The following is a 113,145-nucleotide window of genomic DNA, read 5'->3' as shown; positions in this document are numbered from 1 at the left end:
ACCCCCAAGTCAAGCACCAAACAAAACTTGCCATGGGTAACATAGAGGGACACCCCAACATCACAACACACAGCAGTGCACACATACCTTCTCACAAAGCACCAGGAAGGCAACACCTTCCCCACATCCACTTCAGGAGCCTTGCAAAGTCAGAGCACAGCTGTGTCCTTTACACACACACCCACCCCGCCAGGGTACAGAAGCATAGAGGGCCTCTTTTCTGCATTGCTGTTCTCCCTACCAGGGGGTCTTAAGAGCAATGGCTCCCCCTCCTTGTCCCGCTCATCCTCAACTTCCCCCCAAAACAGCCCTTCCAAGATGGTCCACATGTGACTGCGCACAGCCTGTCACTGCTGGCTCAGGCCTGCACTGAGTGGTCGGGACCCTGCTGGGTTCCCCTTTAGAATTGCTCCTTCCTGGCTGACTTCCCCATCCCTGGCTCATCCCTGAGTACATGCACACAGAGACATACAGAAACACAAACGAACATGCCTCTCACTATCTGTCTTCTGCCAGGCCCAGGCACATGCCCTCTATGCAAATCCCAACCCAACTATTTGCTCAAGTAGCTGCCCTGGAGTGCTCAGAGCCAGTGTCCCCGGCAGCTGAGCTTCCTTCCCAGGCTCTGTGCTCCCCTCCTGCAACACAATGACAGCCCTGCTCTGTCCCCTGCTGCTCCTGGCCCTGGTCCCAGGTGAGTGCTGGAGGAGCTGCACAAAGTAGCAGAAATTGGGGAGTTTTGTCTGGGTGGATGCTGACTGATCCCTGCTTTTTACAGGCACCCAGTCCCAGATCCAGCTCCAGGAGTCTGGCCCAGGAACAGTGAAGCCTGGGGAGACCCTCAGCCTGACCTGCACTGTCACTGGTGGCTCTGTCACTAGCAGTTACTGGTGGGGCTGGATCCAGCAGGCTCCTGGTAAAGGGCTAGAGTGGATGAGGTGGAGGACTGGTAGTACAAGCTATAACCCAGCTTTCTATCTATACAAAACAGATTTTACTGTATTTACTTCAATCTAAGACTAATTTTTCTACCCGCAATCAATATGGGGGAGAGGAGCCCCTTGTCTTTGATTTGCATACAAAGTGAAGGCAGGGAACAGGCAGGTGCTATGGCTCTGACCCTGGCCCTCAGCTTGGGTTCAGGCAGTCAGATTCACACAGCCCCCTGCCCCCTGCCTTACACGCTTGCCTTCTGCAGCTTCTGCCCACCCCACACAAACACATGCTTTGCCCACTCCTCCCCACTTACTGTCAGGCACAGCTCAGCTTGGGCTCAGGGTGGATTCCCTCCCAGGCCTACAGCACAAATAAACTGTCTGCTGCCCAGCCGACCAGCAGCTCTGCCTCTGCTGCATGGTTCAGCAGGGGCTGCACTTCCACCTGCTGTGCTCTAGGTGGGAACAGAGCCTAAGCAGTGTCTCACAGTAAGGGATGAGCAGGGGTACAGGCAGAGGCCATGTGAAGTGGGAAGGAGTGCTTGTGGCCAGGGGGGCAGCAAGACTGCAGGGAGAAGATTTTGGCGGGGGTGGGGAGGAGGAGGGGAAGAGGGCAAGGGGACCAGATGGACAATATCTATGTCAGCAGGACCGGATGCATTCCATCTGAGAATACTGAATGAACTAGCCGAAGTCATTGCATGACCGCTGGTGAACCTCTTGGAGAATCTGTGGCGAGGTCCCAGAAGACTGGAAGAGGGCTAGTGTTGTGCCCACCTTCAAGAAGGGGAAGAGAGAGGACCCAGGGAACTACAGGCTGATCAGCCTGACCTCAATCCCAGGAAAAATCCTCGAAAAATCTCTCAAGGAGTCCATGTGATAAACTAGTACAAGACAAACTATTGGCTTTGTCATGAGTAGGTCATGTCTGATCAATCTCATCGCCTTCTACGACCAGGTTACTCACCACCTAGATAATGGAGATGAGGTCAACATCATTTACTTGAACTTTAGGAAGGCCTTTGATTTGGTGTCCCATGAGGTTCAACACTAGGAGACTATGGACTCAACAATTCAGTCAGATGGCTGGAAAAGCAGCTGCAGGGTCAGACCCAGAGTGTACTAATAGACCGATATGTGTTGATTTGGTGGAAGGTAGCCAGTGGGGACCCCCGGGGTTCGGTACTGGGACTGGTGCTTTTCAACATCTGCATCAATGATCTGGATGTGGTGGTGAAAAGCACACTGGCAAAGTTTGCCAATGACACCAAGCTCTGGGAAATTGCAGCCATGCCTCAGGGTAGGCTGACGATGCAGGTGGACCTAGCCAGATTAGTTATATGGGCAGACCAAAACCAGATGCTGTTCAAAACTGAGAAGTGTAAAGTGCTCCATCTGGGGAGGAAGAATTTGGAACAAACTTACAGGCTTGGTGGTACTACGCTAGCTAGCACAACATCCAAAAGGGACCCAGGGGCCATAACTGACCATAAAATGAATATGAGCCACTAGTGTGATGCTTTAGTCAGGAGAGCAAACAACATGCTGGCGTGCATCAACCAGTGCATCTCAAGCAAAAGTAAGGAAGTTATTCTCCCACTCTCCTCAGCATTGGTGAGGCCACAGCTGGAGTACTGCATCCAGTTCTGGGTGCCGCACTTCAAGAAGGATGTGGGGAAGCTTGAGAGAGTTGAGAGAAGAGCCACTCATATGATTAGAGGCCTAAAGAGTAAGCCGTACGAGGAAAGGCTGACAGATATGGAACTGTTCAGCCTAGAAAAGAGAAGACTTTGGGGGAATTTAGTGGCAGCTTGCAAATATATCGGGGTGAGCATCAGGGGCTAAGCCAGGGGTCAACAACCTATGGCATGCATGCTGAAGGCAGCACACAGCATGGTTTTGATAGGCATGCAGACTGCTTCCCACACCGAAGGGTGGAAAGAGCCATGCCCAAATCCAGCAGTATGTAGCTGCTCGGGAACAACTTTGCACTGCTACTGACCCTGGTGGGAAGAGACTTGACACTCCTGACCCCAGCCCAAGAACAACCTTGCTGCACCACTGACCCCAGCCTGGTAAGGGCCTCCAGCCCAAACCCTGCTCAGGCCACAGCCCCATCTAATGCCACCAGCTCCAGCCCAGCCCTGGCTATAGCCCAGTGCCACCCCTGGGTTGGGGCCCATTGGTGCCCTGACAGCTCTAGCCCCACAATGCTGGCTGTATGCTGCTGGTGGGCCCAATCCCAGCTGGTGCCAGCCCAGTGTCACTGCCAGGCCGGGGCCATTGGCAGCACCAGGATGGGGGCAAGGCTGAGGCTAGGGTCAGGGCTGGGGACCTGCACAGGCCCTGGCCCCATCCTGGCACTGCCAATGGTCCTGGCCCCAGCCCTGCTGCCACCTACCCCAGCCTAGTGCTGCCTCTGGGATGGGGCTGTTGGCAGCACCAGTATGGGGCCCTGGCCTCATCCTGGTGCTGCTAATGGCTCCAGCCCCACACTGCCAGCCCCAACCACATGCTGCTGGTGGGCCCTGGCCCCAGCCAGTGCCACCACTGCCGCCAGCACCATCTCTGCTTGGGCTCCAGCCTCAGCCCAAGCCCAGTGTCCGCACCGGCCCCATCTTAGTTCTGGCAATGGTCCAGCTGCAGCTCCAGCCCCATGCTGCTGGTGGGCTCTGGCCCTAACCCTGCACTGCTCATAGCCCCAGCCTGGCGCTGATGGTGGGCCCTGGCCCCTGCCCTGTGCTGCCAAGTAGCCCTGGCCCCAAGCCCTGCACTGCTAGCGGGTCTTGGCCTGAGCTCCAGGCCCGCACTGCCCACAGCCCCAGCCCCAGCCCTAGCTCCAGCCCTGCTTGGGCCTCAGCCCCATCCCAGCATCTCCGATGGCCCCTGCTACTGCTGGGCACCGCAGGTGGTCTCATAGTTTCATAGTTGCTAGAGTCGGAAGGGACCTAGGTAGATCATCTAGTCCGACCCCCTGCCTTGGCAGGAAAGAGCACCGGGGTCAGATGACCCCAGCAAGGTGCTCATCTAACTTCCTTTTAAAAATCCCCAGGCTAGGAGCCTGCACCACTTCCCCTGGAAGCCGGTTCCAGGCCCTAGCCACCCTGACTGTGAAGTAGCGCCTCCTAATATCTAATCTAAACCTAGCCTCCGCCAGCTTGTGACCGTTATTCCTGGTCACTCCTGGCAGCGCACGGGGGAACAGGGACTCCCCCAATACCTGCTGATCCCCCCTGACCAGTTTGTAGCAGGCCACAAGGTCCCCCCTTAACCTTCTCTTGTGGAGGCTAAACAGGTTCAGGTCCCGTAGCCTCTCCTCATAAGGCCTGCCCTGCTGACCCCTGATCATACGAGTGGCCCTCCTCTGGACTCTTTCCATATCGTCCACGTCCCTCTTGAAGTGTGGCGCCCAGAACTGGACTCAGTACTCCAGCTGCGGCCTGACCAGTGCCGCACAGAGGGGGAGGATCACCTCCCTGGACCTGCTCGAGATGCATCTGTGGATGCATGACAGGGTACGGTTGGCCTTCTTGACTGCCTCCCCACACTGCCGGCCCATGTTCATCGTGGAGTCAATGACGACTCCAAGATCCTTTTCCGTCTCCGTGCTGGCAAGAGCGGAGTTCCCCAACCTGTAAGTGTGGTGCCGGTTCTTCCTCCCCATGTGCAACACCTTGCACTTATCAGTGTTAAACCCCATCCTATTCACATCTGCTCACCGTTGCAACCTGTCAAGGTCAGCTTGTAGCCTATTGCACCCTTCTAGTGCACCCACATCCCCCCACATCTTAGTGTCATCAGCAAACTTGAACAGGGTGCTTTCTACCCCGTCATCCAAGTCACTGATGAAGATGTTGAACAGTGCGGGCCCGAGGACCGAGCCCTGCGGAACCCCACTGCCCACGTCCTTCCAGGTCGAGAAGAACCCATCCACTACCACCCTCTGGGTGCGACCCTCCAACCAGTTGGCGACCCATTTGACTGTGTGGGCATCGACACCACAGTCTCCCAGCTTTTTGATGAGGACAGGGTGAGAGACAGTGTCGAAAGCCTTCCGGAAGTCCAGAAAGACTACATCCACAGCAACCCCTGCGTCTAATGATTTGGTGACCTGATCTCAGCCCTGCGCAGGTCTTGCCTCAGCTCTGCAGGGGTGCCCCCACCCCCAGGCCCTGCCAGGTGCTGCCAACCACCCCAGCCTGTCTTGGGCACCAGCCCCAGCCCAGGGCTGGGGGGTCCTACTATCCTTCCACTACAAGGATTATTAAAACACAGAGACATTCAAGGAACAGGACCAAGTCCCTTGCTACAAAAGAAGGCAAATACCCCAGCAGTCCAGACCATTCTGACCATGAGATAAAATTCCTTCCTGATCCCAGCCCGGCACCACTGACAGCCCTAGCCGAGGAAGAGCCCAGCGCCACTGTCGTTCATGATTTTTTTCCCCTGAAGTTGAAGGGTACATTTGACAAAATGTCAGCTCCTAAGAAAGCAAAGTTAGATGCTTGGTCATTTCAGCCTTCTTGGACAGACCAATGTGGATGTATTCAAAAGAAGGACTGTGCTGTTTGTGCTCTATGTTGTGAAAGTGTTGTTTGTCACACATCAAGTGTTCGATGACATTTTAAAATGAAGCATGAGCAAACCTTTCATGACAAAGCAGACACACTAACCAAATCAGTATTTTTAAATGCTTAAGTGTAAGTAAAAATCAAGCCACAGAAGGAAGTTACAAAATTGCACAGTGGATTGCAAAAAAACAGAAAGCCATTTACAGATGGGGAATATATAAAAGAAGCTTTCCTCAACAGTTTGGAGGTTTTGTTCAATTATTTGTCAAATAAAGACACGATCCTATCTAGAATAAAAGAACTGCCTGTCTCTGCCAGAACAGTTGAGAGACACATAAGTGAAATTACAGAAAACATAAGCGAAAAGCAGACAACTACATTAAAAGACACAGTGGTGTTTAGCGTTGCACTTGATGAGAGCATGGATATAAACGACATTCCACGTTTAGCAGTTACTGCAAGATATTGTGCTTCTGATGAAATCTGAGAACAACTCTGTTGCCTAAAACCCCTGCTTGGCACAACGAGGGAAGATATTGCAAAAATGTTTGTAAACTATTTTGAAGAACGAGGAGTCAACATCAGAAAAATCTTGTGTGCGACAACAAATGGTGGTCCTACCATGGTTGGAAAACAGAAGGGATTTGTAAAGTTACTTGAAGATCAAATCGGCCACCTGACAGTCAAATTTCACTGCATCATCCATCAAGAAAACCTGTGCGCTAAAGTTTCTAATTCAAAGCTTAGTAATGTGATGAATACAGTGGTGCAAACTGTGAATGTCCTTGTTGCTCAATCTGCTTTGACTCGGAGTTTTAACCACCATTAGAAGAGCTGGACAGTGCTTATAATGACATTCCACTTCACAGCAACGTCCAGTGGTTAAGTTGTGGCAAGGTTTTGATGCGCTTTGTAAACTATTTTGATCCAATCAAGGCCTTTTTGTTGGAAAAAGGACAAAGCTACCCAGAACTGGATGATGATGACAAATGGCTGTGTAAGCTCATGTTCCTAGGTGACATCACCGCTCACCTAAACGAACTCAACCTCCATCTCCAGGGTGCAGGGCAAGCAGTTCTAAATCTTTATGAAATCTGGAAGGCATTTCTTGCAAAACTAGCATTTTTTTCTCAGAATGTTTGAACTGTGGCTTCCTGCTACTTCCTAAATATAAAAGAGCTATCAACACGTTGAACTGTCAGTGTTGATGAGATTGGAATGTACATGCAAAAATTAATCAGAATTTTCTGACATATTTAAAGATTTCCAGCCATTTGTCCCAATGTTTTCTTTTCTAATTAAACCAGAAAACTTCAATGAAAATGATTGATTTGTCTGTATTTCACTGGATGGGTGTTGAAGATTTTGAAATGCAGCTCATTGAGTTAAAAAGCTCAGAATTGTGGGCAAAGTTTAGAGATCTGCAAAGTGTACTTGAAGCTACCAAGAGAGATCATGGGGCCTCTATTCTGACCTGCTGGAGATCCCTGCCAGTGAAACTTAACAGTTTGAAGAAAATTACGTTTGCAATGCTTTCAGCATTTAGATCCACATACCTGCGTGAACAGGTATTTTCACACATGAAGGCAGTCCTCTGTCCCTCTTGGAACCAGTTAACAACTGATCACTCAGAAACTTGTGTGCAGCTTAAAGTACGAGCCAGACATTGAAAAACTTAGCAAGAAAAAGCAGGGTCAAGGATCACAGTAAACCGGTAGGATCTGCATTTTAGTTTAATTTTAAATGAAGCTTCTTAAGCATTTTAAAAGCCTTATGTACTTTACATACAACAATAGTTTAATGAGAGAGAGAGAGAGAGACCATATACCACTAATATGCAGCGTGTCCTGCTATGTACTCCCCCACCCTCATTTTGTTTTTCTGACATGCTGGCACTCCAGCACCTTCCAAGGTAGGCATTGTGTTTTTTTCAGCACTCCAGCCATAAAACATTGCCTACCCCTGGGCTAAGTGGACAACTACTGACCAAAGCACCCCAGGGGAAAACCAGGAGTAATGGTCATAAATTCCTAGAAGGGGGTTTCAGACTGGATGTAATGAAAAACTTTTTCACAGTTTGTGTGACCAGACTCTGGAATAGACTCCCACTGGGATTGATTGGTGCAGGCACCTACCCTGGAGATCTTCAAAATGAGACTGAATGCACACCTCGCTGGGGTTATTTGACCCTAGCAGTCTTTCCTGCCTAGAGCAGGGGGGTTGGATCCAAGTATCTCATGATGTCCCTTCCAGCACTAAACTTCTGTGAATCTGTGAACTTAATACAGCCTCTAGGCTTCATAACTCAGGCTGCAGAGATAATGTAATTTTAGTAACAATATACCCCTCTAAAATCTTGATTAAGATGGCAGAATAACAGAGAAATTTTAGTGAAATACTTATTCTTACTAGGTAAAAACAATGATCCAAACTTTGATTATTGTAAACAATCAGTTCAAACTTGCCTCAAAATCACCAGTTGCATGTTTAAATGTCCCCCCCGTCCCCGTCCCCCTCCCCCCCATTTAGAGTCCTTCTCAGGTCACACGTGGTGGGAGAGGAAGAAAGGGGCAGGGAAATGTTATGGTGTCTGTCCTCAACTGAAGCTAAACCATTCCATTGCATCCAAGATAAAATTATTATTATGAACTATTAGTCATAACCGAGAAATCCCTCCCACTTAAGCTGTAATTTTCTGTCCCAAACAAACATGTCATTACTTTGATTTGGAAATAAGCTTTGATTAAAGGATAGAGTAGTCACATTTCTTGAATAATGGCACTAGGTATGATTAAAAGAAAGTAAGACAATTGGGTCACTTGGATCAGGGCTTTTGGATATGCAGCTGTGTTGCCCTGCATTTCCTTCAATATGAGCTGCTCATAAAATGTTCCTTTTTTGTGCTAAATAAGGGAATACAAGAAAGATGGGTGGTCAGAACAGAGACACGAATGAGAAAGAATGCAAAACCCTAGAACTCTTGGTTCAGAGATGATATTTTTTATTAGACCAACTAAGAAATAGTGAGAAAAAAAAACCTTTTTCTGCAAGCTGTCAGGCATGCACACCCTTCCTCAGGCTCAAGGAAAATTAAGAATGGTAAAAAGTCCCCCATAGGTAGAAAATAAACTTAATTTTTGCACAGAGGAAGCTGAAGGTGGAAGTCTGCTCCATTTTTTTGCAATTTCTTTCTTAGTTTAATAAAAGGCATCATCTCTGAACCAAGAGTTCTAGGGTTTTGCATTTCTTTTTGTTTCAGACCAACACGGATACCAAATACATCCATGAATGAGAAGGAGCACTTACAAATTACATGAAGACTGTTGAAATAAGAAGGGGATTTACAAAAGGATTTGTTTAGAAGAGGAGGGAATCTGTCAACACTACATTCTCCCTTCTTGCTTAAAGTCACTACTCAAATTTTACCCACATTCTCCTTTGTAACAGTTGGACTAGGCAGAAAGGGTAGATGCTTCCCATCAGAGCCCCATCTCTAAGGGTAATCAAGGTGAGGGCTGCTCTCAGAATGGGAGGAAATGGGACAGGAACAGATAAAAAGATTGAGGATGAAGGAATAGCTGATGCGTGTGTTGTATGAAGGGAAGGAAGGCAGCTGAAATTAGTAGGGGTGTTTATTATACAAGTTTTGGAGCAACAGGTACATGTGTGGGGAATATACCCTATATTACGGAGGAAATGTTGAGGAAGCCAGATCAACATGCAGAAGTTTTAATTGGATGAAAAAAAAAAAAAATCACACAACAGGGAGGAGAAATATGGATATTTTGGAAAAGTGAATAAAAGAACAGGGTAGAAGGGAGGGTCTCAGAGTGGAGTGGAGGTTAATGTGGGAGAAAAGGGTGGAAAATGTTGGTTAAATGTAATTTGTCCTCCCAAAATCTCCCATCCTTTTCCCATATCCTATTTTCTGCTTCAGGAATATCCCCACTGACTCCATATGAATCCTTTCCTTACTGCAGTCTGTGGATTCCTGTGTTCACCTGCCTGCTTTTCTTTGTGGAGAACTAAGCCATGCACAATAGGCAGATCAAGGGGAAACACAGATATAATATACTGAGACAATAAAGGGATTAAGGTGTAGTTGAAGTAATCATTGTTAAGGAACCAGAAGCTATGAATGAGGGTTGTGATATGTAAGGATACTATTTACAAAATAATTTTTCAGCAAGGAAATTGAATACACTAGAACATCATTAATGGAGCTAAGATTAGAGTAACCTTTTTTAGAATATGGCTACTTGACCCCTGAAAAGTAAAAAATACAAAGTTAAATTACACGCTGACTCCTGCAATGCAATCTTAACTGTCAATTTTGAGCAGTACCCTAACATAACACTAACAAAAATGATTCTTCACGTTATTTTGGACTACCTTTAGAAACTTAGTATCTCGCATGGTGTTAAATTTTTTGTTTTACCTATAGGGCAAAACACTTAACAAGGAGCTACCTACACTAATACTGGACCTATCCCATACAAAGTGGATAAAAATCAATGATTTTTAAAAGGTAATTTAAATTTTTTTTTTAATTTAAATCAGGTTTTTTAAATTTTATTTTATTTATTAAAATTATTTAAAAATAAACCTATATATAGTTTTAATTTATGAGATGTTAAAGCTTAAAGATATCATCATGAATAGTATATAATTAGAAGTTATAATCCCTATTTGAGACAATATATTAATGCGACTTTTTTTAAAAAAGTGTTATAAATAGGTTACAACAGGCTATGGACTATGTTAGGGGCCCAATCTTATGGGGCTCCCAGAGGCTCCTCTATAGATTAGCAAAGATTAAAGAAAACCACTCTACCCAATGGGACTCAGTGCTCAGCCTAGAAGATCCCGTTAAGCATCTTTGTGATGCTTAGTTTCAGTTCTCAGATTGTGGACTTGTGTCTCCAGAGATAACATCCTTGTTAACAGCAGTTCGAGGAAATGAGAGAGAACAGACTTGATTACCTACCCATCAGCCCTTTTGTCTGTTTGCAAGTTTATGTACTGAGTCAAGCCCTTACCTCTGTCTAAAAGCACAAAGTTTCATGAAGTTAAATGAATAGAAGATTGTTGGGGGTGGAATAGATCTGGGCAAAGAGGAAGAGTCTGGAGATAAATGCAAGGAGATAGGGGCAGTAGAAACAAGAGAAACATTTTGAGCAGAATTTTGTTGAAATTGCAAAATACTTCTGCAACAACAACTTTGCAGCAGTTGCTTTGAAGAAAGCAGGAGGAACAGAACTAACTCTCCCACAAGACTGCAATGGAACTCAGTAGTAGCCTGTTTTAAGGAATATGTTGAGAACTGGCCTAATCTGATGACAATTTGTGAACACAATCATGACAAAAGAGATGGAATCGTCATAGCCAAAGTTTTCCACATTGGGCTAAAGAGAAATATAGAATGTATGCTGACTATCCTGAAGCCTATTTCCATAGCCTTGAACAAAGGTTATATCAAACAACAATAATGCATTTTTTATAGAAGACAATGATTAAATATAGGCTTCCTGACCAGTGATTGAAATCATTATTTAAATCAAATCCACCCCGACTCCACATACATCATCTCCAGGTTGTAACCTCTTTTTGCCCTGGTCAAGAGAACTCCTTCCAAGACAATAATTTCACTAAGTAGTTGCCTACATAGTAAAGTTGGTCATAAAACACTGTTCTGAAAAAAGAAGCATGTGAATTTAACATTAAATAACTATCGAATTTAGTTAAGAATATCTAGATATTCTCTACAATATCTAGAAAAGTATCTGTATGGACACTCTTAATCTAGAATAAGACCACTGACACATCAAATAAAAGTATTTGAGAAGTTATTCAGGGAAGGTACTTTTCCTGAATAATTCCATATGCAGACAAACCTTAGCCCTGGACACTACTGTCATGTATGCTGCCAGACTGTTAACAATCACCATTTTATGTTGCTTTATACATGTTATAAAACCTACAAAATTGTACATTGAAATAAGGCATACTTACTTGGTCATTGTTCTAATCTACTGCTTAGTAAAAATATGCTCCATTGAAAACACACCTGGTGTTCATACAGATATATTCTGAATTTCAAATACAGGCAGTCCTCAACTTGCAACGTTTTGAGTTATGTTTCGCACTTACGTTTATAAATTGACACCTTTTTCAACTTTATGATGTCAGTTTCGACTTTACAGTGCTTGATCTGATGCGACACCACACCAGTGAACAAGTTCGCTGTGTCACTCATTTCCCTGGAGAACAGCTGTCCAAATTCCCTTGGACGCTTTCTTTAAGGAAGCAGACAAGACTCCAGAAAAACCTGCAGCCAAGACTCGAGTATACTCCAGCCAAGAACCCTTCAAAAATCCAACCAAAAGCCTTTTAAAAAGTCCAGCAAAGTCACCTCAAATAAATCCTTCCAAATCAATGTGATTGCTATTTACAATGTAAATACATTAATGTAGCTATATTACTCATCTATAATTGATCAAGTATAAATTCTGGGGTATTTTTAGGGAAAATAGGGTATTGGGTCTTGGTTCAGGAACAAATCCCCATTTATAACATTGTTTCTTATGAGTAAATTGGTTCCAAGTTCCAACATTTCAACTTAAGATGTAGTTTTCAGGAACCAGTTGTGTTGCGAGGACTGCCTGTACGTGAAACAAACAAAAAATTCAATGGCACATTCTTAGTCATTGCTTATATTTACTTATTGTAGGTTTTTCAGGCTATGAATGGAACACTAGATCTTTTAGGCTGATGTGTAACACATGCTAGAAGGCTTCATCCAGCTACTCCTATACTCAGCCTAATAACTCATGATTAATGAAAGCGCTTCCATCCAGGTGTCCAGTCTTGATTTGAGAACATCAGGAGACTGGGAATCCATCTGATGGTAGTTAACTTAGCTGTCTCTCATATCAACTGTTCTCTGTGATTTCTGAAAGGTGGCATGCACCTTAACTTTAGTATTTCTTTATTTACAAAGGTTTTAGTTTAGTCACTCTCCATATTCCAAGAGGGTCAGGAGGCACCACTAGACAACCTTAACTCAACATTAACAAAATGCTGAAGCAATTTACTAAACATGAAGACCATCACATTGCCATCTTACAAATGTCTTATGTTGACACCTCATCTCTTCCTACCTCTCAAAAGATTCCAGACATTCGTGAGCTTTTTTTACATCATAAAAATATTGTCTGCCCCACTAGTGGTGATTTTTGTAAACCTTTTCCATGTTAGCAGACTTCAAAGAACTTGAACTGTTCAAAGAACTTCTTCAACTCCTATAAATGATAATCCAAACTTCAAAAACACATTTCACATTTGCTCAAATTAAAATTTATTTTTCATGGGCAAATGTGGTAATAGGGCAGGAAATAAGATCACTAGATCAATTACTGTGTGACTCTGTTCACCCTTACAATAGAGGTCAGCATGAGAAAAAAGACTGTTTATAGAAGCTAGCAGAAATAGATACTGAACGAATACAGACTTCAGTTCCATGATACAATTAAAATTGTTACAGCTTGAATGAAGTTCCTACTAGTTCCAAGGGAGACTCCATTAGCAGGGCAATATCAGGGAAAGATCCAGGGAAGGTTTGGGAAAAAGTAAGGGTCTCCAGCATTAAAAGTGAACCCTAGGTGTACATCTGTAATCTAATATCCTTGATTTGGATAACATGTAAGAACTGATGACTAAACCCAGGGGCACAGATTTTATATCCTTTAAAACCTGCAAGGAGGAAGAGATTAAATTGCTGAGGAACAGGAATTTCTTTCAATACCCAATTTGGGGTAACATCATCAAAATACATCAGGTACAGCTGCAACTCCCTAGGCTTTAGTAGAAATCCCTTGATTAAAAAAAAAAAGAAAAAAAAAAGTAACTTTGCTGTTCTATCAGCATGATTTGGAATGAACTAAAGAGGATTCAGCCAGAAGGTCCTGATGGTAGTAGTATCTTAGGAAATTCTCCTACACATCGTAAGCCAGGCACATTTGGTGGCCACAGGCTCAGTAATGAGACTTCTCTTATTCCACTTTCCACTAGCTATTCTGAGTAGGGGAAACAGTAGCCTATTTGCTATAAATGCAAAGGTCATGGCTACAGGTTGAGAGAGATAAACATAATACTCTCTAGTGAAAGAAGGGTCTGTGAAAGTTAGGACTTCAACACACTAGCAGTCAGTCTGACAGCTGAGTTACTTCAAAAGGAAACTGCTCTTTTTGGAGGTATACTGCTCAGAATTACAAGAGTAATTCCCCAGGTTTCTGAGTAGAGAGGAACCAGCTCTCAGTGGTTGTACACAGTAAGACCAACTATAATGGATTTGAATATACTTGTGAAACACAAGAGAGCTTCCAGATTTAAGAGGAACTAGAATCATCTCCCAAATTTTAGACAAGCTGATGCTCAAAGTTATTACTGATTACAGGTAAATCACTCTCCAGGATGAGAGATGGGCAGAAATAAGCATCCCAGTTCAAGCGCCTTACCTTTCTAACAAGGGCAACTGACCAAGCTGAGCACAGAAAGAAGGGACTCAAGATGCATGCTATGCAACACAACCAGGCAAAGAACAGATGCACCAATAAGAAAAAAAGGGAAGGATTTTCTCAGATAGAAGAACAGAATTCCACCAAGCCTGCACCAAGCCAGTGGAGGCAGAACTATGAAAGTGAATCATAACAAATACTTTAGCTAAAGTAATCCAGTGTGAATTACCTTAGCTAAAGGTACTTAACTGGAATAAGGGTAGGTGACAGAACCTGGAAGAATGTATAGACAGGTGTTTAAGAACCTCAAAAAGACAGACTTTGAACTTTTCTCAGTTGATCAAGAAACTGCCAGAAGATAGGTATCCCATGACTTTATGATATAATAAATCCAGAAATAGCACTGAAGGTGCTAAAATGAGTAGGTCTGAGACAAATATTAAACTGTACTTTCTCCTAACAGACTGGGCTCTACAATATTGGTGGAAAAAAAAAAAAATCACAGGTGGAAACCAGAAAACAAAAGAAACAAGGACCAGATCTGCAGTCCTCAACAGGATGCAGAAGAAAATCCAATGACTTGAATGACTATGAATGCATAGAAATGGTACCTATTTTTGATGAATTTCTGGATGCTTTGAGCTGTAAAAGAAAAGCAGATATCTGCATAAACAGTTTCACGACCACAGAATTTAATGGCTACAAATTTTAAATAAACTGGTTTTTATTTAAATACAAAAATATATACATTTTGTTTATAAATACATTCATTACAGTTTTATACAATTATTTCTGCCTTAATTCTCTTTTAAATACACACATTACAATATTCACTATCATCATCATACTAGCATTTTATCCAAAGTGAAACATTACATTTGAATGATTGCTAATAACGTGCCCTTCACAGATGCACATAGATGTTGTTTCAACACCGTAAAAAGTGTGACAATTATTTTTTTTTTTAAAGTACAGAACGGTATTTACAAGCAAACATGATCCAAACAGCACATGCAGATTCAGGATACGCAAACACTCGCACACGAACTGCAAGTCGGACTTGGTCTCCCCTACAACAGATTATTTCTTCACAGAAAGGGGACCTGTTTGATAACAATAAAATGTGAATAACCATGAGGTTTGAATGTTAGCTTTAAGCTAGCAAATTGTTATTAAAATCTTTAGTAAAAAAATAGGTAAATATTAATCATGATTGATGCAACACACATTTTTCAATAAAGTTAATGCATTAGGAGGTCTGACTTTTCGGACACTACTACAGAGCAACAGGACTATTTTTTAACTTAAAAGTCACTATCTGAAGTGAAATGAAGACTACTGCTGGACGGTACATCATGCCACTAAACAGCCTCCCACACCCCCAACAAGATGCAGTGTTATGTATTGCTGCCTTTAAACCAATTTTCAACCGGACAAGTGCTCATCCCCCAACACCAATTCAAATGTAAATGTTTTAGTAACACATCAATAACTACATTACTTCTTCTCCAAGACTGCCAACCACTACTTACTGTAGCAATAGCAACATTAGCAATTGGTACTAAGCAAAATACTGCTACTTACATTTATAAAGCAATCCCCCTTCCAAAAGTGCAGAAGGGGCAACAATCACAAAACAAGGACTCAAGGTGAAAAAAAAAGTAGGCAAACAAAATGCTCAATTGCTGTAGTTAGGAAACCCCTCTGAAAACCCAGGATTTCACATGTTTTTAAGAGAGAGAGATTAAATAAGATGATTCTGGGAGAAGCCAGTTCTAACACCACCTACTACAGATTTCACCCAGACTAACTAATCACTACTAACCTAGATTAGCGATTTAGAAGTGAAAAGCTCTATAACCCCATTACAAATTACCTATGCCAGTCAGTACTACTGCTAATTCCCACCACGATCCGCTGGCAGGGAAATTGGCTTCGTGGTCGGACCCAGAGGGTTGTGATTGATGGCAGTCACTCATCATGGTGCCCTGTGACCAGTGGGGTCCCTCAAGGCTCTGTCCTGGGACCCATACTGTTCAACATCTTCATTAACGATGTGGACATTGGAGTCAGGAGTGGACTGGCCAAGTTCGCCGAAGACACCAAACTTTGGGGCAAAGCATCCACGCCAGAAGATAGGCGGGTGATCCAGGCTGACCCGGACAAGCTCAGCAAATGGGCAGACGAGAACCTCATGGTGTTTAACACCAAAAAATGCAAGGTTCTCCACCTTGGGAGGAAAAACCTGTAGCACCCTTATAGGCTCGGCAGTGCTACGTTGGTTAGCACTACAGAAGAAAGAGACTTGGGGGTCATCATTGACCACAAGATGAACATGAGCCTGCAATGCGATGCTGCGGCCAGTAAAGCGACCAAAACGCTGGCTTGCATCCATAGATGCTTCTCGAGCAAATCCCGGGACGTCATTCTCCCCTTGTACTCGGCCTTGGTGAGGCCGCAGCTGGAGTACTGCATCCAGTTTGGGGCTCCACAATTCAAAAAGGATGTGGAGAAGCTTGAGAGAGTCCAGAGGAGAGCCACGCACATGATCAGAGGTCAGGAAAACAGATCTTACGATGACAGGCTGAGAGCCATGGGACTCTTTAGCCTGGAAAAGCGCAGGCTCAGGGGTGATCTGATGGCCACCTATAAGTTTATCAGGGGTGACCACCAGGATCTGGGGGAACGTCTGTTCACCAGAGCGCCCCAAGGGATGACGAGGTCGAACGGTCACAAACTCCTGCAAGACCGTTTCAGGCTGGACATAAGGAAGAATTTCTTTACTGTCCGAGCCCCCAAGATCTGGAACAGTCTGCCAGCGGAGGTGGTTCAAGCACCTACATTGAACACCTTCAAGAGTAAATTGGATGCTTATCTTGCTGGGATCCTATGAACCCAGCTGACTTCCTGCCCTTTGGGCAGGGGACTGGACTCGATGGTCTCCCGAGGTCCCTTCCAGCCCTAATGTCTATGAAATCTAATCATTCACTCGCATGATCAGGGGGCAGCAGGGCAGGCCTTATGAGGAAAGGCTACGGGACCTGAACCTGTTCAGCCTCCAAAAGAGAAAGCTGAGGGGGGATCTAGTGGCCTGTTACAAACTAGTCAGGGGGGACCAGCAGGCATTAGGGAAGTCCCTGTTCCCCCGAGCACCACCAGGAGTGACCAGGAATAATGGTCACAAGCTGGCAGAGGGTAAATTTAGGCTAGATATCAAGAGGCGCTACTTCATGGTCAGGGCGGCTAGGATCTGGAACCAACTTCCAAGAGAAGTGGTGCTGGCTCCTACCCTGGGGGTCTTTAGGAGGAGGCTAGATGTACACCTTGCTGGGGTCGTTTGACCCCAGTACTCTTTCGTGCCATGGCAGGGGGGGGTCGAACTAGATGATCTACTCAGGTCCCTTCCGACCCTAGAAACTATAGTTCATGTGCAATCCAATCCAATCCACATGGACAAGAAACAAATACAAAAAGTGTAAGGTTATTTTGTAATTTGTTAAATTTATACCTTAACCTTACCGAAGGCATGTAGCAAATGCTCTCCTGGCATTTCTGTACACAAAATGGATGGGAAACCCTTTAAATGTGTGACCATCAGGGACTGCTCTTCTTATAGCATCTTGAAACTCTTCATTTCCTGTAGAGATGCTTGTTGTACGTTCTAGTTCATAGGCTGCCAAAGCTGGTGACAAGAGATAGGACAGCTGGTCATCCCAAACTGTAGTAAGGCCAAGGTCCTATAAAATGGGATGTAAGATGAAGGTAATGATTAATTCATATGAAAGATGCTTTGTGTTCTTCAGTGGGGTTGTTCCTAGTAACCAAAAAATTAAATTGTGATCGAAGTCATTACATTAATGAATACAAACTAACTAGTGTAGTTTAAATCTGAAGGATTTACTGTCCTGAGCTTGTGTTGCATTGCTGTTTTCCACATGTATAAACAGCTATAGAGCAGTCTAAGATGAAGTATGAAAGCACATACTTGTAGCTAACTCTTTTTGATGAAAGACACCATATTCACATCATGTCAGCATACAATTGAATAGTTCATCAAAATTGAGATAGTCAATAGGAGAGATGAAAGGAATTAAAAGCAGGAGTTGCTTTTACAGGACCAGCCCTCAGAAATGAAGAAGCACGTAGCATGTAGTAAAACCTTTTTGAAAAATCTCACTCTCAGTAACCAGATCAGAGAGACATAGAATCCTTTTAGAACTTGGAAATTAAGCATTTTAGGAATTTCTGAAACAAAAGATCAGAGCAACATCCATCTTTATTCCTAACCACGTATCTCTGATTCCAAGTCAGAAGATTCAGTATGAACTGAAAACTCTTGGTACAGTTCATCAACACCCTGATTAGTTTGCTTATAGGCACTTTATAGTCCTGACCATATTTCTGCACTGACAAAATTTAAGGAAAAGTCTTCCTCAAGTTAATAGAAAGATGAGCCTAAGAGGGCTTAAATCAAGTATGCAATGTTTAGGAGGACTTCAAATGGAGAAATATGCACACTTTTAATAGGTATTAGTTAAAACATACAAAAAAGTAAAATGAAGACTTCTATACATCTCATAAAGGTTCAGATGAAAACACATGGCTTGTAGTATCTGTTGAAAGATGCATCTAATTTAAACTAATATTTCTGTAATAAACTGGCATTTGATTTTAAAAATGGTGTTTTCACATTTATAAGAGGAAAAAAAAATCAACTCTAGTACGCTGCAATATATAAAAATCAATTAAGGAGAATGCTAGCTTTTTTGAAGGACTGAGATCCTATAAACTGACATGCAAATAAAAGCAAGTACAAAATCTGAAATTATGTGATTACATTTTCCCAGGCATTTTTCCTTCAGTTTCATATACTACATGACAGCAAGCATGCACCTACTGAAGGGGACATGTGAAAAAGAAAGACCCCTTAAACCAAAATGCATGCCTCCAAACTTTCCAAAAAGATGATATAACAATCTGAAACTGGTTTACCTGGCAGACTAATTAAAACCACTAAAGAGTATTACCTTTCTGTATTCTGACACAAGTATCCTCAATTGTAATTCAATCTCATTGCTTGCTGCTGCAGCATCTATTGTGGAAGCACAGAGAGGAGGCAAAGGAGGAAGTGAAGTTGTGGCCCCTGGAGCACAAACAGATTTGATTGCTTCTTCACTCATTGGTTTCCATTTAGATTCATCATGCAAATCAAATGCACAGACTTCCACTGCATCAGAAGGCTGGCAGTTGGCTAGGAATGCTTGATTGTTGAAGATACAGCCTATTGTTCGATAAGGATACGTTGGCTTCGGCTGTTCAATAAGTGGAGGGTCATCTGGATGGATAGGACTGTGAATGTACCTATCAATTAAGAGAGACGTTTATTATAACAACAACAACAACAACAACTTTCATATTTTACTTTTTAAAAGATGCAAATATTTAGGTGGCAAAGACATACTAAGATTCTGCCCCTATGAAAAACTGTTGTACCATACATGAATTTCCTTTTCATAACTGAAATTTCTTATAAAAAAATTGCCATGTTTTGTGTAATACAAGCAAAAATGTTTTTTCGCCCCTTTCAGTCTAGATATTTATTTTCCAGCTTAAAATGTCAAGCATGGTCACTCAAGCAACTACTCAACTGACAGCAATTAAAATAACCTTTTCAACTGCATCAACAAATAACCAACACAGTTTCTTCCCTTCATTTATCAGATTTTCAGAAGAATAGTGCTTCACATGACAAAAAAATATAATATGCACAATAGAAAATGATCATTTAAATAAATAGAATAGCAATCAACCCCTTTCACAAAATGAAACATATTTTAATTCTTCAATTCATATCCATTTACCATCATTCACACTACCCTTCATTACAAAGCCACTGTTAACTTTACATAACACTTCTTAAAAAAATAAACAGGTAATAAATACACTTCTGTTTTTTAGCCATCACATTTTACAAATACATCAGTATGGGGCACATTGTTCAGGCAAAGGTGCACTGGTACAGGAAACCCTTGCTATTTGCGGGTTCAGCATTCGCAGTTTCAAATATGCGAATGCCGAACCCACATTTTAAATACACTTTATACACTTACAGGGGCTCCTTGGAAGCTCTGTGCTTGTCGCTGCCGGAGCCATGCCCCCCACCCCTCCCTGTGGTACTGCGTTCATGAATGCAGTGCCTTATTCGCAAATGGTGAGGGTCGCCTGTATATCATTATACAGTAAGCATAAACCAAAGTTAGCCTTTTGCAGTTTTCTTCTGAGGCAAGTTACATAGTCTGAGATTAATAAGTAAATCAAAATCATTAGGGAGTCCATGATTCAAGAGATGTGTGTCTTATTGTGCTAACAGAGGTACATTGGAATAGCTTAGAAGCTACTATTGATATCAAGAGGAGACTGGACAGATATTTGGCTGGGGTGATATGATCCTGGCACCCATTCCTGGGGCAGGGGGTCGTACCTGATGATCTGTTTAGGTCACTTCCAACCCTAAGTACTATGATACTATGATATCTAGTTAGGAAAATCCTCAATATTGTAAATCCTATTTAAAAAAAAACATATCCATGACACTTTATGGACTAAATATATATATTACAGCTTAGTTCATCTGTCTGTTTGTGCTTAATGTTCTTGGGGGTGTGGCTCCTGGCAGAGTGTTGCTTCAGCTAGTGCTGCATCAAGAATGATGGGCGGGGCAGGATGGAGTGCCACCACCCACCACCCCATGTCACCACCGCCTCCCAGGAGCAGGGGGAAGCTTCCATGCGGCGGCTACCCCCCACCACTCTGCGCTGCTTCTACTCCACATCTGGGTGCGTGCAAGCTTCCCCCACTCCTCTGCTCCTGGGAAGCAGTGGTGGTGAAGAGCAGGGGTGGGGCGGGCGGTGGCGTGGGGCTGGATGCAGGGAGGAGGCTGGATGCGGTGGGGCAGGTGTGTGCGGCTGGATGCAGGCAGCAGCAACGTGGGGTGGTGGGTGGCAGCCACCGCATGCAAGCTTCCCCCCTGCTCCTGGGAGGCGGTGGTGCCATGGGGTGGTGGGTGCCTGCCCCCCAGGTCATTTTTGACAGGCAATTTGCTAGTATATATATAATAATTTAAATTTACCCAATTCCCAGTGAAAAAACAGCAACATGCAACACCAAGGAAATGGTGTATGAACACTCCTTTTCTTGCCTCTGTATTAAAGACTCCTGCCACCATTCACATTATCTTAACTGGGTATCACTATAAATGATCCAGTGTATTTAATGGAAAATTACAAAAATTGCCCAGTAAATACATTTTAAATAAAAAAAAATGTTATTAATACTGTAAAAAAAATGTTTAGTTGATTTTTAAAATCAAGGACAGTCAGCAGTGGGGTGCAAGACCGACTAATTGTCAACAGCATTTTAATTTTTGAATTTTGTATTTTTTATTTTACTGAAAAAGTCTAGGAAGAGGAAACCTATACATCTTCTTAATATTTGAAAAATGGACTAATCACAGAAGAGTTGCAAAGGCAAGAGAAAGAAAATGCAAATTCTGCAAGCTCTTAACAGACTGCAGAGAAACCTCCGTTCCTCAAAAACTAATGGAGTAGGCACTTGGCTCAGCAAAACTAATTAACTGAGAATATTTACTAAAGTTATAGATAAAGGGCTGGCAACCATTTGCCACTGTGGCCCACTACTTGCGACCCAGCTCAAAACATGGGCTACAACCCCATATCCGATGACCATCAGATGCTGTGAAGGGAAGAAATAAAGTAGGGCAAGCACTGGGAGCCCGGGAGTACCCAGAGAGAATACAATGAACAGGGCAGGCTATAGGATCTGGGGAATGCCTCCTCTGTTCCTGTGGCTGGAAAATACTGTCAATTCACTAAGCTGCTGCAGGCCCGATCTTGTCTATTCACTAGCCAGATCGGGCTCATGGCCCACAGGTTGCTGACCTCTGCTCTAGATGAGCAAGTAGTTCAAATAATAATACGGCAAGTAATAGTAGGGCAAGCTGACTGACCTAAAACAATGCAGGACAGAAGAAATGACTTATTTAGAGCAAGCCAGTAAAAAGGATTGCTGTACCAGAGTCCAGACTGGAATTTTACTTAAGAATATTTGGCAAAGATGAACAGTGATGGATTTTCACATGTTCTTGTGCCAAATTTAAAACGTTCTACATTCTTCATACCTGGCAGCAAGTGACATGTTTGAGCATCCACTTGCATCATAACACAAAACCAGCAGTGACTGTTATACCACAATCTACTCTGGACATTCCCAAAATAAATTTAAATTCTGGAAGCCACAGCACTTCAGCAGACCATGAACTTTCTTAGCTCAATTTAAGAACTCAAAGTTTGAGCCACTTAGATAAGAGTTCAATTTTAGTATTTTAGGCCACTGCTTGGGTCACCATCCTATATGCTCTATTTATGTTGGAGGACAAAAATAATAAATTAAAGTTAAAAGTAAATAAAAAAATAATTAAAAAAAAAATAATAATGAGACCTTAACTCCTTTACATTGCTTACCCACCTGTGTCCTGTTAAACTCTCCCAAAAAGTGATGATTCCATCAGTTCCACAAGTCATTACCCATGCGTGAGGGACTGCTTTTGCTTTTGTTCCTACACAAACAAAGGCTTTTAATCCATAACCAAGGAGAAGGCTACATAAAAGGTTAGCATGATCTTCACAGTCACCCTAGAAAGTGAACATATTAATTAAATAAGTAGTTTAACATGTATGAAGACAAGGCTTTCAATCACGATTTAACAGGTAATTGTTTAATTATTTTTCAAGAGCTATATTTATAGGACAGTAAGGCAAGGTCACAAGTTAACTTGACAGCATCTCAACTCCATTCCAGGAACACTATTACTGATGTGGGACCAGGAGATGTACTGACCTGTATCTTCTCATGGAAGAATATAAAGGTGGCATCAGGTTCATTTGTAATATGGATACCTGGCCACCAAGTGTAGGCTGAGGACCATACCCACAGCTCATTTTATAGACATGCTTTTATAAATAGAGACTGAAGACAGAAAAAAAATCCATCCACCTGACTGTTTTTATTTTTCTATAATGAGTATTGTTTCCTTTCCTTCTAGCCAAGGTATGCTGTAAATTTAAGTTTTATTTCAATTTTACATGATTTTAAAGCAGAATGCAGTTTATGAGAAAATTCTCATTTATTTCTTGATTCACATTCTGGTTATGAATATTGATGAGGATTTCTGTTAATATTATTTTGGAAACGCTTTAAAAAACAAAATACAATCTGCAACATCAGGTGCCTTCAGGAGTACTTCAAAATATATACATTAAATACAGGCAAATATCTGATGAAAATATAACAAATTATGTTACTGTTTCACAGAGCATAGCTAATAATTAAGGGTATCTACAGTTTAAAAATCAGAAATCAAAAAGAGTTTCAAGTTTAAATTTCCAAGCATTTTTTGACAATAACATTCTTAAGCAACTAACTTATGTTACTTATATACATGCAAGAAGTAGACATCAGTGGGTAGTCTGGCTTCTTTTTCTTCCTTACATATTATGCACTCTCCATTGAAAACAGAAAATTTTGTTATATATTGTAGTGGAGTAGGAGTTCTGTACTCATGACAGTCCAGGGAATACGCAAGAAAAAAGTCTGCAACCCTCTGGCTAACATAAAACTAAGTGCACAAGCCATTGAATGCTGTATCTGGTATTTAGGCTTAAGATGATCCTGCTTCTTTGTCACACCAGAGGAAAGGTACTTTGTGCCCACAAGTTTGTCTAACATCCATCTCTTCCAACTATACCGGGGCAGGCAAAGTTCGGCCAACAGGCCAGATCTGGCCAGCAGTGAACTCCTTTTCCCAGCAGCCCTTGCTCATGTGGCTGGGCTGGTTTCCACGGAGACCCCAGCAGCATCCGTACAGGGCCAGCCCCATAAAGACTGGCAGTTAGCAGCAGTGCCAGCCTCTTCCAGGTGAGGTTGCTGTGCTGTGGGCAGGAGTGGGGTGGGCTCAGCTGCTGCCGCCTGTTCGTGGTGGACAGCGGCACTACTGCCCCCTCCAACCTCCCACTAGCACCGTCCCTGCTGGCAGGGTGGGGAGCTGCTCTGGAGCCGGCCTGGGATCTTGTGGCAGTGACAGCGTGGTCCAGAGCTAGGACAAAGCTGTGCTCTGCAGCCTGCATGCCCAGGCAGGGGCGTGCAGACAGTGGATCACAGCTCTGCCCCAGCTCCAGACAGTGCCATCACTGCCACAAGATCTCAACCGGGCTGGCAGCAGCTCTGCACCCTGCTGTGCACACTGCCAGCGCTGCTGGGGCTTGTCCCCATGGAAACCCCAGCCTCACACTATCACAGTGTGGCTGCTGTTGGGGGGTCTCCATGGAAACTGGCCCCAGGCAGGTAGGGGCTGCTGGAAAATGGGAGTCTGGCCTCCAGCCAGATCTGCCATTTTGCCCATCCCTGACCCATATAGTTGGTCCAATAAAAAAGTTATTACCAAAGAAACCTTACTTCTTGCATATTCCCTGGAACACCAGAGGTACAATAACATTCCTATTATAGAGATTACATATATTTATATTTAATGATAGACAAAATACAGCATATATAATCCCTATTAGTCCAATTTCTGTATATCACAAATTAAATTTAAAAAGATTTTTCAACATATACCACTTCCATACTTTTGTCTGTATTGTCTTACATAAAACTAGGCCATTATACCTTGTTTCTACATAGAAAAGCGAGAAGGGTGCACCACTGTTCTTGTTTACCACTTCCTCCTCCAATGACAGGAGCTCTTTCATAACCGAGGACACTGACAAATCTTGCAGCTTGTCTAGGTGTGTCCAGCAATCGGCCTGCTCGAAGTGGCCTGATATAAGAACATACTGGACGGTTTATCCTGTTTTCATCCTAAACATTAAAATATTATGACAAATGATAAGTAATCGAAGTTCCCAATAAAAGAAAAACAGCTTTGTTCTTTTTTGGGGGAATCAATGACTCCACAGCAAAGAAGTAAACTGTGCAACTGACCTAGAACTTTTACTTAAAAAACTATGCAAAGCACACTCTTAAGGAAAAAAAATACCATTCCTTTTATCTCATTTTAAAACCTTTTTAGAAAAAAAGTAAAATAGAAGATAAAAGGAAATTAAATGAATTTATTACTGATAAAAATTAATAAGCTGATAGTCTTTAAATCTGTGGAACAGATATCAAGTACTTGCTATCCTAGCTTCAACTTTCTCTGTCCTACTGACTAAAACAAGTTCAGTCTCCATGCTCAGTCAATCCCTGACCAATCCATGACTGGTAACAAGGGTGCCAATTGCAACACTAGTTTTAGACAGCAATTTTTATTTACCTATTTTTTAACAAAACGTGCATTCATGAAAGTTTCTGGGAGAAACAAATGAAAAATAAATTGTTCAAACTTCTAATTATAGCAATACAAGTGAACAAAAATGGAAGAAAATTAAGAGACCAAGAACACTGTTATTATTATTATAAATTTTAGCTTTTATGTAAACCATGACCAGCTCATTTTAAAGACCTACAAAACAGCTATGACAGCAGTAAACTTTTAGAATACTACAGAACAGAGCTAGATTTAAGCTACTCCAAGTCTGTATTCTACTTCCACAGCATTTCAATGTATAAACTTAACAGTGATCTATATTAATTGACAACTGATTTAAATCAAATTAAGTAGATGTTATTAATCCTTAGAATTTCCTCAAATTTTCCAATAAACAGAATTAGAAGAAATTTCTGATTCTATCATTTTGTTTTTCTGCAAAAGAATGCCAGTCTCTTCAAAGTTTTTAAAATTCTTCCAGGTAACAATATTTCAGCCATAACACAGCCAAATAAAGCTACCAATAACTTATTAAAAAACAACAATCACCACCACCACCAAACAAACACTATAAAACCTCCTACAATAACTCCACAAGTCCTCAATTTGGTACCTAAATTACAAAATATCTATTTTAAGACTATTTTTAACAGGTTAGACATTTGTGTTTGTTTTTTTAAAGGGGTGCAGCTGCAAGGTTTTTATGTTCTGAAAAAGCTGTTAGTTACTAAGCACCCAAAACTGCCCATTTTAGGCCCCTGTCAATTGCAATTTTGCAGAAGCTGAAGAATGGAGAAAGGAGAGAATATTACATTGGGGTGGGAAAGGAGAAAATGTGTTTCTAACATGTTAAGTCAGCTTAAGAAAAGCAGTGGCTGTTTGAAATGGACTGGACTCATGAAGGAAATGAATTACTAGAGATCACAATTATTATTCACACATATACTTTTATGTCATGTAGAGCTGGACTGTTATGGACATGTATAGACATTAATTTCTAAGGAATTCTTACCAGCAGAAAGATCAGGCCAGGGGCTGGAATGTACACAGGGGAGCTCTCCAGGCAGGACGCACAGGAGGGCTGCTCCTTGGGCCACCCCTGCCCTGAGGGGAACCCATTATTTGAAATCCTGTCCTCTCCCCTACCTGGGAAGGGAGGAGGTTGTCAATAGGCAGGCCCCTCCCTTTTACATTGCCTTGCGTACCACATAGATAGCTTCCCTGCACCTGCATTCTGGCACCCTGGCTCTTAAATTACTGAGTGTGCTACCCAGCTAAGCAATACATGCAGCATTTAAAGCTTGAAGGGCCGTGGACCAGGGTGGGGGATAGCTTCCTAATACCCATTTCCTGTTCCCCAGGGCTTGGCAAACCCCACTCCTACTGCCCAGCTGGAACACATGAACACTTACATAAAAACAGTAAACTCTATTTGTAGTCTATATACATAACTAAAAACACCTTGAAGTAGTTGTAAACAGGTGGTCCACATTTTTTAGCTGAATTTACAAACCTGTGCAAAAATCTTTACCAGCCTTGTGTTATGTGAAGACCTGATCTGCAGGTATTCTCTCCACCACTGTTTAGCATACACAAGAAACAAACGTTCTTTTTCTGCTGTTTTCTGGTGTTCTAAAGCAAGCTGCAATTAAAATATATTTATTTTCTTTTAATATTCTTGGTAGAGATGCCAGAAGACTCTACCCTGTCAATATTGCCCCCCCATTTTTCTTTAAGAGGTGGCATCATCTCCCAAAGTTCTTTAAAAACAATCTTAATATTTATAACAGTCCTGCAAGTGCTACAAGGTAATCTTATTTAGGATTAGGAAATAAAATGGGAAATATTTTCTAGTAGTTAATGAAAAACATATTGTTTGGTTTCTTTTTTGAAGACTAATACACCAAAAGTTTCACTAGATTTGTCTTCATAACCAAAGTTGACTGCATATACTTTTTTTTTTTTTAAAAGAACAAACATACAATCAAACCTGCGTGCGCCTTTATGCCAGTACTTATCAGCTTTTGGGATTGACAGGCTAGTTGCTGTTGTGATTACATAGATTTTCAGTAGGAAGCAACAGATGTAGTAAGATACATAATATATCTAACATGTAATATTATCCTAAGAAAAAGAAATGCCCTGAAACAACTTTACTTTACATTTTTGCTTGGCAGTGTTATGACTCACAAGAAAATTACTTCAATAACACTATTTTCCCACATACATGCTTTAATTCTTGCATGACAGTGCAGCAGCTGTTGCTAAGTATTAAGGCAGCCGAGGGAATCTGTTGACTAGTTCTACCCTCCACAGTTGTTATTGATAATTTCTCTTTTTAATGGTCTTGATATTCCACTAATAAAGTTAACATTTGAGGTCTAATCTGCTGTCTGCTAGCTGGTCCTGGTCTCTCTCCTCCTGTTTCACAGTCCTGGAGACTTTTTAGCTTAGAGGAGGGCAAAATGGTGGATCTGGCCTGTGGCCAGACTCCATTTCCCAGCAGCCCCTGCCTACACCACTTTGTTGGTTTCCATAGAGACCCCAGCAGCAGCTGTGACAGTGCAGGGGCCAGGGTTTCCATGGAGACCTGCCCCAGCAGTACTGGCAGGGCACACAGCTGGGCAGAGAGCTGCTCTGGGGCCAGGATCTTGTGGCAGTGACAGCATGGTCTAGAGCTGGGGCAGAGCCATGATCCACTGCATGCACACCCCTACCCAGCATCGTTTTTCAACATGAATACTCTAGGACAATTTATATTCTTCTCTGGCATTGCATTTTTAAACAACTACTTGTAAACAGGAAAGTGAATTTAAAAAACACCATAAATACCCGCTCTGCTCCAGAATACAACGGGTATAAATTAGAAATTACTTACCTGAGTATTAATTATTTCCTGGGACAGTATCTTATTCAGCTGTGGATACATTTCAAGTCTGATGTTTAAGACTCCAACAGAAACTTTTGATTCTGTACCTTTGAAGCACAATATTAATCAGTCCACTGAGAAATCTAGGGTCATTTAACACCACCCCCGCCTCCAGTCCTACCCCCACCATCCAGCTATCTGAGAGCAAACGCACAGAAATATTCCCTGCATTCCCCCTCCAACTGTGTCACATTCAAGGTTAAAAACAAGAAGAAATGTGTGCTTCCTACATGCCGAATAATGAGACAAAAGGTTAAAGTTTTGTGTGCCTCTTATTTGGATTGCACAAACACTGTAAAACCCCAACTGAAGTTCAGAGACCCATTACACTAGATGTACAAACAGAATGAAAAAGAACTACTACCCAAGAGAGCTCACTATTTAGAAGTATAATCTGATAAAATATCTGGAACAAACACATGGAAAAATGCAGAGAAGAGTGTAAGAGATGACAGTGGAAAGTAAAATATAAACAACAGTCTCAGATAATCTAGCTGTATCAAATGGTAGTATCTACAAAATAAATCAAGTGCATCCAAGCAGCATAAAAATTAGCAGGTTCACTGATTTTGACATTTAATTAAAACAACAAAAACATCTACTAAACTAACTACAAGATTGAAACACACTTTTGATATAACATGCAGTCCCATATAATACAAAGGAAATGAAAGTGTAGTTTTTTATGTAGCAATCCTACGCAAATCCAGTTTTATTTTAAAAACACTTAGGGAAAATATTAGCATCATGCTTTTTTTAAATTTAATTAAAACCACAGAACTTTACTGGAAATGATAAATCAACAGGAGGACGGACTACTTTCCCTTCAACTAGATTCTAGGTTTTACTCACTGGAGTCTTTACTACACCAGCAGTGCTCAACCCCTGGCTCGCAGCCCCATGTCATCTGGTCCATGGAGCTCTACACAGATCTGGAAACTTAGTGGTAGGAGAGTGGTGGCACTGCTCCCTTACCACCAAATTTCAGAACATGTGAGAAGCCCAGGGCCCTGCACACTGGATTGGGTGCTCAATCCCACTGAGCAGGGTCAGGTGGGAGCAGCACCAGGCTCCAGGACCCAATCGTGGCACCCAGGTGGCTGGGAGGGAGTGGTGCCAAGCACGTGGGACCGAATCCCAAATGTTCAGGGATACACTCCTAGGGACCAGTCCTTTAGAATATATAGTGAATTCTCTGGTAGAGCTAGGACTGGAAATCATGGTCTTCTCCCTCCTGGGTCTGTGCATGGTTAGACTAAAGAGCCTCAAGAATTCACCTATTACCTCTGTAGCATCCAAAAAGGTACAGGGCAAAGAGAAAGGAGAAAAAGGTCTGTGATGTGAGTTAGAACCTCAGTGCATCACACACCAACTAGCAGGAGGCTAATACAGAACAGAAAGCCCCTTATTTAGGGTTCAAGGACAGCAACCTGCTAGAAATCCAGCACATTTCTCTTCAAAAGAAAGCAAAAAAATGGGCTTTTCAGTAAAGCACTGGCCAGAGACCCTTTTTGTTGATAGATTACTTCATCTTTTGGAGATCTATATTTCTGGCAACTTACACGACAGAACAGATATGAATGGGAAATTCCACTTCCCATTCACCACAGAAAAGAATTTAGAATTCAATTTTTGTTTTTTGCCTAAAGAAGATCTGATCACAGATTTCATGGAATTTACTATAATATTTCCTTGTCATATGTTTATTAGTAAAATCATGATGGACAGTGTAAATCTTGGTATTGTCATTATAACTTTAATGTTAAATCTTACCTACACCCAGGAGTTCTACCGCAATATTTGTTATTCTGTTCTCTGCAACAAGGGCAGATCGCCACTCCAGGAAGTAGGATGCTATGAGTGATGTCTCACCAAACATGTCTGTTTTGATCAGGACCATATGCACTGGATCGCATATAGATAACATAGTGGTTGCATCCATCATCTTACTTCCATCACCTGCCATTTTGTAACAATAAAAAACAAGAGCAAGAATGCTGTAATTAGGATAATACAGTGATTGAATTATTTTTACAAGCTTGCATTTAAATTGCCTTAGAGAGAACATGCCATTAAACCCCTCAATGTTTTTTAAATTTTGCATGGGTCATATTTACTCAATTCCAAGACAAGGTTTTCCCCTATACAACCTGGGGAAAATGAAGCCTTGTCTTAGAATTGAGTATTAAGTAAAAATGCAATACTTGCAGGCAATGCTGAGCCCTGTATTACTCCCTGGTTCCATGTTAATTCCCTACCCATGGCTCTAGTTCCATCTTGGATTCTACTGCTTCCTGGCTCAGTGCACAGCCAGAGAGCAGCACGGGACCCACTGCTGATTCCCTCACCACTGTCTGGCTGTATGCTGGGATCTGTGCTGCTTCCTGGCTCCACGTCAATTCCCCTACTGCTTCCCTGCTCATTAGGGAGCCAGGGAGCAGCACACAACCCAGGAAGGAACTAAAGAGTGACTAGGGAATCAGTACAGACCCAGGAAGCAGCAGGACCCCATGTGAAGCCAGAGAGCAGAAAGGGTATGAGCACTGAGACCTGTGCTGCTTTCTGGCTCCATGCTGAGCCAGGGATCAGTGCAGAACCCAGCATGCAGCCAGAGGGGCAAGGGACCCAGTACAGAGCCAGGGGACACTTGCCTCCTCACCACTCGCCTTCCTCCTGCTGCTTTCCAATAATTAGATTCCATCTATGGAACTGGCAAAATGTATACTGTTCCATGTGCAGAATCTAATGAGGGGCGGGGATCATCTTAAATTTGAAGTCATTGGGGATTCAGGTCAATACAGTATTTAGAAGTAGTCAGGTCTGGCCGCTCTTAAGAGACATAGAGCCCATGTACAAAGGGCTCAGAGACAGATAATGATTAAATCATGGAAAGACATGCACATGGGTAAAGAATGAAGAGACTAAGAGTTCTGTATACAAAGACCACAAATGGGAACAGACAAGATACAAAGACAGAGAAAATGAATACTGTATTTGACAGAAAATAAAGTTCAGACGCAGCATATTTGGCCATTCAAATAATATAAAAACAAGGATAATCAAATGTTTCTGTTTTCATTCTTTTATCTCACCACAGCAGGAACCCACTGCTCCAAGTCATATTTGAAGAAAGAACTTAGTAGTATTGAAATATTAGACACTTACAATGAACTTTAACTACTTTTAGCTATTTTTTTTAAGTAGCAAGCTATTATGCATCTACTCACAAACCAGCTACTAAAAGCTAAAGATTAGGAGGCATCATTCTCTATTAAGTTATTCCACTCTCTCAGGAAGTTTCTAACATCACCTACTGAAACATTTGGTAATGAAATAGATGAACCAGTTCTCTGATTTAGTATAAAAAAATCTGCATTATTACATTACTATACGTCTCTGTATGTTTACAGAACCTTCATGTATTGCTTCACCATGACAAAACATATCATTCACTGTATTTGCACCTAACAATATGACTATTTAATATTTTCCATTAGAAAATGGAGTTTGTTCTCCCTGAACAATATGATAGTCTTTTTGGGCTTAAAACAGGCAGGCAAGGCACAGACCTATCCCTGCATGCCTTTAGTCTCTACATATCTTATTTTACTGGGGTGCTAAATTAATCTGATCCAAGAGTGTCTGGGCCAGTCTATGGTGCAGGCCAGGCAGTGAGTCAGCCAGCTTACAAGTTCAGTCCAGAAGGGCACCATGTATAGTGAGCTCCCTGTGCCTGCCCCCTATGTTACAGGCAGTACACACTGGCCTTGGTGCTGCTTTCAGTGGCTGTGGCCCAAGGAGATGGCATGAGGTACATGTTACATGAGACTCCCTGCTGAACTGCACCGGCAAGTTGGTTCCAGGGCCAGTTCAGGCTGTGCCACAGTCAGCATGCAGGACTGGTCTGGCAGGCTGCTGCATGCAGCACACAACCTTTGCTGGCCCCTAGTGCTTCAGGCAGCTCCCTCAGCACCAGGTCCAGTCCACGTGCCACAGGCAGCATAAGCCCAGTGCACACTACACACAGAGCACAGGGTGGACCCAGCACCATAGGCACTGCACATGGCATGCAGCACCCTGCCAGACCATTTCTTAGCAATGGCTCCAGGGCCAGCCCACATGGAGCCACAGGCCATCTGTGCACACCAGAGCCAGTGCACAGGGCTGGTCCAGCAGGGTGCTGCATACAGTCTGTGCCATGTGCCAGCCCCCGTGCCACATGCAGCGCACACAGTGCCCTGTAGTGTGCTGGCTGGTTTCAGCCTGCACACTCCAGCCAGTACAAGCCCCAGAGTAGGGCCAGCCTATGCTGCATGTGGCACAGGGAGCCCGCATAGGGTGCACACTGCATGTAGCACTCCACTGGACTGATCTTGTGCACAGGTTCTGGCACAACCCAATCCGGAGCAGCCCCAGGATCAGCATGCAGGGTTATTCCAAGCACAGGTGCTTGCAAGCAAAGCACACCCCAGACCAGCACCCTGTGCCATAAGCAGTATCCGTGGTACCTGGATCAGCCCATGGGCCAAACCAGTTCTATATGCTGCACAGGGTATGTAGAGTCAGTCTGAGACACACAGGCCATATCATATGGCTCTAAAGGCCAGATCCAGCCTGCATGTTTGACATTCCCTCTTATTAAAGATTAGAGGAAAAATATTATTTCTGAGATTTTTCAAAAGTGTAAAATCTTGCCCATTAAATTCCTTTTACAGCCTACATGTATTTGTGCCGCCTAAATTACCACATTCCTTCTGTACTCATAAGTGCAAGGAATCAGCGTACGAGACTGCTGTACCAAAAGCTACTACCAAGGACACACAAAAAGGTGGCTACCACTTGTATAGACAAGCTAATATAAATTATGCACACTGACAACCTCAAAAATAATCTAATCTGTCTACATTTTCTAATCCTGAAAGGACAAACATATGTGGAAAATTACTGTAAAAGTCTAACTTTTCCAACTAAAAATCACAATAACACCAATGTAGTTTTGAAAAATGATTGCATCAGAGAGCAGCAACTTTCACTTGCATAAGCCAGTTATCTATCATAATATCAGCATCTCAAAACAGCTCTGCAAGGTAAGCACAACATATGGCACTTATTTTTAAGCTTGGAGTTTTTCTTACCTAGGCTATCCTTGTGGACTTCAAGTAAAAAACCATCATGAAAGTCTGGTTCACAGGCACACGGGACAGGCTTAGAACGGAATCGTTGGTTTCGAAAAAGTAAATACAGAGTGAAGGTAGAACACGTTTGGCCAGGCAAGGGTTCAGGTTCTTGTAGATGTTCCAGAAAAGCTTTTCCACCCAAAACCTGAAGGTAAAGATACCTCCGTGTTGGGTCAATATTAGCTGCAAAGTGTAGCAACAAATGTGAAGAAACTGCTAACCGGTCTTAAGAAATGTTTTCAAATCATCACTCAACTAATAAAAGATCAAAACAAGAAAATCTCCCCCAAAGATGCCTGAAAAAATCCATAAAAATGTATATTAAAGAAATATGGCAAATGTTTAAATGTATGATAAATATTGAGGGTTTCTGCTGTTTGCCTACTGACACTATTCTGTTATTTACGCTCTTCTATTTAATCTAAATAAACAGAAAAACATCTCATCTTCTGAAACTTATATACACTCCAAATACACATTAGAAATTTAGTAATTAAATAATATCCTATAACCAAATTTTCATCTCTCACAGAACTATGATCCAAATACTAAAATTTACAAAAACATACTTTTCTTCAGTACTGGTGGTTGTCTGTCAACAAAATGGGTAGATGGCTTGGGATCTAAGGTCACTTCTTGGTCATTAATATCCTGGAATGATAGTTAAACATTTTTAAGGAGCCACGTTAAGAAACGTTATTTCTTAAAGATTCTTGGCAGTTTCTGAAACCTGAAAATCCCACACCTCTCTGCCACCCTACCACACAATGTTTGAACTACCACCCTTCTAGTAATTGGACTTATTAGTTCAGCATTGACTTTAGAATAAAAGTTAAAATAATTTGTAGAAGTGCACCGATACATCGGTTCAATATCGGATCTGCATTGATATAAAGAAAATTGGAAATCATCCTGAAGTGGCCAATAATTGATCGTGCATGTGCCAACATGCAGGCAGTGAGCAGCATAAGCCCAGGAGCTTGGACAGCTGCATCCAGCTGTTAAGTCTGGTGTGGTGGAAGGGGAAGGGGGAGAGAAGTGGCATGGGTGGGCAGACCTCTGGCCCCTGAGGTGAGGGAGTGTAGACCTATGCCCCCTCAGGTGAGAATAGGTGCTGCCCAGCTGGGGTGAGCATGGGATAGAGCCATGGCTCATCCAGGTGCGGGGGGGAGGGGCCAGCTCCCACTGCTGTGCACCACTTGTCCGGCAGCTCGTCCCATCACTGCTTCAACTGCTCAGCCCCAGCTCGTAGCTGCAGCCCACCCTGCCGCACACAGATCCGGGGGCACATTCACATGCTGCCCACCCCCAGACAAGCAGCAGGAGCCACTGGATGAACCGCTGGACGAGCAGCATGCAGCAGCAGAAGCCTTGCCCCATCCATTCCCGGATGAGCTGCAGCTCAGTCCCGTGCCTGCCCCAGCCACAGCCCCACTCCTTCCCTCACCATGGGGGGGGGGGGGGGTGTCTTGATTTGCGCCCCCCAACAGACTTACCAGCTGGACTCAACTATACTGGAAATCAGATCAGTATTGGCCAATATGCCTCTTTAAAAATCAGCTATTGGTATCGGCCCTTAAAATGTCTAATTGGTGCATCTCTACTAATTTGTCAACAATACACCAGAAATTAATAAAGCCAACATAAGCGACACTGGGCTAAAATGAGTTTTCACTGCCTATTGAAAGAATTTTAACAATGCCAAGATGAACAAAGTGCAAACATTTCCCTTTTCAAAATGTACTCACAGTTACCACTTTAAGTTCCTTCATAACATCATCAATGATTCCTCTTCGTCTCAGAGCTTTCATCAGATCATCTGTGGATAACTGCTGATGCTCGGGCACTATCTCATCACGTATGGTCTCAGCAAGAACTTCTCGGATCCTTCCATGGACATCCATCTAGAAGACAAAAACTTCTATGACCTGCTGTCCAATGCTCATTAGGATAGCATTCCTACGTTAATCAAATAAGTTATAACCCTCAATGAGCATCTAATACCATAGAGCAGTGGTGCTCAACCTTTTTGTCCAGTTGGCTAGCTGGGTAGAGCCTAGTTTATCTGTGGGCCAGATGCAGCTGGCGGACTCAATCCAGCATCCAGGATGAGTGCAGTCAGGCTCCATCTAGTCACACAGGAGAGGAGCCCAGCCCTTGAAGGGGAGAAAGGGGGCTTGCCTAGACCCAGCTCCATGGGGGGGAAGGGGGTGCAGCTGAGCCCTAGTGCACATCTGCAAGGTTTGGGAATTTAGCAGTAATGGAGGGTGGCCACGCTCTCCTGCCACCCAAATTCCACACCAGTGGGGAGCCCTGCAGGCTGAATATCATGGCTGCCTGGACTGCAGGTTGAGCACCCCTGTTCTCAAACTACATGCTTCAAAGAGGCATGCCGGGATATTAAAAACATTACAATCCCCTAAGAATAAACCACAATCAAACAGGAAGGCAGCAACAGGGCAGGATCCACTGTCACAAATGTGGAAGGAATTGGTCCTTGCTGCTTTCCTGGGGCAGAGGAAACCAGAGTAGCCCCATCTATTACACAGACCATGGCCTCGCTGTTACCTTTAACATCCTTATCAAGTGGTAGGTAGAAGGGTGCTCATTTGGCAGCAGGTGCACAGCCAAAACCACTCATGCCACCAAAAATAAACAAAACACTCAATGGAGCGCATACTAAGAACACCCCAGAGAAGCGCTGGCTGCCTTGCCTGAGGCAGGCAAGGGTACTAGGCCTGCTGTGCTGTGCCAGAGCTGAGAGTAGTCTCCTGCGGGGTTTAGATGATGGTTTGTACAGGCTAGTTTGGATAGGGAGTCGCCTTCCTCAGGTCGACCTCTGGAGGCCCTTGCCAGCCCTACAAGCACCTTGAAGGAGGCCAGATGGTGCAGGTGGCCAGAGGGATCCTTGCCCTGGCTCTTCAGAGGCTTCTCCACGTGGCCCCTCTGCTTCCAACAGCTCAGGCACACCTGCCCGCCACCTCGTAGGGCCTGAGACAGGAGTGCAGCATGGCCAAGCGTACAATAATTATTGTATTCGTACAATAGTTTCAACCTTTCTGCAACATAAGTCAGTAATAGTAAGTGTTCAAAATGTACAACCATTTTTTGGGCAGCTTGTTGATGCAGCACACGCAAAACCCAAGTCACTCCCAGACAATCTTAACAGACTTTTGGGTTTGCAGTCAGCACTTTCTTGTAACTGCTTGCCTTGAAATAAACAAATGCTTCCACTTGGATAACCCAGGTCTTGGTCACTCACTCACCCACTGGCACCTTATCCAGAGTAACAGAAAATAAATAATAAGAAAAAATATTTGCATCCATTTCCGTGTACGATAGCTTTTCAGCAAATACAATCATTTCGCGCTTGCAATACAATTATTTCACATTTAGGAGCTGGGAGCGCGTCCAGCGCCAGCCGGGACCGACAGCCCCGCGCCCGCACCCCCCGGACACCTTGGCGAGCTGCTGTCGGATGATCTGCTTCAGCTCCGAGGCCTTGTCCGGCGACAGAGCCATGACACAACCCCACACCTGCCTCGCGGAGCCGCCGGCAGCCGCTGCGACTGGGCCCCGACCTGCCCCCACGCGGCCACGCCCCCTGCAAGCCCCCAACAGCCGTTTCCAACGGCCCGGCCAGGGCGGGAGGCTGCTCGCTCAGCTGCCTGACGGAGAGCCCCCGCCGCCACCCGGGACTGGCACCCCCGGCTCAGCCCGCTCGGGGGCTCCGGCAGCCGCGCGGTCCCTGTAGGAAGCAGGGTGGGGACAGGCGCCATCCCGGACACCTAACGCGCCGGGGAGTGGAAGGCCCCCGCAGTACAGGCAGGTCCCGCTCGGCCCCGGACCCTGTGCCGGCTGTCATGTTTGTGCCGTGTGGCGCCGCGGCGCGCCGCGACTTCAAAGGCTTTACGCTGCTTATGGTAACGACCCCCCGTCCCCGCGCTGGGGCTGCTCGCGGCCCCTCCCCCAGGGGGCACGGGGTGGGGGCAGTTGGCACGGGAGGGACCAACGTTCTGATCGTGACGTCAGCGGGGCGCCTTGCTGCCTACCCTGCGGGGCAGGGCACTGCCGAGAAGGTCCTGGATGCTGGAAGCGGGGCATGGGCATCCTCACAGCCCACACAAGTTCGTTTTGGTGCACTTCAAGAGAAACTAGAACAGGGGTTGGCAACGGTTTTGGCTGGAGCACCTAAAACACAACAGTCTCCACCCATGCCTGTGCTTGGCGGGCCAGAGGTGGGGCAGCTGTGAAGGGCCCGATCCTCATTGATGGCAGACACTCCACAAGTGCCTCCAGGTGGACCGTGGGGCAGTAGTGAGGGTTGTGCTGCCCCAGCCCCTTCCTGACCATGGGCATTGAGGCATACGTGCACCTGCTGCTGCGATGGAGCTGGGGCCAGAGCTCTTCGCAGCCTGCCCACTGCCTGCTGCAGCCTGTGGAAGGCAGCCAAGAGGATGCAAACATCTGCACCAAGCTCCCCAGTCCTGGTATTGACACCATGGTGACGGCTGTGCACCAGGCTTTGGGTGCGCAGCTGGGAAGGGGTTTGGGGCAGCACAACCCAGGTCCTTCACCTGCTGTCCATCCCAAGGTGTACATGTAGCTGCCACCACCACAGAGCTGGGTTGGGGAACACAGTGATGTAGTTTGCAGCTTCCCAGCTGCCTGCCACAGCCAGCTTGGGCTCATGGCAGCTGCAGCAGGTGGCAGGCACACTGCAGCAGCCTGCACTGGCTCTGTGGTAGAAGCAGCTGCACATGTGCTTCTGGGTGGACAGCAGGGGGTGGGGGCAGGGTTGCACTGCCCTCAGGTCCCTTCTCAGCTGTGTGCTGGAGCTGCGCATGCAGCTGCAGAGCTGGTGCTGGAGCTATGGAGTGCAGCCGAGCTGTTTGTAGCCTCTAGGCTGCAGCTGGCCTGGCCTCTGGCCATCTGCTGCCTGCCAGAGCCCGGGCTGCTTGCAGCCTCCTGGTCACCTGCCACGAGCAACCTGGGCTCTGGTTGGTGGTAGCTGCCTAGAGCCCAGGCTGACTGTGGCATGGTGAGGAAGATGGCCTCATGTGCCATGCTCTGGCACACGTGCTGGGGGTTGCTGATCTTTGAGCTAGAAACTTTGTTCCCAGGTGGGACCCAACACGCACACACCTTAACTGCCTTCCTTACGGGTAACTGCACAATTTTGAGGAGGGTGCAGATGGTGGGAGGCATTCTCCTGTCTAGCCCAACACTTTTTTTTCTCTAGTTAAAAACGAACAAAAAATTTACCAAGCTGCTAGGGATCTGCGGGTGGATGATCTCTGTATAAGATGGAAGGAAAAACAAAAAGAAGTGCTTTGCAATAAGGGAAAAGCAGGCCACAGGGCTGTGGAAGAGAAGCTTTGTTAGCAGGAGCAGCAGAATGGCAGCACAAAGGAGAGCTGGAGCAGGGGAAGAGCAAGACAGTTAAGGAGAGGATTGTTAACACTTTGTGGAATGAAGAGTTGAGAAGGGATCAGGTAGATGACAGTGAGCCACAAAGTCAAATGAATTCCCTGGGCATGCCCTGATAGAAATGCTGCCACTACCAAGCAGCTGGTTGGGTGGAGCAGACATCAGAGGGGGTGCAAGTGCATCATCATTCTCCCTCTAGATCCATCCCTGGCTTTTCCCATTTTGAGATCAAAGTGAAAGCAAAATGCAACTTGCCTGGAATTGCAGGTATCTGCTAGATTAGATATTAAGTGTAAAAAAGATAGTGTGGCATTAGTCCCACAGTTGTAGTTTACAGGTATGTCTCACTGGGATACTTAAAACAGAATCTTGCCTTCTTGAGAATCTTGACCATGCCGCCAATACTTCTGTCCGTCATTTCTGTATCTGAGTTAAGGTTTTTTAGGCTGCAACTACAAACAGTCTGGAGGGCCATGGAATTGAAGAGAGGCATTACCGGGAATGGCTAACAGACCGCTAAATTACGGAAGAAAGGATAACTTGATTAGTAGAAGGTAGAGACAGTTAAAAAAAGAGATGGTCATTCTCACCTGTGGAGTGAAGCAGGGTGAGCTGGGGTGGTCAGGTAGATTATAATAAACCATTACTCCATCAGCACCACCTGAATAGAAATGCCACTTCTCCTCCCTCTGACACTGGTTTTAAATTTTGGGTGGAGGGGGTGCAAATGTGCTGCTGCCCAAATGCACGTTCCCGATCCACCCCTACTTCACCATAATCTAAAGCGGTCAGGACCTGGCTTGGTATTAAATGAAAGTGCCTTCTCCCTTTACATAGCCGTAGGGCAGTGGTTCTCAACTTTTTATACTTGAGGCACCCTTTGATAGGCTTGGACCACACCTTGGAAAATGCTACTTCTTATATTTCACTTATTTGTTGACCATGGCCAAATAATAGAGCAATTCTTCTGTTGCAAAGAACTTGGAAAGACCACAACAGGCCAGAATCTTTTTAACACCATGAATTCCTATTTCAAATCTCTGGGTTTATCTTTTGAATTAGTTGTGCATACCTAACAAAACTAACATTGCCTGGTACCCTACAGCACCTTTGAAAGTATGTCAAAGCACCCTTACTGAGAAATCACTGCCATAGGGATTCCTCCCAGAAAGAGCTCAAACAATGTCAGTGTAAACTGACTATATCCGTGGCACCATCAGCTGCATCAGCCATGTGGACACAGAGAGGGGTGAATTTTTTCCCCTAAATTCTTTGATTTTATTATAAATTGGATGTTAGGCAGCAGGACACTGGTAGCTTTTCACTTCAGGGTATCTTGATGGTTCCAGCAAGATACACTTGAACTTAGTTCTGTGACTGTTGGATGAGAGTCAAGCTGAGCAGAGTAGAGCACTGTATAGCTATATAGGGCTGGGGCACATAATACATATGATACTTTAATGAAAAATGTGACTTCTCTTCCTCCCCCCCCCCCAAGTTACTAGTAAGTCCCTGTGAGTATAATGCATTCCTTTTTTTTAAAGAAGAAGAAAACTTGTTAGGCATACTTTCCAAAGCTGTTGACACCACAGCTCAGGTGGAGTTTCCCCTGATGCTTCATCTTCATTAGCAAAAAGGTGATTTTTTAATTAATTATTATAGTAATTTTTTACTTGCCTGATATACTGACCAGCATCCCATTTATCTTGGAGATAAAGGGTATACAGTTCCGAATTTACAAATCCTATGCTACATATTGGTTAGTATAGAAACAAAATGTGAACAAATATGTGTTTTGAGATATGTAGAATAACGCCTCAGGTTTTCATATCCAATTTTAAAATACTGGATGGGAGGAGAGTTAATTAGGTCAAAGTTGAGGGGATTTTACTTGTTAATTTGAATAGTACTTACCGTTATTTCAATTAAAATACCATAGTTGTATTTACATATTAAGTGTGTAATATCAGAATAACCATTAGGTGTCACTTTAAGTACTGACAGCTTCTGCTTTGAGTTTTAGTAACTTTGTCACCTGTGGAGAAAAAAAAAAAACCCTGAACCCTCAGTCCCATACTTAATTTTCTATGAAAGTAGGGCTACTTGAAGAAATAAATTTTAATATATATTTGCAGGGTCCAGGCCAAAGTTTGTATTAGTAGGCAAGCCAGGCTGCTCAACAAATTACACTTCAAAACATGAAATGCTTCTCTTAGAAGTGTGGTAAGTCTAACTAGTCTGAGGATTCATGTCACTTAATTTTGGTCTGTTTCTCAGACCATCACATTTTATGGATGAACTTTACTGTAACTTACTAGGTAAACTACAAATGTGTTAGTTTGACGCTAAGTATCTTCTGTTGTTTCAGCCATCTGTATCAGTGGGAAATGTTGGCCAACTAGCGATAGACTTGGTTATTTCTACACTTGACATGCCTAAAGTGGGTTACTTCTACACTGATTGCCTTGTGCCAATGGTTGGGAATAATCCGTATGCAACAGCAGAAGAAAACTCAACAGAATTGAGTATAAATGCAGAAGGTATGTAAAGTTATAGCAGTAGTCTTTCCAACTAATTTTCAGATGTTGACTTAGGCTGCAGTCCTGCAGTAGTCTATATAGAAAAACCTTTTAGTGAAAAGGGGTTCTGCACAGGTGCAAGGACTCATCCATGGGATGCTCTCTGCAGGATTGGGGTCTTTATTTCTAAAACCAGCTGGCAACCAGAAAACAATGAACTAAATTGTGTTAATATACTCTGTGCCTTTTTATTTAATTAAGTTATTGTCCCGTATTCTGGTAGTGTCAATGTGATTGTTATAGCCGTGATAGTCCAGGAATTATATGCATGGCAAGGATTTCTTAGGGTGATATCTTTTTTTGGACTAATTGCATAGTTATCCCACATTATCCTACCTATGCAGTTGGTCCAATAAACAGTAACACCATAAAAAAACCCCGCTTGTCCCATTCTTATGCATTCCAAACCGAGATTTCTACAGAAGTCAAGTGAAAAAAATTCTTACATTAGGAGCTGTAGGAATTTTTGTCATGTAATCCCCAAATTGTGGATATAATATTAAAGTCAGTTTTTAGACTGATGCTAGGAAGAGAGCTTCCACATTAGATTTCAGATTTGAAAGTTTTAACTTTAATATTAAAGAATGTTTTTGGTGTCCAGGTTCAGTTTCACTATATTTCTGCCATATCTACCCCTGCTCTACTTGGAAAAAAAAAAAGTAATCTATATACTCCTCTTACTTGTTCCTTCTTCCTGTCCAACTTTTTCCCTTCTCATTTTCTAATATCTTCAGTTCCTTTTTCTGTTCTGGTCATCAGGTTTCTGTGGACTTTCAGCAGTAAAAACTGGAAGTCCCAAGGTAAATATTTTGATCAGCGAAAGCAGCTGTAAAACTAGCTTCTCTGGTTCAGCTGAGTCATTATGGCTTTTTGGCTGTTTTGTTCTTTTATGGTCATGCTTAGGGAAACTAAGACTAATGAAGACAATTGTAATATAAATCTGGTTGTATACTTTTATTTCTTTAATAACTGGAAGTTGTACTGTAGATCCCCAAGCTTTAATTATCTTGTGTACTGGATTAGTCCAAACCCTTCTAACCCTAGAATATTCACTTTTTTTGTTGTTCTATAACTTTTTTGTAGTATATTCATTATCTTCTAAGAAGCTTGTGGTTCTTCAGATTAGATCACCATTTATAAAGGTGTGTGTTTGCTTGTTTGTTGTTTTCATTACATATGTTGGAAATAAATTCTGAATCAGAAAGCATCTACATTCAAGTTCTTTAGCAGTCCAGATTGATTTTAACCATCTCATGTCCAGTACACTAAAATCAATTTTCTATAAAATTAATCTAGAAAAGTATTGCTAACTGTGTTCTTGTTTAATACATATCAAATAACAAGAAAGAAGTTGGAATTAACCTAACATCTTCTCTAATTATTTGTAAAATGTTTAACAAACCAAAAACAAAGAGACTTTTTAACCTCTGTCACTGATTGTATGACGTTGAAATTCTGGACTCCTAATAGAAGATCAAAATTATGTTGGGGTACATTTTACTCAATCATTGATGTCTCCAGGAAAGTGTCAGTGTTTTTCAGACATTATGTTTGTGGGAAAGAGCTCCTTGTAATTGCTGCCTGTTTGTGCTATTTCTCTTTCCTAAAAGAAGTTATTTTCTGCTGTCATGATAACAGCAGAAATAATTTCTCTGTCCCTCTAAAACCTGAATAATGTGAAACATGGAGGATTTTGCCTTGTATACATGTGCTGTGTAGAGGCATAGTGATTGTCATTAAAGTCAGCATTTACCACACAAGAATAACTGAGTTGGCACATGGTTTTTTTTGCTAATTCCTGCTGGAGGAAAATGCTCTGGATTTCTTAGGACCCAATCTAACTCTATAATCCTATGCATAGCAGTGGGAATTGGCTCACTTAGGTACCACTGCATGAAAATTAATATTTTCACACACACAATTTAATTCCAACACAAAACATTTTGGTTAAGTTGTTTCAGTCTGTAGCCCTCCATTAAAAAAAATGTCCTAAAGTAAAGACCTAACAGGCAGGAGGAAAAAATAGTTGAACATTACCTTGCATTGTTGCAAAAAGTTAGTCTCTTATATTGTAGTTTGGCATTTCTTAAAGATCTAATTTGTCATTCTTTTTCTCCATTTTCTCCAAAGAATAAATATACATCCTTTTGTCAAACTGTTCTTTCTTGGGTGAAAAGCAGTAAATGTGCCAGAGTTATTCTTCTGTCTAGCAGTCATGCATACCAGCGTGATGATCAGCAGCTTCATGGGTATGTTTGTATGATTACTTTTAGTCATCTTATTAATATTTCTTTTCCATAAAGTTAAATGTTATATTTTCATCTAGCCTGGGTCTGATTGATTTTACTATGTTTGATATGCTCTTTTTGCCTTGTGTGGATATGCATTATATAATATGTATGCAGTACTGTGTCCTAAGAGGATTCGTACGAAGTCAAGACTGTTAAAGTCAAATTTAAAAAATCTAGTTTCTCTCTGCTTTCCTGTCTTTCAGTGTAGATAATAAACCAAATTAACTTTTGCTGAGCTGTGGTTAGTTTAATATTCTGTTCTTTACATTAGTAGGACACTGCAATGTTTAAGCTACAGGTAACGTGGGAGATGAAAGTTTTTCCTTTAAAAAAATTGTTTTTTACCCTGAATGCGTTGTAATCCATGATAAAGATGATGAAATTGCTGGATTTTTTTCCAAACTACACATCTTAATGAAACACAGTGTCCTTTAAATGAGTTATAGGCTTAAATGATGTGCCTGTATAATCACCAGTTACACTTCGCATGCTTGTTTTTAGAACTGGCATTTACATTCACTCATCAAGAAATCCTTTTTCATGTTCTAGATTGTTGCATACCACAGGATTAAGTCCTTTGTTTTCTGATAGCAGACATACAGGCCAAGTCTGTGGCACTGATTTGACAGCAAAACAATTTCTGAAATGATTGAAAAGCTATTTAAAGTAGTCATAGCAAAGTATATCTTCCTAATGTTAAGTTCAAGCCCACTGTAACCCAGTACAGATCAATTTAACAAGTCTAAATGAATTACTCAGACTTCAGCATCCCTGATTTTCTGTATGTAACAGTTATTTGGACCTCAAGAGAAAAGGACTCTGCTATTCAGAAATAAAAATACAGTAGTTTAACAGTCAGCTCATCTTTTTCTTATATAACAGTAACTGAAGGAGAAAAATGATACTTGATTGCTTTAGGCTTAAATAGGTACTTCCACCATGTACCATTTAGTTATCTTATGTGGTGGATAGCTGACTAGCTTACAGCATTTCGTAACCACAAATTAGCCTCTGGCCTGTCTTGTGAAAGAAAACAATCTTTGTGCAATACTTATTGTGGGGTAAAGGCCTTTTATTGATTCCAGTTGGATTCTTATACATGCAGTAACCCATGCACCATATACAGCATTCTTGCATTTAATGTATTTTTGTTTTTTTCCTCAGTACACCACTGCGGTATCTGCTCTCACCTACAATTCAGAAAACAGTTGGAGATCAGATGCAGGAGCTAAACTGGAAAGAGATGGAAAAAGTAGCAGCTTACCCTGAAATAAACAATGCAGAGAAGGTTCTACATATCCCTGGAGGTGGCATCACAAAGTTATTGTTCACTGAGAGGTAAGCAAGCTGGCTAATGTTAGAAAGAAACACAAAGATATAAAACCCAGTTTTAGTCTGTAGGCACAATTTACATTTGACTGTGAATCTACTTCCTGAAAAATTAACATAATTTTCTTTTTGAGAGATGTTGTATGTGGTGCTTTAGAGAAAAAGCATTCTTTAGATACTCCTCTTCTGGAGAGGAGACTCATTTTCAGTACAGGCCTTTGATCAAGACAGGAGGTAGAGGATACAATAGAAAAAACTGGAAAAAAAAGTTGCATCACCCTGCTTAAAAATGGCTCAGATATGTATTTTGTGAATGGGCCTGTGGGTACCAGGAACAGATTGCAATCAAGATCATTCATTTTGGTATCTGACTTAAAAAAAAAATACTGTGTATGCTCGATTCCATGATGAAGTTCTCCCCCACTTAAGGTGGGGAGAGAAGGCCTGTGTTTTGGAATCAGGTGCAGGGCAGTGTGGGGGTAGACCACAGCTGCAGCCTGCCCCCCCACCATTTGTACCCCCCCCCCCTACCCCCACCCCCTTTGCTGCCTTGTGCACTCACACTCACCCCTTCTGGCCCCTCTTTACCCTCTCCCCACAGCCTCAGGTCCCCAACCCCACCCATTTTGCCATGTCCTTGGAGTCTCTATCCTTGCACTTTCCCCCTACCTCCCCTTCCCTTACCCTTGCTCTGACACTGTCAGGCTCTGTCTCCACTCTAGTCTGGGGCACAGAGCCTGGCCCCAGCCCAGCCCTCTAACAGCAGCTCAGAACCAGCACTGCTGATACAGGGCTGGGTTGGGGCCAGGCTCCATGCCCCAGGCTAGAGTAGGCACAGAGCCTGCTGACACTAGCGCAATGGTAGGGAGGAGGGGCAGGGGGCTGGCAAAAAGCAAAGGCTGAGGGGCGGCCCGAAGGCAAGATGGGGGCAGGCAGAAGGTGGGGTAAGTAGGGAGGTGACAGACAGCTGGGGGTAAGCTGCCTCCCTCCACACCACCTTCCCCCTACTGTCTGTCCCCTGTTCCCCCCAAAACCACTTGCCCTACCATGTGGCTCCCCGCACTGCAACAGAAGAATTGCTCTTGGTTTTCTATAATAAAAAAAGAGTGAAAATTAACAGCAGGCATTTTCCAAGGATACCTTGAGTCTAAGGTGGGTGCCTTGAGTCTAAAAAGGTTGAGAACCACTGTTCTAGATCATACTGTCTCCCAAAAAGATAACTCTATGCTTTATAAACCATGTAGGCTATTATCGCTAGACTGGGTGTTATCTGGGTACTACACCACAGGAATGTTATTTTTTTTAAATTGGCTACTGCTAAGATTGACAAAAAATGGAACATTCATATTTTTTTTCTGAGCTCCTCATTAAACATCTCTAGTTCTGTGGAAAGCACACCTCCAAAAGGAGGAAAGGAAAACCAAGCACATACTTCACAACATCTGAATCAAAGGTTCAGAGCTTCTCCTTTTGTTAGCTTACAGTCAATTTGAGAAAATGTTGAATGACTTCCCCAACCATTTCAGTAGTGAATTGATTATTTTTAATTCCGTTTCATTTGTGGGTGGCAGAGTGCTGTAACATTTCCTCTCGGTGTCAGTCTCATGACAAAAAATTTCATATCCTTAAATTTTCCCATTCAAATGGAAAACTTGTTTCAACAGTGCTGTAAATGTTGCTGTAACTTTCTACTCTTCAAACAAACAGGATCTTGCTGAATATGTCTTTCTCTTTTGTATTTAAAATTTAAAAAAAATTTGGGTTGAACATCAGTGTACTCTCACTTAAAAAAAACAGCCAAGTACGTGTTTTGAGTCACTGACTTGAAGTGATTATGCTTGAATCACTAATGCTTTAATAGTTCACAGATTTTTCACCCTTGAGTTATAAAGCATGACCTTGCTTTGGCACTGCACTAAAATTCCAAGATTAAATATTTTATCAAAAACATCCAAGTTGGAGCCCAATTAGATTTGTTTTCTGCCTTTCAGACTAATGTTAAATGATACCCTAGCACAGGGGTTGGGAATTATTTGGACTGGAGGGCCACTTAGGGAGTTTTGGTGAGCTGTTGCAAACCAGGTCATCCCGCCATTCCCCCAACAGCTCACCAAAACTCCCAGAACTGGGATCAGGATCTTGGGGCCATGACAGCATAGGGCAGGGGTGGGCAAAATATGGCCTGCGGGCCAATCTGGCTTGTGAGGCCATTCTGTCCAGCCTGCAGGGCCTATAAAGAAATGTAGAAAATGAATATTTCTCTGCCCTTGGTTCCTGTCAAAAATGACAGGAACCAAGGGCAGTAGGACCCAGGGGAAGCCTGGCGGGCTCCCACAACAGCGGGCCCACCCAGCCCCGTGTCCCCCACCCCTTGACAGGTACCCCACCCTCTGGTTACCATCTTGGGACCAAAATCCCAGGGCCAGCACCAGTGGGGCCCAAAGTGGGGTGCAGGATGGCAGGGGTCTGTGAAGTCAGGCTGGGCTGCACCAGCAGGGAGAAAGGAGCTGGCCTGGCTCTGTAGAGCGCCTGCCAGCTGGGACCCCGCACTCCTGCCACCCTGCTCTGGGCCCCACCGGCACTGGCCCCGGGACACTGATGTGGGCCCCATGCTCCTGCTGGCTCCTCACCCACTCACACGCAGTGCCCCCCAGCCTCACAGTACAGGCCGGGGGCAGCGCACAGCCCCAACCCCCTGCTTGCCAGCAGGGAAGAAGCTGGTGCTGAGCGCAGGGAAAAGTGGCCCCTTGCCTGCCTCATGGCTGGCGCGCCCCACTTTTCCCTGCACTCAGCACCAGCTTGTAACCCACCCCACTGCCAGGCTGGCAGTGGGGCCGGGTTACAAGGTGGTGCTGAGTGTGTGTGTGGGGGGGAAGCAGCCCCTCCCCACCCCATGCTTTGTGCCCCACGCTGCAGCCAGCCTGGGGCTGCCCGTGCCTGCTGCGGAGAGCCCTGCATGGGCTGCGAGCACCTGCAGCAGGGAGTGCTGGGCATGGGGCGGGCGAGGGGCCACTTTTCTGTGCGCAGGGAAGGAGCCCAGGGAAAAGCTGAGTGAGGGGGGGAGTGCCTGGTCTGGGTGAGGCCAAGGGATCTGCCACAGGCTGGACAGAATCCCTTGGTGGGCTGTATCCAGGCCATGGGCTGTATTTTGCCCACCCCGTCTTTGCATGGTTTTTTATTCTAAGATGCATCCAACATCAGATGTCTGTAGGGTGGAGAAGTCAACCCAGGTAATTTAAATTCCCCATCAGGATTCATCTGATTGCTTAGTTAGATTCTAATCTTTCTTTGTCCCTCTTGAGATTTCCTTTCTCCATAATCCTTATTTAGAAGTGAATTTACTAAACTTTACACTGTTCATGTAATTATCAGCTACCTCTTAATGCAGATGTCTACACCTTTTTATTTTAAAGTTCCATGCATTCTTTCATATAGTGCAGCTTGCATAACTTCTTTTTCCATGTTTAACATAAATGGAAAAGGGGAGGTAGCAGACAAGCTATCTAGGAGTTTGTGGCATAGAATCTGTGCCCCCCGGTCTCCAGCTTGGAGACAGTTTTTGTGGCTTTTTTAAAAGAAAAAGGTACAGGCAAAAATAAAACAAAACCCCAAACCTGTTATATTAAGTGAGCTACTCCCCAGTTATTATTGTTCCAATAAAAATTACAATTTCTGTTCTAGTTGTTCTAAAGGAATCCCAATGGCTGTTCTACTGAAATTTTGCTCAGAAGGGGATAATATCCCTGATGCACTTGCTCTGGTTAACTACCTTAATGAATGGTTCCAGCTAATTAAAAGTGAAGTAAGTATGTATCTAAAATTCTTGGTTTTATATTTCTGACTATTAATTGTTTCAGTAGAAAATTACAAAGACTGTTTCAAACTTTAATTGAATTTTCACTAACGTGCAATTCTCTGTCCTTGGAAGGTTGTATTTCAGGGTAGATTTTGTCATTGTGTTGTCCAGGTTACTGGAACCAGAGAAGTTTTTTCACCATGTTCTTCAGGAACAAAAACCAGATACTGTATGTTTTGAGAATAATAGCATGTTAGGTTGAAAGTATAATCCTGGTTGGTCTTATGGTAGCCTTCTCCTGATAAATCTACAATGATTAGCTGTGTGACTAAAGATAAAGGGAAAGAAAGTGTGGGAAATAATTTTTTTCTAGCTGTGGTTACTGCCATTCTAAAATTTGAAAATAACGTTGCTGTTTTTAAATCAGCAGAGCAGCAGTACCACAACTACCGCTTCACACTGGAAAATACCAAGTTCTTGGAGACTGTTATTTGGCAGTGGTCTTCCACCCGCACTCTTCTGATCTGTGCTGAATTTTTCTAAGTCACCTGTATAAAATATTTGTAACTTCCCCTATGATGGTAACATAACAAGCGTAAGCAGCAGCAGCCTAGTTTGCTATAGACATTAATATCTCTTTATATAAGCAAGCAGATCTTTTCACGTTGTGGTTATTTAAAGAAATTGGTTTAACTTCCATTAATTGGCTAAAGTGTGATGTTTTGCACAATGGTTCCTTTGGAAACTTCTGTTAGAATATTTTCTAATAAATTATTTCAAAAGGGCATTTTTGTTTTAATATCCTGTCCTATCTACCATTGTCATGAAGAGTGCCATATGGCCACCTCTAAGCATAGCATATTCAGTAAGATTAGTGCGAGTCTCCAGATTATTCATTCAAATGTCAAAGTTACAATTTTAAAAAAAATCAATGGAAGAATGTCTTAGTTTCCATATCTATTTGTATTGCAGCAATAGCAGAGATGAGCCCTCTGGGATTAGGAGCATACCTCAAGAGAAATAGCAACTGACCTGAAGAGCTTCCAGTTTCATTTAGAATAGATGAGAAGTGTAGAAGTTAAAATTATTTGGCAGCCATCTAACAACCTGTATTTTGTGAAGAATTGGCTTCAGCTATTCAGAATAAGTGACTAATCACTTAGCACATATGGTATTACTCTCTTCCTTAATTGATTGAGTAAAGCCTTATGAATGAGAAGAACATTTTTATATAATTAAGAACGTATACTATTCACTTCCAGCTAAGGATGTGTCTGAAGATTCCCCAAACATTGCAATAAGTAAAAACCAAATAGGAATGGAAACTAAAATGTCAGCAATTAATAATCTTTACTGTTCCTGAGAGGTTTTTCATTCATATTTTGCACCCTTGGGCATCTCTGGCTAGTAATGCTGAATCAATCACACACCATAAAAAGATCTAGTTGGAGCAAATATGTGTAGTCTGAAATACTTTCAAATACAGTGTTTCAAAAGTCAGACATGAGTCCTAAATTAGAAGTACTGCTAAAATCTGCCACGCCTAAAATAGTTTCAACATATGTAGAATGATGTGGGTATGAAAGAAAACTGTTACTGGTAATGGTTGAGCTAGAAGTATTTTGGTTTCATGTTTTTACTTCCCATAACAAAGCTGCAGTGTTTCACACTGATGAATCTTCAAGCAATATTGTCTCAGATTGACAGCTCTAAAGTCTGAATCTGGAACTAGCTTTAATCTTCAATTGACAAAGTAGTAACTAAGGATCCTGGTTTTCTCTGATTAAAAATTGAAAATTCTCCGATTTAAAAACCCAAAATCCATGATAAAAATTAAAGGCCCCCCAGTGCTGCTGGTGCCCTGCATTCCCCCCAAAGTCTCAGCCCTCCTGATGCCCCTTGCAGCAGCCCCCCAGACCAACAGACATGCTGACACAGACACTGACACCTACCTCAGCAGGTAAGTGTGTGAGGGGGAAGGGGCAGGGCAGGGCAGGGCCAGGGGAAAGGGAAGGTGTGGCTGGCCACTGGGTGGCAGCAGCAGCATAGTGGTGGCTGGGCAGCATGCAGCCATCCCCACCACTACCCTGCGTTGTGCCGCTGCCACTGGCTGCACAGCTCCAAGCTTGGCTCTGCGGCAGCAGCGGGAGGTTTTGGAGGCAGCAGCCATCACCGCCATAACAGGCCTCCAGGTAAGTGGCAGTGCTGTGTGCAAGCCCAAGTCCTCACTCCCCACCCCAAGTCCCCATCCCTCACAGTGGCTGCAGAGCTGGCCACGGAGCTGTGCTCCAGCCGCATGCTAGCCTCCCTCTCCCCCTGCCCTGGGCAGCCGGCCGGGCGGCATGTATGTGGCCTGCACACGGCGGGCACCACCACACTGTGCCCCGTATTGCTTGCCCACAAAGCCCCTCGCAGAGGGGCACCCCTGCCCTCACCCCCTGGCCCTGCTCCCTGCTGCAATGTGCCACCTGGGGCTGGGAGCACCTCCCACTCCCTCAGACCCCAAACCATCTTCCCCAGCCCTGCCGTACTTACCTCCATGCTCCAGGGGCAAAGGGTGAGTGTGAGCCTGAGCTTGGCCTTGCCTGCCTCGTAGGCTCAGGGTCTGCCTTCCCCCTCCTCCCTCCCCCTCTGGCCAGGGCTGGGGGTTTCCCACCCTTTTTGCAATTTGCTCCTGCATGCTGGAGCTGTGCCAGCTGTGAGAGCTCTTTGCAAAAGTGGAGACTCCGTGGATTTCTCTGCTAAGAAGAGAAATCCGTGTTTTCGCCAATAAAAACAGGGAATCTGTGGTTTTCTCCATTTTTTTTCCGTGGGAAATGGAAAACCCAGGTCCCAACTTAAGCACATGTGATGTACTTTGGCTTACAAGTAGGAGAAGTTCTACACACTCAAAATACATATGTAGACTGCTTTTCAAGTCTTCATGAATGAGTGACGTGGCATCTTAGTTGCAATGAGAATAAAATATTGTCAGAACCACCAAGCATGTCACAAGTATTTGAGATGACAATGCAGACAAGAAAATGCATGAGAAATTGAGCTGTGCTAGAACAGCAGATTCTGGAATTTGCATGCAACTACCCTAGCAGGTTTCAAACAACAGCTTTAAAGTTAAGATTTCATTTGAGGCTCATGGTCTTGTGATTACTTTCCAAGGAACAGAAACATACTTATTGAAAAGTGGTCAGATATTGGTTAACCATTTGTGCACTTTCCTGTAATTTTCATCCCTGCAAATTTTCATCCCTGCAAATGCTATTTATTGTAGATCATGACCAGATATGCTGTTTGAGATTGTACTCAAAACAAAAGGGGGAACAGGGGAAACAGACATGCATAGCAGAAGAAATGCTTCAAAAATGATCCTCAAAAACTGAGGAATATCTTTGAAGCAAGGACTTTCTGAAATGGCTGTATTACCCCTGTGATTTTTCAGTCTCAGTACCCTGATTCCTCTGCCCCATCACCAGGGATCACGTGAGGTGTGTAGGGATTCCTGCTCTCCAGCCCCCTGCAGCCTTTGCTGCCCTTGTGAAGGGATGAAGTGGTCTAGGCTAGGATATAGTTTGTACATCAATGGCCATAGTTTGCATTTAGACAGGAAAAAAGTTATCTTCAGACATCTTAAGTGCAGTACTTTTCATCTTGAAGGATCTCCAAATTCTCCAGGAATGTAACACTCTTCATGGGGAACATGTCATCCCTAAGAAGCAACCAGAAGGTAGAATCTGAGAGCTGTTTCCAAAGCAGCGCTGCTTTATAGTTTGAGGAGTTGAGCCTACCAGGCAGGTAAGCATTCCAGCTCCAGTCCAGCAAAGCACTTGGCTGGCTGCTTAAATTGAAGCCTATGTGCAATAGTTCACCCATGCCACTCTAATTGAAGGCTCAGGGCCTCATTTTAAATCCCAAAGCATACCCAAATGTTTAAGTGCTTGCTGGATGTGGAACAGACTGCTCAGCAGGGGTTGCTCCTAAATCCAGGAAGTCAAAAACGCAGCTACATCAATTTTCCATTCCTTCAGCATAGACTGCCAGTAACTAAAGAAGTCAGAAGGTTACTCCAGATATACCCCACTGTAAAATGTGAAAGTTATCAATCTTTAATGGCCCCAAAGAGGAAGTTCATAAGCCCCAAAGACAAAAGGTTGGGGCTTATGAATATGTATAAGCCATAAGTGGGCTAGAGTTTAGAATAATTTGGGGAGAGCTGAGTGGAATTAACTAGCTTTAGGTACTGCATGGAAAGTGTGGGTGTGGTTGGGACTGAGTATCTAATTCTGGAATGTTTCATAAATTGCTGATAGGTAGAATTTTTTTGTGGGGGAGGAATCTTGTTAATAGCAGCACAATCACGCTACTTCAGCATGCAGACTGCTACCCTGAAGTCTCTTCGTCTCAATATTTTTAAAACAATCTTCAACCTGGCTCAATCCTAGAACCTCTTACTCTAGTCCCACTTAGAGCAGTGGACTGCAGTGTTTCAAAGTGTGAACATAACTAGTGAATGTAGCCACATATTCCAGTCACTCACTGTTCCCTCCTTTGATTTATTACAGCCACTTGTGTATTGTCTTAAATGAGGCCCTGAGCCTTCAATTAGAGTAGCATGGGTGGACTATTGCACTATGTCTTCAGCAGCAAAAAATCAACTGAATTACAGATGTTATTGTAGAATAAAAGACCTTAATGGATAGTAAGCATGACTTCTTGATGTGGGCATGAACACCTCATACAATAAATACTGCATGTGGCTGCAACTTTAGCTTGCTTAAAAAAATAATAAACTCACTGAATTTAGTGGAAAGCATGTATGCATTGAAGAGGCATAATTAGGGTGTCCTTTTAACAACTGTAGGTTAATTTTGTTTAAAAATATTTTCTATGAAAGTTAGGTATTAAAAGTACCTTGCTTTTTCACAGGCTTTACTCAGTAGTTTTTTCTTCTCATTTTTTCCCTTTAAGTAATTTGTTCCCATAAGCTTGCTATATTTAGCTGGGTGTGTTTGGCACTTGTAGCTCTGGGGGATCAAAGCAATTACTTTAGTGAAACGGTACAACAACGCTGTTCCCAGCAGAACTGAGTAAACTTTAAAAGGGTGACTCAGTTCTCTATAAGGGACAGTATTATGGTACATCTCCCCTTCAGCCTAATTTTCTACATAATATTCAACTGAATCAATATTTAACAAGTAAATATATATTTCTTTTAATAAAGATGTTATTGTTCAAATAATTTACTGTGTACCAGCAGCAGATCAGAAAGGACAGGATTAAAGCTTAGTACTAGAGGTTTTAGAGTGCTGATTATCAGCATGCATCTATGTAGGTAAAATAACGAGTGAGTTAGTGGCCTGTGGCAATGTAATTTTAATGAAAAATACTACATGAATGCTAGTGCACACATCTAAGACACCAATTTAAACCAGTTTAAAAATGGACACTTCTAATCTTGTGTTCAGTTCATTCTATTAACATATCATGGGTGTACTTTAATAGGTGCTATCTGACAGTCGTTTACCACAGCAAGTTCAAGCTACAGACTCTCTCTGTTAATTTTAGTACCCAAGAATTAACTTGTTTTCTATATGCTGAGCAGTATGGGAAACTGCAGTTAATGACAAAGGAGGTGCATTCAGTTTTTGTAGTTACTAAAAATCAAAGCAAGTTAAGTAAGAGATTAAATTCTGGTCAATGTAGTAATCTAAACAATGGAGAAACAAAGCAATGGGAAGGGTGAGAGAGAAGCAAGAGGTGTGTAGCAACAGCAAGGGACTGTCTAATTGGAGCTCAGAGACAGAATGTGATAAACAAGTGCTACAGTTTTGAGGAGTAAGCAAATTAACTTTTTCTTCCCTTGAATGGGCACAGTCAAAAGGTATAATTTCAAACTAATTATTGAAGTAAGTACTTATGTCGTTTTAGTCACCATGGTATTGAGGCAGCTGCACTTTTTAAGAAACAGGACAGACAGACTTACAAGATGACCAGTTTAAGAAAATAGAAAGCAGACATTTGAGACATAATCGCATTAAAATAATTTTACCATGTTCCAGCAATGAGACGCACAAATCTGCTGCTTAGTTTTTGCATTTTGTTGAATGTGGACAAAAAGATAGTAGGCTGGTCACTTCCATTTCTATCAGCCCGGGCTGATACTAGGCAAAGGCTGTACTGTGGGCTGCAGATACTTCAGGGGAGTGTTTGTGATAATTAAGGATCTGCTGAATAGCAACCAAATGTTATATCCCAAAAATGTTGTGTTCTCTTTAAAAATAAGCATAATTATATCACAGCATCTTCAAGATTATTGTTATAGTTCACAAGTCAGACAAACCTGAATGCAAATCATTTATAGAACACAGACCCTTAAGATTGCAGGGATTTTCTTTGACCTCTATAAATGACAAAGGTTTCCTTGCGGTCCCTCGAGTTGCATAGAATCTCTGCAGAAGTGTTCTCTCGGTACATGTAACAGTAACAATCTGCTGTGGGGTTTAAGAATTGAGGACAAAATCCTGGCTTCATTGAAGTCAGTCTCAGAGAAGGCATTAGGCTGCTTATCACCCTGCCATGCTATATTACTATTCCTTATGTAGCTATACCATGTCATGAATGCTGAGGAGTGTTTGAAGAAGGCCTGTAGCACAAGTAGATCAAACTCCAAGACATTAAAATCATGCAGCAAAGACATCAGGTAAGCTCCTTTCTGCTGTAGAAGCATGAACCATAGGAAATTGTATTAATAATTTAACCTATAAATAGCACAAAGTGGCTCCAGGGGGAGGAGTCACTTCATGGTTGGTTTCATAGTGGGTAGGGTTGGAAGGGACCTAAGCAGATCATCTAGTCTGACACCCTACCGTGGTCAGGAAAGAATGCTGGGGTCAAATGACTTCTTTCTATGTTACCCATTGCCTGTTGGGTAACAGCATCTGACACAACCAGTTACATGATTTTTCTTGAGATAGGTCTCACTCATAAAAGTATATGCAACAAGAAATAAAATTTCTTTAGAACTTCATGACAACTGCATGGTTGGAATATATGCTTAGATCAGCTTTTGGGTGCCTCGGTATCCTTCCCAAGGTCTCTGGGTGAGAAGTGGACACCTTCTGATACTGCCCACAAAAATTCTTGCTTCATGTATATTTCCTGGACTTAAACTTTATTTTTACACTTACTAAGATTTGTTCTTGTTTTATAACAGATGAAATCATCTTTGCCAATGGCACTTAAGCAGTCTTACAGTGTCTTCTAACTTGTCCCTGTGGTTGAAAGGCCAGGAAAGCTTTATTCTCTCTTATTCCTTGTAACTTCTAAAAGACATTCTCTGCTCTGCTAAACCCTGGAAAGTCATGATCTGCTCAAGCTCAGTATTACATCATCCAGCTCAGCCTAATCCTACTCCTGAGCTTGTGTAATTGCACCATTACAAATTAGCTAGTTTCAAGTGTGAAGTGGCTGTGGGTCTGGCTATTTTATACTGTGGGAGGAGTGCTTTGGGTTACTTATTCCAAGGATTCTCTCCATCAGCTATGTAGGTAAGTAACATGACCAACAACTGTTTTAACAACTTTGATTCAAAGATGGGATACTTGATAGGTGGATGCTCGGCAGTGAGCCATAATACAGTTATCTCCTATACTTCCTAGTCTAGAAGCTAGCTAAAGCTCATACACTTATGAATGAATGTGGGGCATGAAAATTTCATACAGCTTTTGTAAATGCTTGGCTAGGTGCAAGAAACATATTGGGGCAGTGGAAGCCAACTTATGACAGACTTGCCATCAATTAGATCCACACCCTCCCTGAGTGCCACTCCTACCCCCCCCACCTGATCAGCTGTTTGTTTCTGTTCTCTGCACTGTGCCCCTATCCAGCCTGCTGCTCTGTGCCTTGTCTGCCACTTTTTGTTGCCTATCCACGCCCTGGTCTGCTGCATGCCATGTACAAAGGCTGCCCATGCCCCTAGGGGCACATGTACTGTAGGCTGACCACCCTGTATTAGAGCATTTTTTCCAAGTAATATTGCCAGAGGACATTTAAGCACACAATGGAGGGAATGATAAAGTTTGGTGTAGCTACGAAGATGGAGCTGAGTAGTCAGTATGGAAGTAGGAGCTATAACTAGGGTTTGCAGGTAAATCTGTAGCACTTGTTCTAGCAGCCCAAGATTACATTTCTAGTTGTATACTACCTTCAGAATAGCTCAGTCCCAGTCCAGAAGCTTCTCAGTCTAAGGACCAGTTAGGAATCAGGCAGCCAAGCAGAGAAATAGAAACAAGCATCACGCTGTCAAAAGATGGAGCACTATAACAGAATGGGTTCTTCAGGAGAGACTTAACATGCAACAAAAAAGTGCACTTAGAAGCACTTTGCTTTCTTCTAAAATTGATTCATAGCATGTTCTCTTTTTCAAGGCACTGTTAATATGGAATTATGGTTGTATCAGTCATAGGGTCACATCTAGAGATGTATGAAGTTTAAACAAGACTCCATATATTATACAGTAGTGGGATTTACTATAAAGTCTGCCAAATCCACTTTAATTTAATGCGTTTATAGCCTCCTGGTTCCAAAAGTGTCTTGGAAGCTGAGAGCAAATTGTGCACAACCTAAAACAATCCTGTAAGACGCATTAACTACATTATAATATAAATATATACATAAAAAAATTAAGTCTAAGACTGAACAGAAATAATTTGGGCTGTAATTAAGACAGCTATTGAATTAAGTTACTACTGGTTAGGTTCATCTTAAAAGAGAAGCATAGCCCTGTATAAGGGCACTTGCCTAATCAGGCTTGAAATCCAATTTTGTTAACATTTTAAGGCGGCTCATGTCAAAGGGCACATCAACTTTCTGAACTGCCGTCCCTACTTCTCCATTTTGTAAGACCAATTCCATTTCTTCCTCATCCTCAACCTACAACACAATTAGTGTCCATACAAAAAAAAATTAACCACACATTGAAAACTAAAAAAAGTGTAGAAGAAAAACAAACTGAATTTAATATAAAATAAATTCTTCTGTTTTGTATACATTCATATTCAACTCAAAACATGGATCTGACTTTACAAAGGGCTGAAGAATCCAAAAACTTTGCTGTGAAATGTAAGTCAATTTGCCACATGATCCCATGTAATCTGTATCAGGTTAAAATAAAAATTAAAAACAAACAAAAAGCACCAAACCATGTCCTGATATGTCAGTGATTTGCATCCTTCTCTTCCAGATACTCAGAATACATCAACAAAAACAACTAATGAGAAAATATAAAGGCACATTAAAGCACTAGACATGGATCATTATTTAAAGCCATAATTCAAATCCCATCAATGGGAAAAAATTTAACTGAATTAAAAGCACTTTGCATCAGGCCTCAATCACCATTGCAGAAGTCATGTTTGTAGGAACTGGAACTTAAAAGATTTCCCAATTTGTAGCCATTTAAAAATCTCAGTCATAACAGCAGATTGCTTGCACTGAGTTATTCTGAATATCTTTTGCATGAACTAGAGCCGATATGTTGAGGGTTACTGAACAAAGCAGCTGAATAAAACAGCAATATCCTTATTTTCAGTATATCTGGAATATTTACAAAACAAGGTTGGGGATGGAGGGGAGAGAAAGACGCATGTGGTTCTTCATTAAGCCTAGGACTATCACAATACTCCATATCAGATTCATGAACATTTTTTGATAAAGTTCACTATTATTATTACAATTCAGTTTTCCAGTTAGGTAAGAACTTGGAGATAACCCAGTTGTTTAAACAGTTTTATAACAGCTTCGCCCTAACATAATGCTCACACAACAACTTGTTGTCAATTTAAAAAAATATTTAATGCTGCCAAAAAGTATAAAAATACAATAAGAATGGCAGTACAAAACAAAGTATTTTCTAATTTATTTCTTTTACATCTTTCTACAATTAATACAGTCATTATAAAACATGTAAGACAGCAAATTATTTTCTTTCGCAAAGAAGCATGCTGGTGGTGTTCTTCATCCCCTGGATGTAGTTTACGTTGTAAACAGATAGTTATGAGGCCTTGGTATTTATCAGACCTCACTTTTGTTCCCGAAGGGGGGGCTCATGTCTTGCTTTGCATGTCAATAATTTGCAATTTATAGCTTCAGAATATTCACAAGTCTTGGAGGTTTAGGTGTCAGTCAGTCTCGGCCTACGACATACAATGCAAAACAAAGTCACAGATTCAGTACACATTAAGAATCAACACGTATTAAGGGTTTGTAAGCTCATTGTAACTGTAGACTGTGAAAATGATTTGTCCCAATTTCTGATATTGTTTATCAAAATAATTACCTAATATGTAGCAAAACTGTTGAAACGCCAAATCTTTTTAGAAAAGTACTACAAAGTTATTACATAAGGTAAGTGCATGCTGGAGAGTTGAAAATTAAGACAACCCAGTAAGCACAGAGAGGAAGTTAGTTGCCCAATCCAAGGAATCATGTAGGTATGTTCCCAGCTTTACAGATAGGTAGTCCCACTGAAATCAGTGAGACTACGTAAGTATTTAGATCTGTGTCCTCCAAAGAATACTGATTAGTAATTTATACCTAGAGCTGTTTTTGAAAGTGATCGCTCAATAGAGAGAGACAGTGAAAACATACAATTCTCTTGTACTGAGGGGAGATTTCCAAAATTTAATTTTAATTTTTTTTAAATTTTTTAAATAAATGGTAATCTATGCAGCCAGGAAAATATCAGAACTAAGATCTGCAATAACAGACTGATTTGTAACTAGTTTAAAGCCAATGTACAGCATAGTACAATATCTTTCCAAATGAAGCTTTTCAAATCAAATAAAGACTCAGACAGATGTAATATTTTGAATATATTTATTTTTAATACATGAAAGTAAAACTGAACTAAAGTTTTGAGAGGCAGGAAAACTAATTTCCAAGGCCAATGGCAGTGCATAGCTCTAAATTCAGTGGTGAGGGTAAGTGTGGGATGCAGTAGTGGGACGAGAACGGCCCTCGGTACAGAGCAGGGGGAGCTCAAACAGCTGCCTGCTGAATGCCATGTAGGGCACAGAAAGCGTCCCCACCATTGTGGGCTAGATCAAGTCCTTTGCAGGCCAGATTTGGTCCACAGACTGCCAACCTCAAGTCTAGGCTCTTTAGTCCCCATCTCAATACCATCCTCTCTAAAGTTTGGTTTTTGTGTATATGCTTGCACAATACTATGTTTTTAAAAGGTTTAACTGATAAGTCGGTTTCTTTCTTAACACTTTATTCCCCTAACACTCACCTGTGATTCTTCATTATTTGTTTGGGATGGAATCTGCTAGTTACTAAGAACTACTGCTCTATTGGGAAAAAAATAGTGATGAGTGGAGGGCCCTCATCCCACTTTTACAGATTTTTCTCCTGCCTGAAAAATACATAATCAAATAGAACACTATAAGGACCAATTCCAACTCTTGTAATCTACAGCAAGTGGCCTGTAATGGATGTGCAGATGTTTGTTAGCGATTTTTTTTGTAAAAGGTGCATGCAAGTTGTGAGAAGCTATTCATCTGAATGTCAAAGCACTATTATTTTTCAAGAAAACAATACTTGTATGTATGGCCAGAGGGGTGAGGAGTGGGAGGGAGAAGGGGAGGGCACAATTAAGATTTGAATCAGAAGCTCAAGTTCATTTCAGAACTTAGCATGCCAGTTGACATTTCAGATTCTAATACATGGAAACTGTTAAAAATAAGCGCTCTTGTGATTGTCAAGCACCATGGAAATATCAACAATATAATCACATTGCTTATACTGTTATAATGTTCTAAAACCTTAAAGTCTAGTCTGACTGGGGTGAGAATTTGGCTATTCATTCATTTTAATGTCGCTAGGATGTCACCCAGAATTCTTTCCTGGAATTCCTTAAATTTCTTCCTCAATCACATTAAAATTTACATTAATGATATTGGTGGTTTGTGCTCCACTAATCATTATGAATGTCTTCCTAGTCTGGCTGTTAATGATGTAGCCAAACCAACCAAGCAGCAAAAGCTTACCCAGGAATCAAACTAACTTGCTAATATTCATTTATGGAGTCAAGAACAGTAACTAGAACGTGAGAAGTTACGACTATTCACAACAGCCTGCTCCAAATTGATGCAACAAAGGAGCCAGAATTTAAAAGATGGAGCCAGGTAGATCATTTAAATGAAGACCTGAAGAGCTGCAGTTGGAGGTATGCATCAGAGGGAAGCAGAGAAGACCTAGAAAAAAATCTCCCTGAAAAACTGAGGAGTCAAGAAATAAATTGTAACAGTTTCAGTAAAGGGGGATTCTTCTATCTTACAAGATTTTTTTCTCACCTGATTTTCTTCAAACATTTTGAAACAATAAGACCTAGTTTTTTTTCTATTTTATGATAATATTTCATTACCCTGCATGTTTTCCAACAAACAGAAAACAATCCTTGTCAGACACTTTATAGCTTAATGGGAAGAACTTTTGTCAAATCTGGGGCAAGCTATGCTAGAAAGACTAATACACTTCACTTTTAATATAGACAAGTTGAAAATTAGGAATTCATTGCATCAGAGTTGTCCTAATGAACACAAGTGCAATACTGGGTCAGACCAATGGTCTATCTAGCCTGGTATGCCGTCTCCAATAATGGCAGAAATGGATGCTAGAGGGAGAGCACTGAACTAATCAGATTTAGAGTGATCCTTCTCCCATTACCCTCCTGGGCATCCACCATTACTAGTTTAAAGATGCCAGAGAAAACATCTCCAACTGTTCCGATAGACCATTTTTTTTCTCCTCTCATGGCTTGAGATTTAAGTTTTATACATTGAATTTTATGATTTTACCCTTAAAAAGCTGTCTATTGACTAGCATATACCATAGCAGATATTTCATCTCGACCATACCACAGCTCCACAATTGACCAGTGTCACAGTACCGATTACCGTTTTGCTTTAGTCGCAAAAATGCACAGTACTCAAAACCATGTTTCTTTAAGACACTATACTTGACTTTTAATTAGGGGTCTACCCCACTCCAAGCAGCATCAGCCAACTTCATGGACAGATTGCAGGGTTTGCTGTCATTTTCACAGGTTTACTGTAGTGGGGTCCCACCATGCCTCTGATTGCTTATGGGGGGGGCTTGTGGTTCTGCCTCCCACTGCTGATTGGTGGAGAAGGCTGCCTATCATATGGCCCCACCCATTGCCACTGACCAATGAAGAGAGGCAGAGCAGCAGGGCATGTGAGCCATCTTGCCTGCTTACCTTTATGCTGGCAGCCCCCCTTCATGCCAGGCTGCATGGCAGGAAGGACTACTGGCTCCAACTGGTGAGCCAGCGTTTTTCAGTAACTTTTTTTGGTTTGTATTTCTTCCCCTGTGGATTTCACAGAGATCATCCCGTTTTGTGATTTCCGTGAAATCCACGCAATTGCAATTTGACTAGGTCCCTACTTATAATTCTTTTATAAAGACCAGGTGAAATGCACAATGAGCTTCTATTAACACCATCTGGAGTTCCCCATGTACCCACTGCAATTCAATGAGAGAATATCTGTGTGTGCATTACTCAGCCTTGCCCAAACATCTGTGCAACAGTAGGTTATACTCAAGTCTGGGTCCCTTGTTTCAGAGCTTGGAGACATATGGAGGCCTCAAGTTACTAACTTCTTTGGATAAGACTAACCTATATGCTTAACATAGACTGCACTTGTCATCAGTAAAGTTCAAAAGTACTTTACAAAAGGAGGTAAGTGTCATTGTCGTTGTTTAAGAGATGTGGACATAAAAGCCCAGAGATACGGGACTTGGCCGTGGTAACTCAGCAGTGGCAGACCTAGGACTGGAAACCAATGCCCTCAGCTGCAACACAGTGCTCTAGCCACTAGCCTAGACTGCTTCCATCCTCAGATGAAAATAGATAATTGCATATGGAACTGGAAAAATAACTACTGGATACAAATAGTGCAAAGTTTATACTTCATGGTTATAAAGTGATCTAGGTGCCAGTACTCCCTTCATTTGCTGTTCTTAACAAAGCAGTTAACCGTCAGGCCGATTATGATGTTAGGCAGCTTAAAGACTACCTTATAAAGGTCTGGCAAACTCAGTTAAGATTGGGCTCAATTACTAGGATCTAAATTCAGCAACAACTAATAGTATCTACATTTGGTACCCAGTATTTTCATTTAAGAATGAATCAGTTTTAAGTTGCCATATATTTCCATTAGATCTTAATTACTACAAGGAATGCAACTCACACACGCAAAATATCATGTTTCACATTTAATGGAATGTCAACTTTAACAAAGCTAGGGCTTCAAACAGTAGCTGAAGTCTGAATACAACTTCCATTCACCAGTTTAACAGTTTGCCTTTAGGTAAGGAGGGGGAGTTAAGTTTCCCATATTCTTTAAACCAAAAAAATCCTCAAAAGTAAATTATTTAAATAAATTCCAAAAAAATAAAAAAAATAAATAAGGAATGCAACTTACAGAACAGATAAGTGGTTCATCAGACCCTAGCTGCTCATATCAAAAGTCCCAAAGTCTTGAAATATGGGGAATGGATGCACTGTTAACTACTGTAATGCACAAATTATGCTTTACATTTGTTTCAAAATCAGATTTTTTCTTGGTCAAAGAGTTTGTACAAACTGAGCTTTAAAAGTACAGTTAACTACAAAAGTAAGATTAAATACGCAGTTATAAAATATCTTTATCCTAGGTCATAAGAATATAAAATGTTTATGCCCATGTTCATAGTACATTACACACATGTAAGGATAGCCTCTTTGCATTAATAATGTAAATGATACAACACTGTTTATTGCTTATGTCAGGTGTAAATTAAGACAGCCTCAGTAGTTAAAACTTTGTGGCTCGGGGTCTGGTAGATTTGGTGGAAAACTATTTTAAAAAGTGTATAAATACATTTGCAGGAAACTTGTACCTGTTTAACAAAAATGAACCACTTTATTCAGATAGCAGTTTGCTGTGTGGTTTCAGAAGTACCTGCAGTGAGAAGTCCTGAGATGTTGACTTGTGATCAGTTTACATCACGTATCTAGTTAACATTTAAACTTCTGCACCAGTTTAGGTGTAAGAAGTTTGCTGATGAATGGCAAACTCCTAACAACTAAATTGCAGCATAATTAACTGCTAATGCAGACAAGCTCACTTGTTTACTTACAAGGAATGTTCTTGAAAATACATTTTCCAGCAATAAACAGCTCCAAATAAAATCAATGTACCAAACGTAACCTTAATGAGAATAGGTTTCCAATATAACCACCTTTTCCTTTTTCGTTCAGTTTCACTTAACTTCTGTTTCATCTGCTGCAGCTTCTGTGCCGTGTTAGCCTTTCTATCCTCTCGAAGGCGTTTCCGAACGGTACTGAGGAAAAGAAAAAGGGAAAACATGCTAAGCAATGGAATAGGAGGAACCCTTGAAAACATGCTAAAGGTAGTGCTTCTTCCCTCAGCACATACAGAAGGCTTAATCTGTCTGGAACTATTTATGAACAAAACAAAACTAAGAGGAAAACCTGGAGGGGAATGCGAAAACAACCTAGGTACTTCCAGCAAGGTTGCTAAATGGAGCCTTAGAAAATGCCAGATTCTAAACCCACAAAACCTTAATTTTGTCCCCTCTTGCATAGGCATGATGCACTCGACCACCTGAACTCTGGCTTCAATGACTGTGTATGTGTTTTTGTACAAAAACAGATACTAGACAAATAATGTGCCTCTTCACCTGTGTCTTCCTTGCAAAGTTAACTCAGCTTCCTATCAAGTCACTGACCCTAAAGGCTTCTCCCCCCTCTGTGATCAGTGACTAGGTGCCTGTTTTGGACTATAAAAGTCAAGTCCCAATCTAAGTTTTGACTTGGGATGACAGCTGGCCTTGTCACAGAGCAAGGATGCAGGCAAAAAAATCAGACAAAAACAATACAGCCTCTGCTGCTTTCCCACAATTCCCTGTGCACACAAAAGTTCCCCCACAAGAAATACAGACACGATGAACTGTGTTTCTGCAAGTCCTGGCTAACATACATTCATGCTTTCTCCCATGCCATTTATCAAACCCCTCATTTGCCATAAGGCTCATAAAACATTTGACAATTGTTAGGATACCAGTGACCGAAAGTCCCTATCAGGTTAAACACCATTTTTTCACTGTTTCCCTCATCTTTTCCTTATCTACAGCGACTCCCCATCTTCTCTTAGAGTGTAAGACCTGGGGTAGGCCTTCTTACACCTAAACTTATTCTTGATGGAGGTCTTAGCACTATAAGACCCCGACCCACAGGCAGGTGCCAATTCCTGCAATAATACAATTACCTGCGACATACTGCAACTTCACCAAGGACAAAGCAACTCAGAAGGGGTTTGTAATGTGCCTGTTCATATCCAGACTGAACCCTCCACCCCTCTAAAGCAACTGAACTGTAAAAAGGTATAGGTAGGAAAAAGCTAAGATTACACTGAAAAAATAAATCCTTTCCCTTACTATGTCTGAGACTCTTCAACCAAACTCTCTCCTTCTCCAACAGGAGACAACTCATTCAAAATTAAAAGCTTTGTTATGACCAGCAATATAAAAATCCAATGCAACTTAAGTGTTCTCTCCTACCACATTCATTTCTGATTACACTCACCTTTCTGTGTTTCCATCCACAGCATCTTGCACTTTGGTGGACAGGTCTGTATTTATTTTTTCCCCAATTTGCTCCTGTTTTTCTATGCCCACACTATTTCCATTGAACTTTTCTGTAATTATTTTGGTTGGGTGTGGAGGAGAGTGCTCAGAACTTGGTGCTTGGTCCTCTTTAGAAAGTTCTTTCCATCGTTTCTGAATAAAGAAGAAAGTTGTTGAGTAACAGCTTCCATATCTTTGAATAACAGGGTTTGGCACAGGACTGTCATAAATAAAACTACATTAACAAAACTAAATATAATAATTTCTATAACAGAGGTCAAGACCAAACTAAGATATTCTCAACATAAGTAAGGGTATCTTTATTTTAAAAGCAAGGCAACCGACTGACTTCTAATGAGGCGTTAATTCACTCCCAATTATGGAGTGGCCAATGCATTTAAATGTTTAAAGTTGTAGATGTATTGTAAACCTCACTTCCACATCCAAGGCTGTGAACTACATCCCCCCTGCCACCAAGTACTATTGCTATGTCCAGTTAAGGCACTAATTTAAGAGAAATGTTCCATCTAGCGCAGATGGAAAATCGTAGTAATGTGTTTCACTGTGGTAGATACCTATGTGCTTGTTCTATTGTATTGGTTATTATTTAAAATCTGTGTGGAATAAGAATCACTATATTTAATTCGCAGGACAGAAAGAACATTTATGTTCATTATAACAGTTTGACACAGGGTACATTCTAGAGAAGTCTCTCAGAATGATACCTAAAAAAAGCAATTCATGAACTGAGAACAGATTTTACCAAAACTCTCCCTACACATAAAATTAATGCAACAAATGCCCTATTGCCATCTTATCAAGAAATTTAATTTGTTTCCTCTTTTTATATTAAAAGTGCTACGTTAAATGTTTTCTTGGTTTCACTCATGCTTAGATCAAAACTAGGACAGTAAAAAGATATCCAACTGGTTAAGAAGAATCAAAACTTCAAGAACAAGCAATCATTAATGCTCTCGCCTTTAAGAAACACCTAAAACCAAGACTAATGATAGTCTGAAGAAAACCACTAGGCCAATAAAAAACTCAAAGTCAAGCATTCAGTGCACAGATCTATTTGCTCTGAATTAACTAAAAAGTAATTTTAGTTAATGGTAAAAAGTAGGACTGCAAACCGAAAGGTAGAACTCGAGTCCAATGCACACCTAAAATCTCTAGGAATGAATCACAGAAAATTAGGGTTGGAAGGCAGATCAGGCGGTCATCTAGTCCAACCCCCGTGCACAAAGAAGGACCTTCCCCAACTAGATCATCCAAGTGAGGGCTTTGTCGAGCTGGGCCTTAAAAGCCTCCACGGATGAAAATTCCACCACCTCTCTAGCTAACCCGTTCCAGTGTTTCACCACCATTCTAGTGAGTTTTTTCTAACATCCAACCTAAACCTCCCTTGCTACAACTTGAGACCATTGCTACTCATTCTGTCATCTACCACCACTGAGAACAATCTAGTTCAGGGGTGGACAAAATGCACCCCATGGGCCAGATCCAAGCTGCCAGCTGATTTTATCCGGCCTGCAGGTCAGCAGCTACAAAGTCGTAAGATGCAGCCCACAGAGACCCAGTGGTTCCACCTGCTGTAACATGCTGGGTAGACGGGCATGTCCCAGCCCTGTTCAGTTTACAATATCTCCCACCCCATGCACCAGAAGTAACACCAGGTGCACACTGGCATCAGCTGTGGATGCTGCCTGCAGGTTTCTGCCAAGGATCAGGGCAACTGCCTGGGACCACAGCTGATGCAGCAGCATCACCTGCAGACCCGGGAGGATGCCCTGATCCCCAGTGGGAACCAGCCACTTGCATCTGCAGCTGATGTTGGTGCCAACCCACTACTCCTTCCAGCACACAAGCCAGGAGCTGGTGTAAGTTGTGGAGCCATGCTGTAGGTGCAGGATGGCAGGAGGGAGAGGAGGTAGAAGGGTGGCGGCAGAGAGAAACTCTGCTCACAATGCGCAGCAGTGGCCTAGCAGTGGGCGCACCCCGCACCGGCTGCTGCCACTCATCATGGGCAGGGTCGCTTCTCTGTATCCCCCTTTCTCCTCCCCCCACCCCCAACTCCTACAGTGTGGCCCCACAGCTTACAGCAGCTCCCGGCCCATGCACTGGAAGCAGCACTGGATGGGTATCGGCATCAGCTGTGGATGCAAGTGGCCACTTCTCCCTGTGGATCAGGATATCTGCCTGAGCCCCTCCTTGAGGTAGAAGGGTGGGCTGGAGGCTAAAGCTGTTGTGCATTCACACCAGCTCTGCCCTCTGCTCACCCCACCCCACATAGGGAAGTTTGGTGAGCTGCTGGGGAGGGGGGAGCACTGACCCAGCTTGTGACAGCCCCCCAAAACTCCTTATGTGGACCATGGGTCAAAATAATTGCCCAGCCCTGGTCTGGCTCCATCCTCTTTGGAACCATCCCTCAAGTAGTTAAAAGGCTGCTATCAAATCCCCCCTCAGTCTTCTCTTCTTCAGGCTAAATGAGCCTAATTCTCTCTGCCTCTGCCCAAAAGTTGTGTGCCCCAGCTCCCTAACTATTTTTGCTGCTCTGCTGGACTCTCTCCAACTTCTCCACATCCTTTTAGTAAGGGGCCCAAACTGAACACAGTACTCCAGATATGGCTTCACTAGTGCCCAAGTGCCAAGTAGAGGGGAATAATTACTTCCCTCAATTTGCTGGCAACACTCCTACTAATGCAGCCCAGAATGCTGTTAGCCTTCTTGGCAACAAGGGCACACTGCCAATGTATCCAGTTTATTGTCCACTGCAAGCCCCAAGTCCTTTTCTGCGTTAAATAGATGATTAAATAGAATCCGATTACACAGATGACCATTTAGACTAATTTCTCTCTAACATTCAAAAGCAAGAATCAATAATGCAACAGTTAAACCTAAATAGTCAATGTACAGGAATAAACATTCAAATTACTCTGGTAATCTGCTGCAGGCTGTTGAAGAACGAATCTTCCTATATAAGGCAATTTAATCCCTTGGGATTTAGCAACAAGAACATCTTGACCTCTCCCAAGTTGCTGACAGCCATAAAGGTGGTGAATAGGAAACTACACAGTTCCCTTCTGGTGAACCTGATAACACTGATCTCCTTTTAAGAAGCCGAGAGTATAGATAAGAATCAGCTCTTAACTAGTTCCAGTATCTCCATTTGATCTTGTACTATCACATTCTTCTTCACTATCAAAACCGTGGGACTTTCAGTGATAGAATACGGTGAGCAAAATCCTGGCCCCTCTCCAGATACTGCCAGAACTCTTACAGACGTCAAGAGGGTCAGGCTTTCAGTTCTTGAGCCAACAATTCTCATTTTTTAAATTATACTATTCTCCTCCTCCCCTCAAAGATAGGACAATTCTGGTATTTCCTGAACCTACAACAAAACTAAGTCTCACTCCACAAAGATGAATTTGAAGATAGATAAGCATGACATAGAAAAAGCAGTCAATTACTTTACAGCAGGGGCATTAGAGATGCAACCCACAGCTGCCCATGAGTCTTGCTGTTGACTCATGTACTGAATACAGTACGTACTGGCTTGCCCCACATGTGCTAGATCTGACATGCCAGCCTTGCACCATTCATCTGGCCCATGGGACCCGACAAAAGTTTGATACCCCTGCTTTACAGTGAATTCCATGTAGAATCAATTTAGCAGAAAGAATGAAGAAAAAGTGAGCCACAGGAAGCGTAACTGAATAGGGATTTAGCAATAGAAACGAGGTACTGGTGACAGGCTGGTCCAAGATGCTGTGACTGGGAGAAAGATTGAAGAAAACATTTTCTTGCTTTCAGAATCATTTCACCTTCACTAAAATCTTCAGATTATGAAGATACTTATTCATTATGTATGAATAATGCCTATTTTCTGTGTCTGAATTATTTAAAAAGGTTCCTTATAAACTCTATAACTGTAGTCTTCAAACATACCTACGGGAAGACAAAGAATGTTTTCTGACCTTACAGCGCCAGATTCATTGAGATAATATGTATGTATGTATGGATCCCTTGTTTGTGGTCCATATGCCTGCCCCCTTGCACAGAAGAGTGGAATCTTACGCGTAGCAATCTCTGTTGCTGCTGCTCATATAGCCTACATACTCTCATGTTACCCCCTTTCCCAAATGCAGAAAGAGAAGAGTCCTTTAATGTCAATCAGTTCCTTTGATGCCAAGATTTTGATAAAATGACTCTTGAGCTACAGCAAAAGAAGGTAAGTCATAGGATCCATGCATCAGTGCATCCTTCAAGGTGAAAAAAATCAGTTACTTAAAAGAGGCTGGAAGCCAGTCTCATTTTTGATGACTAGCCAAGCAATAAGTCTTCAAGAAGGGTGTGCTAGAAAACATATTGAAACAATGCCTGCAGAACTGCTGGACCAAACTGCACATTGGAGCTGTAGCCCAGTATCGAGGGAGAGTGCCTGGTAAATGTATGAATATAGTACAGCAGGTAGTTACTTTGCAAATACTAGCTTTAAGAATTCTGCTAATGCATGCTGCTGTGGCTGGCTAAGCTCTGATATAACAGGAAATCTCATTCTAAAAAAAAGTTGACTTAGTCTCATAGGCAGCAGTTCCAATACATTCTGACATTTTCCTCAACATGCTTTTCTGTGGAAGTAGCTTGAACTCTGATTCTTCTTATGAAGGTAATCAAGCTTGAAGACATGCAAAATCGCCTTCTCCTATGATGGTTACAAGACACTTCTCATACATCCAGATTTTTTTTCCACCCCCAAGCAGACAGACAATGGAAGATTTATATCACAAACATGGTGAAAGCTATATTTTTTAGAAATAAATTCTGAGGGATGTGTCAGTGATTCTGAGACAAAAAGTTATGTAAAAAGCATCAGCAATCGAATCCTGATTCTCATTTCACAGGATACTAAGAATGCCATTTTAAATGAACAAACACAACATGAAATGGATTAAAACAGATTTACGGATCAAATGGCTAAATACGGCAAGCATAAAGTTCAACTTCTAAGGATATTTTTTTGACATGGAAAAACAGTAACAAACCGTTCAAGAATCTGAATAGCTAGGTGTGAAAATCACGCCTAACACTAGACAAGCAGGCAAGATTCAGATTTTGATGCTAAATGTGCAGGTGGAGTTTTGGGTTTTTTTTTAAAATACTAGTAGCTAAAGAATTCCAATGGGCAAACCTGACACTCAGAATACAAAGGATATACTTCCATTTTACATAACATGTACATCAAGAAAGGATTCTTCTACTCCAAGAGAAGAGAAAATATTCTGGACTTCCACAGAGGAACTGCTGTCCACTGTTGTCAATGAATTAACATCCATCTATACCAGCGATTCTCAATCAGGGTGACTTTTAAGCATACCACAAGGTATTGCACAAAAGCAGTGCAGTTGGGTAGGAGAAAGATCCACAAAATCTACACAATTCACAAAATAAATCCAGAAATTTCAAAACAGGAATCCATAATGCCAAAAAATGTTGAGCTGTTACAGTCTTTGAGTTCTTTGCAACAGAAGAACTGCTCTATTCATTCTGTCAGTCAAAAAAGAGCTATCATTTTTCAAAGGGTGCCCTGAGTCTAATGATGGATGCCTCATGTCTAAAAAGGTTGAGAACCACTAATCTATATGATCAGAAGCAGAGACTAAAAAGACTACGTCATGACTTTTTAAAGCAAATCTAGAAGAAATTATAGAAAAAATAAAGGTTTATTCAAGGGATGCAGAAGGTTAAAGAACTACAGTTGATGTGCCTGAGACTGATCCCTTTTTAGTCCAACTATGCCTTTCTTATTCCCTACTGTTCCTCCTGCTTAGGTGGTCTGCTATTTGCTGAATGCTCCTGGCACTTGCATCATTATGCTGTTGACTATTCTGAAAACACTGGTTCCTATTAAATAGGTTCTTAAAATAAATAGGTTCTTAAAAGGCGCTCTGATCTTATTAAAGCCGGCCCTGACAATTTACACCAGAGAGTACTCAAGGAGCTGGCTAGCATCATAGCTCAGCCCCTAGCACGGATCTTTGAAAGCTCCTGGTGCTCTGGTGAAGTGCCCGAAGATTGGAAGAAGGCCAATGTGGTGCCTATCTTCAAGAAAGGGAGGAAAGTGGATCTGGCAAACTACAGGCCCATCAGCCTGACCTCTATCCTTGGGAAGGTCTTAGAAAAAGTCATCAAGGAGGCCATTTTTAATGGACTGGCCAATGCCAACATGGGTTTGTTGCAGGTAGGTCGTGCTTGACCAATCTCATTTCCTTTTATGACCAGGTGACCCATCACCTGGACAAGGGGGAAGAGACTGATGTCATATATGTCGACTTCAAAAAAGCCTTTGATCTGGTATCCCATGAGCACCTTTTGGCAAAACTGGCTAACTGCGGCCTTGGGTCCACCATGATCCACTGGTTGGGGAATTGGCTCCGTGGTCGGACCCAGAGGGTGGTGGTTGATGCAAGTCAACCGTCATGGTGCCCTGTGACCAGTGGTGTCCCTCAAGGCTCTGTCCTTGGACCCATTTTGTTCAACCTCTTAATTAATGATGTTGACATTGGAGTCAGAAGCAGACTGGCCAAGTTCGCCAATGATACCAAACTCTGGGGTAAAGCATCCACACCCAAGGACAAGGGGGTAATCCAGGCTGACCTTGACAGGCTCAGTAAATGGGCAAATGAGAGCCTGATAGTGTTTAATACTGAAAAATGAAAGGTTCTCCACCTTGGGAGGAAAAACCTGCAGCATGTCTATAGGCTTGGCAGTGCTATGCTGACTAGCACTATGGATGAAATGAACTTGGGGGTCAGGATTGACCACAAGATAATCATGAGCCTGCAATGTGATGCTGCAGCCAGTAAAGCAAGCAAAACACTGGCTTGCATCCATAGGTGGTTCTCAAGCAAAAACAGGATGTCATTCTCCCATTGTACCCGGCCTTGGTGAGGCCACAGCTGGAGTAGTGCATCCAGTTTTGGGCTCCACAATTCAAAAAGGATGTGGAGAAGCTTGAGAGAGTCCAGAGAAGAGCCACACGCATGATCAGAGGTCAGGAAAACAGACTTCAGAGGCTGAGTGTCATGGGACTTTTCAGCCTGGGAAAGCGCAGGCTCAGGGGCGACCTGATGGTCACCTATAAGTTTTAAAGGGTTTTCACCAGGACCTGGGGAAATGTTTGTTCAACAGAGCACCCCAAAGGATTACAAGGTCAAATGCTTATGAACTCCTGCAAGACCACTGCAGCCTGGACGTAAAGAAGAACTCCTTTACTGTCTGAGCCCACAAGGTCCAAAATGGCCTGCTGCTGGAGGTGGTTTAAGCACCTACTTCAAATGCCTTCAAGAGAAACCTGGATGTTTTTCTTGCTGGGATCCTATGACCCCAGCTGACTTCCTGCCCCTGGGGCAGGGGGCTGGACTCGATGATCTTCTAAGGTCCCTTCCAGCCCTAATGTCTATGAAATCTATTTTTCCTCACCTGTATTATGCAATACATAGCTACAGTACAGTTTGATAAGACCTAAGGAGTTGTGCCTTTCAAAAGAGGTTGGAATGATCTTCACACAACTCATATTACTTCTCAGCTCCTCTATAATTTGCATATACCCCTCATCCTGATGAGGGCCACAGGCTTTGGGTCTGACAGCTATCCAGATGAGCAACTCAGCCTCTTTTCCAGACATACAGTGTTTTGGTAGACTGTAGCAGAAAGCTGCTCCAAATGCATTTTGTATATCCATCCACTGATGTTAAGATAATAGGATATCTAGCACCTTTATTCAGTTGATTGACTTTGGTCATCCTTGGAAAAGCCTGAGATGAAACCTTGAGTTATAGAGGCAAAGAAGGACACATGCTTGAGACATTCCTTACATCTTTACTGTTGTTAGGATACAAAACTAACCCAGATGATATAAAACCTTTGTCACAGAAAAAAACCTCTGGCTAACCTTGACCCAAAAAACTGCTCTTATGAATTCCGCTAAGTGGACCAGGATAAGAATTAATTTCCTGTGGATAACCCAGGTCAGTGAGGAACATCTGAAAAACTAGCATATTGAACTGAATCCCAGATGACCTTTAATTTAAGGGATCCCCACACAGTAGCTAGATTCTATACATGAAATACATATACATTTGTTACAATTTTCCATGTATAGAATCTAATGACTGGAAGGCTGTCTTGAATTCATCCCCCTCCACTGCTACTGCAAGGCAAGCAGTGGCAGGGGGCAGACAGTGGGGGATGGGAGATGTCAAGCAACTTAACTCCTGACCCCTTCTGCAGCCTCAGACTCCCCCACTCCCTCCCCTACAGCCTCTGCCTCCATGCCTGCGTCCCTCAGACTCCTCCCACTTGCCCTGCCCTCCCTGCCATTTTCCCTTGCTCTGCTCTGGCAGGATCCGGCCCTGCTCCAGCCTGGGACATGGAACAGAACCCCAGCCTGGCCCGGTAGCAGTGGCAGCAGCATGGCATCTACAGCCCTGGCTCAGAGACCCAGATGCAGGTGCTGTCACCACCAGTGCCACAGGGCTGGGCTAGGGCTCAGTGGGGCCACAGCAAGGATAATGGTAGGGGGGCAGAAGGAAGCAGGTGGCAGAAGCTGCTGCATGAGGAAGAAATGGGGGCCAGGGAGTCTGAGGGTGCAGGATTGTTTTTAAATAAATGCTGAAGACAGATTCGTCATGTTGGTATTTAAAGAAAAAAAAAAAAGAAAGAAATTATGCTTGTGCATTGTTACATACATTTGGCAGACTGACCAGCCCCTGTAGCCAGTACATTTTTTACATCTAGGTCAGGGGTGGGCAAAATATGGCCCGCAGGCTGCATCTACCCTGCCAGGCCATTCTATCCAGACTGCAGGCCCCTAAAAAAAATTTTAGAAAATAAATATTTATCTGCCCTTGACTCCTGTCAAAGATGACAAGAGCCAGGGGCAGTAGGACCCAGGGAAAGCCATGGCAGGCTCCTGTAATGGCAGGGCCCACCCAGCCCTGTCCTCTACCAGCCAGAAGCCCCTGCCTAGCAGGGGCTGTTCATGGCTGTGTCAGCATGAGAAATTCAGGTAAGAATTGGGGTGAAGCAGGGGATCACCCCAGTCCTTGGGGCCAGGCCAGCTCCTACTGAGCCCCACGGTCCAGCCCTGCAGGCGGGTGGAAACAAGTGGCGTGCAGGAGCATAGGGCCAGCGCCAGTGGAGCCCAGAGCAGGGTGGTAAGAGTACAGGGTGTGGGCTAGGTTTCCTTGGCAGAGAGGAAAGGAAGCTGACCCAGCTCCAGAGCCTGCTGGCCAGGACCCCATGCTCCTCCTGCCCTGCAGTGGGCCCCACTGGTGGTAGCCCTTGGACACCAGCATGGGCCCCACGCTCCTACCCATCTGCTGCTGGCTCCTGTGCACCTGATCACTCCCAGTGCCCCCCAGTCCAGCCCCACAATACAGGTGGGGACGGGTGTGCAGCCCCAACCCCATCTGGGCTGAACAGTGGCGGCGGGAATGGTGCTCAGCACAAGAGAAAGGCTGCCCCCTTCTCCTCATGGACAGTGCTTCCTGCTCCAGCCACTCGCAGCCCATGTGAGGCTGTCCTGCCTCTCCACTGCGTGACAACAGAGAGCAGGCACAGGCAGCTCCACACAACAGAGGCAACAGAGAGCAGGCACAGGCACCTCGCGTGGACTCTTGAGAGGCTGCAGCATGGGACGCAGGCCATGGGGAAGGGGAGCAGCCGCTTCCCCCATGCTGAGCACCAGTTTGCTCCCTGCTGCCACTGCTAACTTGAGCCCCACACCAGCTCTGGGCTCACCTGTCAGGGCTGAGCAGCAGCAGCAGCAGCAGCAGCAGCAGCATCTGAGCAGAGACTGCTGCTCAGCATGGAGAAAAGCAGCTCCCCTGCTCGCTGCCACTGGGCAGGGTTTGCTGTGGATGCCTCCCCAGAGCTTGCACCGCCCTAGGCTGCAGTGCAGATGCTTCACCCCTTCCTCTGTGCTGCTCAGTGCAGCAGCAGTAGCCATGTGAAGCAGCCACAGGGGAGCACAGAGGCAGCAGTGAAGTAGTAGTGAAGTGGGCAGTGGGGTTCCGCAGGGCTCGGTCCTCGGGCCTGCACTGTTCAACATCTTCATCAGTGACTTGGATGAGGGGGTAGAAAGCACCCTGTTCAAGTTTGCTGATGACACTAAGATGTGGGGGGATGTGGGTGCACTAGAAGGGTGCAATAGGCTACAAGCTGACCTTGACAGGTTGCAACGGTGGGCGGATGAGAATAGGATGGGGTTTAACACTGATAAGTGCAAGGTGTTGCACATGGGGAGGAAGAACCGGCACCACACTTACAGGTTGGGGAACTCCCCTCTTGCCAGCACGGAGACGGAAAAGGATCTTGGAGTCGTCATTGACTCCACGATGAACATGGGCCGGCAGTGTGGGGAGGCAGTCAAGAAGGCCAATCGTACCCTGTCATGCATCCACAGATGCATCTCGAGCAGGTCCAGGGAGGTGATCCTCCCCCTCTATGCGGCACTGGTCAGGCCGCAGCTGGAGTACTGCGTCCAGTTCTGGGCGCCACACTTCAAGAGGGACGTGGACAATATGGAAAGAGTTCAGAGGAGGGCCACTCGTATGATCAGGGGTCAGCAGGGCAGGCCTTATGAGGATAGGCTACGGGACCTGAACCTGTTTAGCCTCCACAAGAGAAGGCTAAGGGGGGACCTTGTGGCCTGCTACAAACTGGTCAGGGGGGATCAGCAGGTATTGGGGGAGTCCCTGTTCCCCCGTGCGCTGCCAGGAGTGACCAGGAATAACGGTCACAAACTGGCGGAGGGTAAGTTTAGATTAGATATTAGGAGGCGCTACTTCACAGTCAGGGTGGCTAGGGCCTGGAACCAGCTTCCAGGGGAAGTGGTGCAGGCTCCTAGCCTGGGGATTTTTAAAAGGAAGTTAGATGAGCACCTTGCCGGGGTCATCTGACCCCGATGCTCTTTCCTGCTAAGGCAGGGGGTCGGACTAGATGATCTACCTAGGTCCCTTCCGACTCTAGCTACTAGCTACCCCACAGCGTAGAGCAGCACGAGCTCTGGGTGGGCAGCCACAGCAAACACTGCCTGCTGGCAGTGAGCAGGTGGGCCACTTTCCTCTGTGCTGAGCAGCAGTTTCTGCCCAGCTACTGCTACTGGCTACTGCTAAGCTACTGCTGCTGCTCCGCCCCAACAGGCAAGCCTGGAGGTGGCACAGGGCCCAAGCCAGCAGCAGCAGTAGGGAATGAACTGGTGCTCAGCATGAGGGAAAAAAGTACTGCCTGTGTCTGCTCTGTACCTCATGGGCAGTGGTGACATGGCAGAGAGACAAGACAGCCCCGCACAGGCTGCGAGTAGCTGCAGCAGGAAGTGCCAATCACAGAGTGGGGGAGGGGAGCAGGGTGCTTTCCCCCAGTGCTGAGCACCAGTTCATTCCCTGCTGCTGCTGCTCACTCCAGATGGGCAAGCATGGAGTGTGTGGGGTCGGGGCTGCGCTCTTCTTGCTGCCTGTACCCCCGGGCTGGGGGAGGGGGCACTGGGAGTGAGCGGGCATGCAGGAGCCAGCAGCAGCTGGGCGGGAGCACTGGGCCCATGCCCGTGTCCCAGGGCCAGTGCCAGTGGAGCCCAGAGCAGGGCAGCAGGAGCATGGGGTCCTGGCCAGCAGGGGCTCTATGGAGCTGGGTCAGCGCCCCACTCTCCCTGCTGGCGCAGCCCAGCTTGGCTCCACAGATCCCGGCCAGCCCACACCCCATGCTTCTGCCACCCCACTCTGGGCCCCACTGGCACTGGCCCCAGGACTTTCGCGCAGGCCCCACTTGCTTCCACTCCCCCTCACTGCTTTCCCCACTTTCCTGCCTGCCTGCCAGCCACTCTGCACTACATGCCCACATCAACATACACCCACAAACACCCATATGTAATCACTTCTGCATATACAGCACAAATGCACACAAAATCAAGACAAATATATATATTTTTAATTAAATTAAAATATATTATGAATGTTTGATTTTTTAAATGTAATTTGTTTCCTTTCCCCCCCACCCCCCAAGATGGCAAACCCTCTTTCCCAAAGGAATACTTTCAGGAGGAAGGGGAAGGACTTCTGGTGGCAAAGGTCAGAAGTTAGGGGTGGGTCCCAAGATAGCAACCAGGGGCCAGGGCACCTTTCAAGCAGCGGGGCTGCCCACATGGCCCTGAACAGCTTGCCAAAACTCAGTAAGTGGCCTTCCACCCAAAATAACTGCCTGCTCTTTAATCTAGGTTAAAAGACATTCAACTGCTCAACCAAAAACAGAAATGACATGGTTTCAAGCTATACAAAAAATCAATTGATCTTTTAACATTTAAAAATGGATTTTAAAAAGTCAACTCATTTTATTCTGAACATTTACCTGTATAGTTGAATCTCCCATTATAAATTTTGTTCCTTCTATTACAGCCATATACGAAAACCTTAATTGGTCAGGTGTCTGAATAAGCCCCATTCGATATTTCCTCATGTCTAATAATACTTTCTTTATGTCTACACAAAAGGGATCCTTTTTTTCCATCTGTAATGAAAATGGATTAAAATTATACTAAGAGTTTCACAGATGAAAGGCAAAAAGGACAGTACATAAATCATAAAATATGTACATTCAACCTCATGCTGCATTCTTCAGTTATTCCCAAAAAAACAAACAACTGAAAACAGGTTTCCCAAATTATTCATCATGAGTTCTACTCAGAAACAAAAAGGTACACTGTCAGTTCTTTTAAATCAGTCAGTAGCTGAAATTTTAAGAAGTATACCAAATAATAAAATGACTCAAAGTAAAACTGCAAGATCTGATAATGCCGACTTTTAAAAACTGCTTTCTGGAAGAACTCTGTGAATCTCTCCATATTCCTCATCACAATTATTCCAAGGGTCCATTTTACTTAAACTAAGCATCTAAAACAATGTTTGATTTCACCTTTTTTTTTTTTTTTGGGTTGTTTTTGTTCATTTCTTGTGTTGTTTCTTAGAGAACAGGCAAACTAGTTGTCATGAAGTAAAGAGGCATCAGCAACTCCACAGCCACTGCTGATGCATATACTCATCTCATGCAGTCAGAAGAAGCTAAGTTGTCCAATATCCCCCTTTCACTGAATGATAAGCTACCCTTTATTAATTTACACTTGCTGGTGGGATTAGCATGAGCACAAGGGCAGTTACTATGGAGCAGTTAACACAAGGTAATCTGACACGATTTATTCCAGAATAACACGTTTGTCTGTAGTCTCAGTTTCATAACAGTGTTGCAAGAGGTCTTTGTATCAACCTACATTCACTGCCATGGAAAAAGTGTATATATATTATTAGGGGCTGGTTTAAAATTGCAGTCCCAGCTCACTAGTGGTCCAATTGTGGCAGGGGCTGCCATTTTTGCGTGCAGATCATGCCTCCTTCCCCTCCCCACCAATGCCCCCTGATTGGCTGAGGGAGCAGGTTTAGGACCATCTGGACGGCTGAGCCTGGCTCCAGTATCTAGCAGGAAGGGGAAGAATACTGCAAATCTCCCCATGGGGCACAGAGCCCCTTCACTGGATGGGATAGAAGGAACCCACCTGGCTACTGGGGGGGTAGTGGAGGGTGGGAAGAGGACTTACCTTGCAGCACACCCAGCTCCTGGCAGACCCCAGCCTGGCCAAACTTGCTGGCAGTGGGTTGCCAATACCCGCAACCAACAAAGAGTTGCGAGGCAGGCAAAAGGGCCTGGAGCGTGGATGGCATCGCTCACATGCAGGGGGGCCTGCTGCCCATCAGACTTGCTCACTGCTACCCCCACTCCGTATGCAGGTACCCTGCTGAGGCAGTGCTGATCACTTCCCTCCCACTGTCCACCTAGCCCCACCCAGCAATGCACCACTGCTGCTGCTGGCTGGGGCGGAGAAGGACTGGGCACTATACAGTGCTGCAGATGCCGCCCCGGCTCCATCTCGTTGCAATGAAATGCCAGAATATGGCCCAGCAAGTGGCTGTATTGTGGAATTGCACTGCAAATAGTAGCTTTTTTGTGGAAGAAAAAGAAAAAGAAAAGAAAAAAAAAAAATCACTTAAATCTTGCAATTTTCACAAAAAAATGCAAAATTCTAATTTAAAACCAAGCAGTATATATAATGGATATATGGTTTTTAAAATCTTATTAGGTAAACATCTTCCCCCCCCCCCCCAAATAATCCATATTTATGACTATGTTTAGGGTAATAAATCTTTCAGTACCAAATTGGAAGCAGAAAAATAGGAAATTTACTTCCAATCCTACATGGTATTCAGGAATTTTCAACTTTTTTTTTTTAAACAAGTGTACCCCTTCCGTCTCAGTTTCAACTCGTGTACCCCTTTATATTTTTTTCTTCTTTTTAAAGGGGGGGGCAGATAGAGACCCTGCGGTGAGGGAGGGAGCAGGGCAGGGACAGGCACTGCTCAGCTGGGGCGAGGTGTGGGATGAAGCCACAAACTGCTTGTCCAGGGGATGCATGGTGGGCAGATCAAGGCCCCATTGTGTCCCTGGATCTGTGCATGGGCAGAAGGTGGGGCTGCCACTGCAAGCAAGGGAAGTGGGGTAGATCAAGGCCCCAGCAGTGGGGGAGGGAGTGAGGCAGAGCAGGGCACCTCCCACCACTATGTGCACCCTGGGAGAGCATGGGGGGCCTGTGACCCCAGATCTATGCAACGGGTACAGGCAGACTGCTACTGCGGGCTGGGCCCTTCCCAGTGGGGGGCTGGGCTAGGCTGGGCTGTGCTGCGCTCTGGGCAGGCAACAGCAGCACTGGCAGGTGCTGCCCAGCTGGGGCAGGGCAGGGAACAGGATGGAGTCACAGTTTGTCCAGGGGGCCGCCTGGGCCCCAGATCTGTGCACAGGGCAGGGTGGGCTGCTGCTGCAGGCTGGGGCAGTGCTGGCTCTTCCAGATGGGGGAGCTAAGTCAGGGCTGTGCTTGGGGCAGGTAGCAGAGCTGGGAGGGAGGGTTTGGCAGGGAAACTGCAGCCACCCCAAAATTCACCATAGCTCCCTCCCAGCACCGCCACCAAATGCAGCAAGCACAGCACAGCCCAGCCCAGCCCCCTGCCAGAAAGAGCCCGATGAAGCTGCTGGCCCCAGCCCACAGCAGCAGCCTGCCCTCCCCCAGGCAGATCTGGGGGGCAGCCCCCCCCGTGCCCTCCTGGGTGTGCATAGCAGCAGGAGCTGCCCCTGCAGACAAGCCACAACTCTGTACCGTGCCCCACTCTGCCCACGCTGGGCAGCACCTGCCCCAGCCCCTTTCCCTCCCTTACCATCCCCCACAACAGACTTACCAGCCTGACACCACTCTCCACGCTGCAGGGCTGCATATCGGAATCAGACTGGTATAGGCCAATACGACTCATTAAAAATCAGCCATCAGTATCGGCCCAAAAAATCCCTAATATACATTGCAATGGTCTTCAAATAATTATTTAAATGTTAACCAGTTACTGAACCAATTAACCAGTAATTGAACTAATTATATCCTTTTAAAAGTCATTCCTTCCCAACAGATAAGGAACAGTAGTCTGGTTTATAAATGATGCTTTGCATTAGTTACAGGGAATTCTCTCAAAGTTTTCAGTTTTATAGCAATGCTTAAACTTTCACTTGAGTTATAGAAGCCTTAAAAGAACAAAGCAAGCTTCAAGGCATGTTGGTGTGGGTTTGGGTGCAAGTAAAAACAAACAAAAAAGCAAACAAAAATACCCAACAACCAACTCTGATGTTTCCTGTAAGTTCTGTAATAAAATCAGAAATATATATATTTTAACTGGAACAGCAAAAAAGTTATAAAAGTCACAAATTCCTGAAAAAAAATTGACAGACATAAAAAAAATCCAATAATTCAAGAACACAACTCAGAACTTCTGAGTTTTTACCTTATCCAAAATATCAACATGGATTTAGAAGCCTAGCTTTAAGCAGCTTTCTTTGAATCCCTGATCTTATTTGTTCCGGTTCCTTTGCCACATTTTGCATATAATTTAAGCGCTACAGTGGCAGCCAATCTTTCCGGTAGGTGTACAACAAAATTAGCCCCACCTGAGTCCCTCTCCCTGAACCAACTGGTTGCTTTGCTTTCTGCTTCCTGCCCTGTGTACCCTCCCTAATCTAATGCTGTTTTTAGATCAGCATTAGATCAGGTTCCTATCTACCACTGTGTTGCCTGTCCCCTCCTCAATCTGCCATGTGCAACACACAGAGGCTGCCACTTGTGGCACCCATGTCACAAGCTGGCCTCCCAACTTACATTATGGGTAGCTGCAGATAAATATTTTTAAAGCACTCTAAAGATGAAGTAGTAACATAGTTTACAGCAGGTCCCAATTTACTTCCGCAAATATTTGTGTAAGATCTCTGTCAGTCTCAAAAAACCCACAAGTGTAAATTTAAAAAAACCCAATAAAACAAAACCACCCCAAACACTTACCAGGACAAGACACGTGTCTACCAATGAAAATGTGCCAGAACGTCCAATACCTGCACTACAGTGAATTACGGCAGGTCCATGTTCAGGATTCAATGACCCAGATTCTCTAACTTTAAACAAGAAGTTGAGGAATGAAGCTGGGGACTCGGGGACTCCAAAATCTGGCCATGTAGTATAATGAAAGTGAGTTATCATCCTGGACTCGCCACTCTGAAAATGAAAAAATAGTAAAATTATACAGAAGAAGGCTCTTTTCACGTTTGCCTAACTGTTCTCCTGTGACTCATCTACTTATACAGGCCAGGAGTTACTCAGCATTTCTGTAAATCTTTCAGTTTGGTATAGACATTTTTATTAGATTGTTAGATATTTGCATCCTTAGATCCTAACCAACACCAGGAAGTTAGTATCCAATGTGGCAGTCATAAATCTATTTGCTTTTCTGTTTCAAGAGACAGTGAAGACAGCTACTGAAATCTCCAAGCCCCAACCTCTTCTGGTTTAGTTTAGTTTTTTTCTCTAAAAATACCTCTCTTTTCCTACCTTTCATAATTCAACTGATAGTAGCAGCAGCATGAGTATAGACAAGGCCACAGGCTGCTGCCACCATTTTAAGCACCTTGCTAAATACTTCTGCTCACAGTACATGCAAGCAACATTGTAGTTAAAATTCTAGCAGCTGCTGGGATCTTTAAATTTTATTTAAAATTTAAATTAAATTTAAAAGCAGCTTGATCATGGATGCTTATGAGACTAGGATACTTCCTTGATTTCACTGAGATCTCTCAATATCAGTTTGCTTTCTTTTGGTTTTTTAAACTATCTGATACACTCAAGTTTACTTAGTTTTATCAACATCTTATTTTAACAGAACAATTTTTGGTACATCTACCTAGTCTCCATAAAATAAATAGTAAAAATAAGATTTAACAAACAAATGTATTGGTCCATAGAAGCTAATCATTTTCATCTTCCAGTCACTAGGAAAAGAAATCTGCAAAATGGAAAGAGAACATACAAATGTTTGTCTATTGGTCAGTTACTTATGAGTGGCTATGAAGGGCTGATCTACAAAACGTTGCTGGTTAAAAACAGCCATTCAGTTCACATTTGTCATTCTTCAATAGTTGCTACAAGTGTACTGAAGTTCTGTCCAGTTACTGCCTTGTCTTTTGTCCTTGGTTAATATCCAGCTCTAGCTCTCAAAAGGAAAAATATATGTTTAATGTTTCATCTTTGTCTCTATGGTTTAGATGAGGGGTGAGCAAAGTCCAGCCCATAAACAGGATCAGGCAAACTCGATTTCCCAGTAGCCCCTGCCCACATAACTGCAGCTGGTTTCCATGGAGACCCCAGGAACAGCAGGGTCATGACAGCATGGGGCCAGGGTTTCCATGGAGATGGGCCCCAGCAGTGTTGGCAGGATGCGCAGCTGGGTGGGAAACTGCTCCAGAGCTGGGATCTCATAGCGGTTACAGCGTGGTCCAGAGCTGCAATCTACTGCCCACATGCCTCAGGTAGGGGCATGCAGGCAGCAGATCGTGGCTGTGCCCTGGCTAGACTATGCTGTCACCACTGCAAAATCCCAGCCCTTGAGCACCTTCCCACCCTACCAGTACAGCTGGGGCCCATCTCCATGGAAACCCCAGCCTCATGATGCCACAGCACCACCGCTACTGGGGTCTCCATGGTAACTGCCTGCAGATGCAGGCAAGGGCAGCTGGGAAATACAGTCTGGCTATCCACTGGATCTGCCATTTTGTTCATCCTGGTGTAAATCCATCTTGATGTGTACAGGGAATATATTTTGTTGTTTCAAAGGGACTAGTGATATTGTCATATTCAGGGCAGAAGGACAATCCAGGGCTCCAGGCCAGCAACAACGTGCCCAAGTCTTGCTTTGCTCACAGAAAGTCTCACTGAAGGCTGGACAACGGACTGGCAAGACACAAGCCAGTCACACATGGCATCCAATCCCTAAATATGCATTTGATAAATAACATCAGTCTTACACTACTATGATTTAGCAGCCTGCAGTAAACATTCCCTTCGTGGAAACACATCAAGATTCTCTTTATGACTGCCTGAAGCACAATTTTAAACCAGATTTTGTGCATTACACCCACCATTTTCTATTTATACCATGTTACCCAAACTATGAAAACTATTACTTTTCTATACAATTAAAAAATAGGATGTGCAGCATTCTTTAAAAAAAAAAAGAATAAAAATCAGCAATATTTTGGAAGTGTGGGGCACATTTAAATTGGACAATTCAGTGAGTAACATAGACCTAATCCTGAAAGAAGCTGAAGGTTTAAGGATTGGGCCTCAAGGGCATTAAACAGTTACACAATGATAATGCAGAGGTGAAAAGAGATTCAGTGGGATAAACTGAGCCATAAAACAGAAAACCTTAAACAGTGCCACCAGATAATCATGTTAGGAGTTCTGCTTGTCCATATAATACTCTGCCAAATGATCTGTTAAGTTCAGACTGACATTAAGAAAGGACTACACATTCTTCACAAAAGTTTTACTGGAGCTACCCTTACAACAGTGATTAAAATTAACCAGAAAAAGTTTGGTGTTAAAATCTTAATTTAGTATTACCACCTGCAATCTACAACCACAGAAGGAAAATGACCAAATGCTTCATTTTGGCTTAGCTAAAACTTGAGTGCTTGGACACGAAAAATACAGTTGCAAGGTAATTGTTTTCTAGGATTATTTAAAAACAAACAAACAAAGGAAAAAAAAGTGGATCAGGTTCAGTCACATTGATCTACACTGCTAATGGGGCTGAAACATCTAATCCATGAGAAGACAGCAATAACAGATTAACAGTGTGACAGCAATGATAAAAACCAGCAGTGGAAGGAATGAAAGTACATTTTACTGCTGGGTTTTTAAGACATCTGAAAAACAGAAGAACAGAATGGTGTCTCTTCCACTCCCCTTCCCTTCCCATTACATCTCAACTCTTTCCCCTTCCTCCTCAGCAGCTCAGTTTCCACATTCCTGAGTTCCTAATTCCAGTCTTCTGCCACCCACACTTCTCATTAATCTTAGTCTTTCCCACTCCTCAGACTCTTTAGTCAGACACTCCCAACTTCTTCTCCACTAGTACCCGTCCGTCATCCCTCCGGCCCCCCGCATCTCCTGCCCCAATCTAGTTCTTTCCCAGCTCTTGGCCCTCTGTGCGAGTAGGGCTATTATTTTTTTCCAGGTTGTCTGAATACCAGCAGGAGGAGCAGGACAAGAGCTCCTTCCTGCTCTCAGTCCTGGTGCTCACACTACAGCAGCCCACAGCAGTTGGAAAAACTAATTAACCCCCTCTACACTTCACAGGTATTACACAATTAACTGGTTAATTACACAATTACCTTAAGACCAGATATACATGCCAAGTGCTGTTACATAATAAAAAGCTCCAACAGCTATAAAGTTGCTTTAATGGGAACTCCATACAAGCCTCAAGCCCTGGAGAGCACAGCTGCAGAAATCGCCAAGGCTCAGGGGTTCTGTCTCTGTCTCTGTCTCTGTCTCTGTCTCTGTCTCTGTCTCTGTCTCTGTCTCTGTCTCTGTCTCTGTCTCTGTCTCTGTCTCTGTCTCTGTCTCTGTCTCTGTCTCTGTCTCTGTCTCTGTCTCTGTCTCTGTCTCTGTCTCTGTCTCTGTCTCTGTCTCTGTCGGCTCAGGCTGCACTTCACAGGCACTTGGAACCAGGAACACCAGCAGTTGGGCAGCTGTCGGTCCTGGTTGAGTATGGCTCCTGCAGCTGGAAGCCTTCTTAGCAAAGCGGGCTCCTAGCTGTGGGAGCCTGCTTCTTGCCAGTGCAGAACTGGGCTCCCCCTGAGCCAGCAATAAAGCATGATTGGCTCTAACGCACAATCCCATAATTTCATCTCCTGCCAAAATTGTGGCGTGGCAGAAGACGTGATTGTGTGGATCATGCATTAGATCCAATCACACCTTTACCTGCACGTGGAGGGAGCCTTAGAAACATGAATAGCATAGACACAGTCTTTAGGGAATTTAGCTGATGAACTGTGAACTAACTCCATGCATGTGCACAGCTGGTCCTTAACTTGGCCAAATTAGGGTGTTTTTACAGCGTCAAAAGGCACATCCCTGCCATAAACACCAAGCTCCATGCCAGATTTCAAACCTTTACTTCAAGAACTGGCAGCACTAAAATTTCTCAATGGAACAATTAAGAATTTTTAAACACAGTAAAGATAGAAGATTAGGAAAAAAAAACCCTGTGAAATGGCTGAATTCTGCATAAGTTTCCCTAAATAATTCAACCTGAAGCAGTCAGAAGGAACCTGAACCTGACTACCCAACATGGAAAGTTTCAGTTTAAACAATTTAAAAAAGGCAGATGTACAAACAAATGAAAGCAAAATTCTAGACTGGGAAGTGTTAGTCAACTTTAACATAGGTATAAAAACCAGGAAGACGGGGGACAGAGGATACAGTAAAAGTACTGGTAGAAAGGAAGTATCAGATTTCTGTATTCCAGTATTCCAAAAAACAGCACATGCAGGCAAAAAATGAATAAGTTGTGTAATCTTTTTTTTAAAGATAACATCAAACTCTCTCTTCTCCAAATCTTATTGTAAAACACTAGCCAAAGGCAAATGCAAACATTTACGTGGAACAAAACAAGTAAGTTAAGTTGTCAAGTGTCATGATTCAGACTTGCCCAAGGATTATATTTGTTTGCTCTCTATAAAACCCAGGCACATCCAGAAGTTTTCACTTCTCCAGCAATATAGTACTATGAAATAGACCCCTTGTTATAATCCTCCAAAGATGTGCACTGTTGCAGTACCAGAAGCAAAACAAGTCTACTTTTCACTGTTCTTATGGAAACACGAGGTTAAAATAGTGGATTTTTGGCAGCTTGTGCCAGAAGGTAAGCCTCACCTCCTCTGAGTGCCACTCCAATCCCATTCCCCTGCCTGATAGGCTCTTCTGCTTTCTGTCACTATTGTGCTATTGTGTTCCTTGTTCCCTCCCAATCTACTACATGCCACTCATGGCATGCATACTGCAGGTGGCCACTCCTGTGTTTGGGTATGGACTTCAGAGTGTAAATCTTGTTCTTGGGCATCTTTTACACACAATTAAGATCTAGACCATGTTTCTTACTAAATGTATTATGTTGGACTATCAACTAACTGACAAAATCTTGCATAAAATGTACTAATTTATGTGCGCCATAATATTCCTGCAAAACCTCATATTTGCATTTTGTAGTATTACTGTTGAGATTAAGTAATTTAACAGAGTATAGTATGTTACGCTGGCAGCATATTTTAAGAAGAAGAAAAAAAAAACCAGACTTCCAGAGTTTATTAGCTGTTCTATAAAACCTCAGTGGTTACAGGAAGCAATTAATTTCTACAATTAACATACTTTAAAAAAAAAATTGTGAAGAAATAGTAACAGAATGTATGTAAAATATACATGTCAGTAACTGTACCTGCTAGAGCCTTTTAAAAAGCACAGAGGCATTTACATCTCAAACTCATTTTACTGATTTATTCTATGCTTCAAAACGAACCAAGATGACAACAGAACCCAAGATTTTAACATTTTCTTGTTTTGCCTTTGCCCAGTGATCCAGGGAATAACATGCCAATATTCATAACATTGATAAGCAATTTGTGGAGCTTTCAAATTAGCATACTTTCTATTCGTCTCAAGGATCTCTTAATGGCTACCATAGAGACGGTTAACATTAACCAGAAATGTCAACATTTTGCTGAAGAAATAATGTTTGACAACCTTCAATTCCAAGTTAGGGATGTAAATACTGATTAATTAAAGTACCTGTTTAAACTCCCCTAATGTGATCAGCAGGGATCCTGGTTTTCCCGTTTCCCACAGAAAAAAAAGAGAAAACAATGGATTTCCCATTTTTAAAATCAAGGAAAACACGGATTTTCCCTTTTAGAAGAGAAACCCATGGATTTCCCCTTTTGCAAAGAGCTCTGCAGGCTGGCAGAATTCCAGCCTCCACATGCTGTTTGCAAAAGGGGTGGGGAAAACCTCAACCCTGCCTGGAGGGGATGGGAGAGGGGAAGGGCAGGGCATGACTGACACCCACACTTACCTGCAGCAAGAAGAGTGAGCTCTAAGTGGGGCTTGGGGGGGCAGGGAGGTTTGCAGTCAGCCAAGCACTCCGGCCAGGAGGGAGTTTGCAGCCTCCTTACTCCCTGCCAGAGTGCTCAGCTGGCTGGAAACCACTGCTGCTCCTGGCCAGCTGCAAACCTCCCTACTCCCTCAACCCAGCCACTCAGTGGTTTCCAGCCAGCCAAACATGCTGGCTGGGAGTAGGCAGGCTGCAAACCCCCTCCTGGCCAGAGGGCCTGGCCAGCTGCAAACCCTGGGTTGCAAATGCTGTGCTCCCCACCCTGCTGCCCCCCCAGGCTCTCCAGAATGCAACATGTGCAACTAGCATGGCAGGACACAGCAGGGCCACACACAAAAGCTGCCTGCTGCTGTAAGCTCTGTGGTGCCCTGGCCACACTTCCTCTGTGTGCATGGGGGCAGTGCACATCTGCCCTACCCCCATGCCCCACAGATCTGGGGGGCACAGGTCTCCCTTGTCCCCCAGGAGTGCACACTGCCACTGAGAGCTGGCCCGGCCCAAGCCTGCAGCAGGGGGGAGCCAGCTCATGCTCCAGCTGTAGCAGCCACTGCCTTCCACTGGGGGCAGGGGGCTGCAGACCCAGGTCCCTGGCCCCATAACCCTGGAAGCTGGGGGTCCCCTCCAGCAAGGCTGTGGGGGGCATTTAATTTTAACCATGGATTTTGGGATTTGTAAATCAGAAAATTTGCAATTTTATGAGAGAATTTGTGATTTTTTATCATGGAAAACGAGCATCCCTGGTGATCAGTTAAATGGTTAACTGATAACATGCTTTTATCAGGGCACCTGTACTCACTCATTCTCCACCAGGTGGCAGCAGTGAGGCAGTGAAGGGAAAGCCCCTCACCCACCACTGGCTCACTGCCACCCAGCCATGACTGCAAGTTGCTCTACTGGGGGGTCTGCAGAACTCTGACCCAGCTCGTTGCCAATGGCGGGCGTGCATGCACACCTTAGGGATTAGGGTGGGGAAGCAGTAGGGGCCCGATCCTTCTTGTGGCACCACACCCCAACCCCTTCCCCACCATCTGCCCCGAAGCACACATGTACCCACTACTGACAAGCCAGGCCAGGGTTCCGTGGACCTGATGCAGTTGCTTGCAGCTTCCTGGCCACCTGGCACAACTGGCCCTGGCTCTGGGCCAGCCCCTGCCACCTACCACAGAGGCCAGGTGGTTCACAGCAGGGAGGCTGCAAGTAGCTCTACCCGGTAAATGGAGCCCTGACCTGACTCACTGCATTCTGCATCTAAAGTCCAGTTAATCACACACACACTTACCTGGACATTTGTATGCCGTGTTCATTCAGTATACATTAAAAGTCAAATAAATTTTGTAATTATTATGTAATAGTCAAACCAGGAAGTGCAAGTTCGTAAGATTTTTAAAATACATTTTACATCACATATTTAGTCCTATGAATATTCAGTACACATGTATGGAGAAAAAGCTTACACTGATATTTTCTAATTGAAGTAGATGTACGGTGTAATAGGATTTGATGTCTTCAGATACTAGTCTCACACGAAATCCTGTTTCCTTGAACATCATGACTTCCTCTTCTTTTGTTGGCCAGTACTGTGCACATTTTACCTACGTTATAAAATGAAATATGTAAGCAGGTGCTCACTGAGATAAGTGACAAAAATTAAATGTGGCAGATCACAAACAACCTACTGGGAAACCTCTTGTTTTAACACAGATTTAACATATTTTAAGCTTAAAAAAAAATTTAGTTAATGATCTTCATCGGTCTTTATCTAATATTCATGTAGTTGCAACGTATCACTAAAAGCTTTATTCTCATTTCAACACATTAGGAAAAATATATAAATGCAAGTATAAATGAAAAACCTCAAACAAATTTCCAGAGAGTTGATAACTGTATAAACAATGCATTTGGGACTCAATTCTCAGCTACTGAGCACACTACAGTGATCTATATCAATGCAAAGGACATTATTTGCTACCATTCTGAATCAGCAAATGTTTTACACCTACTTTGCACAATTAACTATTCAATTGCAAAGGGGGGTAGGGGAGTAGAATCAAGCCCTTATTTTCTTATCTTTCCCATTTTTCTCCAACCACTAGAAAAGTTCTTTCTAGTTCATAAACCAGTCCAACCTTATGCTTGTATCCTCAGCAATTATAAAATTGTCTACTGCATCATTAGACAAGTTCAAAGATTCTATTTATTTACTAGTTTCCTCAACCTGCTGTTGGACAGCAGTCAATACACAATGTTTTAAAACTGTCTCAGGTAGACAACAGGTTATCTAGGGTAGAGATGAAGTTTCTGATTACTGCAGGAAGGCTATACTCTGAAGGGTATTCTTCCTCTGTGAATACTTAAGCTACATGATGAAATAGTTAAAATTATCCAGTTTTTTAAAATACAACCACAGCATGGTCCCAAGGACAATGAATTCCACAAGGTAACTAAACACTTTAATGAAATATTATTTTCCCTTATATATAGCTATATCCTGTACATATCCAATTCCTCATTCCATTCTGAGAGTTCCCCAAGAGGCTGTACAGACTTACCATGTACACTACAGAGAAATGTTTTTAACTAGACCCTTGATCATTTTGATTCTTGGTTACAAAGCCTTGTTTTTACAAACTTGTCATTGCAAATACTCGTATACTCTCTAGTTTTAGTCCCCCCACCCCACATTTTCTTGCCCTTTCTTCAGTTCTATTATAGTCCCTGGTTGCATCTCAAGATGCATTTGTTTCTACTACTTCTTTAGAATGGACACCCATCTTTAACGAGTTATCCCAACACTTTCCTCCTCTGAAAATCCTTGAGTTCAGCAATCACGCAGCACATGAAAAGATTACTATTATTTTTTGCCACGGAGCATTACTTTCTATTTACATTTCACCATCTGTTGTGTTGTCTTAACCTCAAGGCTTTTAAATCCAAATACAGTTTATAAGAATCTTCAGTGCTCACTCACTTCAGGGACAATGGGGTTTGTTCCTGGAAGTCAACGGAATTTCATACAAATGAATGCAAATCTGGGCCGACAAACTCCAGTACATCAAAACTTTCTGTTTTTGAATTATCAGATTTCTCTTCTGAACAAGTGACCTTTATTGTAATAGCTCACAAATCATACCTAAAATATCTGCGTGCATCCAATGGAGTGAGTATGCTGGCAAAAGGCCATGCATCAAGTGATTTAGGTACTCTAAACATTCACTGATGTAAGGAAGTGAAAACAGACTAATTTGCCTATGGCTAGTAGCATAAAGTCAATGTTGCACTGTCAACACCTATCTACTTAAATTATTAACAAAGCAAAACAGTTCTATTGTTAGATTTTGAAAAAAAATACCAAAAGTTATCTAAACACAACTAAACTGAAAGTAATTTTCTACCTTCTATGTTTCATCCTGGAACACCTCTAACCTTTAACACCTCCTCTCTTAGTTCTGGTTTCACACTCTTTTTTGTCAGAACGTTTCTCTCATCTTTCTGGATATGTACTACTTGCAGAACACTGTGCCCGCTGAGCCGAATTTTAGTTCCATAGTTCTCATTATGTAAACCTCTAAACATTATTAATATTCAACTAGAAGAAAGTCTGTAAATTGTCTTCTACCCCCTAACTTTTCAAACAAAATCACCTCATTTTCCTCCCACTTGTAAAACTACTGAAGTACTCCTGTTGTCATGAATATTCAAGTGTGACAATACACTTTACAAGATGAGCATTTCTAAATTATTTAAGCCACTATCAACTAGAGTGTATGCCAGAGGCAAGAATGCATCAGCTCTTTGTATCAGGGCATTCTGATTACTGGCAAAAGCAGTTATAACATCCTAATTATATGTGGTTTGACAGGGTTAAAATTAGGCAATCTACGTATAATTTGTAGTACGTAGCTAATATTACTTACCGAATCTTTTTCAACAATTCTGTTTAGCATAACAACTGCTTTGGTCTTTTGTTGCCATACCATTAGCCAAAAATGACAACAAGTATTAGGAAGTGGACCCTGGGCAATAAAGAAAAAAGGCAGGGAAAATGATCAAGAGTCAATTAAATTCTTATCCGACAGTCTTGTAAGACAGAAGATTAAAGAAGAAACAGCAAAAATGTTATTCACGTAAAATATCAACATCCAGTGTTTGTATACTTGGGAGTACCTAATAGATTTTTTCCTGTCAGCTAGCCTACCACAAAATGTACTTCATTGTTGTCGTTGTCATCATGACTCTCTTGAAGTTGTTCAATTCCTTTATCAGTGACTTGGACAATGGGGTAAAAAGCAGCCTGTTTAAATTTTCTGATGATACCAAGATTTGGGGCAAGGTGGGCACACTAGTAGGGAAGGACAGATTACAGCAGGACCTGAACAGGTAACAGGGGTAGGCTAACAAAAATAGGATGGGTTTCAATACAGACAAGTGCAGGGTGCTGCACTTGGGCAGTAGGAACCAACAGCACACTTATAAGCTGGGAAACTCCCTTCTTGAGAGTATGGTGACAGAAAGAGATCTTGGAGTCATTACTGACTCCAAAATGAACATGGGCCGACAACGTGAGATCACGGTTGGCAGAGCTAACCTGACCTTGTCATGCATCCACAGGTGCATCTCAAGCAGGGCCAAAGAGGTGATCCTCCCCCTCTACGCGACACTGGTCAGGCCGCAGCTGGAGTACTGCATTCAGTTCTGGGCACCACACTTCAGGAAGGATGTGGAAAACGTTGAGAGGGTTCAGAGGAGAGCTACCTGCATGATCCAGGGACAGCAGGGCAGACCCTACGAAGAGAGGCTACGGGACCTTAACCTGTTCAACCTTTGCAAGAGAAGGCTGAGGGGGGACCTGGTGACCATCTATAAACTCACTAGGGGGGGACCATCAGGGTTTGGGAGAGACCCTGTTCCTCCTACTGCCCCCCAGGGTAACAAGGAATAATGGCCACAAATTGTTAGAGAGCAGGTTTAGACTAGACATCTGAAGGCACTACTTCACAGTTACGGTGGCTAGGATCTGGAACCAACTTCCAAGGGAAGTGGTGATGGCTCCTACCCTGGGGGTCTTTAAGAGGAGGCTTGATGTCCACCTGACTGGGGTCATTTGAGCCCGGTTTTCTCTCCTGCCCAGGACAGGGGGTCGGACTTGTTGATCTACAAGGTCCCTTCCAACCCTACTTCTATGAATCTACGAATTACAAAACCAGTTTAAAAGTTAATGTATACTGAGATACTATAACTGAAAAGGGCTACAGTGTAATTAACGGAATACAATATGGGAAGATGTAAATGACAGAAAATTCTATTTTCAAACAAACAACTGCTGGCACAATATGATGCATCCCAGCAGATCTGGTATTAGTTTTTAAAATTGTTTCTCAAAACTTAAGGGGTTCATTTTAGTTGCAACAGTTCATCTTATAGAGCCATGGCTTTGATCATTCAAAAATGTGACAATCATAAAGATTTAAAAATCTCTGGATTTTGTATATTAAGCTTTGTTTTATTGAGCACAAGTGAATGAGACCTCTGTATGCATCCATTCATTGTGCCTTTTTTTTTTTTTTTTTTTTTTTTAAAGAATGCCTAATCCATATTTAAAAAGTTATACTAGGTGGAAGCTAGTAAATAAAGGGATGTTAAACAAACCTTACTTTAAAGGAGTGGCCATTTTCAGTTCCCCTATTTCTAGGCAAATAAATGTTTTAAAATGAATTAAGATTCAAATGATCTGCCCTAGAACAGTGACTGGAAATTAGGATTTTTTCTTAAATTTTGCAGAATTTATATTTTCACATTTTTCAGATATTTTTGTTCATTGCAAAGAAGCCTTCCAATATAATGCCAAAGTACACAGATGCACTACTGATTTTCCTGAGAGTCCAGCCAAGTTCCAGATGCTCTATTCTTACAAGTACTAGTTAGCAAACATGATGTAAGAAATTTACAAGACTTGCATTAGTTTTATAGTGATGTTATAGCTCTGGAAACAGTTATGTTGCACTGATTTCATGATGCTCCTTTTTAGCTAAGTAGAGCAATAGGAAGAATATATACTGAAATGATATGCAGAGGATGCCCTCAAAATAGAATAAGATGAAGCACAGAGAACAGTCTTCTCACAGCAACCAAGCTTTTCTACTGGGCTGAGATGCAAAAATGTCTCCTCCATGCCAACATTTAGAGCAGCTGAAGTTTCAAAGGAATGAGATGGCTACTAGCCTGAAGTCATTGTGAAAGAGGAAATCCTCTGTCTACCAGCTGCTGGGATGGCAAGGGAGTCTGAGCGTCTTACCAGGACATTTGTTTCAGACCTCCAATAGTTGGACTTTCCTACCCTCCTGTTCTGTACCTGTCAATTTTTTCAAGGCCTCTTACCTTATATTTCTGGATTTAAAAAAAAAAAAAAAAAAAAGAAGAAATTAAATTATGTACCCAGTCAAAAGTCCAAATTGTTAAAGAGAAGGAAAATTCAATGCTACTTAGAGATCAATATTAAGTTTCAAGCTTTGTTTTAATGTTAGGTCCCCTCTACACATTACAAATACTGCACAATTAACTGGTCAATTGCACTATTATCTGGAGATCAGCTAAACATGCAGACTACCTATCACATAAAAGCTCCAACCAGGTATAAAGTTAGACCTTGAAAATGTTTAATAGGTAGTTGCTATCAAGCTTTAATTTTCACATGTAGTAAAGTATCCCCTGAAGTGGGCAGCCCCATCAGCTTGATGAGGCTCTCAGCCACAAGGGGATACCATGGCCAGGATAAAAATCCCAATAACCCCAGGCCCCAGGGGTTTCCTTGCATGCCTGAAGCAAGGGTTGTGTGTGGTGTGGGGGGCGGGGGTGCAGGAATCACCCCTGCAGCAATTCTTCAGCCCTGGGGTTGCATGGGGAACCACCATGAGTAAGAGGCTCTCAACTGGATACATGGGGCTCCCAGTTGCAGGAACTTGCTCATGTAGGGAAAACCTGATCCTGGGATTACTGGGAAAAAATACAGATTTGCTAATCAGTGCTGTGTCACTACTGCATCTATATATTTAAGTTGTTAATGTTCTACCTTCAGTGAGAACAAAGAAAGAAAGCTCCCTGTAACTTACCTGGGTTAAAATATAGTTTCTTTGAGCTTCTTCTGTTACTACTAAGCTGGCATTTATATAGTCATTCTCTGTGTTCAGCAGTTTTACACGACTATGATCATCTAAAAAAATGAAACAGATATAAAATTAAAATATATCTACTTTTGTGAAATTCTTCGTAGTTAGCTGAACAACTGCCTCTAACTTTGTGCTGAACACAAACATAAAAAGGTGGTACATGTGTTAACTTCATAAATAAAATTCCACAGGTTTTCACACGTCACTTTGACAACAGTACCTGCTTTGCTGCCCTGACACATTCCATCAAAAAAAAATACCTCTGGCATGTCAATCCTCTGAGCCATTTCTATCAAGAGCTGTAATTTTTCCTGTCAACGTTGTAAAAAGAAGTTTCCAAAATATGATATTTTCCTACAAGAATCCAACTCCAGCATTCAATCCTATATGAGTTAATATTTTTTAAGCATAAAATTATCAGAACACTAAGTTTCAGGTTTCTCTGTCAAGAAAGGTTTCATAATGGTTTAAAAGAAATATGATGTTAAACTGATTTAGCTGACCTGTGCAACTTTGTTCTGAATCATTTTAAGTGTTCATACACAACTTAGATCAATTTTGTAATTCACTGCTTAAGTTTTGAGAGCAATGAAAATGAGGAGATGAGGAGTAGTACACTACTTCAGAGCTGAAAACAAACAAAGAAGCAAACTAAAATGAAGCCTTAAAAATCAGCTGGCTTTTTGTTTCCAGAATACTGTAACTCCATCTGGTTTCTTCACTAAAAGGAATTTTAGAGTCTCTGTCTCTTCAGAGTTAACAGGACAATTTTAAAGCCAATCTTAAGACTGGTAAAAACAGAGTCTGGTTCGGTTTTAAAAAGGTTGCAATCTTAATTCAAGAGAGATTACTGCCCTCTCCCAAATACACAAGGGGGCATGTCAAGGTCGCAACAGACCCCATTTTGCTAAATGTAAGGCAATTTGGTGGCCCTTAAATAAGACTATTTTACTTTTTAATACAAGGAAAGAGAACTTTGGGGTCATTCTCCAGCTCCCCTTTATCTGTAGGCTCTTTAGGGAATATTGCAGGAAACAGATGCATTGAAGATTGAGGTGATTTTTGTTTGTCTGCTTTTAGCTTTGTGAAAGCTGGAAAAAAAAAATCTAAAACAGCATTGGTATTTCTATATTATGACAAAAGCATAACCAGAGTAGGTTTCTGTTTTTAAAAACTGCAAACACTTGTGTTAAGATACTATATACAAGAGCTTTTAAGAAAACTATTTACTGAATACATTTGCTTTATTTATAAGTAAATAACTCCTTACAGTAACTTGCCTTGACATGAAAGTGTTAATAAGGTTTCCTTTCATGTATCACTTTATCTGAAATGTTTCTGCTGGACAAAAACCAAAACCTTTGTAAATATTACATGTCATTTGCCAACAGGAAAAACCTAAGATCTTGTTATAGCAAATCACACATACCAGTACTAGTGTTCTCGGAAAGATGATGTCAGCAAGCGCTGTTAACAGTTTAATCACCCCACAGCAGCTGTATTATTTTAAATAGGAGATAACCAGCAAGACCCCAAAGAGGTTTTATGTTATAATATGCACATTTCACGGTTTCCACATTAGCGGTTATTTCTTTTTTAAAAAGCAAATCATTTAAAACGCACAAAAACTGCGCAATGCTTTTTTTTAGAATGTGATAAAAAGAATCTTGGTACTCCCTCCAAGTACCAAAATGGTACTCCCCCCTCCCCCCAAAATGAAGTACAATCCTGAGACTATGATGTCCATGATGTCCAGTAACTTAGCAGATAAATGCAAAAATAGGAATAGAGGGGTTGTTTTTTTTATATATATATATATATTTATATATATATATATATATATATATATTAAATCGCCTCTCCTTCCAAAGAGGACAGTTCCTGGAGGACACTATGACCTAGAAATCTCATTCAAGTTCTGGCTTGCTTTATTGAAATCAACGGAACGAACCCAGTTTTTTACAATGAATTAGTGATAACTCTCCAGTTTGTAAATCATTTCCAGTTATTATAGATTTTTTACCTTAAATAGATTATATCAATGGTAAAAATGAAAACTTAAAATTAAAACTCAGTTTTAATCAACTCCACATCCATTATACAACAAGAAAAATCTATAGTTATAGCAACAGTTAGACAGAAAAATTAATGGTAGAATCTCTTTCTTCCAAAGTATGCCGTCTGAACAGGAAGTAGAAACAATGAAAAAAACTCAAACAAAAAAAAAAAAAACAACAAAAAACCCCACACTTCTCATTCTGGCTCCTCTGAGTAAGAAGGCATGCATACCCAGAACAACCACAACTGAAATTAACAACCTCTTCTGTTACCCACTCTGGACAAAATCCTGACCCACTGAAATCCATGATAAAAATGCCATTGTCTTCAATGGTCAGTCCCTCTCCCTACTACATAAAATGATTTGCTTCTAGCGTAGACTGAAGTGGAGAAGATCTGACACCTAGTATTATGGCATTCTTACAGCTGGTTAACAAAAAGGAGTTTTTCCAGAAGTGAAACCACTGTATAACTTTTAACAACTTTGTCTAAAAGTTTAGCCAGCATGCTTCTTGCTTACCAAAAACGGCACTATTAGCATCAAGGAAAGTAAAGCGCTGCTTTCTGGATTAGAGAAAAATATGAAGAAATACCTAGAAAACACTGATCCATCCCAGCTCCCTATCTGATACCCATTTGAGAGCTAGTCCGCTACTCCTCCAAGAGTAAAGTATAAATGATTAGCTGAAAGAGACCAAAGCTACTCGGTTCCAATACACTCCCAACAACAGTTTTAGAGATGTCTTAAGAGAAGGAAGGACTTATGGCCCAAAGGGAGGAACCACAACTGAAGAATAAGCAGTGCACAGGATCCTGCTTATACCGTACCATTTTATGACAATATGCTGAAAACCAGCAACTCTTCCCATTGACTTCAGAGGAATGTGTAAGTGCTTAGCATTTCTAAGGGGAGGGGAGGAGAAGCCACACAATCCAATACTAAAATTTATTTTCTATATCCTGGCAAATATCACACCTTTTTGAAACATCTTTCTTAGCTTATTCCCGTAGTGCTTATAGTGTAAGCTACCAATTTAAAAGAAAGACAGAAAAAAAAGAAAGAAAGAAAACATTTACATATAACATTACAACGTATGGCCATAGGAATCCACTTCTCAGCTTTTTATAATGAGGGTAGGTTGAAGTGAAGATGCCTATTTTTGGCATCCCATCATCCTACTCTGACCACTGACACTTAAGACTTGTAAAAGTGCTTCCAGTCAGAGACAGGAGAGTCAAGTCCCATTATAACCTAGCCCTTTAACTCTAAAGGAGAACTGAAGAATACTCCGAGATTTTTTTTTAAAGATTTCATTAGAGACATCAATTAAGAATTGTAGTCCAAAATGTTGTCTTCCCCCTAACAATGTGTTTTCTGAGAAATGGTTTCATCTGTCAGGAAATGACTGGCTCTCCTACTGAACTCAGTTGACACTTCAGATTGGCTTCCTGTTTCAATACTACTATATAGTCAAAATATCCCTCTCTTTATTCTAAAGTAATTACATTAGCAATCAAAATCAAGAGTAGATATTTTCTATCAGCATCAGAAAATGCTAGCATTATTTTAAAGCTTTTTCAAGGCTAAGTTATTTATCAAGCAAAACTGGATGCAAATTAATAAAAAAATCCATAACATAGTACATTATTGCAAACTGTATTTAAGGGAAGATTCAAATGGGTTTGAATTGCTTATGTTTTAAACTGTCAATGGGGATTATCTTTTACCTTTGTTTCTATCTGGATATTTAAAACATGCTTCCTCTGCAACAACAAGAGAAACTTCAAGGCATATAACATGTTACAAAGCCCAATGAAGTCAACAGAAAGACTAACTTTAGTGGTTTGGATCAGACTTGTGCCTCATGTTTTCATCATCTTTTTCCTCAAAGCTATCAGTACTTTTCTGTCAGATCCCAATATTCATAAATATATGTGGCAACAGGTTTCACTGCTTATAGCCTAGATGGGTGTTAATATCGCATATTGGATATAGTTGGAAGGTATATCTATATTATATCTAATCTTTATTTTTCATTTCTCTCAGAAAGTAGGTCTCTCTTCACTTGCAATTACTCCACAGCATTGCCATGCCAAAGTTCACAACAGCATAGAAGCTAGGATTCATTTGTCCAGTAAATGAATACCTTAAATACTAACCTAGAAAACTAAAAGATTTCCAACCCAGAATGATGTGTACTTCCCTAACGAACAAGTTCAGATACCCAATAGGGAGTTGGAAGGCCTTTTTTTAAAAAAAAAACCCCTATTAACTGTTAATGAAACTTCTTTATTTTTTGTAACTCAAATTGTTCAAATACCTTCTTACTGAAGATCTTGATAGCCAACGTTAAAGCAGCCACATTAACCATGAAGCATACTTCTTTTGAGTGCACTTAAGAGCAATGCTGCAAAGTGAAACACTCAAAAGGTACCAGGATTGAGGTTACTTTATATATACATCCTGGCCCCTGTGTCTTATGAACAGGCCTTACCCCACAGTACAACAGGACTAAATTCAATAGAAGTAAGAAGTGTTGTGCAACAGACATGAGTTGTCAAGGAAATTACAGTTTACCCTACAAGCCTAAGAAGGCTTTTATTCCCACCTAATTCTCTTTCCCACAAATCTATGGCTCATATTTTAAAATAATGTTGCTGATTCTGGAGGATCTAATCAATATACACCCACTGATTAGCATAAATCTAACACATTCCTTCTGAAAGAGTGCAGCTGTGACCGAGTATGCCTTAACTGGACTTGCACAACCTAAGAATTACCCCTTCTATAAAATAAAAAGGAAAAACAGTAAGTACCTTCCTCTTCCAGGAAGTCCATAAGGACTTGCTCAATGAGGTCTTTGAAGTACACAGTATAAAAGGCAGTCCCATCCCGGTTTCCACCTTAACACTCTCCCTTGGCCCAAATGGGTGGCTGCTACATCCCCTTTTTTTTTTTTTTTTTTAAATCAACAGCTGTAATTTTTCCTGTCACCATTACAAAAAAAAAGCGTCCCAAAAGTGTACTGTCCTACAAAAATTCAACTGCACTGAGGGCTAAGGTGGACAGCATTCAATCATACCAGTTAATTTTATGCTTAAAAAAAGAAGTATCAGAACACTAATTTTCAGGTTTCTCTGTCAAGAAAAGTTTAACATCATATCTTCTGTTAAACTATTGTGAAACCAATTTAGCTGACCTGGTGCAACTTTGTGTATGAACACTTGAAATGCTTCAAAACATAACCTGAATCTTAAAGTTCTGTGGGACATGGAAATAGACCCAGGTTAATCATGCAGGAAGGGATAAGGGAGTTAAGGGCTAGACAGCAGATTCAGGACAGGTGAAATTTTAATCAAACAAATTACTACTCCTCGGCAGTTTGGTAATAAAAGTTCCAAAAGTTTCTGCTTATCGTGAGACTGAGAGACACCTTTTCCAAAATCTACATCCATTCATAGGGACATTTAGGCATTTTTTTGAAAAAGGAGAATCAACAAAGCATTAGAAATTGTGCAAATAAATATTAATATTTTATACACGCATAGCTTCTTTAAGATCTTGCAGTACATAATAAAAATGAAGAATATAAATTTTTATGGAAGAAATAACACAAGAGTACTAAGGCCAAGATTTACCAGGCTACTGACGAAGAATGACCCAACTGGAGTGCTGAGCATGTGAAGTTATCACATTATTTTTGCTCTCTATAGGAAATGCAGGAGCTCAGAATTTCTTTGACTCAGACCCCAGGAGTCTCAGACTGCGTTCTCAAAATGAGTGTCTATTTATGAAAATCCTGGCCCAAGAATCTCATTCACTTGTGCTCTATTTCCAGTTTTGCCACTGAGACAATGAGTCCATACCTGCTAGCCTGAGGTCTATTACACTTGGTTAACTTGTGAGTCTCTGCTACTTTGAGAAATGTAAAATAAGGATCCTGGGAAGAAAGAATTTCCAACACACCTATAGACTGGGGGGTACCATTCCAAGGAGAACAACAGTTGAAAGAGATCTCGGAGTCCTGGCTGATCCACAAATGAACATAAGTCACCAGTGTGACAAGGTAATAAGCAAGGCTAACCACGCTCTGTCTTGCATCAGCAGGAGCATCACAAGCTGGTCTAGGGAAACGATAATTCCCCTCTACGTGGCACTGGTGAGGCCACAGATGGAGTACTGTATTCAGTTTTGGGCGCCGCACTTCAAGAGGGATGTGGATAACCTTGAGAGGATTCAGAGAAAGGGTACTCGTATGGTTGAGGGCCTGCAGGTAAGACCCTACGAAGACAGACAGAGATCTGAATCTCTTCAGCCGCCGCAAGAAGAGGCTGAGAGGCAATCTTGTGGCTGCTTACAAACTCATGGGGGGGAGGGCAGCAGGAAATAGAGGACACTGTTTAACAGGGCACCCCTTGGGGTTACCATAAATAATGACCACAAACTGAAGAAGAACAGATTTAGATTGGACATAAGGAAGAAATTCTTTATGGCAGGGATTGCCAAAATATGGAATAGGCTTCCAAGGGAGATGGGTGCTTTCCCCTACCCTAGAGGTGTTCAAGAGGAAATTAGACAGGCATCTGGCTAGGGTTACTTAACCCCAGTGCTCTTTCCTGCCTGGAGCAGGGGTCAGACCCAACGATCTATCAGGTCCCTTCTGACTCTAGAAATCCATGAAATCTGTGATCTATAAATCATTAACTTATCTTACCCAGACTGCCTGCTCCAGTCTACTTGCCCTACCACCCAGAAGCAACAGCACCAGCCCAGCTGCCTGCCTGGCACACCATGCCGCACAGTGACTGCACACTTGGCACACCATGCTGCTCTGCATCCCTGCCAGACTCCAATCCAGGACTTTTGATCAACTAGCTGGGACGAGACTACAGAAGCTGGGAGTGTTCAGGTTTGCCTTGGGTGGATGGTCATTCAGTGCTAAATCCTCAAATGCGGGCAGTTTTTTGAAGCATAAGTTTAAGGGCAGTAAATTTAGCAGGTCAAAACTTAAATTTTCCTCAAAATTTAAAATGAAGCCAATTAAAGAAGTGAAACACCAAATTTTAAAGAATAAAATTCCCTTACACTATCTATCTCAATAAGTTAGCTTTTTGCTTTGTATTCCCTGCATCTCACACATACATAATGTCTCTTAATTCACCTATCACAGGATATGTTAAGCAGCATCAAATTTATTCCCACCAATATGCATTATAGTAGTTTATTTAGTTTATTTTTGTGGAATTTTTTTTATATACTATTTCACAATGCAAAGCATTCTAGGTTTTACATGCATTTAAAAATAAGCAAACGGGAAGTGGAAAGAAAGATGAGAACAAACTATTACCTCAGTATTGGGGGTGCACCGATAAAGATTTTCTTGGCAAGTACTGATAGCCAATTATTCACCAAGCATATTGGCTGATACTGATCCAATAACCAATTTACAGGAATGCAGCTGGGGAAACTTGGAGAACAGCACCCTGCAGGTAAGTCTGAGGATGGGCCAGATCAAGTCCCCCAACGTGAGAGGCTGGGGGCAGTGAATGCGACCCCAGGGCCAAGGCAGGGGATCAGTGGCCCAGCATTTAAAAATGGCAGTGGGGGCACTTGAATTAAAGCTCATCAAATGAGCTTTAGTTCAAGCACCACCCACCACCACCACCATTTTTAAGCATGGGGACACTTCTAACCAGAGCCAAGTGGACGAGGGCAGATGTGGACTGCCCACTGCAGGCTTGGGGCTCTCTACTCTGCTGCCTTTGCCCCGGGAGCCATGCACTGGCCATGCATCCCCTGCCCATCTGGCAGCAGGAAGCACAACTTGTCACCACCACCACTGCCAGATGGGCAAGGGACATGCAGCCAGTGTGTAGCTCCCAGGGCAGAAGAAGCAGGGTAGACAGCCCCAAGCCTACAGTGGTCAGCCCACATTCACTCTGTGCACAAATCCAGGGGGGGAACATGCCCTCCATGCCTCTCCCTGGGGTGTGAACAGCAGTAGTGGGGAGACATCTCCCTCCTCACCCCCCACTCCACTCCGGGTTCTATTCACTGCCTTGGCTGGGCAGTGCCCCCAGCCCCTGCCCCACTCCCTCCCTCATCATGGGGACCTCAATCTGTCGGGCCCCCAGACTTACCTGCAGGGCGCTGCTCTCCATGTAGCCTGGCTGTATTCCTGGCCATGTCCATGCTGCAGGTGCACGCGTGCACACAGCATTGAGGGCCCTGGCCAGAGGGCACGTTATATTTATTGGCACATTATCAATTACACCGGCCAAAAAAATAAAGCTGATAGCCAATAGTGTTACTTTTCCTTTTATTGATGCCAGTCTGATATGGTGCCAATATATCTGTGCATCTCTACTCAGTATGCATTTGATTACATTGAAGCAATATACTTACACGGGCTGACATCTCTGTATCTATTTCGATTTCTGTTTTCCTGGAATTTTGCAACTCTATGAGGATGGTCGTTTGAGTTATGCCGAATTTCCTTAGAACAGCAAAAACACAAATTAATAATAATCTTTTAACATTTCACACAGCAAAATAAGTGCTTTGAAGCCAATTTTTAAATTAGAATCTTATAGCTCATCAGGGTTCCTCTTCACTCAAAAGTCAAATTATGGTTATAGAAGAGGTAAACTACTGAAATGTTATTTAGAACCATCAACTTTTTACACTTGTCTAGCTTGGGCAGCTAACAGTGCATGAACCACAGTCACATGTTTTGGTGAGCCTTTAGTGTAACTTGAAATGAGGGATGATCAGAGACTGTTTGCATACAGTCTTATGTACATAGTATACCATCCCAAAACAGGATTTAGGCAAAACTAATATTGGTATATTTGTAGTCCACTAAATAATGATACTCCTCTAAGACCTGGTAAAGCTTCTCTCCTATGGCAATATATCTGTCAAGATAACTATACCTGGTAACTTCAATGCCTAGCGAAGCAACCTGGCAATAGGACATCCAGAAAAATGACAAACTAACCACTAGGGGACAATGGCTGTTTGTTGGATCAAATAACATAGCTCATCATACCTACAACCTGTTTGAGCTGCTCCATGTTGGAGGACTATTTCCATTACTCCAACTGTTAATTCTATCAATGTGATAGAACATGGGGTCCCCAGAGCAGAAGGGAAATATACTGATGGCTTGCCAGTAGAAATGTACATGTCCTAGAAGTCTCTAGAGGGTTTGGAAAGAGAATACTTTTATTTAATAAACTACATTAATAAGGAAGTATGAGAGAGATTATTATGCCTTGGACCAATGATGGATATTTGGGGCCACTGTTTCACAAGCTTCAAATTCAAAGGCAACCAGGACTGGCAGCTTCAACTAATGTAGACAACAAGGGGGCTATCTAAATGGTACGAGCCAGCACCATATACACACAGCCAAGCTGTGGGTCGCTAATTGGCTGGAGGGCCGCACCCAGAGAGTGGTTTTAGATGGGTCATTTTCAACCTGGAGGGATGTGGGCAGTGGGGTTCCCCAGGGCTCGGTCCTACACTGTTCAACATCTTCATCAGCGACTTGGACAAGGGTGTGAAAAGCACCTTGATCAAATTTGCAGACAACACTAAGATGTGGGGAGAAGTGGCCACACTAGAGGAGAGGGACAAGCTCCAATCAGATGTGGACAGGTTACAGGGGTGGGCGGATGAGAACAGGATGGGTTTCAATACAGACAAGTACAAGGTATTCCACCTGGGGAGGAAGAACCAGCAGCATACCTACAGGCTGGGGAAATCCCTTCTCATCAGCAGAGGCAGAAAAGGATCTTCGACTCCAAGATGAACATGGGCCGACAAATGTAGGAACACGGTCAGGAAGGCTAACCACATCTTGTCATGCATTCATAGATGCATCACGAGCAGGTCCAAGGAGGTGATCCTCCCCCTCTATGTGACATTGGTCAGGGCTGCAGTTGGAGTACTGCGTCCAGTTCTGGGTGCTGCACTTCAAGAGGGATGTGGACAACATGGAGAGGGTCCAGAGGAGGGCCACTCACATGATATGGGGCAGCAGGGCAGGCCCTACAAGGGGAGGCTACGAGACCTGAACCTATTCAGCCTCCACAAGAGAAGGCTGAGAGGGGATCTGGTAGCTGTCTACAAACTGACCAAGGGGGACCAGCAGGCAATGGGAGAGTTCCTGTTCCCCCAAGCACTACCAGGAGTAATGAGGAATAACAGCCATAAGTTGATGGAGAGTAGATTCAGGCTAGATATCAGGAGTCACTACTTCACAGTCAGTGCAGCTAGGATCTGCAACCAACTTCCAAGGGAAGTGGTGCTGTCTCCTATCCTGGGGTCTTCAAAAGGAGGCCAGATAGACATGTAGCCAGGGTCATTTTACCCCAGCATTCTTTCCTGCCCATGGCAGGGGGATTGGACTTGATCTGCTCAGGTCCCTTCTGACCCTACCAACTATAAAACGATGAAACTAAGCTAGCCCTGCACAAACTAACTTGATAACCAGAAGCAATAGAGAGGTGTTCATGGCGAGCTTGGGTAATCTCTGACAGAACTGAAAAACCACTGGCAGATAACAGCTCCCGACAGAGTCTCAATACACCATAAAGACCCTTAAGTAGTCTTATTCTGTTCTTGTTCTGGGAGGTAAAGAAAAAAAAGTTTTACTTTAATAGCATCTTATTTCTACCTTGTCTCAGTCTTTCACATAGATGTTGTAATACCCCTCAAAAATGCTCTATGTTCCCCTTATTCAGCTTCACCTCCAAAGCCAATTATTCTGTGTAGAGGTGCACTGATATATCAGTGGCATATCAGATCAGCACCAATAAAAGGAAAATTAACATTATCAGCAACTGGCCTTTTTTGGCCTGATGATGTCACCAATAAATGCCATATGCATGCGTGCAGCCACAGCATGCACTGGCCAGGAGTGCAGCCCTGCAACTTGGGGAGCAGTTTTCTGCCAGTAAATAATCTGTGGAGGGGAAGGGACATTGGGGGAGGGGAATAGGGGGGAAGGAACAGATCAAAGCCCCCACAGTGAAGGAAGGAGTGGGGCAGGGGCAGACACTGCCCAACAAAGGCAGTGAACGCAACTCCGCTGGGAATGAGACGGAGCTGCGGGAGGCTCATCCAGGGACTGTGGAGGTGGGGCAGTTATCCACTGCTGCGCTCACCACAGGGAGAAGCAGGAGGGGTATAACCTCCCATCCACTTGTGTGCGCAGGCCAAGAAAGTCTTTATCAGTGCACCCCTAATTCTGGGTCTTGCCTCCTTTGGTCTCCTGCAATCTACATTCCCTACCACCTTACAAAAAAAACCAAACCAAACCTGCAAAAAAATCTTTCTACAAAATTTTTTTTTTGCTCTTACTGAAGACAGGACTTGAATGAGTACTTTAATAAAGTTTATAGTTCCATAGAACTGGGATTGTTTTGCAAATATTATGTCACTTTATCTGCAGTGACACTTTATACAAGAAATACAATTAAGAATTTTAGTTTTGGAGTGTAGGACTGAAATTTGTGGAAGCTTACTGAAAACACTTCATAAGTATTCAACTTGTATGTGTGTGCAAAGTCAAACAAAAATCTACATCTATTAAAACTACATAATCTATCTGAAATCAGACTAGAAAAATCTATAGTTTTAAACTATAAGGTTTGCAGAGCTCTTAATGTTTAAATTTTTAATCCACGTTCATTTTAATAAAACTGAGAGGATTTGTGAAAAGTAACTTGATTTAGAGAGGCAATCTGGACACGAGTTGTGCTTTCTATATATATATTTTAACAGCAATAGTGACCCATATTGATTACATCATTACCACTGGTACATAGGCTTACCTTATAGTCATAGATATTATTGGTCTTCTACTGTCATATTACACCACTGTTTAAAAGCCTATGTCTTATTCATATATTAATATAAAAGTAAATTACATTTGCAGTTTGGTCTACTCTTGAACTTAAGAGGGAAAGCAGCAGATAAGAAAGAATGAACTAGGAAGTCCTAATTTTGCCAGGGGTTCTTGAACAAGTCAATTCCTCATTTGTTTCCATGATTAATAAAATAATACTCAAGACAGCTCAAGGTACAGTAGAAGTTAGCTCATCAGCATTTATCAAGACATGCTGTGAACACCCTAATTAAAAAAAAAAATCTCAGAATGCAAATTACCATCCTTATTACTAATTGCTGCTATTTCCATAAAAATAGGAAGCAGGTTATTTCTTGCATGTGATTAAATTGCTTTGATTCAAATAAGCAACACAAGATCTTCCAGGAAACTAGTATACAACATCTTGAATTAAGATACAAGCCTCCAAATACAATCACAACCTGCAAGAAATCCTGCAACAAACACAAAGGATCCATCCATTCTTGGTATCCTTTACTGTCTAAAGCACAGACTCCTTGATATAAGGTTCAACAAGAACAAGTGCAAAGTCCTGCACTAAGCACAGAACAATCCCATGCTTAGGTGGGGAGGCCACAGGAAAAGGGGACAACAGAATTTGTGGGAGCTGCATCAGTAGAGCGTTGCCAGCAGATTGAGGGAAATTAAGTATTTCCGTCTATTTTGCACTGTGTCCAGTTTTGGGCCCCCATTATAGAAAGGATGTAGACAAGCTGGAGACTCCAGCAAAGGGCAATGAAAATAGTTAGGGCACATGATTGTGCCACAGGACTTCAAGGAGAGGCTGAGGGAACTGGGCTTATTTAGTCTATAGAAGAAAAAACTGCACCGGGGGATTTGATAACCACAAGCAATGGTGTCAAACTGCAGCAAGAGATGTTTAAGTTGAATATTAGGAAAAACTCTCTCACTAGGAGGGTGGTGAAGCACTGGAACAGGTTACCTAGAAGAGTTGTAGAAACTCCATCCCTGAAGATTTTTAAGGGATAACTTCACAAAACCCTGTCTGGAGCCATCTAATTGAGGATGGTCCTGCTTTGAGCAGGGGGTTGGACTAGATGCGCTCCCAAGGTCCCTTCCAACCCTCATTTTCTATGACTATGACAAAGGTGGCCAAAATGTGACCTGGGGACTGGATCCGGCCCACCAGGCCATTCTACCCAGCTCGTGGGGTCCCTAAAAATTTTAGAAATTAATATTTATCTGCCCAGGGCTGCCTGTTATGTGGCCCTTGATGGCTTGCCAACTCAGTAAGCAGCCCTCTGCCCAAAATAACTGCCTGCCCCTGCTCTATGATATACTTGTGCATGAAGTGCTGCAATGCCAGGCACATCCAAACCACAGGCAGAGTGCACCATCAAATTTTCCCAATCAATGAATACTGCCACATTTGCACTGCTGCTCAAGTCCTAAGCCAGCAGCAAGGGGGGGGAGTTCTAAGAGAAGGGATCCTAGGCAGCCCCCAGCTTTGCTGTTTGGCAGGTGGCAGGGTAGATTTGTACTTTACAGGCTAACCAAATAAGACAGTGAAAAGCTTTTGTGAACCGGGGCTCACTTCAAAGAAATCAAGTTGGAGTTCAGAAGAGCCTCTCCTCTCTACTCCCGTCTAGAAAGTGAACATCTTCCCTGCCTTCTGCCTGGCTACAGACTTAACAGGGCTACTCCCAGCCACTTTCTCGCCTCTGCCTGGCTTTACAGGCATGAGTTAAAACACCTGTCAGCCAAGAACGGTGGGACGAAGGGGAGCAATGCGCCCACCCACAGCCACAAGCAGGAGCAAGCCCAGACAGAAAAAGTGGGAGGAGACGGGAGAGGAGGAAACCTCCGCGCCTGCGCACTCCAGTCTTGATGCACGCCTCCAGCCAACGGCGCATGCGCGGCAACCCACCTCCCCCTCCTCGCCCGCGTGGCGCATGCGCTGTTCCAGCCGCATCGTTGCCCGTCCCCCCGCGCTCGCCAGGGAGCATGCGCACTCCCATCCCCGCCCCGACCAGTGTCTCCATTCTCCCTCCCGCGTGCCTGCCTCAGAGCATGCGCACCAGCCACCTCCCGCAGCCTCGCACCTGAAACCGAGCCGCGGGTGAGCGGCTCCTGTCGTCCTCCCCTCTCCCGCGCACTCACCAGGTAGCGTGCCTGCCAGTCGTTAGCGGCATCGATCTCCTGGAACTCCTGCTCGATGAGAGCTGACATGATGGCGGCGGCCGGAGCGAAAGTGGCCGCTGAAGCCCGACAGGCTCATAACCCCTCCCGCGCGCCACGCACAGAGCGCGAGCGCCCGCCGCGCCGGCACTGCCGCGCGCGCACACGGGAACCCGCGGAGTTCTCGGCTGTCGCCGCGCGCATGCGCGCTGCAAGCGCCCGCCCCCTCGAGGGAAAGCACCTGGGTTGACGTCACAAGCCGCGAGAGGCGGGGCTGGGCTGCACGGGAGCACTTAGGTGGGGAGGGGGCGGGGCCACCTCAGTGCAATAGTCGCCTCCGCAGTGCCGGGTGGTAGTGCCTGATCCGCTCCCACCCGACCGCCGCGGAGACTGACGCGCTCCACAGGCCCGACCGCGCCGGGGTACTGCCCTCTCCCGCAGAGGCGGAGCCTTAGGAAAGCGGCAGGGTTTTTTCAGTTAGTTCTGCTGCCCTCTGCTGACGCGGCTTGCGCTTCATCTTGTGTTCCAGCTGCAGGCAGTGCAATAAGCCAAGAAAGCCTCATCAGGCCCAGGGGTGTTGGCTCTGAGGACGTGGGCAGAGAAGGTCCTTTGGGTAAAGCCCACATCTTTTATTAGACCAACTCTTGAGTTGGAAAGAGTCTTCCTGTCAAGCTTTCAGGTACAAGTGTTCAGGTGTTTGTACCCCCACAGCTTGCCAAGAAGAATATTTTCCAAGTATTTGAGTTCAGATATCAGATTGACCCAAAGAATCTTGTTGCCCCGGATAGGACCTAGGGGTGATGTTCTGCCCTCTTTGCAGACCCCTCCCTAGGATGCAGTAAATCGGAGCAACTGCCCTGGACAGTGGAGCTGGGTGGAGTGACTGCATCCCCTCCGGGGCTGCTGAGCTAGCAGCTCAGCCCTGTACCACAGAAGAAGCATGGAGACCCCCCTTTTGGGGGGTACCACAGCCCCGTGCAGTGTTAAGGGGGCCCCACACTCTCCTAGGGTCGACTCTGCCTCTTCGGATCCTTTCCTCACACACCCACCCACACTCTCACTTCAAGCGGCTAGAAACCAGCTCTAGAATTGTTAGGCACCTTCAAGCACTAACTTTGCAGCTGATCAGCTCTTTTTATAGGTGAAGAGTCCTTTTTATGGTGGCTAATAACTGGCATGTCTAAATTTATGGTGTTACCAGTTAATTGAGTGATTATTACTTTGTATGTGGGGCTGCTCCAACTCTCAGGAATTGCACAATATACAAGCAAGGTGTAGCAGGGGCCTTGTCTCCCTTTCTTTTGGGGTCAGGTGCATAAACATGAGTTGCAAGATAAACCCAGGGATTTCAAATAGGAATCCCTAGTGTTAAAAACATTCTGGCCTATTGTGGTTTTTCTGAGCTCTTTTCAACAGTATAATTGCTCTTACTATTTTTCTACAGTCAAGTGAAATCTAAGGGCAGGTGTTTTCTGACAGATGCCTCAAACTGGAAAAGGTTGAGAACCACTGTACTAGGGTATGGGACAACTTAAATGACATGGGATGCCAGATGGCCAGATCTCTGACTGGTTGTTTCTCCAAGTGAAGTCCAAATGCAGTTACCTCTGTTTGGAAGCATTTTGTTCTGCTGTTTCTTTTGCCTCCCATTGTATGCATTACACTGCTTAAACACACAGATACACAAAGGTATCACAGGGTGCTTTACTGTGCATCTGCTGCTCAGCTGCAGCTGGCCCTGTGGATGTCCTTCCTTACCTATGCTAATCAGAAGCTAGCCTGTGTAACTTAACCCTCATGCACTGAGGACTAAGATACTCTGGTTTACTAATTACCATAGTATAGATGGGGTGCACAAGCAATTTCCATGGGGCATTGGATAAGCAGTACCTTACCCTGTGACACGTTCATATATATCAGATAAGTTGTCCCATACCCTAGTACTGTGGTTCTCAATCCTTTCCAACTTGAGGCATTGGCCAGAAAATGGCTGCTCTCAGTTATCACTCATTTTTTGTGGAAAAATAATAGAGCAATTCTTCTGTTACAAAGAACTCAAACCACAACAGGCCAAAATGTTTTTAACATTATGGATTCCTATTTGAAATCTCTGGGTTTAATCTTGGAAATCATGTTTGCACACCTAACAGTGCTAACATTGCCTAATACCCTCTGGACATCTTTGAAAGGATCTCAAGTCACCCTAGGGTGCCACGGCAGCCTGGTTGCAAATTACTGCCCTAGTAGATGAAGCCCTGCTTGTTTTGCTGTATCCCTGCTGGTCTTGACATCATGATGATAAATGATAAGAAAAAAGATGTGTTAGAGGAATCTGAATATGTTTGCAATTGCTTGTAAGTGAATTAATTAGAGTAGTTTGCCTTGGGTATATGAAAAATGTATGTATGTGTGGTTATTGTAATGAAGTGTAGATATCTTTTAAATAGATTTCTGGCTGTGATTCTGTTTTATTCTCTCAGAAAATTGTCAAGGGCTAGCTGCTTCTTTTGGGGTTAGAGTGAAATAAAGTATTCCCATATTTACTAGCCATGGAGAATCTTCTCATTCTGTGGAAAGGGTCAGTATCCCACTTATCCTCCCTAGGAGCAATATTGTGTATATCAGAGCAGAGCTGGTGCAACATCACTTGGCATTAAGTTCCAGAATATTTTCTTGGGGTATTTAATCAAATCCCAAATAGGTATTTTCCAAATTAGTTTGTAGGTCTATTATGTAGTTCTTGACCTTCTCTGTGTCTACCTGCAAGATAAAGGGATAGATGATGAGTATAATTGAATGTCCTGTGAATGTATACTGAAAGCATGTGTTATGTGGTAGTGTATAAGATTAACAAGTAAATAAATTAATTATTTTAATGGTAGGGGAATAGAGAGGAATTAATGCACTGTGACAGAGATTAATAAGGATAAAGTGTAGAAGGAATTATCTAGGAGTACAGAAATTGTTCTCTTCAGAGAATCTGGGTTTTGACCAGTTACAGGACCCCCTCCCTTTGATTCCTGCTCCACCTAGACTTTAAAACCAACTGCTTGGGAGGGGCATCAGTATTTCTGTTCAGAAAGTGCTGAAAGAGTCAATTGCCTTAATGGCTCATTATCACCCCCCCTGATTCCTGCTAATCTCTTTTCACTCTATAGTGGATTCACTATCCTTTTTAAATGGTCTTGGTGTTCCACTATCCAAACTATCTTTTCTTCTGCAATTTTGTTGTCTGTTTGCCTTTCCTGACAATGTCTCTTGTCTATATCACAGACCTGCAGACTGTTGTTAACTCTAGCTAAAAACCTTAACTCAGGCGTGGTAGTATTAACTCAGGTGTAGAAATGACTGACAGTAAAGTATTGGAGGCTCTGTCAAGATGTTCAGGAAGGCTAGATTTTTGTTTTATGAATCTGAATAAGAGATGTACATTTAACTATGATGATTACATGATTAGGGGTAGAGGCCTTGTTTCTCCTAGCCCCCCCTGGCATAACAAGGAATAACAGCCATAAGTTGTTGGAGAGTAGGTTTGGATTAGACATCCGTAAGAACTACTTCACAGTCAGGGCGGCTAGGAGCTGGAAC

At 43.0% G+C, this 113,145-nt stretch overlaps 3 protein-coding genes across 10 annotated transcripts; 1 reads left to right on the top strand and 2 right to left on the bottom strand.

Annotated features, from left to right (window-relative positions):
* Positions 1–14,738: 14,738 nt before the first annotated feature.
* On the bottom strand, positions 14,739–37,175 carry CEP76 (centrosomal protein 76). Of its 4 annotated transcripts, none has more exons than XM_090039627.1 (12): positions 36,971–37,175; positions 35,260–35,415; positions 34,081–34,162; positions 33,470–33,694; positions 30,108–30,293; positions 28,284–28,381; positions 26,919–27,047; positions 24,766–24,957; positions 22,567–22,733; positions 19,050–19,383; positions 17,542–17,759; positions 14,739–15,125 (listed from the first exon to the last, which is right to left on the bottom strand). In XM_090039627.1, the coding sequence occupies exons 1-12, from the start codon at positions 37,031–37,033 to the stop codon at positions 14,987–14,989; spliced, it is 1,989 nt and encodes a 662-aa protein (XP_089895753.1). In that variant the 5' UTR covers positions 37,034–37,175; the 3' UTR covers positions 14,739–14,986. The 4 variants fall into 4 exon arrangements, with proteins under 4 accessions (XP_089895753.1, XP_089895755.1, XP_089895756.1 ...); XM_090039629.1 differs by lacking the exon at positions 36,971–37,175 and adding an exon at positions 36,611–36,940; XM_090039630.1 differs by lacking the exon at positions 26,919–27,047.
* Positions 37,176–37,301: 126 nt separating this feature from the next.
* PSMG2 (proteasome assembly chaperone 2) lies at positions 37,302–49,721 on the top strand. Of its 3 annotated transcripts, none has more exons than XM_090039637.1 (7): positions 37,302–37,434; positions 41,310–41,481; positions 42,604–42,662; positions 43,651–43,769; positions 44,976–45,149; positions 48,822–48,942; positions 49,367–49,721. In XM_090039637.1, the coding sequence occupies exons 1-7, from the start codon at positions 37,375–37,377 to the stop codon at positions 49,457–49,459; spliced, it is 798 nt and encodes a 265-aa protein (XP_089895763.1). In that variant the 5' UTR covers positions 37,302–37,374; the 3' UTR covers positions 49,460–49,721. The 3 variants fall into 3 exon arrangements, with proteins under 3 accessions (XP_089895763.1, XP_089895762.1, XP_089895761.1); XM_090039636.1 differs by having other exon boundaries at positions 49,364–49,721; XM_090039635.1 differs by having other exon boundaries at positions 48,822–48,946; positions 49,364–49,721.
* Positions 49,722–57,924: 8,203 nt separating this feature from the next.
* Positions 57,925–109,863, bottom strand: PTPN2 (protein tyrosine phosphatase non-receptor type 2). 3 transcript variants are annotated; one of them, XM_090039633.1, is made up of 10 exons: positions 109,540–109,852; positions 103,908–103,998; positions 95,387–95,487; positions 92,195–92,293; positions 89,735–89,872; positions 82,118–82,327; positions 78,049–78,207; positions 65,603–65,796; positions 64,237–64,338; positions 57,925–59,123 (listed from the first exon to the last, which is right to left on the bottom strand). In XM_090039633.1, exons 1-10 carry the CDS (start codon positions 109,606–109,608, stop codon positions 59,102–59,104), a joined length of 1,185 nt encoding a protein of 394 aa, XP_089895759.1. In that variant the 5' UTR covers positions 109,609–109,852; the 3' UTR covers positions 57,925–59,101. The 3 variants fall into 3 exon arrangements, with proteins under 3 accessions (XP_089895759.1, XP_089895758.1, XP_089895760.1); XM_090039632.1 differs by lacking the exon at positions 57,925–59,123 and having other exon boundaries at positions 63,216–64,338; positions 109,540–109,863; XM_090039634.1 differs by lacking the exons at positions 57,925–59,123; positions 103,908–103,998 and having other exon boundaries at positions 63,216–64,338.
* Positions 109,864–113,145: the final 3,282 nt, after the last annotated feature.

Source organism: Crocodylus siamensis, chromosome 3 (genome assembly GCF_052110815.1).
Source record: "Crocodylus siamensis isolate JL-2025a chromosome 3, ASM5211081v1, whole genome shotgun sequence".
NCBI classification, from domain to species: Eukaryota; Metazoa; Chordata; order Crocodylia; family Crocodylidae; genus Crocodylus; species Crocodylus siamensis.
This window is presented reverse-complemented; position numbering and strand designations above follow the sequence as displayed.

Excerpts from the sequence above, each read along its gene's own strand:
- CEP76 (XM_090039627.1), bottom strand. The coding sequence starts at position 37,033 with ATGGCTCTGTCGCCGGACAAGGCCTCGGAGCTGAAGCAGATCATCCGA. Across the intron at positions 35,416-36,970 it reads TCCGACAGCAGCTCGCCAAG|ATGGATGTCCATGGAAGGAT; the intron begins GTGTCCGGGGGG and ends TTTGTCTTCTAG. Across the intron at positions 28,382-30,107 it reads GGTAGAACTCCTGGGTGTAG|GTACAGAATCAAAAGTTTCT; the intron begins GTAAGATTTAAC and ends TGTGCTTCAAAG.
- PSMG2 (XM_090039635.1), top strand. The coding sequence starts at position 37,375 with ATGTTTGTGCCGTGTGGCGCCGCGGCGCGCCGCGACTTCAAAGGCTTT. Across the intron at positions 42,663-43,650 it reads TTAGATCACCATTTATAAAG|AATAAATATACATCCTTTTG; the intron begins GTGTGTGTTTGC and ends TTTTCTCCAAAG. Across the intron at positions 43,770-44,975 it reads GATGATCAGCAGCTTCATGG|TACACCACTGCGGTATCTGC; the intron begins GTATGTTTGTAT and ends TTTTTTCCTCAG.
- PTPN2 (XM_090039632.1), bottom strand. The coding sequence starts at position 109,608 with ATGTCAGCTCTCATCGAGCAGGAGTTCCAGGAGATCGATGCCGCTAAC. Across the intron at positions 89,873-92,194 it reads GAATTGTTGAAAAAGATTCG|GTAAAATGTGCACAGTACTG; the intron begins GTAAGTAATATT and ends TTTATAACGTAG. Across the intron at positions 78,208-82,117 it reads TAGACACGTGTCTTGTCCTG|ATGGAAAAAAAGGATCCCTT; the intron begins GTAAGTGTTTGG and ends TTTTCATTACAG.